The sequence below is a fragment of the Schistocerca piceifrons genome, chromosome 6 (assembly GCF_021461385.2).
Source record: "Schistocerca piceifrons isolate TAMUIC-IGC-003096 chromosome 6, iqSchPice1.1, whole genome shotgun sequence".
NCBI lineage: Eukaryota > Metazoa > Arthropoda > Insecta > Orthoptera > Acrididae > Schistocerca > Schistocerca piceifrons.
The window spans coordinates 192,554,139-192,698,317 of NC_060143.1; the positions used below are offsets into that span (position 1 = coordinate 192,554,139).

General features: G+C 42.0%; 1 protein-coding gene across 1 annotated transcript; it reads right to left on the reverse strand.

Annotated features, from left to right (window-relative positions):
• Positions 1-12,690: 12,690 nt before the first annotated feature.
• On the reverse strand, positions 12,691-109,237 carry LOC124803230 (4-coumarate--CoA ligase 1-like). Its single transcript, XM_047264409.1, has 8 exons — positions 109,091-109,237; positions 95,793-96,000; positions 82,996-83,281; positions 65,933-66,101; positions 48,400-48,678; positions 34,839-35,036; positions 22,619-22,784; positions 12,691-12,978 (listed from the first exon to the last, which is right to left on the reverse strand). The coding sequence occupies exons 1-8, from the start codon at positions 109,235-109,237 to the stop codon at positions 12,839-12,841; spliced, it is 1,593 nt and encodes a 530-aa protein (XP_047120365.1). The 3' UTR covers positions 12,691-12,838.
• Positions 109,238-144,179: the final 34,942 nt, after the last annotated feature.

Below are 144,179 nucleotides of genomic sequence, written 5' to 3' on the forward strand. Positions count from 1 at the left end.
ATGTTAAGTCCCATAGTGCTCAGAACCATTTGAACCATAACGGGAAAATATCAACGTCAACATCCCTTAGTAAACCTATGCCTAAAGGAGGAACACTTTCTCCAACGGACTGGGGTTCACAACCAACTTTATCCTGCACGTAAATCCACATCTGCAGCTACTTCAAATTTACGACTTAGATGAAATGATTCTTTAAACACAGAGAAACAGTCCACCCTAACTGTTGCATCTGTACTAGACATTTCACCCAGAGGCCCACTTGACACTGTATTTCCCTGACACCACTACACACCGTAGAAATAATAGCTACATCACCTGCATCGGAGTCTCCATATTCTGAATCTTTTGCATGCTCTTCTGTAGGCCCTTCCCTCCAGCTGTCTCAATACTGTCGTTCTTGCACACCTAAAAGAAATATTCAACAGCGCCAGTGTGATACCTCTAGCTATAAAACTGAACCTATGATGTGTGAATAACTTGCCTATTACTATCAAGTCCGTGCATAAATTGGTTGCGCCACACGGAATTTTTCAGTATTCATTATAAATGTGCATGTCAGTGCAAACAATTTGTATTCTCTCATTGCTTAATATTTGCGAGATACTCTGTGAAACAGCATTTCACAGCGTATACTAAGTAAAATGGAATATAACCAGGACACTCTACATACTCACATATACGGCGCGGAATAATTCTTTCTGTAAAAATGCTATGAAACGACTCTTGTACTGATGTTATGTTTCAGAGTGTGTAAATGTCACTGTTATTTGAAATTACCTTTGTTTATATCCTCAGGAGAGTAAGGCCATTGGTGACAAATGCTAGCTGAACACAAAACCAGTTCCGAAGGCGAGTGCCGCAAAAACATCAGTAAATATTCATACCATTATTCACTTGTTCGCTGATTCTTTAGGCCTACGAACATTTTGTTGTTGTAATTGTTATGGTCTTCAGATCAGAGAGTGGTTTGATGCAACTCTCCATGTTACTATATCCTGTGCAAGCTTCTTCATCTCCAAGTGCCTACTGCAACCTACATCCCTCTGTATCTGCCCAGTGTATTCATCTCTTGGTCTCCCTCTACATTTTTGCCCTTCACGCTGCACTCCAATACTAAATTGGTAGTCCCTTGATGCCTCGGAACGTGTCCCACCAAACGATCCCTTTTCCTAGTCACATTGTGTTACAAATTCCTGTTCTCCCGAATTCTATGCAATAACTCCTCATTAGTTACGTGATCAACCCATCTAATCATCAGCATTCCTTTGTAGCACCACATTTCGAAGGCTTCTATTCTTTTCTGGGATATACTATTTATTGTCCATGTTTCACTTCCATACATGGCTACTCTCATACAAATACTTTCAGAAACGACTTCCTAACACTTATATCTATACTCGATGTTGACAAATTTCTCTTCTTCAGAAACGCTTTCCTTGCAATAGCCAGTCTACATTTTATATCTCCTCTACATCGACCATCCTCAGTTATTTTTATCCCCAAATAGCAAAACTTATCTACTACTTGAAGTGTAACATTTCCTTACCTACTCCCCTCAGCAAAACATGACTTCATTTGACTACATTCCGTTATCCTCGTTTTGCATTTGTTGTTGTTCATCTTATATCCTCCTTTCAAGACACTGTCCATTCCGTTCAACTGCTCTTCCACGTCCTTTGCTGTCTCTGCCAGAATTACAATGTCGTCAGCAAACGTCAAAGTTTTTATTTCTTCTCTATCGATTTTAATTCCCACTCCAAATTTTTCTTTTGTTTCTGGTTGGCAGAAGAGCCAACACCGTGTTGCTAGAGGAGGCCGAAATGCACGCTTTTAGCTCACGCAGATTGGCGTGAGGCCTGGAACAAGGTAAAGTAATTATCCTATAAAGAAAAGAACGTAGTTCCTGGAATACTTAACTTTAATCCACAATTGGTGAACATCTCTCGTTACTGTACAAGCTTCACAATATTAATTATCAAATGCTATGGCGCCTTGCTAGGTCGTAGCAAATGACGTAGCTGAAGGCTATGCTAACTATCATCTCGGCAAATGAGAGCGTAATTGTCAGTAAACCATTGCTATGAACGTCGGCTGTACAACTGGGGCGAGTGCTAGTAAGTCTCTCTAGCCCTGCCGTGTGGTGGCGCTCGGTCTGCAATCACTGACAGTGGTGACACGCGTGTCCGACGTATACTAGCGGACCGCGGCCGATTTAATGGCTACCACCTAGCAAGTGTGGTGTCTGGCGGTGACACCACGGTTTCCTTTACTGCGTGCTCAATATATAGATTAAGTTACATTGGGAATTGGTTACAACCCTGTCTCACTCCCTTCCCAACCACTGCTTCCCTTTCATACCTTTCATAACTGCCGTCTGGTTTCTGTACAAATTGAAAATAGCCGTTTGGTCCCTGTATTTGACCCCTGCCACCTTCAGAGTTTGAAAGAGAGTATTTCAGTCAACATTGTGAAAAGCTTTCTCTAAGTCTACAAGTGTTAGAAACGTAGGTTTGCCTTTCCTTAATCTGTCTTCTAAGATAAGTCGTAGCGTCAGTATCGCCTTACGTATTCCAACATTTCTACGGAGTCAAAACTGATCTTCCTTGAGGTCAGCTTCTACCAGGTTTTCTATTAGTCTGTTAAGAATTTCTGTTAGTATTTTACAGGTGTGGCTTATTAAAGTGATAGTTCAGTATTTTTCACACCAGTCAACACCTGTTTTCTTTGGGATTGGAATTATTATATTTTTTAGAAGTCTGAAGGTATTACTCCTGTATCATACATCTTGCTCACCAGGTGATAGAGTTTAGTCAGGACCGGTTCTCCCAAGGCTATCAGTAGTTCCAATACAATGACGTCTACTCCCGGAGCCTTGTGTCAACTTAGATCTGTCAGTGCGCTGTCAAACTCTTCACGCAGTATCATTTCTCCCATTTCATCTACATCTACGTTCTCTTTCGTCTCCATAAAATTGCTCTCAAGTAAATCGCCCTTGTATAGACCCTCTATATACTCCTTCTACCTTTCTGCCATCCCTTCTTTGCTTAGAATTACTTTTCCAACGATCTTAGAAACCAGAAAAGGTAACACCAGGCATTGTCAGAGAACAGCAACTCGTAAAAAATATATTAATACCACTATTGTACTGCAAGCCTTACGTGATTTTTGTATCGATGACGTATCTATCAGTTACGGTAAAGAACCTTTTGCTGAAATCTCCTCCTTAATTTTCGCCTCTCATAATCACCAATAAAAAAATGATTGGGTATTCTCACGTTGAGAAATGGGAAGGAGCGAGCTGTTTTAGTTGGTTAAACAGATGGCATGAATACTTCTTTATTTTCTATATCAGCTTTCGACAAACTCTGGTGTTCTGTGATATAGGGCGTATAGATAGAATATTTCTTCTATCATGACATGATGTAATTTTGGACAAAAAGTTTTTTGTTTGACTCTTCAAGGAACGGAAATGGAAACATTACCTTATAACATTAGAAGGGATGTGAATGTGCAGTTTCCAATTCCGTTTCTTGTAATGTCAAACAAAAAACTTTTTTCCTCAAATATCATATCATGAATCATGATAGGAGATATGTTCCACGTACAAGCACAGAGTTATAAAATAGAAGATGATAGCGAAGTCTGACGAACCAGTTTGTCGAAAATAAAAAAAGTATTTATGCAAACTGGGCTATAAGAAGGTTTTAAAATAACAATTTTTTATTAGATCATATGTGGAGGGCTGTCACTGGAGACATGATTGAAGAATAGTTTCACTGCTCATCTTAATTATTAGAGGACACTCCGGAAACTGTAATTATACTGGGAGTATTGGAATGTTGACTCTGTCATTTCAGTTAGCCATTCGGACATTTTTCTCGCCATTTAGTTCCAGCGCTTCTACAGTTATAGCATAAATGATTTTCGACGAGCGTGCTCTTACCGTTTTGAAACTCAGAAGTGTTCTTTAACATTAACGTATCTGAGCATTTATGTAAGATCTACCAGTTTACATGAACTGCATGAAAAACATTGTTTTTTTCCCTAGAATAGATTATAAAAAGCATTTGACTTTCATGTTCGATTTGTAATTACTCCCATTGCATTGTTCCGAATAACGCTACCATTTTGAGAAACAATGTCAATTGTGCGCTAGTTAATTAACACTAACACAGCCAACGGTATCTGATATGGGATAAAGTACTACGGGAACAATATTTCTCAGCCGTAATTAATGTGTTTTAGTGATGACACAGGCCCTTAATTTAGTGGTACACATACGCTTCTGTGTCATTTTCAATTAAGGCTCTTCTGTTCATCTGCTTCAAATGAAATGTAAATAAGAGTTAAAATGTTAATGATGACGCACTAAACGTGATGGACACCTACTACATTAGTTCTCTGCATATAAATCTGTTTTAGCATCTGCTTCATCAACGGAATAGGGCGGTGAAATTAATTACTTATGACGAAGGTTGAATGAAACCCACCTGCATTATTCAGTTTTACAGTAATCGGTTAGCAGAAACAAAATCGTAGACCGGTTCTGTGTCTATCACGCCGGGTACCTGCATGTGTGGTTTCCTTGACGGGCATAGTTTGCTGCTTTACTTGGGCGTCATCGGTTTTGTAATAGGGTTTATTGAAATTTGAATCTTACGTTAATAATATTACGACTGTAGAATAATTGACGGTAATCCGGTCAACTACTCTCTTAGGTTTGCTATTAACTTTGATCAGTTTATTTCGTCGAAGCACTAAAGTCATAAACTCAACTTATCCACCACTGGTCTTAGGGTAGAGTCCTTGGTTAGTGATTAAAACATCCTCGGAGCAGAATTCGATACTCGCCACAGTCTAAATTTTGATTAATAATCAGCATTGGCGGCCGAAGCCTTCCGGTATAAGAAGTCACCCCCGTTCTGCCAACAGACTTGCTAATTAGGGCGGAGGTGCGGACAAAGGGTCAGGGCACTCTCTTGTTCCTGGGGTCAGAAACTGCTCCTTAAGGCCTAATAATCAGAAAAACCGCTGCATAAAGACACATAACGTTTATCCACATGACATGTGGCCCGTAACTGAAAAAGTGTCATGATGATCTCTCCGTTGGCAAAAGATTTCGGATCAGTTCCCCGTTTTCATCTCCGAGAGCGGACCACTACAGGGGAGGTGCTCGTGAGAAAAAGATTGAATAACCAACGAAAGGCTAATATTCTATAAGAAGCTTTAATGTGAAAGGGAATTGCAAAGGCTGAATCTAGATGTAGTTGTGGTCAGTGAAGTTAAATGGAAAGAAGACAAAGATCTCTGGTCATATGAGTATTGGGTAATTTCGACAGCAGCAGAAAATGTTATAACTGGAGTTGGATTAGTTATGAATAATAAGGTAAGACAGAGAGTGTCTTACTGTGAACAGTTCAGTAATATGGTTGTTCTTATCAGAATCGACAACGAACCACCACCGTCAACGATAGTTCAGGTATATATGCCGATTTCGCAAGCTGAAGATGAAGAGATAGAGAAAGGATTTGAGGATGTAGCAAGGGTTATGCAGCACGTGAAGGGAGATGAAAATAAAATCTTCATGGGGGACTGGAATGCAATTGTAGGCTTACAGTAGAATATAGGCTTGGGACAAGGAATGAGAGAGGAGAAAGAACAATTGAGTTTTGTAGCAAATTGACTGGAATACTCTCTTTCAAATTCTGAAGGTGGCAGGGGTAAAATACAGGGAGCGAAAGGCTATTTACAATTTGCACAGAAACCGGATGGCAGTTGTAAGAATCGAGGGGCATGATAGGGAAGCAGCGGTTGGGAAGGGAGTGAGACAATGTTGTAGCCTCTCCCCGATGTTATTCAATCTGTATATTGAGCAAGCAGTAAAGGAAAGAAAAGAAAAATTCGGAGTAGGTATTAAAGCCCATGGAGAAGAAATAAAAATGTTGAGGTTCGTCGATGACATTGTAATTCTGTCAGAGACAGCAAAGGACTTGGAAGAGCAGTTGAACGGAATGGACAGTGTCTTGAAAGGAGGATATAAGATGAACATCAACGAAAGCAAAACGAGGATAATGGAATGTAGTCGAATTAAGTCGGGTGATGCTGACGGAATTAGATTAGGAAATGAGACACTTAAAGTAGTAAAGGAGTTTTGCTATTTGGGGAGCAAAATAACTGATGGTCGAAGTAGAGAGGATATAAAAGGTAGACTGGCAATGGCAAGGAAAGCGTTTCTGAAGAAGAGAAATTTGTTAACATCGAGTACAGATTTAAGTGTCAGGAAGTCGTTTCTGAAAGTATTTGTATGGAGTGTAGCCATGTATGGAAGTGAAACATGGACGATAAATAGTTTATACGAGAAGAGAATAGAAGCTTTCGAAATGTGGTGCTACAGAAGAATGCTGCTGAAGATTAGATGGGTAGATCACATAACTAATGAGGAAGTATTGAATAGGATTGGGGAGAAGGGACCGGTTGGTCGGACATGTTCTGAGGCATCAAGAGATCACAAATTTAGCATTGGAGGGCAGCGTGGAGGGTAAAAATCGTAGAGGGATACCAAGAGATGAATCCACTAAGCAGATTCAGAAGGACGTAGGTTGCAATAAGTACTGGGAGATGAAGAAGCTTGCACAGGATAGAGTAGCATGGAGAGCTGCATCAAGCCAGTCTCAGGACTGAAGACAACAACAACAGCAAATTTCAACTACTAGTAGCTAATACTCTATTCAAGATTTACAAGAAGAGGTGGTACTCTTGGAAAAGACCGGGTTATAGGAGAAGAGTTTGTTTAGATTACATCATGGTCACAAAGAGACTCCGAAATCAGATACTGGTTTCTAAGGCATACCCATGAGCAGATACAGATAGAATTCGCTTAAAGTTCTCTAAGTCTATAGACACAGCAGTAAAGAATAGCTCAGTAGGCAGTAAAGTTAAAGAGGAATGGCCATCTCTAGAATGACCAGTCACAGAAGATGAAAAAAAACATAGGTACCAGGAAGGTAACTGCTAAGAAACCTTTGGTAACAGAAGAAATACTTCAGTTGATCGATGAAAGAAAGAGTACAAAAACATTCAGGGAAATTCAGGAATACAGAAGTCGTTATGGAACGAAATAAACAGGAAGTACAAGGAAGTTAAGACGAAATGTCAGCATGGAAAGTGTGAAGAAAACGAAAAAGAAATGATGGTTTAAAGGGCTGACTCTGCTTAAAGGAAACTCGAACCACCCTTTGGTGACAAAAACAAGGGTGGTAACATTAACAATACAACGGTACTTACGATCAAATACGGCAGAAGGGATAGATAACATTCCATCAGAAATTCTTAATCTTTCGGGTAAGTGGCAAAAAAAAAAAAAAAAAAAAAAAAAAAAAAAAAAAAAAAAAAAAAAGAACGACAATTCATGTTGGTGTGCAGAATGCGTGAGTCCGGCGATACACCGTGTGACTTTCGGGAAAATATCATCCATGCAATTTTGAAGACTGCAAGAACTGACAATTACGAGAATTATTTTACAATCAGTTTAACGGCTCATTCAGCGAAGCTGCTGAAAACAATATTATACAGAAGAATAAAAAATGGAAAAACAAACTGAGGATCTGTTAGATGACGATCAGTTTGGCTTTACGAAAGGCAAAGACACCAGTGTCGTAATTCTGATGAAGCCGTTGATTATGGAAGGAAGACTAAGGAAAATTCAAGGGACATTCATAGGATCTGTTGACCTGGAAAAAGCGTTTGGCAATCTAAAATCATGCAAGATGTTCGAAATTATGAGAATAGTTCGGGTGAGCTATAAGGAGAGGAAGGTAATACACGATACAATACAATATAATAAGTACTAAGAAGGAATAATAAGAGTGGCCGATCTAGAAAGAAGTGCTCGGATTAAAAAGTGTGTAAAACTGCTATGTAGTCTTTCGTCCTACTGTTCTATATGTACATTGAAACAGCAATGATAGAAATAAAAGAATATTTCAGAAGTGGAATTTAAATTCTAGGTGAAACGATGTCAACAATATGATCCGCTGAGGGCATTGCTATCCTGAGTTAACATGAAGAAGAATTACATGATCAGTTAAATGAAATGAATAAACTAAAAGGCACAGAATATGGACTGAGGGCAATTGGAAGGAATACGAAAGTAATGAGAAGTGGTTGATATGAGAACAGCGTCAGGACTGACGATCATGAATTAGATTAAATCAATGAGTGCTGCATATCGTAGCACAGACTATAGCTTTTGGAGAATACAGTTTCTCTTCAAACAAATGTTGATTTTCGAAACTTGAAAACCTCCAGTCTTACACGGTTCCGCTAAGATGGAAGTCTGCTTCTTCATTGAAGCAGATGCAACTAACAAAATATACTTCATTATCATTCATTGTGACAGTCTGGTTCGCGAAGTCAGCCCTCTTTTATGCTCCTAGTATAGGTAGCTGAATCCTGAATGGGAACGTGTATTGGCTCTATCTCAGTACTTCTGCTAAGCTGGAATGCTTCAGTCTCTGCTGCTATTCCTCGGACGAATTTCTTTAGAGTTTGCTGAAAACTTACAAAAACCGTGGTGGCTTGTTCATGAGTATCTACATTATGCTTGTGGACAACAGTCACCGTCAGATCAACATGCATGCTGCCAGCCCTTTGAATTTGGCGAAGAGCTTTCGAAGGGTTTTTGCATCGGGTCATTTAGGAACACTACATCGTGTTCTCAAACTACGCCTTGTTGCCATAGAATCGTGTTATAACTTGTGGTATTCCAGTACCAGAAAAACAAGTGGTTTAGTGGAATACGTGATCTCAATCCCTTTCTTCCGTACGCTAACAACCTTTCACATTTCAACGTTGGAACTAGTCGCTCGATTACTGACACTACTTGTAGCGATTACAGCACCACATCCGAGCAGCTTTTCGAACTGTTTAGAATTTTCTGTTTAACATTTTTACAGCTTTCATAACAACATTTGTATGTTGCACTCGCCCATCGACCTTTGTTTTCGAGACACGGTACTTAATTTTGGAATCAGATACTCCTTCGGCGGACACTCTGTACGTTCCCACGAGGAAGTTTCATATTAGCACACACACCGACGCAGAAAAAAAAGTTTGATTCTGGAAACATCTTCCCCAGTTTGTAGCTAAGCCATGTCTACGCACTATCCTTTCTTCTAGGAGTCGTTGCATTACAAGTTTCACAAGAGAGCTGCTGTGAAGTTTGTAAGGTTGGAGATGAGGTACTGGTAGAGATAATGCTGTGAGGACGGATTGTTAGATGTGCCGGGGTAGTTCTGTCGGCAGAGCACTTGCCAGGGGAAGGCAAAGGTCCCGTGTTGCAATGTAGAGTCGGCACACAGCTTCAGTCTGCCAGGAAGTTCCACACAGTATGTTTAGAAAGACTACTATATTCCTACTCCTGCCGCTTCTCTACAGTAAATTGTCGAAATTAGTTTTCTTGAAGTTAGTGAAAGACACAGTAGTTCTTTTTCTGGGATGTCGCACCACCTACATGAAATCGACAAATGTCTTATGGTATACCTGCTGATCAATTTGTATCACTTTATCAAAACTAGACATGATTGTCTCAATGGGAATTCCGCGATCGTTCATCAAATAAAATATGGCGTTTCAGTCTTCGATCGCTATTCTTTATTTTTAATTACCGGTTTTGGGCTAGCTGACCATCTTCAGATCATATATTGTAGTTACAGAGTAACTTGTCCGTACAGAACACTCGGTTCGCTGTCATAAGTAAAGTAATTTTCCAACTATCTTACTTTATTTGTGACGGCGAACCGAGTGTTCTGTACGGAAAAGTTACTCTGTAACTACAATATATGATCTGAAGATGGGCAGCTAGCCCGAAACCGGTAATTAAAAATAAAGAATAGTGATCGAAGACTGAAACGCCATATTTTATGTATCACTTTCACTGCGTAGGTCTCAGTAAACGTTAGAGGATGCAGACGGCTACAGAATGAGCCATGGTTGAATTTCTAGACAACATGCAATCTCCGCAAGCCACCTAACACTGTTATGGAGGTTAGTTTTGTTTGCCTGTTCCTTTCTTTTATTTGGTCTCTGTAGTTTTTCTCTCTTTAGCCATAAAGCATACATGTTTACACAGAATACAAATATGTAGAGAAAAAATACATAAATGCGTATTTACAGAATTGAAAACTCAGGCTGTTTTCTTCCACAACAAGTTTTTAACAAACACAGTGGCAAGTAAACGTCTGCTACTGCTATCCTTTCTCCCCTTTGTATTCTGTTCGCTAGTATTTAGTGGGAATGTTTTGTTTGTCTGTTCCTTTCTTTTATTTGGTCTCTGTAGTTTTTCTCTCTTTAGCCATAAAGCATACATGTTTACACAGAATACAAATATGTGGAGAAAAAATACATAAATGTGTATTTACAGAATTGAAAACTCAGGCTGTTTTCTTCCACAACAAGTTTTTAACAAACACAGTGGCAAGTAAACGTCTGCTACTGCTATCCTTTCTCCCCTTTGTATTCTGTTCGCTAGTATTTAGTGGGAATAATGTTGGTCGGAGAACCTCTGTTTTACCTCTAATTTCTCTGATTTTGTCGTTGTGATTGTTTCCCGACAACTTTTTGAGAGAAATTGATGTGCTTAAGGACTCTTCTTGGAAAGTATGCCGTCAATATTTCAACAGTCAACCTCTCTGTGATGCACAACACTTCTCTTGTAAGGTCTGGCACTAGAATGTTTTGAACATTTCGGTAACGCTTTCACGCCAGTTAAACGATACCATGAAGGAATGTGCCACTCTTCGTTAAGTCTTCTTTGCATTTTGTAGTAACTCTATTTCCGAGGAAAGTTCGATGTTTGAAAGCCGTTTCCTTAAGATTCCCCTTAACAATACCAATCTGACGTCTGCTTTCCGCACAGTTTCTTTTAAGCCGTCATTCCACTTTGGACCACTCCGGACTATTACTTCTACCTATTCTAAGGTACCGTTTCTAGCGATTTGTCACACACAGTAACACACTTATTAAAAGGTGGATCCAGTGTTTTTTGTGGTGAGCTAACTCATAAGGAGTAACCTCTGGTGCTCCGTTTACCACCGACTATTCTCTCCACAGTAATCGTAAAAAATGCAAGTTTTACCGACTGCTGTGGATGAAGTACAGATTTTCCATTGATTTTCTTTCCATCTATCGTCTGCTAATGGTACGTTTAAGAGCTAAACAAATTGATGACCGCTAACGAGATTCTCAACATCATCTTGTGTACATCATCATATGCTTACATAGTACAGGATTTAAGCATTATGCAGCAAAATTCCATGCGACTTCGTTGGACTATCCAGGTTTTATCCTGCAAAGTCTTACGCAGGAAATCTCATGGGGCTCAGATCTGATGATGAACGCCGCCTACTCTGTCATGACTTGTGTCGTTTTGATCACATTTCACCATGCTGTTCTTGCTTCCTGCAAACAATCGTAGACAGTTCCGTAAACTCCTTCGCCGTCTCATCAACATATTCAGTCTCATATACCTCTCCTTGAACTCAACGCTCTAACACTGTAGTCCGAACAGCAGATCAGAAACACTCGTGTCCAAACGAACAAAACCCTTTCTGTTCTTATCTATCTCGCATCTGCCCTCCATAAATCCTTTTCGATAACAGGAATTCGATTTTGAAATGATCTCCTTTATCATATTACAGAGATGAATCGCACTAATTCCAACTTAAAAAGACAGCTTAATATTGTCTCCTAAATCGAGGTGTATGCTCTTCTCTTTGAAATGTTGTGTTACAGAACAATCATGAAGACTAAAGGTTAGAACCGACATTTACTGTGTAGGTACAGCAACGAATTCCTCAGAAAAAAGAGTTTTACATCACAATTTCACTAAAAGAAGCCTCACTAGGCTGGATACATTAGAAAACGCCAAAGGATATGTAACTGCATAATGGAATGGGTTTGGGACAGTTAATCTGTCACTAGTACCTGAGACTATTTACGTTAATACGCTTATAGCGCCATATTTTTGTAAAATTCTTGTTAACTTTTTTTTGTTCTTTTACTTTTCCCCCCGAGAAAATAATATGCTGTTCAATTTCGATGTAATTCTGAGCAGCCGTTCTCCTTCTACAGCGTTTTGAAACTGGAACTTGACGTCCTGTAGGTGCACAACAAGTACAATTTCGTTATTTGAATTCTTCCTGTTGCTGCAATTGTAGTGGCCATTAATGTATTGGCGACACACAGAAACACAGCATACATCCAATCTGTCATCCAAGGCGGGCTATACCTTTATACTCAAATACTCTCTCACCAATCCATATAGTGTGTTGTTTGAACTGTTGACCACTTGTCACAAACCGTGTACGACAGCGTGAGATTCATCTTCTAACTGATGACAATAACTTTGCCACCTGCACAGAAGGTGGCTGTCAACTGTAGAGAAATGGAAAAAGGTGAATCACAAGTAAGCTGCGACAGGTCTTGTGATAGTATACTGCCAGAATCTGTATTGTCTAAACCACAACATTCTGCTTGGGATGTTCCTTGGCTGATACTCTAATTGTTACGAACAAAATGCCTTACTAATAAATTAATATGCAATTTCTTTTTATGTCCAGCGTCTTCAACTCGAATCTGTTCGAACGTATTTTCTTATACCGTTTTGATACATTTCTCATTAACAAAGCCATTTTGAGTTTATTTATGATGTAGCGTTATACCACCATACAAAGAAAGCTGTAAATGAAATAGGTAAATAGGTATGTAGCATAGTACTGTAATTTAGTGTGTAGTGTGCAGTAAACACTAGCAGATGGCAGCTGCTAGACTTGACGAGTGGCTAGACCTCCTTTGTGATTCTCTCCTGAAGACTGCTTCGCAGCTGACCTCTGCTCACCTTGCCCGTAGGCAGGCGAGGGATGGAATCCACTACGAACACGCCCCCACGTAGCAGCTTCTCCTCGCTGCCACACGCTTTCTCTGAAATGAAAAACATATCCGAGTCTCTACTTCAATGCGATGGATAATGTGGTTTAGCTTACTCTAGATAGATCGCAGTGCTCTCATACAAAAAGCGTCCCTTCTTGCGTCAGTGATGTAGACCTGTTGTATGTTGAGCTAAATAAGCATAAGAGTAGATAGCAGTAGTGAAATTAGTACAACTAAAATTCTAATTAGTAACCCACCCTGAGTGTTTTTTCTTCACTGGTCTGCTGATTGGTCTGATGCATCCCGCCACGAGTCACTCCCTTGTCCCAACCACATTACGTCAGAGTAACACTGACAGCCGGATTGTTCAGTTACTTGTAGGATATTCTTCAATCTGTTTTCCTCTACTGTTTTGCCATATTTTTCCGCTTTAGGTACTATGGAAGATTTTCCTTGACATCTTAACATATTTCTTATTACGAGGGTTGTCCAGAAAGTAAGTTACGATTGCTCGAAAATTTAAACCACTGTGAAAATCCGGTAAAGCTTTGCACAGATGTGTTGGGCAGTGTCTCTAGTATGCCCATCGATCGTGTGGCGTCGCTCATTTCAGTTTAGAGTGAATAGTGAGGACGTAAAGATGCGTAGGGAACATCGTCTCCCGCCAAGTATGAGGGCTTGTTAGAGATTTCGCCTGTGTCATGCAGCCCACATAACACAACTGTCGAGCAGTTCCATCTTCATGCCAATTCTTGACCGCACACTGCATGGGCAATGAAGACGCTACTGTAGCGTTAAGAGAAGTGTTTGATCACCCACAATACAGTCCGTAATTGGCTACCCCTGTGTCTCATCTCTACTCACAAGAACCGCTGACTATGAAGACAAAATTTTTCCACAGACAACGAGCTGCAGACAAGTACAGATAACTGGCCGAAAGCACAGGCGGCTGCTTTCTATGATGAGGATACTGGAAAGTTGATACAACACTACGGCAACACTCGATGTTGGAGCGGTGACTATGTATGTAGAGAAGTAGGTGGAAGGTGCACCTAACTGTTGCAAATGAAACGTTTCTGGTTTTCACTGTGGTTTCCATTTCGCGACCGATAGGAACTTACTTTCTGGAGTGGCCCAGCGGTTCTAGGCGCTACAGTCTGGAACCGCGCGATGCTACGGTCGCAGGTTCGAATCCTGCTTCGGGAATGGATGTGTGTGATGTTCTTAGGTTACTTAGGTTTAAGTAGTTCTACGTTCTAGGGGACTGATCACCTCAGAAGTTAAGTCCCATAGTGCTCAGAGCCATTTGAACCATTTTTTTACTTTCTGGGCAACCCTAGTATGTTGTTCCGCCTTCTTGTTAATGCTTTCCACATGTTGCTTTCCTCATCGATTCTACGGATAATCCCTCACTTCTTATTAAACCACTTAATTTTTAATATTGATACCACCATACTGCAAATGATTCGATTCTCTTCTTTCCCGGTTTTCTCAGTTTGTGACCCACGTTCATAAAATACTGTGATCCAAAGGTACATTCTCAGAATTTTCTTCTTCAGTTTAAGGCTGACGTTTCATCAGTTTTTAGTAGAGTCGTTTTGATCAGCGATCTTAGCATGTGTGCCATCCATCGTATGTTATTTTGCTTCTCAGTTAGCAGATAGCTTTCAGTTCGTCTATTTCGTAGTCTCCAAGTTTAATGTTAATAATTCGGCTAATCTGTTCCTGCTGCTCCTCATTAGTGTCATCTTTCTGCCTTTTGCTTGCAGTGTATAATGTATGTTCATTTGACTATTCGTACTATTCAACAGATCCTCCAATTGCTCCTTATTTTCCTGAGCAATGTCATCAGCAAAACATATAGTTGATATCATTTCACCATGAGTTTAACTCCCACTCAACGATCTTTCTTTTATTTCCTTCCTTACTTCTTCAATCTATACATTGATAGACAGGAACATCCCTGTCTTACACCCTTATCAATCCGAGCACGTCTTGCATCTATTCTCCTGAGAACTTCAGCATTTCACCCCACATTACATTGTCGAACGTTTTACGTTTCTTATAGTTCGACAACTGCTATGAAAGTATTTCAATTTTTCTAAAATCTTGCTTCCAACATCAAGTGCACGATGAGGACTGTACCTCTGGTGCCTTTAACGTTTCTAAAATCAAACTCATCGTCTAAAAAAACCCTCTATTATCTTTCCCTTCTTCTGCATATTATTTTTGTTAGCCACCTGTATACAATAACTGTTACCTGATTATGCACTAGTTTCCGCTCTTATTTGCCCCTGTTACCGGACTAGTGTGTGGTGATATTATTCCGAAATCCTTATTCTCTACCTTCGACCCACAGACATTAAAACTAAGATTAATATTCGTTTGGTTGTCACTCCTCCCGATGATTTCACATATATGATTTCATATGTATATAATTTAACACTATACATTCTATCAGCTAATCACAATGGCGACGTATGGTTCGTATTTTGGTTTCTATTTGCTAGAAATCAGAGCCAGGATCCTTCTATAATGAGTGAGGTGTTGAGCCAAGAAAGATTATAGTATGTTAGTATCACACATTACGATTCTTTGGGAGTCAGATTTATCAAAATAATAATAATAATAATAATATTGATAAATGGAAATAAAATTAATCAAAATTGTGGTACTATTACGTGAAATGACTGAAGCCTTATTACTGTTATTAATAATATTTATTTATGTTACATTTTTTACCAAACTCATTGTCTTTGTTATTTAGGTAATCCTTCATTTTACAGAATGTACTGCTTAGCAGTAACATTTTAACTGCCTTTTTAAATACTTTTCCTTCACTAATCTCTTTAACTTTGTTCCGTGGATGTAGAGAACTGTTTGTGCAATAATTGTCAATGGTTTTTCTTGAATTCGTTCTTGGCCTTGTTTTTACTGAAGGTTGTTCTGATTTTTCTATATAATTAATCAGTCCTTCCCGCTGCCATTTCTGTTTCTGTGTCCTTACATTTGACCGGCAGCCATTTCAACTTGGCTTTCCTATATTTCTATTTGCATGGTGCAATACGAGGGCTATTCGGAGAGTAAGGTCCAATAGGTTGCCAAATTGAAACGACAGTGAAAACCTGATAAAGCTTAGCACATATATGTCGGGCAGGACCCCAGTATTTCTATCCAGCGCGTCACGTCGCTCTTTTCAATCCTGAGCACACTGTGAGAACGTAAAGGTGAATAGGGCAATCCCGTCTCCCGCCAAGTATGAATGCACTCTGCAACGTTTCGCCTGATTTCGTGTATGACATGAATTTCCTTCTTCATGACAGTTCTCTGCAGCACAGTGCAGAGGTAATGAGGATGTCACTGCAGCGTTTTCGATGGGAAGTGTTCGATCATACAACATACAGCCCACAGTTAGCTCCCTCTGACGTTCGTTTCTGCTCACATGAACCGCTGACTACGAAGCCACATTTTGGCACAGATAACGAACTGCAGACCAGCGTAGAGAAGTGACGGACGGTTATTACAACCCTACGACAAATGTCCAAGTCGGAGCAGCGTCTATATAGTGAAGGTGTAGCAAACCTTTGGAAATGAAACGTTTTCGATTATCACTGAGGTTTCCATTTCGCGACCGATCGGATGTTACTTTACGAATAGTCCTTTTTTGTTAAGTCCAACTTCAGGTGAAGTACGTAAGACACAGTGAGGGCGCAGACGAACATATATACCGTATATTTCCACAAACTTCTTCTGGATTATACATCATGTTACGCTATAAATGGATCAACCAAGGGATTCAAACAGAGTGTAGTGCTACTACAAAAAGGACCAAACCGTTTGTTCAACATTTTGCGGTATCATATGTTCTACAACGCAAAAGAATTCTATGGAAGTGCACTCCAGTCAGAAGAACCTACAAACATGCAGGTGTCACGTAGTTTCAGAAACAGTCCGCCATAAAATATTTCCCATTGCGAGCAGTCAGGTGTACGGACTGTGAAGGCTCGAGTCATAGTGCGATGGAGAAGTGCACAGAATTCATATTTTGGTATAAACGTCCAGGAGTGGTTCATAAAATCATGAAATTCTGCCTAAAACAAACAATATTAACTAGCAACACCCATCAAGCATGGCAGACAGAGGCGCTGACACAAAATTTGGGAGATGCAATATGAAAGAAACTGGAGATTTTACAAGGCAGCGCCAACATCACCGTTTACAACGATTTGAGTAGATGGAAGTCCTGTTTCCTGCTTGAGTTAGGCACGGTAACTGCCGAATATTTCGCTGACGTGTATTAAAGACCGTTATCACACATGAAATAAAACCACTGGCTGCTAATTTGTTCTCGTGTAGGCCGGGCAGTTACTATGATTGAAGACATTGCAGTGTGCATTACATTTATTCAAACATTCAAGTACATATAACATCAATACTTTGATCTGTTCCTAATAGACTGTTTGTCAGTTTCCTCCACCAATTTTTCTAACGTTGCCTAAAGTGTATAGTTTCTAAAGGAGTTTGCTTTGAGAAAAGATGTTACGTTCGTTTTACTTTTATGTATTTTGCCATACCACGTCCGATCTTGTGCGTACTTTATGTACGGAGACTGATCATCAAAGACAGAGAATGGGTCTTTCTCGTAGCATCCGTGATAGTCTCCTATCTGTATTATAAATGTTTGAAAAAAGTTAGTTTTTATGCAAAACGTCAATAGGCGGCTGCACTCTACTATCAATAGGTTGGTAGTAATGCTCTAGTTTGTAGACGCTCTTCGCATCTTGCATAGCAAACAATAAGGATGACGTGACAGTTGTTGCGTCTCTTGGCTGATGGAGAGGATGCATTTCTACTATCAGTAATGAGTCATGGCTACATCATTATGATCCTGAAGATAAACGAGGCAACACAGTGCGAAAAGCACCAGGTTCTCCAGTACCAAACTAGGCGAAAGTTGATCCACATGCAAGGAATGTGATGGTAGTCACTATTTTTATTATCATGGAATGTTATGCACTGTCTTGTGCACAGGACAACGGCTCCCACAAGTAGACAACTAGAATAATAACCACTTGGCTGCTCTTGTTCATTATTTATTTGGCGACCAGTTTTATAGAATTTAGTCTTAAACAAGGCACGTTCGGTCCCGTCGATTTTGAATTTTAGTGTCATGATGTACCATATGAAACCCGATGATGTGGCTTCTAGGTTACTAAACAGGTCATTAAATAAATTTTTTACAAGAAAAGCCAAGTGGCTATTATTGGCGATGTCATAGAATCATTTACCAGCATACAGTTCTTCCTCACATTACTATTACAGTAGTATGCCACACTTCAGTACAGGGTAAAATGTGGAAGCATATTGCAGGGAAATAACCAGAACTTCCTTAGATTGGGTGGCGGCTTCATCATCAAAATGCGCGGCCTCATGTAGAAGATCATTCTATACAATTTTTGGCTCAATGCAACGTTACCTGCCCACCGCATGCGCCTTGTGGCTCGATCTTGCAGGCTATAATTCTTTTATTTGCATCACAAAAAGCAAAGTTTAAGGGGGCTATATTTGAGAGCTCTGAAGCAATCTTAAGAAAAGTGGATGATTCTCAAGGACCTGACAGAGAACGGCCGGCACCTTGCGTTCGAGGGCTGGCAAAGACGCTATAAAGAGTGCATTCAAGTAGGAGGGAAGAATCTGAAAAGGTCGTGGAAACACTGAAATTGAGTGACAAACATCAGTTAAGAAAAAAGAACGATCAGAGCCTTTGTTGATCAACATTAATATTATTGGAAAAGTGGATTAATGAATGAATAAACTAACGAACGTAATGCTCATAGAGACGTTCGTTACAAATCGTAGCCGATGTAGCATTTTTGTGTGCTCTGCGTTTCGGGGAGTGGAACGTTGCCACTTCTCCATTTATGTACATGGGAATACACTCCTGGAAATGGAAAAAAGAACACATTGACACCGGTGTGTCAGACCCACCATACTTGCTCCGGACACTGCGAGAGGGCTGTACAAGCAATGATCACACGCACGGCACAGCGGACACACCAGGAACCGCGGTGTTGGCCGTCGAATGGCGCTAGCTGCGCAGCATTTGTGCACCGCCGCCGTCAGTGTCAGCCAGTTTGCCGTGGCATACGGAGCTCCATCGCAGTCTTTAACACTGGTAGCATGCCGCCACAGCGTGGACGTGAACCGTATGTGCAGTTGACGGACTTTGAGCGAGGGCGTATAGTGGGCATGCGGGAGGCCGGGTGGACGTACCGCCGAATTGCTCAACACGTGGGGCGTGAGGTCTCCACAGTACATCGATGTTGTCGCCAGTGGTCGGCGGAAGGTGCACGTGCCCGTCGACCTGGGACCGGACCGCAGCGACGCACGGATGCACGCCAAGACCGTAGGATCCTACGCAGTGCCGTAGGGGACCGCACCACCACTTCCCAGCAAAATAGGGACACTGTTGCTCCTGGGGTATCGGCGAGGACCATTCGCAACCGTCTCCATGAAGCTGGGCTACGGTCCCGCACACCGTTAGGCCGTCTTCCGCTCACGCCCCAACATCGTGCAGCCCGCCTACAGTGGTGTCGCGACAGGCGTGAATGGAGGGACGAATGGAGACGTGTCGTCTTCAGCGATGAGAGTCGCTTCTGCCTTGGTGCCAATGATGGTCGTATGCGTGTTTGGCGCCGTGCAGGTGAGCGCCACAATCAGGACTGCATACAACCGAGGCACACAGGGCCATCACCCGGCATCATGGTGTGGGGAGCGATCTCCTACACTGGCCGTACACCACTGGTGATCGTCGAGGGGACACTGAATAGTGCACGGTACATCCAAAACGTCATCGAACCCATCGTTCTACCATTCCTAGACCGGCAAGGGAACTTGCTGTTCCAACAGGACAATGCACGTCCGCATGTATCCCGTGCCACCCAACGTGCTCTAGAAGGTGTAAGTCAACTACCCTGGCCAGCAAGATCTCCGGATCTGTCCCCCACTGAGCATGTTTGGGACTGGATGAAGCGTCGTCTCACGCGGTCTGCACGTCCAGCACGAACGCTGGTCCAACTGAGGCGCCAGGTGGAAATGGCATGGCAAGTCGTTCCACAGGACTACATTCAGCATCTCTACGATCGTCTCCATGGGAGAATAGCAGCCTGCATTGCTGCGAAAGGTGGATATACACTGTATTAGTGCCGACATTGTGCATGCTCTGTTGCCTGTGTCTATGTGCCTGTGGTTCTGTCAGTGTGATCATGTGATGTACCTGACCCCAGGAATGTGTCAATAAAGTTTCCCCTTCCTGGGACAATGAATTCACGGTGTTCTTATTTCAATTTCCAGGAGTGTATTAATTTACTTTCATCTGTTCATCTGATTTGTGTTAACTTGATACGTAGGTACTCTTATTCAGTAAAACTATCGAGGCTAGACGTTACGTTACTCAAACCGAGTACGCTCGTAGCTTTCCGTGTAGGATACCTGACGATCGACGACACGAGGCACTTCTCCACGTTGACATCAACGACGGACCCGATGTTAGTCATATCACCATCAGCCTTTGAGGCTATAGGAAGATACTTAAAAAATAATATCATTTAGACCTGCACGCCGGCATTTTCTTCAGTTAAAACTACCAGGTCCTGATTCCCTGGCCGATATCGAAAACTATTCCATAAGCTTTCGTCAACTTCTGCCAGTAATATATTCGGAAATAAAACGGCAACTACATCGAGAACTTGAGGTGTCCGGAATTTATAGAACTGAATGGAAGAAAAGTGATGCCGATTGCGTGATTACTTCTGTATGGCAGCATCGTTCCCAATTAAAATTAACTCAACGCCCGATTCGCGCGGCTCCCATGTCGGAGGTTCGAATCCTCCCTCGGACATGGGTGTATGTGTTGTCCTTAGCGTAAGTTAGTTGAAGTTAGGTTAAGTAGTGTGTAAGCTTAGGGACGATGACCTCAGAAGTTTGGACCCATAAGACCTTACCACAAATTTCCAAAATTTCTCACGTCAACACAATTCAATTGGCGCAAACTCTATAACCGTATATTATCTAACACCGTCTTCTTTTCGGTCAAAATTATTTTGGTGTTTCCAAATTCTTGTGGTCTTTGTGTACATACTCGCATGGTAATGTGTTGACTTTGCCAAAATGCTCATCTCAGGGAATTCTGGTTCGTTATTCCATCTCGGAAAACGTACTGCGACGGCCGATTTGTCAGTATGTTCCAAGAAACATTTCCTTTCGTGTTTGTCTTGTTCAGATGATTCAAATGGCTCTAAGCACTATGGGACTTAACATATGAGGTCATCAGTCCCCTAGACTTAGAACTATTTGAACATAACTAACCTAAGACATCACACACATCCACGTCCGAGGCAGAATTCGAACCTGCGACCGTAGCAGCCGCGTGGTTCCGGACTGAAGCACCTGAACCGCTCGGCCACAGCGTTTGTGTTGTTAGCGGGCTTTAACACTTTCTTTTTTTTAATCCCCGGTACCCTCGAAGACGTCTCCGTCAGTCGGTGATTGTGTAGATGTATTTATAGATCAGAGCCACTCGGCTGAACGGAATTGAAACTCCAGAAACACATCTGCCTTCCATATAGTATGTTTCTGCTAGAAGGTTTTGCGTGTCCTATTCCTGTTCTCAGATGTCATTGAGAATATCTTTCTCTTTGTTGATGGTATTTCTTTTACCTGAAAACTCTGATAGAACCCTGTCTATTCCACCACAGCACGACAGTACCTTTAATTAACTTGTCATGAAGAAATAAGTGTGGGGCAAGTTGTAAAATGAAACTGATGTTATTGCCACTTTTAACCACCTACAAGGTGTACTAGAATTGTGACAAACTTCTAGCCATTGTAGAGGGTGTCTTGAGGAACAGACTGAGGATAAGAAACCGTGACTGGAAACTTCATCCAAGGACGCTACAGAGCGTCGAATTTATACACGCTGGCGCCTGCCACTAGGCCATCCATTCGGCATCAGATGTTACTTTGTACAGTGACGAACATTTCGTAGTGTTATTCATTATTCAGGGATCGGGACTGGTTGCTATGATCACCAGTGGAGCTAGCTGCTGCGTATAAAGGCCTTGTCTCCTACATAAGATGCTCTGTTGCCTCGGTGGATGACAGTTTCGGACAAAATTTTCCATGTGCAGTTTATTTTTTTCCTCGAATCCCCTAAAATCACAGTTGTTTTCAGTTGCACAGGAGAAAAATAAACTGCGGATGGAAACCATGTCTGAAACAGTCATCCACGAAGGTAACAGAGCGTGGCATACGTAGGAGAAGAGGCTTTCTACGCAGGAGCGAGCACCAACTTCTAAACTGGCTAACGTGGCAATCTGTGGCCGTCACTGCTAACATACATCACAGCGAGATGTTCCATCTACATTCCGTCAGCATATGAAGTCACGTTTGCTGTGGAACGGGTGGCCTAGTGGTAGGAGCCGGCGCCTATAACTTCGACACACCGTACCATCGTCAGTTGACGTTACTGGGCACGGGTTCCTATCCTCGATTTGTTCATCAGGACACCCTCTACAACCCCTCCAAGTCTGTCACAACATTGCTGTGATACCCTGTGCAGTACTGTTTCTAAGAAGTATTATTCTGCAGTATAGAGTGCACATTTGTGTGTGATCAAGAGGTATGGCCTCACCTTGGACCAATTGCTTCAGTTCGTCGGGTGTGACGGTGGCGCCTTGGGCCAGCACGACGAAAGCCGCTGGGTGTTCCTGGTCCTCATCGTGTGGCAGGCCCAGCACCACCGCCTCCGTCACCCGCGGGTGTCCCAGCAGCCACGCCTCCAGCTCTGACGGCGACACCTGCCGGAGTAGTCACTCCTCTGTATATTACTGAAAACAGCGTACTCTATGTGATATAAAGTATCTGGGCACTCCTACCTAATGCAAACTTTTGTGCTAAATCTCAAAAGAGGCGAAGTCGCCAGGATAAACGGAGATGCAGAGTACAATGTTCTCAGTAGAGAAGCTTCATTATTATCATTAATTTTCATTATTATTACTACTATTGGTACTATAAGTGGAAGCAGCAGCAGTACTACAACTACTGCCAGAATTAACCCTATTAGTTCATAGCCAGTATGATTTACTCCTATTACCGTTACAGACACCCATATTACTCTTCATACGAAAATGGGTATTTCTTAAGTAGTTCTGATATAAAGAAAAGTACTGTATGCGTGAAATGCAGGTCCGCTAATGAGATTATGTTAAATAAACAAGTGACAGCAGAACGCGATGGTCAGGAGAACCCCGTGGTATCGAACATGGGGTAGTCGTTGAATGTCAGCTGAGCAACAAATTCGTCACAGACATTTCAACTGTTCTAAAGCTGCCCAAGCTGAGTGTTGGTGATGTGACTGAGAACTGGAATCGCGAATTAACAGCCACTGCGTTACCAAGACCAGGCAAAGTTCGGGAACTGGTTGAAAGACACCACTGAGTATTGCGGAAGGTGGCTGCAAAAACTCGCATGTAATCATGGGAAAGAAAGTGCTACCGGAGCTCAGACAGCACAATGTGTACGGAGATTAATAGAATAGGGAAAATGGTCAACCAGCTTCTCGTAACTGCATATTTCTGTAGTCAAGCGACGCCTGAGATGATGTAAATAGCGATGCCACTGGCCAGTGGATGACTGGAAGGAGCGAATTGAGGTGATGAATCACGCTATACACTGTTGTAATCCGATGGAAAGGTCTTGGAATCGTCGAAGGCCTGGAGTCCGTAATCTACTTCGACGTCCAATATTAGCGGTAAAGTAAAGATAAAATGGTGTTGTTGGTGTTTTGTGTGGTTAGTGTGACATCCCATTGTTGTGCTTAAGGCAACGCTAAACGCGTAAGGATATGAACATATTTAAGAGAATTCTGCAGTGCGTTAAGTTTTGGAAAATTTCGTGGACGATTACTATTAGTATAACAGCGCATCATGTGATAAAGCAGCCTCTTGAAGCAACTGTGTATGTGCGGTAACATTCTCGAAATGGATTGGCATGAACATATTTACCATTTGAACCCAACGAAACATCTTTGGCATGAGTTACAACACTGACTTCGCTTCATATCCCAGCGATCAATAGCACTAACTTCACGTTGGCCAAGACTACTAGGTGTCTGAATACTTTTGATCCGATAATGTAATCTGAAACAATCGCTGTGGGACGCAAATCTTATCAGATGCAGTCAGACTAGGACAGTTTCACTATCGGATTAACATATGAAAGTGGCTCTAGAGATTCAAATATTCTTGTACAATTCAAGAGAGGTCGACATGCTGCTGACTAAATTATTAATGTAGTCGGAAACGTTAGCCACATGAAGATGGGCGTGATAGGTCGAAACCAATTTTGCCATTGACATAAATATTTTTAAGAGGTGTTTGCGATGGTTGCGTTCTTGGTCACAAAGTTGTGAGAATGCTTAAGTATAGTGTGTGAAAAATGTTTTGGGCGGAAATGTTGTGAATTTACTTTAATTGAAATCAAATGACCGGTTTATGAATGACAATATCGTGTATCAGTATTAAGGTAATAAAAGAGGGCCTCAAAGTAGACCGAAATCAAGGTGGCAGACAAAAATGTGGAATTATAATTAAATCAATACCATTAGCTGCTGACGGGCGTTGATATACATCAACGGGGACAGTTGAAAATGTGTGCCCCGACAGGGACTCGAACCCGGGATCTCCCGCTTATATGGCAGACGCTCTATCCATCTCAGCCACCAAAGGCACAGAGGATAGTGCGATTGCAGGGACTTATCACCGGTATGCTCCACGTGAGACCCACATTCCCAACTTATAACCCACACACTACATTCGTAGTGCCCCTGCCATTATACCCATTACTCGCGGCAGACAATCCCCCGAACCCCATAAAGAGTTCAGGTAACTAGTGTGCATCCGTACGGTAGAAGGTCATCAGCCGGTTAGCCTTACCTATATGAAGATGGCATCTGTTCTTTCATATAGAATTTGGAATCGTTTTTACTCGTAGCGGTAGGTATCTTGGGCGCTGATTCAGGATGTCGATCTTGTTGTGATGAATTTAGCTGCTCGCCACGCTCTGAAGTTAAATATTTGTTCCATTTATTAGTTTCAATGTAATCGCGGTTTGAAATTGTATGAATTAGTTAAGGGGATTATGTGAACCAGCAGCTTGAATGTAAGTAAAGTACATTGCAATCGTTTTACATGCACAAAAATCTGTTTCTGGCACCAGTTATTCAGTTACAGTTTCTCTTTATAAGCGACACTTTCACCGAGGTGCAAAACGTATGGACGAGGGTAATTTTCGAATGATGTGCCCTTAGCAAGTAACGTAGCTCGATTGAACGTAAATCATACACATAAAGAACTGCTATATTACGGACAGAAGGCGTCTGAAAGAAATACACAATGACATCAACAGAAATTCAATGACAATGATCACACTGAAGTCACCGCGATATATGATGATCCCCTGAACGTTACAAAAGACGGTACCTGGTCCTTAAAAACGTTTGTGATCGCCACAGTCGCCAGTGCATGCTCTTCAATGTGTTACAACGCCGGTCATACGGTTGGTAAGGAGCTCTGGCGGTAGGGCGTTCCATTCCTCCACGAGCAGCGTTGACAAGTGCAAAAAATGCTTCAAATGGCTCTGAGCACTATGAAACTTAACATCTGAAGTCATCAGTCCCTAGAACTTAGAACTACTTAAGCCTAACTAAGGACATCACTCTCATCCACGCACGAGGCAGGATTCGAACCTGCGACCGTGACAAGTGCAGCACGGCCGTTGCTGCGCGTGGACGCGCTACAGTACGTCTCCCCAACGCAACACAGCTACTCTATGGGAACTACGTTTGAAGAACCGTCAGCCCAGTCCATTCGCCGAAATCCTCTCGTTCCTAGAGCTCCTCCATCAGCGTAGTTCTACGCGGTGGCGCATTGTCATCAATTAAAAATGAAGTCAGTGCCGAATGCACCACTGAAAAAGACACACGTGAGAAAGGATTATACTGTCACCGGTAAGTCCACCTCCCCACAACATATTGCCTGGACCAACAACACGATCATGTTCTGGAACGCTCTCTACGTACCCTTATGTAGCGAGAGGTGACAACACATAATGCACCCAGGAACATTCTCGAGCGTGATCGTTCCGGGATAGAACTTATGATACCAAGAACCGTAATGTTCCACTAGAGTACTGACTTCCAACTCTTTGAACAGAGTGCGCTCACTCGTCAACGTTATTGTGGCACTCCACTCCTTGCCTCACGTATGCCTTTTCCTGAGTGTGATCGACGCCGACTTCATCTTTATGGATGAGAGAGCACTACTCCATCAAACTGCCAAGGTGGAGGAGCTTTTTGAATTGGAGGATTTCGGCGATTGCCCATTCCGCCGACTTACATACCATCATGGGGTACGAATGGGATGCGTTGGGGAGGTATATTACAACACGTCCACACGCAGCAATGATCATCCAGCAGGTGTCAGTTAAGCTGTGTGAGGAATTATTGGTGACAGTAGAATCATTCGGTAGTCAGCTTCAAATGACGGTTCTCTAAATTATTTCAATAGTGTTCCTCGAAAAGAACGTCGCCTTCCCTCCAGGGATTCCAATTTGATTCCCGAAGCATCTCCGTAACACTTAAGTGGTGTTCGAACCTACCCGTAACAGCTCTAGCAGCCAGCCTCTGACCTACTTCGATGTCTACCTTCGATCCGACCTGGAACGGGTCCCAAACATTCGTGCAATGCTGAAGAATAGGACGCATCAGCGTCTTACATGCTCCCTCCTGTACAGGCAAATCACACCTTCCTAAAACTCTGGGGCCCGCGGGGTAGCCACGTGGTCTGGGGCGTCTTGTCACGGTCCGTGCGGCTCCCACTGTCTGAGGTTCGAGTCCTCCGTCCGGCATCGATGTGTGTGTTGTCCATAGCGTAAATTAGTTTAAGTTAGATTAATATAGTGTCTAGGCTTAGGGACCGATAACGTCAGCTGTTTGGTCTCATAAGAACTTACCTCAAATTTCCAATTTCCTAAAACTCTGCCAATGAACTGAAGTCGACCATTCGCCTTCCCTACCACAGTTCTCACATGATCGTTCCATTTCATATCGCTTTTCAACGTTACGTCCAGATATTTAAAGGACTTGAGTGTGTCAAGCAGAACACTATTAATACTGAACCCGAATATTATAGGTTTCTTCTTTCTACGCATCCGAATTAACCTACATTTTTTCATACATAGAGCTAGCTTCCAATTATCACACAAATTAGAAATTTTTTATAGGCCGTCTTGTATCTTCCTACAGCTACTCAGCTTTGACACCTTATCGTAGACCAGAGCATCCTCAGCAAACAAAACTGAAAATTGCTGCCCACTCTGTTCACCAAATCATGTATGTATACACAGAACAACAGCGGTCCTATCACACTTCTCTGAGGCACTCCTAACGGTACCCTTGTCTCCGATGGACACTCGCTGTCGAAGATGACATACTGGGTTCTATTACTTAAAAAGTCATCCAGCCACTCACATATCGGTCAACTTAGTCCATATGCTCGTACCTTTGTTAACAGCCTGCAATGAGGCACCGTGTAAAATGCTTTCCGGTAATCTCGAAATATGGAATCAGCATGTTGTCCTTCATCCATAGCATTCAGTATATCACGTGAGGAGAGGGCAAACGGAGTTTCGCATAAGCAGTGCTTTCTAAAACCATTACTGTTTTATGGACGTAAGGTTCTCAGCTCAAGAAAGTTTGTTATATTCGAACTGAGAATATGTTCACGGATTCTGCAGCAAACCGAAATTAGGGATGTTGGTTTGTAATTTTGCGGGTCCGTTCTTTTACTGTTCTTTACCCTATTTTCCTGTCGGTTGGAACTTCGTGCTGGCGAGAGATTAAGCATACATGCAAGCTAGGTGTGCCGCGAATGCCGTCTCATATTCCTTGTAAAGCCTTATTGTGATTCCATCAAGACCTGATAATTTATTTGCCATCAAATCTTTCAGTTGTTTCTCTACGCCAGGGATGCTTATTGTCATGTCGTCCATACGAGAGTCTGTCCCTTGGTTAAATGACGGTATGTTTGTACGATTCTCCCCCGTGAATGATTTCCTGTACGTGAAATTTAAAACTTGGGCTTTCAGTTTGCTACCTGGAACTGCCACACCAGGGTAGTCAACAAGGGACTGATTGGAAACCTTGGAGCCTCTTAGTGATTTTACATACGACCATAATTTTCTCGGGTTCTTTGCCAGGTCTTTTGCTAACGTATGATGGTGATAGTTGTTATATGCTTCGCGCATAGATCACTTCACAGACGCATGAAGCTCTATTAACCTTTGCTTGACGTTATTTGTGCGTTCTCTTTTCAACCGTGATTGCAACGGCCTCTGCTTTCTGAGCATCTTCCGAATTTCATTATTAAACCGCGATCTGTCTTTTCCGTTCAAGACAGTTTACAAAATGTGTTCAGCAGTATACCGCACGACCGTCTGTCTGCACTCAGCGCAATGAATCCATAGACATCCCAGTCTATACTCTGTAGGTTCGCAGTCTATACTCTGTAGGTTCGTCTCCAAGTATTATTGCATGATCTGGTTATTTAAGTGATACTGGCAGTAGATCATTTTTAAATGACTCTAGAACTGTCACTGCCGAATCATTTGGCCGGTAAAAACATCCAACAATGAACTTAGTTTCACCTACACCAGCTGTAACTGACCAGATAACTTCACTGTGACACTCAACTTCAACCTCAATAGAGACAGTATCATTGTCATCTGCAATGAACACCATCCTTCAACGGCCTCTAATATGTCTTTCCGATATACATTCCAAGACTCGCTAAATGTCTCAGAGCTTTCTACTTCGGGGTTCAGCCAGCACTCGGTCCCAAGAATAATTTATGCACGAGAACCTTCTTGGAAGACAGTAAATTCGGAAATTTTATTACTAATACTTCTACAGTTTACTGATAAAATTTTGACAGTCGAAGTATCTTTACTCTCAACGTGGTCTGACTTCTCTTGCTATGTATCGACTGGCGAGTGTTCATCAGTGCGCCTCAACTAACTATGCCCTTAAAAACCCTGAATACCTGCTTCCTTCGCGTAGTGCACCCCTGACCTATCAAGGGGAGTCCAAGAAATCCCCATTCGAAATCCACAACCAAGACTGTAACAGAGTCAACGAAACCGTTGATCATGACCTCCACTCGACTCCAAACCAAAGGACTCCAATCAACCCTGAGACCAATGCTGCAAACTGCGAGCTCTGTTTGCACCCCGCGCGCGAGGCCAGCAGTGTTCACCATATCCGCCAGCCGCCTATATGAACTGACAATGGCCTCAGAAACCATGCGACAAGCGTCATTGATGCCGACATGAGCCATAACTTCCAGACAACTGCACCCTGCGCGTTCGATAGCCGCAGGTAAGGCCGCCTCCACATCTCGGATAATGCCCCCTGGCTAAAGTGCAGAGCACACATTGGTTTTCTTTCCATACCTGAACGCTGTCTGCCTAAGAGGCTCCATAACGCCCTAACGTTGCAGATCCCGATAACAAGTACACCCAGCCCCCAGTGTGCCTCCTCGAATCCTGCTAAAGGAGCGGCCACTTGTTAATTCACAGGGTGAATGGGCAAGCCCAGGAGATCTGTCACACTGGCCCTCCGCCTCGAGCGAGGTGAATGCGTGACCACCTGCCACTCACGCTGCTGTGAGGCCGGATCCACTGTGTCGGCTACACTAGGAAGTGCCTCGGAAGCAGAACCTGTGGGAGCAGCAAACGACACCTGACATGTCCCATGGACGTTCCAGATCCTCCGACACCGCCACACCCCGAGGCAGCAGCCTGTAGGTGATTGACTGAAGCCAAAAACAAGTTCAGATGTTCGCTAACTGCAACCAGCTCCTCCTGCGTCCATACACATCCTAACCATCCTAGTGAGACTAACAAAAGAAGTAAACTATATAAGCAGACAGAGTTTTAGCTATGCAACTTGCTTCCTCCCTGATGTGTTACAGACGGACGCTGTGGAGCTTGCTCTTCAGTGAGGAACTATTGTGCCACAGACTGAGTGAATTTACCCTTACAAAAACGCAAGATGGAGCCTCTTAAACAGAAGAAACATGCACGAAATTTAATAAATGTGCTACGAGGAAAACATAGAAGAAGATCAGAATTTAACTTACCGCTCCGTAGATATGAATCACCTGAGAGTTGCTGCTGCAAAGAATAACCAAGCTTGCTTCAAACTTATGTTCTCAAATTTAATTTTCAATGCACAAACAAATATTTATGATAAAAATGGGGTCTTATTATAAATTCAAACAGTGATATTTTGATTTATTTAACCTAGCACAGTGCTGGTCATTGGTAAGGAAGCGATGTTAATGCTTGGGTCACCAAAGGAGACGTTCATGTACTTAAACATCCACTAATATCCCACTAAATTACTAACCTTCAGCATGCAGCTTCTGCTGGGACAGAGGAGTTGACGGTGGGATCTCGCAGCGTTTTTACTCAAATATACTATATGTGGAAACCCAGTCTCGATAGCGACAACCGAGCCAAAAAAGGAAGAATGTACATAAGGTCGCTACCAAGAGCAAATGAACTTTCCATTCATGTACTGATGAAAGAAAATCTTAGTAATTAGATTCTCAGGCTACAAAACAACGATCTACAAGGCACCCACCAAGTGGTTGGATCAGGTGCCAAAATTAAAGTCCTATTCACAACGAAAACTATTCACAAATAAGATTCCAAACGCCAATTCTATGTCATTGTGCTTATTATAATACACGCCATCATTTTATAACGATTCTGGTGTGATAACTAATGACCACGGGCTTGGCTGAAGCCGATTTGAAATTCCATGATTTTACACGGAAATGACATATCATTATGCTTATTTTAAGACATGCAATTTTATGATCGTTCAACAAGGGTATGGAAGAGGGAAGAGACCACGTACTTGGCTGAGGGACACAATAGTAAATATGTGGTTCAGACGGAACACTAAATGAAATTATGAAAGTTCACATGAAAGTTGTATATTATCATGCTTATTATAATGTACAAAAATACGCCGAAGAGCCAAAGAAACTGGCACACATGCCAAATATCGTGTAACTCCCACGCGAGCACGCAGAAGTGCCACAACACGAGTTGGAATGGGCTCGACTAAAGTCTGATGTAGTGCTGGAGGGAACTGACACTATGAATCCTACACGGCTGTCCATAAATCCGTAAGAGTACGAGAGGGAGGAGATCTCTTCCGAACATCATGTTGCAAGGCACCCCAGGTATTTTCAATAATGATCATATATAGGGTGTTTTGGTGGCCAGAGAAGAATAATATTCCTGGAGCCACCCTGTAAAAATTTTGAACGTGTGTGGCGTCGCATTGTCCTGGTGGAATTGCCCAAGTCGGTCAGAATGCACAATGAACATGAATGTATGCTGGTGACCAAACAGAAGACTTACGTACGTGTCACCTGTCAGAGTCCTATCAAGGCGTATCAGGTGTCCCATATCACTCCAACTGCACACGTCCCGCACCATTACAGAGCCTCTACCAGCTTGAACAATCGCCTGACGACATGCAGGGTCCATAAATTCTTACGGTTGTCTCCACACCCATACACGTCAATAATCTAGATACAATTTGAAACCACACTCGTTCGACCAAGCAATATGTTTCCAGCCATCAGCAGTCCAGTGTCGTTGTTGACGTGCCCTTTTGCTCGAAAGTCGCATGCCCGGTGTTGGCGGACAAATACGATACTGCGGTCCAAGCGTTATTCCGAATTACAATGCAATGTCCCTTTGGACATGCATGCATGGCCGTGAGTCGTGCACGTCATTCTGAAGAGTCGTTCTCTTTCTACAGTGTTTCGATGGACACGCTGTATGTTAATATGATATTGAAGTGACTGTGTTGTTCAGAAGTACGATGCAAAGTTCCTTCGGACATCTATCGCGAGGACTGTGGTTGACAACATATGTGAAGATTGATTCGGGCAGTGAGTCATGCTCGGGTAGCCTAAAGGTAAAGCAATTCCTCACGATAAGGGAGTTATCCGGGTTGAAATGCAGGTCCGGCACAAATTTTCATTGTCGTCATTCCATTTACAGCTGATGGCAGTCCATATCCGCAATTGCGAGTGCATTTCCTGTGTTTCGTGATGGCTACAGTCGGCGCATGTAGACATGTCGAAAAGAACATTGCATCATAAATCGGAATAACACACGCCCTCCGATGTCGTATTTATCCGCCGACACCGGCATGCTACTTTCAATACAGAGCCTCAAACAGCTTGAACAATCGCCTGCTGACATGCAGGGCCCATAAATTCTTGAGGTTGTCTCCACACCCATACACGTCAATAATCTAGATACACTTTGAAACGACACTCGTGCGACCAGGCAATATGTTTCCAGCCATCGGCAGTCCAGTGTCGTTGTTGACGTGCCCAGGTGAGGCGTAAAGCTTCGTGTCGTGCAGTCATCAAGTGTCGCGAGAGGCCATTCGGCTCCGAAAGCCCATATCGATGTTTTTTTCGTTCAGTGGTTCACACGCTGACGATTGTTGATGAACCAGCACTGATGTCTGCAGCAATCTGTGGAAGGCTTGCACTTCTGCCCCGTTTAACGATTCACTTCTGTAATCGTTGGTCCTGTTCTTGTAGGATCTTTTTTCGTCCGCAGCGATGTCTCAGATTTGATGTTTTACCAGATTCCGGAAATTCACGGTACACTCGGGGAATGGTCGTATGGGAAAATCCCTACTCTAACACCACCACGGAGATGGTGTGTCCCATCGCTCGTGCACCGACTATAACAGCACGTTCAAACTCACTTAAATCTTGATAACCTGCCATTGTAGCAGCAGTAACCGACCTAACAATTGCGCCACACACTTGTTGTCTGACAAAGATGTTGCAAACTGACTGCTGCGCCATTTTATGACTTTTACATATCTCTGTATTTGAATACGCGTGCCAATACCAGTTTCTTTGGTGCTTCAGTGTACAACAGGCCGGTACCTTGCAGCGCTGTTACCAGTGGAGCTGTGGGATTGCGTGGAGTTGCAGCATAGAGAACGAACAGAGATTTCGATACACACAATAGGCTACACGTGGTAACAATTCGTGGTAGACAACAGAGTTCTGGGTGCTCCTCAGAAGGGAGCACATGTCAGTTCATCACGCTTGTTGATAGAGGCGAGATTACACTTCGGTTCTCAAAGCAGATCATTTGTCTTAGAGACTTCAGCTGATTTATCGCAGCCTGTGGCACGATACGTTGCCCACCAGGTTCACAAGTCAGAGAACTGAGTGTGGTGAGAGATCGCATTGTTGGCGTGCAATGTGAAAGTATGTACGAGCACTTACCAGACTGTTGATTGGGCTAGGGATATTTCTGAATCTAATACTTTCGTGATCATCTGCAGACGCATCAAGCGGAAATGCTAGTTGCATGTGAACTTTTTCTTTCTCTTGGTGGACACTGGCAAACACTGAGTAATCATCGTGGATTTAACTACTGATAAATCACCTGTAGACTCCAGCTTTATCCCATCCACTTGAATTATCCAGTATTCACGTATTAGTTGTATAGTGACCCATATTAACAGTTAGTGGTTTTCTCATTCTTTGCATTATCATTAATCGAACTGATCCAACAATAAATTTTTATTCATATATCTCAGAAACGGATATTGCAATAAGTAAGAATAAATGTAGACAACTGTTTCACTTTGTGATTAGATGGAAACTCTGTTATACTGCGTGATTTACAGCACCCATGTCTCATGTTTGCTAGGACCATCTTTGTTTCATTAATTATCTGTTGCACGGAATTTGTCTCATTAAATGCACGTGAGTCCGTAGGGAGCAATAGGACTATTACGAGGTCAACCGATGCGGATCACTCTGAGACCCACAGAGGTTTGTCGAATGCCAAACTGTAGTTTCATCTGTGTCAAGACGGGGTGCCGAATATCCAGATGGATGTTTTGGAGGACTTTAAGGGTGAATCTGATAACACCATTAGTGATGGACGGAAGGTGTAACCAATAACTGCCTTCGATGTTCCCTTCTGCCTTCACAGTTTAATGAAATAGCAAGTGCAGGCACGTCCATCAGTTTCAATTCAACAGTGGTCATTTATTTTGCTGCTAATGCACTCTACAGTTTTCTATTGCTACTATGCACCAAAAGTGATTCTGAGAACTGTCATGAACAATTGCACGAAAAGCATTTAGTTAGTTGTTCTTCTGCTTGTATGTAAGCGGAACTAAGTAAAGTGTGTGCGTGTTAACGAATGCAGCAAAATACAATGTTCGGCGTCAGAGAAGATGTGATGCAATGGTTTCTATATATACTGGAAACGAAAAATAACATTGCGTTGAAACAGTTTAGAGCTAGGAGAGAGAATACAACAGAATATAATAAGGACGTGAACAATTCCGGCGGGACGGTGTGGCCGTGAGGTTCTAGTCACTTCAGTCTGGAACCGCATGACCGCTACGTTCGCAGGTTCGAATATTGCCTCGGGCATGGATGTGTGTGATGTCCTTAGGTTAGTTAGGTTTAAGTAGTTCAAAGGTCTAGGGGACTGATGACCTCAGAATTTAAGTCCCATAGTGCTCAGAGCCATTTGAACCATTTTTTTGAACAATTCCGAAGGCCACCGTTTTCTTATCATGAACATGCCCCTTAATCAGTGTATTCGATTGATTTATAGCAGTAACGTGTGACCCATTTTATGTTTACCGTACTCACCAAAGAAATGCGAACAGTTTTATTTTCGAGGATACTGATGTAACCTCTAAAACTCACGTGGACGCCGCGGTATTTGACGAGTTCCTTTATTCTATCGGCGACGTAAAAGTTGCCATCAGCGTCATAGTGGCCCACGTCTCCACTGTGGATCCAGCCCTCCTCGTCTGCGAAGTCTTTGACGACGGTCCATCCTTTGAAGCACAGCTCGCCATCGACTCCTGGACCGAGGCATTTCCCGGTCGCTAAGTCCACCACCTGCAAACAGAGCAGTCACTTACAAACGTAGTGCCCCGAGAAAAATGGCAAGCACTAACACCACTCCTATAATACAACACCTAGAGTGAAAAGGTATAAAGACGAAAAATGTTATTCATACACTCGAAATTTGTAGAAATAAAAATTACTCCCAACTGCTCTGCTAAACGAAAAGACAGATATGAGGACAAAAGGAAGGAAGCTTAGAGGTTAACGTCCCGTCGACAGCGAGGTCACTAGAGTCGGAGAACAATCTCGAAGTTCGGAACGATGAGAAAATAAATCGTCCGTGCTTTCTATAAGGAACGATCCCAGAATTTGCTTTAAGGGATTTAGAGAAATCGTGAATGGCCGAAAGGGAATTTGAAACCCCGTCCTTCCGAATGCGAGTCCTGTGTGATAATTGCTGCGTAATCTCGCTCGGTGACGACAGGTAACGCACAAATAACCATGTTTCTGCCATGTAATAAGGATATGAGTTTCTGTTTTGATAAAACACAAGTTCTCTGCTATTAGTTTCGGAAAAGTTTCTCCATTATTTCCAATGGGTTTCAGTTTATTCACTGTTGAACAACATAGGAAGAATATGCGCCTCTTATCATATCCACCTGTTTTTGATATGGCAGTATTGACATTAAGAAAATTGCTGACAGATTTACTAAAACTAAATATATACCTTCCTATTACTTATTGTCCTTCACAATCTGTTTGGTATTTATGGCAGAGCTGTAATTATTGCCTTCCATAATGTTATCTGCAAATCTAAGCATTTACTAACGTTTTGTTACGTAATTTCGCAAATTTTTGGCCTAATATGACATTACCGTTATCATTTTACCTTTTTTCTATTTCGTTTTTATTGTACTACTGTGATTATATCACGTGGTTTTGTAAGCATGGTTTCACTATTTTACTCTCTGACTAGGACTTTTTAAGTTACTGTACTACTTTACCAAAAAATTTGTTGAGTTGTTTGCTGATTGTGAGCAGGCTTTGTAAATCGATGAGTTTTGTAGATCCTACGTTTTCGTGTTCCTACAGTGTGTCAAGTGGAGCATTTTAATACACACTGTTTCACTGTTTGTGTGATATTTACTTGTTCCATCATGTTTTTCTAGGTGTTCTTGCCGGGAGATTTGAATGTTGTGGTATCGTTGGGGTTTAGGAGTGTGTGGTTTCGTTTGTTTGTTTCTCTCCCTTCCCCCTCAACCCCCTTTCCCCACCACCTCTCTCTCTCTCTCTCTCTCTCTCTCTCTGTGTGTGTGTGTATGTGTGTGTGTGTGTGTGTGTGTATGTGTGTGTGTGTATGTGCCTACTCTGTTAAACATTACGTCTCAGATTACGTTTCCAGTTTCATTGTGGACACTGAAGTATTGTTGGGAATGCACAGCTGAAAATTCAGGGCTTTTCTCTTCACTGTTCACGGGAGTAATTCACCTCTTGCCACAACACACGACTTTCAAACTTACAACATGCTGTCTGAATTAACCACCATCACAGCTTCATCAGTGCTAACCATGTGGAGAGACTATACATGATAGTTGCATTAAGGCTAGTCTTGACAAGATCGCCGCAACTGTGTATAGGGACGATGCACGCTGCCTACAATATGCTTACCGTTTTCACCTCAGCAGGTTGCAAAGACTAATCAGGCCACCTATATTGAAAACGAGACCTGGTGTATCAACCCTAGCAGTGTACAGGGACAGTACATACCATCTACAGTAATAGCTACGATTCTCATATTCACCCCATGTGTACGTAACACCTTGCATACCATCTGCATCAAAGGCTGAAGAGCCTGATGTGCTGCCACGCCACTGTCATCAATTAATGCCTTCCTTTTACCTTCATTCAACATCCTGTCTCAGGACCACTGAGATGCACCGTTCCTACCAGAAATTAGCTACAGCAGCTATTCTACTTCGCATGACAGCTCGGTCCGATCAGTTTTTAGCCTTCTGAGGATCTACTCATATAATAACCGCGCAAACCACCAATCAGAACTTTCCCCGATACACATCGCCAGCCTCTTTTATTACACACTCTCTTCAATGCCTTACACATCTTAACCCCTCACTTACAGTTGCCGACAGCCCATACCAGCACTATAGTCAAAGAACAGAGGGATGCACTCTCCTATCATTTTTTCACATATTTCTGTCGTTGGCTCATCAGATTATATTTCATTTTTACATTTGTTTCGTTTGAAACTCAAAGGTGGAAGAATGAAAACTTGGTCATTGTCAGACCATTCTCATTTTGGGGAATGCAGAAGGTGAACCAGAACTTCGTCTAGAAAAGTTTCAGGATTGCTGATGGATGAATGTGTGACGCTGCAGAGCAATTTCACGGCACTTGTGGCAAGCGCAGTAAACAGGAGTCATGTCGACACCAGAGCATAAAGTCTTTGGGAATTTTATTCCGTGTACTCAGCTGAACAATAACTTTGCCTCGCAGGCAGGCGTGTGAACAATATACACAGATGTCAGCCTTTCAGAGACGACGTGTAGCGACGTGTAGTTTGGCTCAAAGCAGCCTGTCCGAGTAATCGGCTCATCGCTCGACATTTGAAATAGAGCGATGCCACTAGTCGACGATTTTTGGCCGGAATAAGTGACAGTGACCACAAGGATCTTTGATAGGGGACTCGCAGAAAGGGGGCTGAGATCACCGCGCCCCATGCGCCTGTTACTATTGACCTCTGAACACCAACAAACCTTTTTCCAGCAGCGTCGGACACATTCGACGGGGTATCTCATTGACTGAAGTAAAACTGATATCAGCGGTAAACCCCGCTTTGAACTGAGTCTCGAGGACGAAGGAAGACATGTCTGGAGACATTCCAGACAGTGGTGGGATACCATCATGACTGTCGCCCGTCATACTCCACGACAACCAGGGATGATGATTTAGCCTGGCAATTCATTTCATAGCGGAACCGGTTTGGTTGCCATCTGCAGCACTCTTACGGCACAGCGGCACGTCGACGATATTCTAGACCCCGTTTTGTTGCCCTTCGTCGCAAGTCTCCTGGGCTTAGATTTCAGCAAGATAATGCCCTCCCATACACATGAAGTGCTTCGACTGCCTGCCCAACTCTACCTTGGTCAGCAAGACCGCCGTATCTCTTACATGCCGACCGTTGTGGCCGAGAGGTTCTGGGCGCTTTAGTCCGGAACCGCGTTGCTGCTACAGTCGCAGGTTCGAATCCGGCTTCGGGCATGGATGAGTGTGATGTTTTTAGGTTAGTTAGGTTTAAGTAGTTCTAAGTCAAGGGGACTGATGATCTCAGATGTTAAGTTCCATAGTGCTCAGAGCCATGTGGACCATCTCTTACAAACAGCGTGCATTTGGAACACTATGGGCGTCTTGGGATTTGGACTATTTAACGTGATAGTTGGGCAGAATTTAGTACGATATCCTTCAGGTAGCGTTCGACAATTCCATCAGTCAATGCCGAGCCGAATACCTGCTTGCATAGGGGGCAGAGGCGGACCAAGGCACTCAATTTGTCAAGCTCTTTCTCTTCAATAAATCATCCAAGTTTTCTGAAATTGTAATCAGTTGTTTATCTGTACATGTACATGACATCTATTCCTTCGTGATGCGTCATGTTATCCTTTTACGACTTATAGTGTGATTTTAATGTCAGTCCACGCAAGGAGAACATTTCCTTAGCATACAGTATTCAAAGGCTGCAGTGCCATGCTGTGCATTACTGAGACTGTGTGTGCGGGTCGTCAAGCAAGAAGAAACTGAAGCGGTCACCCCTCCGCCCCTATAGTACAAAGCGCTGTACTCCCCCTGCGCTCAGGACAGAATGCATTTCAGCGAAGAGATTGTTTCCACTAGACACAAAGCGTGCATGACCGACTTTAATATGTTGTCGAGATATTTTCAGCGTACTACCGATGGAAAGAAAAATGATTTGCCTTGCGAGGCAGCACGTTTGTACTTCCCACCGCTGGTGACTATATTTCTGGCGGTTTGTGGAGGCCCTCATCGTGAGAGGGCAGCCGCGCGGGATTAGAAGAGCGGTCTTGGGCGCTGCAGTAATGGACTATGTGGCTGGTCACGGCGGAGGTTCGAGTCCTCCCTCGGACATGGGTGTGTGTTTGTCCTTTGGATAATTTAGGTTAAGTAGTGTGTAAGCTTAGGGACTGATGACCTTAGCAGTTAAGTCCCATAAGATTTCACACACATTTGAACTCATCGTGAGAGGGCAATTCATGTGCTTGAGCATCGATGCAAGCGACCCTCTGGCCGATCTCGGTGATCGTGGTGGAGTGAGTGACAGTTTGTTGATTGCCAGAAAGCGAGGAAGAGAGAGACTGAAACGGTGAGAGCTGCGGAACCGGACAGCATGTATGCAGAGCCGCAACGATCTACGCGGACGTGAGACGGGTGCTATCTTTTGCTGTTGTCCATAAGAAGAAAGCAGCCCAAAGCCAGAGACGACGAATGGAGGAGCTTCACCTACTGCAGAATAGTGCAGATCACCAAGTATTATGCTTTTGTGGCATGCATCTATTATTTGGTAGCTGATATCATGGCGTTCTGAAAAGTAATGCTTCCAAATTGTTTATTCTGTTTTCAATACGGGTTGTTATATGTCAACCTCCCTGCTTCGCTGATGCAATTGCAAGCCTCTGCTACCATAGGGTCCCAATTTGTAGCAGGTGACATGACTGTGCGTTATGTCTGTGCACAAAGAAACTGAAAACACGAATTCGAAGAATTCGCCGTCACATGCAGCATCCTCTCCTTCAGCATGAAAATGACCGACCACACGCGAGCGTTTTGACATCTACCACAATCCGATGCCTTGGGTTCAGCATCGGCGATCACCTTCTATACAGCCCCGACTTGGCCCCTTACGATTTGCATCTGATTCCAGAACTTGAAGTACACCTTCGAAGACTTCATTTTGATAATGATGAAGCGGTGCAAGGAGAGGTGAGGTTATGGCTCCATCAGTAACGTCAAACATTCTGAAGTAACGGTTTCAACAAACTGGTATCTCTCTGGAAAATAGGTGTTTGTCGGTAGGTAACAATGTAGGGAAATAAATATATATACAGGAAGATTAAATATGCAGAATAATAATAAAATTTCTTTTATTTAAGAGTTATTAAGAGCTTTAAGGTAAAATATTCGGAGGCTTTACATTTTAGCACGCCCTCGTAGGTTCTGCCAGCGTAAATTATTGCACATTATGTACCAAAGGGGGTTAAGTTTGTACGTGCATGTTATGTTGTTTTAAAATATGCTGAAACCGACTCGATTTTTTGAACTGAAATTCTTTATTGCGTCATGGGCCATTCTATAGAAGAGAGTAATATTTCATTGCATTTTGATAACTTTACTCACGCAGTGATTGTGATTTGAACATTATATACATATGTAAGTTCTGTCTGTGTTGTGATGATTTCCCTAGTATTTGCATTGTCCGTTAGCAACGGTTGAGTAGTCGGTGGGCGTTATTTCTGATAGAGTGTACATATTTCTGTGACAATTGCTATTCTTAAGCAGCATGGTTCTGTGTGCCTACTTTTAAAGCTATTACTGGCCGATATTGCGATATTTGTTTCTCGATTCATGCCCACTTTAAATGTCGTCAGGTTCGAATAAGATTATTGTTTAGTTACATTTGGATCTCTTTAGATTTATATTATTAATTTTTCTGTGGTCGTCTTAAGTAAGAATTACTCACAGACAAAATACGGTACTGTTTATTTCTGATCTTAGCTGATGTAGGTATCTGTGTTGACGTTTGAGCTTCCGTGTTGTAATGTGTGAGGTTCATTCAAAAGGTAATGCTTCCTACTCCTTTCTCCTTAAATATTCTGAAGTGAAAAATATGAATATGGCGGTATTCCGCAAAACGTCTCCTCCAATACACTGCAGTGGTAACATCCAGCAACAACAGATGCAAGTACCACAGTCACTAGCTAAAAAGTCGACATCGCTGCTCGTATCAGACTGCTTTCTGTGATACAGTTCTTGAACTGAAAAGGCGAAACGATTGTTCGCATTCATGGAACAATGAAAAATGTGTACAGCGGTGTAGCAGTGAATATCAACACTGTTAGACGGTAAGTTCGTCGACGTAGGGAAACTAAAGGGCAAACACCATTTTTTTTAAATTTAATATTCAAAAGAACAATTTCATATACAAGCAGCCCACTATCTTACTCATTCTACATAAACATTACAGTTACGTCAGAAACATTATTTGGTACAAGTTGTGTATTTTGTTACGTTATAACTCCACTATGGGCATCTCTTACCTACGCCATGTCCGCTTCCGGTAGCTGAGTGGTCAGCGCGACAGAATGTCAATCCTAAGGCCCCGGGTTCGATTCACGGCTATATCGGAGATTTTCTCCGCTCAGGGACTGACTGTTGTGATGTCCTAATCATCATCATTCCATCCCAATCGACGCGCAAGTCGCCGAAGTGGCGTCAAATCGAAAGACTTGCAGCCAGCGAACGGTCTACCCGACGGGAGGTCTAGTCACACGACATTTTCATTTGCCTATGCCATCATTGTTCATTCTACATGTTACCTTAACTACCGAACAACCTCCAGGGTTAGTATGCCAGTGTATATACTCTAATTCTATACTACATTGTACACATCTTAAAGTGTCTATACTCTAATTCTATACTACATTGTACACATCTTAAAGCTAGCAGTGTTATAGGTGTCCCTGTGTGATATATAAACCTACGGTGTCGGCCGTGTCCACCGAACTAATCCCAGTAGGCATGCCACTGGCACCGGGCTGGCCTAAATCTTGAAATTCGCTGCAGTTTTACGGCAACTGTTCATCCTACCTTAACCTACATCAAACCTAAAGTTTGTATTACTACTGTCGTAATTATTGCTTTGTTGTAATTTGTGATCTATGCACCCTCCCCCAAAATCCGAGACGTGGTAGATCCCAGCCATGAGGCGGCTAGCCAAGTCCACACCCCGGCGGAACAGGTCAGGTGCATAGAGTCTTGATTGATGTGTTATTCTGACTGTTCCTTTGAAACTCCCTTAAGACTTTTTTTGATATTTCATTTGCAAGTTCATTAAGAATTTGGAATATGTCCTGTTCCCTGAGCAGATGGTGTTTGGCGCGAATGGGTAACTGTTGCCTAAGTAGTGATGCTAGGACTTCAAAATGGGGGCACTCGTACACTACCTGGTCTGGAGTGCCCTATGTGGCGACACAGTCACGTGATGGTGTGGCCCACTTCCCGAACTGACATAGACATGCCGGCTACAGTCCTTGTCTGATAAGGAAGTGCAGCTGTCCTCTGGTTGGTTCGAAGTACCTGAGCAGCAGGCGCTCCCTGATATTCGGCAGCAACTCGTAAGTTCTGCTCAAAGTTTCATCAGCATCCCACTGCTCCTTCCATAATTCCTCACCCCTTCTTCTGAATTCTGCTTTGTCTCCTACTTGGATTCCCATTATTTGAATTATTTTCCCTCTTTATTCTTTCTTTGCCCAGTACCATGCTGCCTGCCCCTGATCTTGATATCAAGCGGACAGAGTCCCATTAACACTAACAGTCGCTCTGCCCCTCCCCCCAGAACTCAGCCGCCAGGGCGATTGTGTTAGACACCGATACTCCCAACCGAAAGCCGAGCGCACAGCGCAGAGTGTGCTGTCAGTCTGTCTGCTAGAAGCTTCTCAAGAAGTTTACCCAGGAGGTCCAGCAAATGAGATGGCACCAATGAGATGGCACAACGCTAACTACGTCACAAGCACGCTGTCTCCCTTCAGCACAGAGTTGTGAGGCGCCATATTGGCATTCATTTCAAGCCTATATGTATATATGCCGTTTCTGGGCACCAGCAAATTGAGAATCACTGTAAAACCCTTTGTTAACTGTGTGATTCGTTCCAATAAAATAATGTGAAATATTTTCGTGGCAAAAGAATTTTTGTAACTTGCGTATTATGAGAGTAGGCTATTTGAAGGCAGCGACGCACTGAAGATCCACCCAAAACGCAGTTTCTTGGTGCAATTTGTTATAATTAAACTTCAATTAGTATCATATCTACGATTAAGGTTTTCAGCAAGGGGGAAGATACTATAGTTAGATATAGTTTGGAAGTTGCTGGTGTAATGTAATGACTACTGTCACTGTCTGCTGTTGCGATATGTGTTGGGGCGGTGGTTCGCGTTTTGCCACTACCGAATGTTTTTCCTAACATTCGCATTTTTATTAGGTTCTGGTACTTTATTATTAGTTTAATATAAGTATATAGTATAATATTTGATGTTATGTAAATATAAGTTCACCTTTTTTTGAGGAGTGACTGTTCGATTGGCTTAATCTACACGACAGCTACTTGTATAAAGATATTTTGCTCCTTTTTCTTTTACGCTTCGTAATTCACATGTTGCAAAGATTCTCCTACTGGGTAGGAACAGTGATCAAGTAAGAGTGACCTTGGGGTTTTACTAAAATGTGAGAATGATGAAATAATGTTTATCTTATGCGGAGAAGTATTCCAAATTTGTACCGCACTGTTTGTAATGGAACTTTTATAAGCCTCTGTCCTTACTGATTGGACATGGTACTTTCCTTTTCGTGGACGATGGAGGAAATGTGCGTTTTAACAGAGCTAACGTAAGAATTTTTAGGCACACCCGTTGAGTAAACAATGTGATTTACGAACTAGAAACATCCCTCAACTGCCGCTGGAGCGCGTTGCGATCGCGTATGCTACGTTGGGGCCCAAGTACCGTATGCACAAGTCGCATCGTTCCTGAGCGTTCAGCAGCACGTTGAACTTGGCACGCTCAACGTTAACGTTCGACAGCACGGTCCGTGTGCCGACGGCTTAAGGACATCACACACATCCATGCTCAAGGCAAGATTCGAACCTGCGGCCTTAACAGCCGCACGGTTTCGGACTAAAGCGCTTAGAACGGCTAGCCCACAGCGCCCGGGCTCCGAAACTTCTGTGAGGAAGTGAATCTGTTAAGCCACTCGTACTGCTCACATTGTTTACTTGTACTCGTTTTCTTAGAATGAAAATATGTCATTCTTCTTCATCACTGGTGAACTCCCTGCCACAGGATGACCTCTTGGCCGTTTCCGATCTTCAGAGGACCTCTTTCCCTGGCTTAGAGGAGAGGGAGCTTCTTGCTGACCTCAGGGCTCAGTTTGAACATATACGTCCATCGTCTCTACTTTCCGAGTCGAGACTCGGCAAACATCCATGAAAATTCTTGGAATCTTCTGGTCCTCATTGTATTCCTTTCCCTTTTGCTCGGGCACTTACTCTTAGGCTTACTGTGTTCAGGTGTGGCCTCAGCCATAGTTCATTCTAACGATGAATCGCTGCTGTAGCATCATGTAGGTAGGGAACTTCCTCCCACTGGTGTTGCAGGTCTTCTTTCCTTTTCGGGATCAGGAAACGCTCACCCCAGTTCTACCACAATTTTTCCGTGCATGATCTTCAGCCCTGCACCTAGAGCATTCCGGACTTCGTTCACAGTGCTTGTGTACATGGTCCAGATGGCCACAATGGTGGCATCGGGGTACTACCAGATAATCTATCAAGTTTATTGCATGAAAACCAATGTAGCTTTTGCCCATAGTGGTTAATTTACGTCACAATTTTTAGGAAACCTCGGCAACGTGATGTACAACGTCAGATTCCTGAGGCCCAGTCTTGAAGCGCAGCTTAAACTCCTTTTCAAAGATTTCCATATTCATTTCATCAAAGTTTTGCTGGCATATTGTTTCGTAGATTTGATTTTCCTTTAGTTTAATTGCCACGAAATATAGTATTACCAATGAATTCCGCTTCTTAGGTGGCTCACACTTTACTGCTTAACTTAGTTTTTGGTTATTAGGAATGTTGTTCTCATCTTCCTCTGTCATCTACAATGACACACATTCTTCGTTGCCTATAGTTTATTGATCCTTATTTTGTCTTTTGCAGGATACACTGTTGTTGTGAAGATTTCCTGCAATCTCTTTATGTCGTGACAAGACAGAGGTCTTAGAAAGACCGCCGTGTCCAGTCTTTGTGACACTTTTGCAATGGTTTCCTTTGTTATTTGGGACTTGGTTCAAATGGCTCTGAGCGCTATGGGACTTAGAACTACTTAAACCTAACTAACCTAAGGACATCACACAACACCCAGTCATCACGAGGCAGAGAAAATCCCTGACCCCACCGGGAATCGAACCCGGGAACCCGCGCACGGGAAGCGAGAACGCTACCGCACGACCACGAGCTGTGGACATTTGGGGCTTGAAAGCTGCCCATGTTTTGATACCTAAGCTTCCCAATTTTTACGCTCGAGTCAAGGATCAGACTTATCCCGACATGTTTCTATAGAACAGTTTGTCTGTCCCAGGCCGTCTTTGAGGCAGAAACAGTCAGCGCTGAAGCCCTCAAACGCGCACTCAAATCGCTCGTCTCTTGTTCGGTTCTCATGGTTTTTAGATGATTGAGGAAGGTGGGAGCCCTTCTCTTGCCCGACAACAGCTTCCCTGGCACATAGGGGCGGGAGGGCGGGGTGGGTGGGAATGGGTACTGCTACAGCTCACCCACTGACCTCACCCCTTGGCCAAGGCCACTCCTGAGTTGCCGGGTTCAGCAAGTATACCCCTAACTTTGGAGAGGTGAATGCACCCGTCTTCCTTTACTGCGTACTAGCCCGAGCTTCCATCTCTTGGCCAAGAACCCACTCTTACCCAGTCGTTCAGCCGTCTGGACCTAGCTAACTTGACCCAGGCGATGTCACCAGCCTCTAGGTTTGGTAGAATCCCCCCCCCACCCCAGTTACTCATCGCGGGCTATGCCGAGCATCCTTGCCGACTTGTACCGAGATCCCATGCCGACAAACGACGTCGCTGGCATGCAGAGCACCTGGTGTTCTATGCTCTGCAGCAAGAGGGAGGCGGGCAGCAGACACCCAGCGCTGAAGAGTCGCTCGTGAGGTGAGAAACGCCCCCCGCCCCCGCCGCCCTCGCCAGGCACAGCAGCCCTTTCAAGCCCTCTCCAAGGGACAGATCTTCAGTCCCTGGACACAACTCCCCCTGTGCCACGGACCCTTCGCTTTAACATCGGGATGGGTCGCAGCTATCCCTTCTGACGCAAGGCAAAGACCATGTGAGCCTGGGAAATGCCGAGCTTGACTTCTGGCACCACGAGAAGGCGCAGAAAGAGCCACGTGGGTAGGAAAGGCTATCTATGACGCATCACTCTCCCATGTGAGACCTGCTAACACCTTTTGTTAAGAAAACGCCAAGTGGCATGCCGGTGACTGGAGTGGCTCCACACAACATTCAGCGAGTCGATCGCATCATTGTGGTCACCGGCGGAAGGCTGCAGATGATTCGTCGTGAATTACCTCCCTCAGCAAAGGCAGTGTGATGAAGATTATTCAGCAATGTATATTCAAAGATTTGTCCAACTTGCGTAGCAAGAATAATATCCGACGAGAATACGTACACAAGAAAAACAAGTGCCTCCCAACACTGGCAGCGCTTGTGTTTGGAAGTAGAGGAATGTATGGAAAACACTGCGGCTGAAGACGAAATGTGGGTTTATTTTCTTGAAGCTGAACAAAAAGACAGTCTGTCGAAAGGCATCACAAAATCTCACCAAATAAGAAATAGCTCAAAACAATCCAATCGGCAGGGAAAATAATGGCTCTAGTATTCTTAGACGCAGAGGGTGTGATAACGGTTAAATTTTTGGAGCAAGGATGCACAAAAAATTCTGTCCAAAATGTCACAACTCTTGAACTCAGCGAAGCAGCTGCTTTTTGTACGAAAGCGCAGTATCACACACCTGTCGTCACGCCGCTGAAGAGATTGTGGAGAATGAATTGGAAGTCTTGCCTCCACACAGCCATGACCAGGCACCACCAGATCCATCAGTTCAGGCCACTGAAAGAAGCTCATCACGAGATTGTCTTAGAAAATGAGTCTGTGTGACAATGACTTCTGAAATAGGATCTGCCTTTTACCACGCTGGATTACACGTATTCGTTAAATGGTGGAATGGAACTGCGGAAAAGGACAGAGATTGTATTGAAAAGTCACAAACTAATCGTCAGTGTTCTGGTTTAGAGGTTTCACAGTTACATTTGAAATTGTTGACGAATAATGAAAGCCGCGCGGGATTAGCCGAGCGGTCCAGGGCGCTGCAGTCATGGTGTGTGCGGCTGGTCCCGGCGGAGGTTCGAGACCTCCATCGGGCATGAGTGTATGTGTTTGTCCTTAGTGTGTAAGCTTAGGGACTCTTGACCTTAGCAGTTAAGTCCCATAAGATTTCACACACATTTGAAAAATTTTTTTTTAATATAGAAAGGGGACATTATCTTTTGTATGAGCTCCTATGGTGGCAGATAAAAGTTTCTAGCAGTGGAACCTGGCATTGTCCAGCTATTATTTGTAGCTTTGCGTCAGCACCAATACTGTGCAGTGTCTGGCTTTGTGCTTAATGCATGTGACATGTATCCTGAACTATGTGATGTACAATGAAATAATTTTGTACGTATATTCAGCGGAATATGCGAATAATATCTGCGAAATTTATTTAAACGTCGTGCATGATGTAGTAGTTTTTCACGCATCTTATTATTTATGATCATATATCTCCTGAACGGTGGGCAGTATAATGATATGATTTTGCATTTACTTTCAGTGGTATATGAAAATACTGTCAGTAAAATGTGTCCTCAATGCAATTCTTGGCCCAGTAAGTTATAACGTCATGATATGCGTGGTACTTTGACTGCCTGAACAGTGCGAAAGTAAACATATCTCGTTCCATGATTTCATTTGTCAGCGAGGAAGAACTTAGTAAAGGTTTGAAATAATGTGTAAAGACTGTTGCAAGTCAGTAAGTGCTCTCAGTCTCAAACATTGGACATTCACACATCACGCACTACACTCCTTTTTCACCCCACTCCCCATTTACTAGTTAGGTGGTTCTCACCGTGCCCCCCCCCCCCCCCCCAGCAACGATCACCTATAAATAATTTTTAGGTGTACCACTTTTGGTTGCAGTCGGTTAAGTGGTTTAGGATTAGATGTGCAAGACATCCATTTTAGTACTACGTATAAATGTAACAGTAAGAAGCATCGCTCGCACGACACCAGCCCACCCAAATCCTCTGCTACAATGGAGAAGAGAAATCAAAAGAAATTTAGTTATCCTGTATGAAGCCACTGGTCTCCTCAGGTCGCTTATACCAAATCACTCAGAAAATAACCCGAACGAAGTCTGAGATTTTCTCGATTGATTTCGTGTCCACACTGTGGATAAGAAGTAAGTGAAAAAAGCAGACAGACGCAGCTAGTCACTGTGCATGGTGTGCTGTACCTTGGCCTGTACCCCTGGATCGAGGCGACCCACAGAGCCGGGTGGCGGAGGCGAGTGGCTGAGGAGGACGTTGCAGGCTGGGAAGGCCTCCGTCTGGCCGTACCACTGCTTCAGCGGCCGGCCCGTGCGTCCCTCAATCCAATGTTGGGCCTTAGCGTTGAGAGCGGCGCCTCCCGTGATGCACACGCGCACCTGAGATAGAGCCGAGCGCAACCGACCTTCTGGAGAATGGCGAACCAGCAGCACCCAGTGGTTGGGCGGCATTGCTACACAGGTGGGCTGCGAAAAGACCCAATTACATACACACACATACACATCTACGGACACAGCATCGAACGAAAGCTATCAACACTTTGCTCATAAATAAAAATCTTGAAGGCTTGGTGCTCTGCAGTTTTCAGATACTTATTAAAGGACATCTCCTGTACACCAAGAGCTGAAGTAGTAATGTTTTGTTTGCCAAAATCAGTTTTCATGCCTGTGACCCATCATCAGTGCTATATGATGCAGGGGAACAAAGAAATGTATGATCATCTAACAGTAAGTACCTCAACAGCTATGAAATACATGTCAGTTAAAATGACAGTTTCTGAAATCTGTCTTGTAACATAGGACACAGATTGTGATGTATATAACCGCTGACAAATCTTAGGCAGTGACAATATGGTAATGTTTGACATAACTGTCATAAAATGCAAAAAGGGAACTGACAGGTCAAAAGTCTGTGTTACCTGCCTTTTCAGGACTTCAGTATCGTATTTATATACAGGGTGTTACAAAAAGGTACGCCAAACTTTCAGGAAACATTCCTCACACACAAAGAAAGGAAATATGTTATGTGGACATGTGTCTGGAAACGCGTACTTTCCATGTTAGAGCTCATTTTATTACTTCTCTTCAAATCACATTAATCATGGAATGGAATCACACAGCAACAGAACGAACCAGAGTGACTTCAAACACTTTGTTACAGGAAATGTTCAAAATGTCCTCCGTTATCGAGGATACATGCATCCACCCTCCGTCGCATGGAATCCCTGATGCGCTGATGCAGCCCTGGTGAATGGCATAATGTATCACAGTCGTCCACAATACGTGCACGAAGAGTCTCTACATTTGGTACCGGGGTTGCGTAGACAAGAGCTTTCAAATGCCTCCATAAATGAAAGTCAAGAGGGTTGAGGTCAGGAGAGCGTGGAGGCCATGGAATTGGTCCGCCTCTACCAATCCATCGGTCACCGAATCTGTTGTTGAGAAGCGTACGAACACTTGGACTGAAATGTGCAGGAGCACCATCGTGCATGAACCACATGTTGTGTCGTACTTGTAAAGGCACATGTTCTAGCAGCACAGGTAGAGTATCCCGTATGAAATCATGGCGGTGAATCGACGAAGTACAGTACATACTGACGAAACTAAACAGAGCTCCAACATGGAAACTAATCGTTTCCGGACACATGTCCACATAACATCCTTTCTTTATTTGTGTGTGAAGAATGTTTCCTGAAAGTTTGGCCGTAGCTTTTTGTAACACCCTGTATATGTGACACACATTCACATATGTAAATTACACTTTGACAGTAGGTAGGCCTATATGAAGAGACAATACACGAAAAGTACGAAACAGGAAAACAATAATTTTGGTTTAGTGTTTATGTCCTGGGTCTAAAATTGCCTAATTTGACTTGATACGTTTTACTATTTTGGAATGTTATACTCTTTTGTACGTTATAAATTCATATACCAATAGTGAACAAAAGAAAAACACTGCACGTCACAGATATACATAAATGCTACCTTAGAGGTAACGAAAATCAGGTAACGTAGACTGTTTACACAATGTGACAGTTAGGGAGTCATACATTATCAAGAATTATCACTCCCTAAGATATGTCAGCAATAGCATACATTACAAACTATATACTCCGTGAGCCGTGTTGGCTCATATCGATTGCGGTCTGTAGATCGAATCCTTGTTTCGTTTTCCCTCTGGTCGCCAGGCGGCCCTCTTGCCCATTGTCATCTGGTATGAAACTGAAATGTTTTCGAGGTGAGCGAGTGTGGAACGAACAGTCACCGAGTGCAAGGAGGAAGGAAGTAGGTTGGAGAAAATGTGTGTTGTCAAGCGCCCGTGGTCGGTGTCTTGACTGAATAGGCTTGAGAGATCCGTTACAACGGAACGACTTCCATTATGATTAGCTGTTTCCGGTGCACTGAATTGGCATCTCTTCCCTGTTGTCGAGCCGTTTTGTGTCATCAAGTTGGGCGGCATTAGTCAGCTCTGTTGTTACTGCCTTGCCCTAAGTGATTTTACCGTGAGTGGTGAATCTGTGCTTTCGGAGAAGTTTGGATCCACCATCAGTGCGGTATTTATTTCTTTTACAAACTGTTTGGGCCTGCCTGTCTCGGGGCTCGCGAGGGCCCTGTGTAACTTACTTGTGATCCTTGGGTGTGAAGATTGTGGTGATAATCTTTTAGTGGTTGGTTTGTCCGCTTGCTTAGGTGGACGGCAAGGTGCTTGACTCTCATGCAGCAGGTTGGGGGTTTATTCCCGGCTGATTTGGAGATTTTATCAGCTCGTGGACTGGGTGTTGTATTGTCTTCATCATAATTTCATTCTCATCCTCGGCACGCAAGTTTAGGCAGCTATTTGATGAAAATGTGCTATCGTAACAACTGACCTTTTGATGTTGCAAGGCATCTCCTGATGAGTCAGCTACTATTTCTGCAGTCTATGAGTGCAGTTGGTTCGACGCACCGGTGGCACGATATTATTGACCTGCATTTGGGATTCGCTGCTGCCGTAAACTTGTGTGAAGCTGTTCTTCTGCAAGGCGACAGTTGCTTGAGTTGTCTTTTCTTAATAGGTTTGTGTGGGCCAAGTTCTTTTCAGAGCACAAGTATTTTGGCCTTTTGGCTTGGATAGTATGTGTCGTGGCCTTTCGAGTCAAGCTCTCCTTACTTAGCCAGGCCATATGCTGACACATGTATTTCCTTAAATTCGTCTGCTCGCAAAGGACCAGTTTAGACATTGGTTTGTGATTTAAAATCATTCTGTTAGCTTCGGACATTTAAAACTGTTTAAACATTTTTACTAAATTTGTGGTAGTCGTTGTTACATTTTACCTACAAAAATTTTGATTTAAGTGTGTCAGGTCTTTTAAAAGACTGTGTTAAACCTTGAGTTCTGTAATTGAAAACCATTTTATTAGCATGGGACATTACCATATTTGTTGAACCACTTTCCTGTGGTTGTTAAATTGGTTAAGCCATTGCACTCCTTTGTATTTAAAGCAATCAACTCACAGTGTTAAGAAAACCTGATTTCTAAAAGATTATTTAACTATGTTTTACTATTGTTGCTTCAAAGAAATTGTTTAACAAATGTGAGTCACCTGGTAAATCATAAATGACGGCATAACCTGGGGCCTAGCCCTTGCAAGAATTCCTGTTAACCTGACTTGCTGGAGCTGACTGTGTTAACTATCGTATTAACTGATATGCATGCCACTGCTACAGAGGTACTTTAGTAACTGCTGCTACAGGCACAGTTATCAATTTGTGGAAATCGATGAAGATATAGTTGTTTTGCTCTATATCAGATGTTATAAACCCGAAAACAGGTTTTGAGAAATAAAGTATTTCTAGTTTAGCTCACGGTGTATGGAAGATGTTACTCATAAATAATATCGCAAGTAAGTTATCGTATTCATAGAAGTATCGCTATGTTTATGTATCGGTATTTAGGCTTGATGAAAGAGTTAGGTATTCAGTCTGCTCTAATTTCGCAATTTCTACTTATTTTTTGATCTATTTGTAATAGAGCGTAATCCATATTCACAAATTTTAACTGGAATAATGCAATTTCATTACAGATAATTTTTTTAAAAATAGGAAGAAGAAATTTTAAATTACAGAACAGATTATCAAAAGACAACTGGACAACACCAAAAGCAAAATAAATTAATTCTCACCTTCATTTACTGTTCCGTGTACCGTAGTCACTAAAATACATTACATATGTCCATTCGTTTCGCTGACAATCTTTTACTTAGCACTGACAACGCATTGCTAAACTTTGAAAATAAACGCTTGGAGATTGCTAATGTTGTTGGAATCTTCAGATACTCGTTACAAGCTTACAGAATTGGGCGAATAAAATTATATGTCTTCTCACTGCTCAAAATGTTTATCCAACGGTGATGCCACAGGTATCACAAACTATTTCATTGGGTCATTTTGATCAGACAGAGCAGGTTCGAAAGAGGGAGCTCCTTCATTTATTTTTCTTTCGTTTACTTCTGATGACTGGAAGTCGTATACCATTTGAAAAAGGGATCACAGACTGATTCGCGGCTAATGGTGCAGCGGTTGTAGAAACATTTGTTGTTGATAAACGCCTTGTTGTAGATTTTTCTCCAATGCAAGCTCTGGAATACTGAAAATCTTGGGTGAAGCAAGCAGATTATTGTTACCAAATGATCATCTTCAGTTTTTCCAAAATTGCGTTCTACTTGCTTATTAAGCTCATCTTTAATGTGTCTACTACACTGTCATCAGGGTGATTGTTGAGCTTACTTAAGTCATTTTGTTGTGCTCTTATCAGTAATAATAATAATTCGTGTGCCTCAGGGACCTGGTGCAAGTGTTCCAATTGGACGCCACTTCGCCGAATTGCGTGTGTTATGGACAGCCATCCAACAGGGAAAGGGGACCCACAACGTAACATGTAGCTCGAATCAAGTATCGTTTCTCTTGCTGACTTACATCGTTGTGACATGAAAGCTAGGTTAAAAAGCAGATTGAAAAATCTTCGGTCCGACCGGGACTCGATCCTGCTAGCACTCGATTTCCCTGCAAGCGCTTTGCCGTACGATTTCTTTCAACCATGTGACAACTGATACAATTCTGCTTATGGCCACGCACTCCTAATTGTTGGCCCGTTGGTGCTCGTGCGTTCAATTGTTTAAACTGTTTGAAGTGAATCATGTGACCAAAATTTTAGTTTAGTAATAAAAATGTAATAAAATATTACTAGGATCACGACGTACAAGCTTACTTATCTAGCTGCCACTGGTCCTGTAGACAAAGTGCTATGTCAACAATCAGTTACCATTGCATTCTGTCCATTGCTGTTTCCCCACAACTGACTACAATCAAAGCTTCCGCATCTCTCTATACGTCGTCTTCCATCTGTTTCTTGTCCTACCCAAGGATCTTTTTGTCGTAAAGTGGACAGTGAATGCTTGCTTTGTGATCAGATCTGTGTCCTACGGATTACGTGATCTGCCCGTTGGAGACTTCTTATCTGTTGATGTTGTAAAGCGTTGCTCTCGTTGAAGATCTTACCAAATTCGTTATTATTTCCTGCTCGCCAAGTATCTCCGCCTGCCAGCGGGTCCCTAATTCTTCTCATCGCGATTATCTCTTGTCTTAGGATTTATGCCTCTGCCTTTTTGTCGATGTCCCGCTTTCTGAACCGTAAAGGACAATGAGGCGTTCTCGTTTTCGCAGAATGTGGTATGGCATTAGAACTGGAGATATCTCTGAGGACATGTAGAGATCTCTAGCCAGCAGAAATTCTTTCTGATACATCAATTGGTATATGTGTATAACAACTGTGCCAACTTGCACACACTTTAACTGATCAACAGACTTAAGGTCCTCTTCGCCAACTGTGAAATGCTTCTGTTTATATTTAGTTCTGCCTAGCTGAATAGTTCTACCTACTTGCATGTCTCCTTTTATTTGTTTATTTATTCAGTGCGGTACTTGCTTAAAGTACTGGTATCAGTAAGAATATCTATTGAAAAGTATGGAGAAAAAAGATACTGATATGGAATTGCTCGATACCAAGCATTATCATACTTTTTCCGCATTTCTACACATATCATCATCACTACAATAATTTCCCAGATTCTTTAATTAAAAACTAAACTTAACCTAATTTCAAAAATTTAAATTTTTCCTCTACACTGTAAAATAGCTAATATTGGAATGGTTATCATCACTATCATACACGGTATGCAGTGACATACTTTGCTCTCAGTACCTTTATGAAGAGATTCAAAATCATTACTGTCAGTCGACTGTGTCCCCGAGAAAGATCTGTGTAGGGGATTTCATCTTGGTAGTTGACAGGCTTAAATTATCTTCCCTAATAGAGCATTTACATATAGGAATCAAATTTTACTACCTCTCCGGCTACAACAGATGCATAAATACCACTAAGACGTAACGTGATTGTCATCAGCTTTGACTCTATTAACATTTTCTCCGATCCGTCTATCCGTTTCATTATAATCTGAAGCTTATTCCAGTATCAGATCATGTTCAACATCTCTCATCTCTTATACCAATGTATCATATTTAGAGATCTTTTGTCACATTCCTAAAATGAGGAATTTCTTTATTAAGTATTTCTACACGATAATCAGTTTATACGAGTATAACTGCTCAAGACATACCTGTCCTCTCCTTGGTGCGTGGTAACACTATCATGTGCCCCACCTTCTGTTGTATTCCCGGTCTTTTTATTCTTCTATTCATGTCCCTATTCGATTACTTCCACCAGTATTCTGGTGGTCTTTTTTCTTGGTACACTTTATTTCATGGGCTGTATGCCGTGGTCCAAGTCATATTCCGCTGCCTAACGCATCGTCTCCTAGTCATCACCACAGGGTATAAAGACATCGATAGCAGATTCAGACTTAGACAAGCTGAACAACCCGAACTTTTTATAAGTCCCCCGCAACGATCACGTTTACGCCTGTATCAGGAGGAAAGCTCCAGATGATAACAGAAAGCACTGAAGCATAAATCGTTATAAGTAGTAATGCTAGCTAAAGTTGCAGGTAAGTTCAGCTGAAATTTTTACCACGGACCTAGCGGTGATCAGAGAGGATATATTAAGTCTTAATCGTAACTAACACTTGGTTCAAGAATCATGAAAGAAGGTTGTATTTATGGAAGAAGCCTGGAGATAGATTATATAATGGTAAGACAGTGATTCAGGACCAACGTTTTAAATTGTGACACATTTCCAGGGGCAGATGTGGACTCTGACCACAATCTACTGGCTTTGAACTGTAGATTAAAACTTAAGAAACTGCAAAAAGGTGGGAATTTTAGGAGGTGGGAGCTAGATAAACTGAAAGAACTAGATGTTGTAGAGAGCTTCAGGGAAAGCATTAGGGAACAACTGACAAGAATGGGGGAAACAAATACAGTAGAACAGGAATGGGTAGCTTTGAGAGATGAAATAGTTAAGGTAGTAGATGATCAAGTAGGCAAAAAGACGAGGGATAATAGAAATCCTTGCGTAACAGAAGAGATATTGAATTTAATTGATGAAAGGAGAAAATACAAAAATGCAATAAAAGAAGTAGGCAAAAAGGAATACAAACGTCTCAAAAATGAGATCGACAGAAAGTGCAAAATGGTTAAGCAGGGATGCCTGGAGAACAAATGTAAGGATGTAGAGGCGGATATCACAAGGGATAAGATAGATACCACCTACAGGAAAATTAAAGAGACCTTTGAAAAAAAGAGAACCACTTGCATGAATATCAAGAGATCAGATGGATACCAAGTTCTAAGCAAAGAAGGGAAAGCAGAAAAATGGAAGGAGTATATAGAGGGTTTGTACAAAGGCGATGTTCTTGAGGACAATATTATAGAAATGGAAGAGAATGTAGATGAAGATGAAATAGGAGATATGATAGTGCGTGAAGAGTTTGACAGAGCACTGAAAGACCTAAGTCGGAACAAGGCCCCACGAGTAGACAACACTCCATTAGAACCACTGATAGCCTTGGGAGAGCCAGGCCTAACAAAACCGTATCATCTAGTGATAAACATGTGTGAGACAGGCGAAATACCCTCAGACTTCAAGAAGAATATAATAATTCCAATCCCAAAGAAAGCAGGGATTGACAGATGTGAAAATTACCTTACTATCAGTTTAATAAGTCACGGATGCAAAATACTAACACGAGTTCTGTACAGACGAATGGAAAAACTGGTAGAAGCCGACTTCGGGGAGGAATAGTTTGGATTCCCTGGAAATGTTGGAACACGTAGGGCAATATTGACCCTACGACTTATCTTTGAAAATAGATTAAGAAAAGGCGAACCTATGTTTCTAGCATTTGTAGACTTAGAGAAAGCTTTTGACAATGTTGACTGGAATACTCTCTTTCAAATCCTGAAGATGTCAGGGGTAAAATACAGGGAGCGAAAGGCTATTTTAAATTTGTACTGAAACCAGACGGCAGTTATAAGAGTCGAGGGGCATGAGAGGGGTGTGAGACAGGGTTGTAGCCTCTCCCCGATGTTATTCAATCTGTATATTGAGCAAGCAGTAAAGGAAACAAAAGAAAAATTTGCGGTAGGAATTATAATCCATGGAGAAGGAATAAAAACTTTGAGGTTCGCCGATGACTTTGTAATTGTGTTAGAGACAGCAAAGAATCTGGAAGAGCAGCTGAACGGAATGGACAGTGACTTGATAGGAAGATATAAGATGAACATCAATAAAAGCAAAATGAGGATAATGGAATATAGGCCAATTAAATCGGGTGATGCTGCGGGAATTACATTAGGAAATGAGGAGCTTAAAGTAGTAAATGTGTTTTGGTATTTGGGGGGCAAAATAACTGATGGTCGAAGTAGAGAGGATATAAAATGTAGACTGGTAATGGCAAGGAAAGCGTTTCTGAAGAAGCGAAATTTGTTAACATCGAGTATAGATTTAAGGGTCAGGAAGTCGTTTCTGAAAGTATTTGAATGGAGCGTAACCTTGTATGGAAGTGAAACGTGGACGATAAATAGTTCAGACAGGAGAATAGAAGTTTTCGAAAAGTGGTGATACAGAAGAATGCTAAAGGTTAGATGGGTAGATCACATAACTAATGAGAGGTATTGAATAGAATTGGAGAGAAGAGAAATTTGTGGCACAACTTGACTAGAAGAAGGGATCGGTTGGTAGAGCATATTCTGAGGCATGAAGGGATCACCAATTTAATATTGGAGGGCAGCGTGGAGGGCAAAACTCGTTGAGGGAGACCAAGAGATGAATACACTAAGCAGACTCAGAAGGATGTAGGTTGCAGTAGGTACTGGGAGATAAAGAACCTTGTACAGGATAGAGTAGCATGAAGAGCTGCATCAAACCAGTCTCAGGACTGAAGATCACAACAACAATATTAAATACAATGGTGGCGCCGTGTTTGTTGCTCTTAGAAGTAGTCTGTCTTGTGGCGAAAACGAAGTAGATTCCGTCCCTTACTTGGGATGGTAGAGTTAATATTTAGAAACTGGAATTAATTACAGAATGCTTACTTTCTCCGACCTCTCGACTCAGATGAAGACTTAAGTCTCATCTCAAACGCTTACTCCACTCATGCAGCTACACATGATTTGTGACTTAAATTTACAGTCGATATGTTGGGGCAATTACTTGCTGAAAGTCGGTGGTACGCACAGAACATCGTCTCAATCAGTACTAAATGTGTTCTCGTGAATTTATTATGGATAGTTAGTTCAGAATCCCACTCGAAGTGTAAATAGTTGCGAAAACATACTCGGCCTCTATGCAACAATTAATCCCTAGCAAATAGATAGCATTTTGACAGAGACAGTAATCACAAGGTCGTTGCACCAACACTGAATACCGCAACAACAAAATCAACTAACAATAGACATAAAATGTAACTCTATAAAAGCCGATCAAAATTCGCTTGACGCCTTCCTGAGAGACAGCTTTCATTCCCTCCGGAATAACTATGTAAGTGTAGGCCAAATGTGACTTAAATTGGAAGAAATAGTACCGCAGGCAGTGGAGAGGTTCGTACGAAATTAATCAGTACGAGACGGAACTGACGCAGCTTGGTACAAAAAACGAGTCAGAAAACGTATGTAGGAACGACGTAAAAATCACGCAAAATTTAAAAGAACGTAAAACCTTAAGAGTGGCCAAGTTTTACAGAAGTTCTAAATTTGTCGCAAACTACAATGCGAGACGCTTTTAATAGTTTCTACAACGAAACTGTCTTGAAATCTGGATGAAAACCTAAGGAGATTTTGGTCTCGTCAAGCATACCAGCGGCAATACACTATCCATACTTCACATCATAGCGATGGTAATGTTACCCATGAAAGTGGCACTAAAGCTGAGTTACTAAATACGGTTTTCCGAAGTTTCTTCACCAAAGAAGACGACTAAATTATAAGTAGATGTTCTCGGTGTAGCGCAGCATCTGAAATCACTTAATAAAGACAAGTCCTCTGGTTCACTAGCTTCGTACTTCAAGACTTGAGAGATGCGCGTGTTATACCAGTACCCTAGAAAGGAAGTAAGAGTAGTCCGATGAATTGCAGAACCATTCCGCAGACGGCGATTTGCAACAGGATTTTGAAACGTATACTGAGACGACTATCCGTCAACACACATTCAACACACGTTCAAAATTTATCGTTCTTCTGAAACGCAAGTACCTCTTTATTCTCACGAACGAATGAGTGTCATCCACAGAAGCGTTCACATTTATTCCTCATTTTCACAGTTCCAGAGAGCTATTGATACTGTTACTCCCAAGCAGCTTCTAATCATATTGCGTGCCAATGGCGTATTGTCTCAGTAATGGGACTGGATTCGCCACTTCATGTCAGAAAGATAACAGTTCGTTGTAGTTGACGGAAAGATATCAAGTAAATCAAAAGTGATATCTGAATCTCCAGCGATCTTCCCAAATACGAAAATATTCTTTCATTACCGAAGTACGCGTACATTGAAAGAAACGATTGTCGTAATAAAATAGGAGAAATCAGGTTCCGCAAAAAATTATTTAGGTGTCCGTTTTTCCTGTGGCGCTGTTCAAGAGTGCAACGGTAGAGATATAGAATCAGCCGCATAAGCGTACTGCAGAGTGGTAACGTAGATGTACATCTGCACTGCGCAATCCACCTTACGGTGTGTGGCGGTGGGTGCTTCTGTTACCACTTTCTTTATCCCCATTTCCTATTCCATTCAAGAATTACGAGTGGGAAGAAAACCTGCAAGTAAAGCAGGTGATGTAGTGAGACCACTGTCTAAGATCACAGAGTCGCGCTGACTTCTGTTGACAAGCTCGTCCTGGGAAGATTTGGTGCTGTTTGCTTTATTTAGCCTTAAGACCAATACGCTATCTAACTTGACTCCATCCTGTTTTCCCTGAAAAGTGTTTTTCAATTCGTGTTGCCTAATATATTAATAATGTCGGAGAAACGAATTTGGCGCTTCACTAATCCTTGTGCATAATCTTCTTCTTCTGATTTATTCCTGTTTGGAAGATGACACTTGCTCTTGTGTTCTTTAAACCAGGTGTTAATGCCTGTTTTTTCGGATGTATGTACTCTAGATCGCGTTAACGAGGGTCTCTGAGAACTCATGTTGAGATATGTTTTAACAATGCCTCACATCATCTTACTGTGAACAGTACAAGAAGTTACAAGAGCGTTAGATGGCGTGAGTATAGATAACCCACCGAGCACAGTTGTAGCGTTTTCTATACTGGAAGAAGTTGAATAAACAGCCCCTCAGATGGTCATGAAGAAAAGCCCTCTTCTTTGGTTCCAGTATATTGATGATACTTCCCTTGTATGACCTCACTGAGAAAAAAATTCTCAGAATTTTTTGAATGGTATTAATCCTGATATAAAGCTCACTATGGAAAAAGAGAAAAAGGTCAAATCTCAGTATAGGACATGCAAGTACTTAGGAAACGTGATGGAGCTTTAGGGTCCATACACCATAGCAAATCCATTCACGTGAATTCCTGTCACCATCCCAAACCGGAATGTTTAAAGTACTGGTGGGCTGCGCTAGAAGATTCTAGAACCCACAGTACTTAAAGCAAAAGTTCGATCATTTAAGATAAATAGGGCCTACAGCCTAAGAGATCTAGAGTATCTACTCACAAAAAACCAACGAAACGGGAATTTTTTTCCTATTTCTAGACTCAGTCATCGATAGCATCGTCAGTATTCTAAGAAGTAGAAGTATTGACACTGTTTAAAGTAACAACAAAGATGTGAAAATATTTCGCCACTGCAAAGGACATACGCCCTCCGCTAGCCACAGCAATCTATATAACATCTCTTGAATATGCAGTCAACTATACATAGGAACTACAAAAAGAGCTAGTAACATCTAACTTAAGCAACACGAGGGCAATAATTGTCTGAGAAATACGGATACCTCTGTTGAAGCAGATATTGTAGTGAGGCCAGAGAACCATCAAATTCGTTTTCTCGATACTGTTATTTTATCATGATCCAGTAGATACTATACCAGAATGAAGAGAGAGGTCATAGAAAATCAAAAGAACAAATACAACTTGCAAAGAAGAAAATGGTTGAAAATATCAGTTTGTGGGCCTCAGCGGGCAATAAAACAAACACTGCCAATACTGCCCCATTACGTGCCCCGTAAGACATGGCGGTACAGTTTCCGCAATCTCATGGTGCAATTCCAGTATGACGCCTGAGGCGACACAAGCCACGTGACGTGGCAACAGCGGTGCGCCTGTCCAGCAACTCCCCTTTTCGTATAACTGAACGCAACCCTTATCTATTCCACATCTACAGTCGCACTACAGCAGACCCAACGAGCGGCGCGAATCTTATCTGCACTGCAGTCGCACTACTTCAGACATGCCATTGCAAAGAATTCCGTTCAGTTAAATTAAATACGAATTATAAAGTTGATTAGAAAAACTACTTTTCTATAAACAGCTCACGGCTGTAGCCAGTCATCAAGATAAATTTTTAATTCAATTAAAGGAGTGCGACTGGCGTCTGGGCAGTCGAATGGCTACTCCCGTGCGGTTCGTCGCCAATGACGCCGTTTGCCTGGGATCTTCACTGAAAGGGAGTGGTTTGATGACGTCACGACGCGACTACAGCATGGATACATACAAACAGTCCGGTTTACTGAGATTCTTAAGTCTGAAATTGCTCTTTGAGTCCTCATGGCCACAGATAATATACTTTGGATTGGGAGACGAAACAGCAAGCATCGAATTATGCCTTGGGCCACAGCCTAACGCAAATAAAATAAAATTCTCCTTGGACACAGATACCGGCGGTGAAACCCTACCTTCTTGATGTCTTTGAAAACGTGCTTTCTATATTATAATCTTCTTGGGGCATCTAACTTCGTAAAATTCTTCCACTCGTCCAATCGATGTATGTACTAATATTTTAATTTAATATATTTCTAATTTATCTGACTTTACACTTGACTCATTTTCTTGCTCATCATTCCCAACTCCTCCACGAAAATGAATCTATGTCATATTTAGAATGTGACGTTTGGTTTATTTGGTTACTGAATCGAGAGGTGTGTCTGCTATCTATATGTGACGTTCTCTGCTGTTTCCACACTTCAGTTACACCCAGGAGTGTTCTGGTTTAGACACAGACATGGAAAGCAATATCAACTCAAAATATTATTATTATTATTACTTTTCAGATAAATCGCCTAATTGAATTATGTCTAGAACGATATCGAAATCAAAGAATTAAAGACTCCGACAAATTTTTCTGTCCTACAGAGCAACATTTAAATCATTTTGTTGGCATCATGAGCAATTGGGTATATTTGTAATGTATTAATTAAGGCTTATGTCACACTTCCACGTAATATTTTTATTAGTGACTATTTTCGGACATTTACGTTCATACTTAAACGGTTAACTACATTGTAAGGTACTATGATAAAAGATAGTGTCTTAAACTGGATTCTCCTACCCCCCTCCACCCCCCCTCGAAAAAAATTGTGGTGTTACTGGTTCTTGGCTCTGCATTCTCCTGAACTCTAGAGGAACCAAGTGTAAGTAGTAATTTAGGCTTGCACCATTCTGTAGCGGAATGTACAGACTGCTGCTTCTCTTGTTACTTATCACTTGATTACATTTTTTTGACTACACAAGACCTTTTTATATTGTCCTCTAGGTTTTCGTTATTTCTCCTAACATTTGATAGGTAAGTCTTTCAACATTCATGCGTTCTAGAACCGTAAAGCTTCATCTTAGTGTTAAAGGTTACACGTTATCCTTGAGATGTCTTGGTAAAAAATTATTAGTTAACAAAATATGGGTGATAGTTACGTAAACTGGATGGACCGCTTTGAGTTTATTAAACCAGGCTCCTCATATTTTCATGCTTAAAGTCTGAATTAACACGCACTCTTATTCCCTTGAAATTCTATTGCAGATTTGAAGAAGATAATGGGGAAGGTTCGTGAAAGTGGCGTTCCTCTGGATTAAGGTATTGATAATGTTCAACCTACGTTTCTAGCATTTGTAGACTTAGAGAAAGCTTTTGACAATGTTGACTGGAATACTCTCTTTCAAATTCTAAAGGTGGCAGGGGTAAAATACAGGGAGCGAAAGGCTATTTACAATTTGTACAGAAACCAGATGGCAGTTATAAGAGTCGAGGGACATGAAAGGGAAGCAGTGGTTGGGAAGGGAGTAAGACAGGGTTGTAGCCTGTCCCCGATGTTGTTCAATCTGTATATTGAGCAAGCAGTAAAGGAAACAAAAGAAAAATTCGGAGTAGGTATTAAAATTCATGGAGAAGAAATAAAAACTTTGAGGTTCGCCGATGACATTGTAATTCTGTCAGAGACAGCAAAGGACTTGGAAGAGCAGTTGAATGGAATGGACAGTGTCTTGAAAGGAGGATATAAGATGAACATCAACAAAAGCAAAACAAGGATAATGGAATGTAGTCTAATTAAGTCGGGTGATGCTGAGGGAATTAGATTAGGAAATGAGGCACTTAAAGTAGTAAAGAAGTTTTGCAATTTGGGGAGCAAAGTAACTGATGATGGTCGAAGTAGAGAGGATATAAAATGTAGGCTGGCAATGGCAAGGAAAGCGTTTCTGAAGAAGAGAAATTTGTTAACATCGAGTATAGATTTAAGTGTCAGGAAGTCATTTCTGAAAGTATTCGTATGGAGTGTAGCCATGTATGGAAGTGAAACAAGGACGATAAATAGTTTGGACAAGAAGAGAATAGAAGCTTTCGAAATGTGGTGCTACAGAAGAATGCTGAAGATTAGATGGGTAGATCACATAACTAATCAGGAAGTATTGAATAGGATTGGGGAGAAGAGAAGTTTGTGGCACAACTTGACCAGAAGAAGGGATCGGTTGGTAGGGCATGTTCTGAGGCATCAAGGGATCACCAATTTAGTATTGGAGGGCAGCGTGGAGGGTAAAAATCGTAGAGGGAGACCAAGAGATGAATACACTAAGCAGATTCAGAAGGATGTAGGTTGCAGTTGGTACTGGGAGATGAAAAAGCTTGCACAGGATAGAGTAGCATGGAGAGCTGCATCAAACCAAACTCAGGACTGAAGACCACAACAACAACAACAACAATGTTCAGGAAAAGCAAATGGGTTGGAATAACGCCAGTAAACATCTTAATGTTCCATAAGCTACACATATGAGGATTTTCAACTTGTAATAGGGTACATCTGAGAAAACAGCAAAAACAAAATTGGAAGACCTACAATTGTGGGCAAGGATCTTGAAAAAGATTATTTTGCTATGGAATCGTCTTTCCTTTGGCTTACTCATAATTACTTGTGACAAATGGCCGTACAGTTGGCAGAGAGAAGTAAAACTAAACACTCTTTGAAAGACGCAGTTGCTGGGGGAAAGTGGGTTAGTCTTTTACTTGAAAGCCACAAAACCAAACTCTCAGGAAGAATGTCTAGAGGAACATCCTACAGCAGGGCTGCTGGGTTCAGCAAAAGAAAAACTGAGGAATTCGATAACCTTCTGAAAGATGTTATATTACGTCTACTTTCAAATGATATTATGCTTTCTCCAATTTAATGCCTTTTTCAGTTTTGATTATTGCTATTTTGCTTAGTTTTAGAAGGGATCCGATTTTGGAACGCTCTGTGTGAAATTTCTCTGAAAATGTTCCTTCATGTTATTTCTTAATGATTTTTTCAGAGAGTAAAATGTAAATGGTGTATAACATAATACAGTAAATATTACGTAACTTTAAAAAACCATCTTTTACTACTTTCAATATTTTAAAATCATCAACCAAATAGGTGTCAAGTTTTGGGCACTTTCTGCCACGGATAAAGCGTGAAATACAATACGCTTAGTTACATGAATAATTTTCAAACATTTTTTTGTGCACATGCTCTAGTAGTGCAATAAATCTTTTATGGCGTACCTGAATTTGCTATGTTTGACTGTACATAACAGATTTGTTTTTACATCAGATCAATATAAGAAACATTATTTTGCTATACTACGATTGTATTGGTACATTCAAATCTCGAGACAGACCATATGAATTATGAACACATAACAAACAACTGATGACGTGTGTCGAATTTTAATGTATACAGAAATAAAAACGACAGCAGAATTTTGAATGTACCAAGGCAATGACAATAAAACAGCATTTCTTGTAATGAACCGGTGCAAAAATAACTATTATTTTGAGTCAAAAATTACAAATCCAAGTATTCCATAAAAATATATGCTACTATTGTAAACCGTGCACACAAAAGGATTGAAAATTCCTTATGTAACTGAACATTTTGTATTTTATGTTTTGTTAATGACGTTGTATCTTCTGAAGTAGGTAATCGACTGAGAATGAACGAAAATTTTCGAAGTCAATCACTAATAAAAATGTTATATGTCAATCTGACGAAAACCTAAATTAATAGAAGAGCGAGAAACATCTTAAGAGTCACGAAATAACAAGTGAGACCTGATACCTGACACACTCATTGTGCAGGAGGTTGGCTATTTATTATGCAAGTGTTTGTGATGAATTATGATTTGGATAAATTCCTTCCAGAATCAGCACAGGCTATTAACTAATTCGAAACTTAAGCCATGATAGTTGTTTGTGGATGGCAACCAGGGTTTTTGTGATTCAACCAAAACAATATAGCTAGTAGATGCTCTTCATGTAACAGAGGCCTCATCAGCAGTTTTGTCTGAACCGTGTCACGAACTGATGAAATTGCTATAGAAAATGGAGGATTACCCATCGTGAGATCGTACCCTTTGGATCCGAGCCTGGTACTGTATTAGGCAAGTCACAGTACTACAAGTGACGCGGACGCTCCGCAACTGATAACACAGTATAGGAGACAAAGCATAATTCAACCAAGCTGCGATAATAGGTTCTGAACTGAGTTGTTTTGTTACACAACAAGTAGCTGTAGTCACTGAATCTGAAATTCTCTTGATTTCCAGATGATGAGTAGTGTCTAAGAGTTTAAATTATAATACCTATAGAAAGTATTCCCATCTGAGGATGGACAATACCAGCCTAAAAATTGATATGAGACTTGAAAAAGCTACAAGGATAGGCGGGTCCTTAACCGTAGTAAGTATCCATAACAGATTCCTTGGTTACCCATTTTGTTCTGACTATACTCTGTTAAGAATAGGAAATAGTCTTTCAACTACTGCTACTTAACTCAATTTAGTCTAACCTTGTATCTCTCTATGTCTTGCAGAACAGCTTCAGGACTGAACTCCGACGTCACAATGCATTTCATCCCGGTGCCCACACACCACACTGTGAACGCTATTCCGCTTATCCAGTAGAAGCCCGTCGTAAATAACACGACGTCCTCTCCACCATGAGGGGCATCGCTGCGACTGAAACAATAACACCTAATTACGAGGTGAACTGGATTGCTACATAAACACCTTTTCTACGAGCTAGTGCCTGTGAGTAAAATACAGAAAGGAAATCAACTTTTCATTATTGTAAAAAGCGCCATCTAACAGCTGTCTTTCAAGAATATTACGAGGCTGAGTAAGTTTCACTAATTGTTCGCATTAAAATCAGAACAGGGCAGTAGGATGTGTCGACCTTGTAGAAGCGTTTGAAATCTAAAATTCGGCCAGATGTTCGAAATTCTGAGGAAAGTAAGACGAGGCTACAGGAAGAGACAAGTGTTACACAGTGCGTACAAAGACTAAGAGGTAATAATAAGAGTTGAAGACCACGAACGAAGAGCTCAGTATAATAAGACGGAGTCTTTCGCCTCTACTATTCAATCTACACATAGATAAAGCAATCACGGAAATAATAATGGTTCAAGAGCGGAATTACGAATTAAGGTGAAAGGATACCAGTGATAAGAGTCGCTGAAGACGTTGCTAACTTCAGTCACACTAAACGAGAGTTACAGGATACTTTGAACAGAATGACAAGTCTACTGTGTACAGAACGTGCGTTAAGAGTAAATCGAAGAGAGACTAAAGTAATGGGAGGTGGCAGAAATGAGAACAGCGAGGAAATTGGTGATAACGAAGTTGACGACCTTAAAGGATTCTGCTACAATGGAAGCAAAATACCCGTGGCGGAGGAAGTAAGATGGACATGAATATCAGACACGCACAGGCAAGGAGGACATTCATGACCAAAAGAAGTCTACTGGTATCAAACGAAAGCCTTAATTTGAGGAAGAAATGTCTAGGAATGTGCGTCTGGAGGACAGAATTGTATGTTGGTGAATGACGGATAGCGGAACACCCAGAAAGGAAGAGAATCTAAGCGTATGAGATATGTCGCTAAAGAAAAATGTTGAAAATCAAGTAAAATTGATACGATAAGGATTGAGGAAGCTCTCCACGGGGTCAGCGAAGAAATATAATTACATAAAAGAGTGACAGGGCATGTGGTAAAGGATCAGGAAATAACCTCCTTGGTACTAGAGCGAACTATGACGGATTAAAACGGAAGGAGAAGACAGAGTAGATCAATCAAGTACCTTAGGACGTAGAGACAGCGTCGTATTCTGCAATGAAGGGGTTGGTGCAGGTGGAGAATTCATGTCGAGTGGCATGAAACCATTGAGAACACTGCTGAGTCAAAAAGGAAAGATACCTAAACGTTTGAGGTGATTCATAACGGACCTAATTTCACTGAAAAGAAAAACTAGAACCAGGAGACTGCTAACCCCGCCAGTAAGATACATGAGACCAATCAGGAAGACAATGCAGAGAAGGTGAAACATTTTTTCCTGCGTGTTGGAATTTGTGATGCTAAGACTCCATGTGGAGATGAACTCTGGCACTACTGAAGAAAATATGTCAACATCAAAGGAACAATACTGAAACAAAAAATACTGAAAAATGTTAAACATATTTTTCTAGTTTTACTGCAAGTCATATGACGTGAGTATAGTTTACAATAAACGTTGAACACAATTACCTTTTCGAATCAAGAAAAATTCTGGAAGAGACATTCCAGATGTTGTTTTAAAAGTGGAAATATCGTTTCACATCTGGAAGATCACTTCCATGATGCCCTTTGGATGTGCATTCAGTTCTGAGTACATATGATGGACAGAACATTTTTCCAACCTCCAGTCTGGACATTCTGATGAAGACTTATGTAATAGACCTTGGCCTCATTAAACAGCTGTGCTACTTTCCAGTTCTATTATACACTCTTTGAGTCAGACACAGCCACCTTCATTTGAATCTGACAAATCAAATGTGCTTGTATAACACGTTAACTGCCATGTTATGAAAGCATGGTTCAAAAGAGAATATAATTAACATACCTAGGCAAAGTGAGTCTGCACAGTTCAAGTAATATTGAATGTTTAATCAAATATTAATTTGTTTTACATTTAATTTCGGTCGCTCTGGTATGTGTGGCAAATGTAATATAAATGTAAACGTTCATTTACTTGTGTCTTCAGTATGGCAATAAAGATGGCTTTTCACTGCAACAGTGACTGGACTGACACTGTTTTTAATATAATTTTCCCTGACAAATGTCATAAAATAAATGTTTCATACCTTGTCTTTGAAAAAGGTTATTAAATGTATTATATATTTATAAATAATATATATGTGCGTATATCCAGTACCTCCTCTTATGTGTCTGGATCGAGTTCATTCTCATTTGCCACACAAAGGCAAATTTCGCAAGCATCAACACTGTGATGTCTATAATCTCCTAGCTCCAGTATGAGTGGTGATATGTGCAAAATGCGATTTCTTCAGTTCTTGCCACATAGATAGCTCTGTACAACAGGCATGTTGCGTTGGAATCTGACCACCTCACAGAGTTGCTTTCAGATTAGTCTAGACATCAGTGACAAGAACCAATAGGTTACATTGCAAGCCAGAGGTGCTGTGTTTTAGTATTATTGTAAGAGAATTAAAGCATTTGGGATGTGGTGCTGCAGAGGAATGCTGGAAATTCAATGGACTGATAAGACTCTCTATAGAATCGACAAAGGAAATGCATACATGGAAAACAATGACGAGTCAAAGAAGCATTACGAATGCGCATAGACCTACATCATGTTATAAGTGAATAACTTCCATGGTATTGGTCGAAGCTGTATACAGTAAAAACTGTAAAGGAAAACAGAAGTTCCACTACATGAAGAAAATAATGGAGGACATCATTTGCAGGTGCTACTCTGAGATGAAAAGTTTGGCATAGGAGAGGAAATCATGGTGAGCTGCATCAAAATATTCAGGAAACTGATGAATCAAAATAAGTAAGGAAAAGGTTTTGGCCTGCCTTATCGATGTGCATTACTGGGCGGTCTACACATGAGGGGCAAGAAATTTCTTCTAGCACTGAGAAGTAGGATTCTTTGCATTACAGGCTCGTTTTGGAATTAGTGTCGGGCTGCTTTATAAATTTCTTTGATGAGTCTACATGTCATGTATCCTGTCATGTTGGCTACACAGCGTGAGAGATGTGTTTTATTAGTACAGCCACCTTGTCAACATGCATTGCAGGATAGCCTACACATCAGGTGCAAAGTATGGTTTTACATCTTCTGATATGTATTCTTCCTTGAAAAACAGGTGTGTTTTTGGAGTAGTATCAGGCTGTTTTATCAGACTTCCTTCATTGGAAAAAAACTGTTCTTAAACCTACTTAGAATGTCATTGGTTATAGGCCTGTTGCGAGTAGGGTTGATTCTCTTCATTAACCTGTTTTGCAAGAACTATGTATATATGCGAATGGGCATGGTGTGGGGAAGATTGAGATGGATAGAGGAAGAGATGGACAGAGCGATGGAATAAAAGGGAATACATCAGAAGAGCAGTCAAAAGGTGGAGAGAGAGAGAGAGAGAGAGAGAGAGAGAGAGAGAGAGAGAGACAGCAGGTTGAGATGGAAACATTAACAGGGCAGGAGGACATGGGCAGAGGAGATTAACAGAGATTTACAAGTAGGAGAAGACGGACACAGAGAGAGGGGATGAGGAGGTGAACAGAGAAGAGGAGAATGCGGATTAGGATGGAAGAGAGGAGAAAATAGAGCAATAGGTGGAGGGGATGGTCAGAGAGATATGAAGAAGGAAGAGATAGTCAGAAAGATGGGTGATGAGGATATGGGCATAGACAGAGGGAGCACAAGAGTGACAGACTTTGGCAGGGAGTAGATGGTCACTGAATAGTGCAGGAGGGACGGACACGGAGAGGGGTCAGGCAGAGACAAGGAGAGAAGGGATGGAGAAGTCTTGCAGAGAGGAGGAGGCTGACATAGGGAGAGGGTTTGGAAGGTTGTGATGGGCGAAGAGGGGTTGAGGAGGAGATGACCAGAGAGGGGAGGACATGCGCCAAGAGAGGTCAGAGAAGTTATGTGTACATTATATGCAACATACACATATTTGTCATACAAACAAGAAACAGGAATGAATATCAGCACGGTGGCGTTCACAATACATTGATCCAATATGAATGGAGATACGGAAAAACATTTTTCTCTACCTGCCATAAAGGGTATTATGCACTACATGCTTGTGGGAGCAATTTCTTAATGTTTTACAGGCCTGTTTCTTAGGGATTGCACATGTGGATAGGCATGTTTGGTTAGCCGGAGGAGGGGATGTTGGGAGGTGAAGATGGATAGGGGGAGGCAGGCAGGAGGAGATGGATAAGGTGTCAAGAGGAAATGGACTGAGAGAGAGAGAGAGAGATTGATAGGAACAGATAGATGGAAATAGTGGTTGCTGAGATGGAAAAGAAAGAGAGACTGGAAGGAAATGGAAACAGGGAGAGGGCAGAAGGACGAGAAGAGAGGGAGAAGGAGTAGGGAAAGGAACAGGAGAGTGTCAAAGAGGGGGAGGAAGAGATGGACAGAAAGAGAGGGAGGGACTAGTGAACAGGGTGAAGGAGTTGGACAGATAGAGAGGGTAGGATTCATGCTCCCATGCAGTACTGTCATGCTGTGCAATGAGTACATGTGTGGATGCGCATTGCTGGGCATTGAAATCTGGTATAGATCGATACAGAGATAGAGTGGGGACAAAGAGGCAGACATATATAGAGGAGGGAGAAACGGGACAGACTAAGAGGGAGAGGAGGTACTGGACTTATAGATGGGTATGAATTCATAGGAGGAGAGAGATATGGAGAACGAGATTGACAGAGAGAACAGGGAGGAGGTGATGCACAGAGAAGGGGAGGGGGGGATGGGATGGACAAAACGAGAGGGTGAGGAGATGGATAGAGGTGTCCTTAGGACGCTGATAGAAGGCAGTGAGAGATATACAGAGAGGGCAAAAGAAGGTGACAGGCAGATGAAGTTGGGGAGGGGAGGGGGGTTGAAGGAGAAGGATGGAGAGTGTGTGAAGAAGGTGAGAAGCAGGAGGCGGGTGGAAGGTGTAGATGAGGGAGTGGGAAGGTCGATACTGAAGAGAACAATATGGACAGGTGAGAGGAAGATACGAGTATGACTGGGGAAGAGGGCAGAGTAACTAGTCAGAGAGATGGACAAGGAGACAGAGACAGAGAGAGGGATAGGGGATGAAGAGGCGGGCTGAAATGGGACCATGAGGCGAATAGAGATAGGGGAGGAAGAGATAGATGCAGAGTGTTGCAAGGAAGGGCTGTGTGTCAAACAACTATGTGAGTGAAACTGCAGGGAAAGGCTACTTAAATATAAATCGTGAATGGATTAAAGGAAGAGAAACCTTTACTTATCATAAAGAAACAACAGACATTATGACAAGCTTAAATCATATTATAATATGTACTGTGCCGTTTTAAGCAAAATTCCCTTTGTATCAAGTGAAAAAGTGAATTTGCGCAGCACCAAGAATACAGTAAATAGAATGAGGCAGAATAATGAATCTATTAAATGGTTTAATTTCTTTGAAAGTAAATAATTAACTAAAGAAATTTTCTGTCAGTAACAGACAACATTACATACCCTACGTTTTTGAGAAAAGTACTACATATAGTTTGGTAGAATACAAACACATCATAATATCAAAACTTCCAAAAATTAATTAACAAATATTTTAATAGTATTTTTATAGATAGTCTGCTTATTGCAACAATTTTTCTAGAAACTTGAGGTAGATCACGTACATCTGACTTTGTAACCACCTAATACTGAAAGACATACTCAGTACCAAACACTTAGGACCTAAAAGACAATTAAGTGATAAGGCTATGTTTATCTTGACATATAGAAGAAAGATTAAGGAAAGGCAAACCTACGTTTCTAGCATTTGTAGACTTAGAGAAAGCTTTTGACAATGTTGACTGGAATACTCTCTTTCAAATTCTAAAGGTGGCAGGGGTAAAATACAGGGAGCGAAAGGCTATTTACAATTTGTACAGAAACCAGATGGCAGTTATAAGAGTCGAGGGACATGAAAGGGAAGCAGTGGTTGGGAAGGGAGTAAGACAGGGTTGTAGCCTCTCCCCGATGTTGTTCAATCTGTATATTGAGCAAGCAGTGAAGGAAACAAAAGAAAAATTCGGAGTAGGTATTAAAATTCATGGAGAAGAAATAAAAACTTTGAGGTTCGCCGATGACATTGTAATTCTGTCAGAGACAGCAAAGGACTTGGAAGAGCAGTTGAATGGAATGGACAGTGTCTTGAAAGGAGGATATAAGATGAACATCAACAAAAGCAAAACAAGGATAATGGAATGTAGTCTAATTAAGTCGGGTGTTGCTGAGGGAATTAGATTAGGAAATGAGGCACTTAAAGTAGTAAAGGAGTTTTGCTATTTGGGGAGCAAAATAACTGATGATGGTCGAAGTAGAGAGGATATAAAATGTAGGCTGGCAATGGCAAGGAAAGCGTTTCTGAAGAAGAGAAATTTGTTAACATCCAGTATAGATTTAAGTGTCAGGAAGTCATTTCTGAAAGTATTCGTATGGAGTGTAGCCATGTATGGAAGTGAAACATGGACGATAAATAGTTTGGACAAGAAGAGAATAGAAGCTTTCGAAATGTGGTGCTACAGAAGAATGCTGAAGATTAGATGGGTAGATCACATAACTAATGAGGAAGTATTGAATAGGATTGGGGAGAAGAGAAGTTTGTGGCACAACTTGACCAGAAGAAGGGATCGGTTGGTAGGACATGTTCTGAGGCATCAAGGGATCACCAATTTAGTATTGGAGGGCAGCGTGGAGGGTAAAAATCGTAGAGGGAGACCAAGAGATGAATACACTAAGCAGATTCAGAAGGATGTAGGTTGCAGTAGGTACTGGGAGATGAAAAAGCTTGCACAGGATAGAGTAGCATGGAGAGCTGCATCAAACCAGTCTCAGAACTGAGGACCACAACAACAACAACAATGGCACCACAATACTGGAAGCAACAAACATGAAATGATTATGGTTTAGTATGTTTTGTAAGGTCACTAAGATTTTTATGTGAAATATGATATTCTCATGCCAAGGTTAAAACACTGTGGAAGTGTAAATACATCAAGCTCATGGTTTTTAACTTACTTACATGATGGAAAGCATAGTGTATCATTTCGTTATCCATCTCAAGAAATCAGTTGTGACTTACCATTGAGTTTCGTTTTGAGTTATCCATTTCTTTTATATATATATATATATATATATATATATATATATATATATATATATATATATATATATATATATATATATATATATATATTCTAGTTTGAATTGTTTCATCATACGACACGATTATACAAATCTTAATTATCTGCAAGCACCAAACGTGGGATTAGCATTGAATACTACATTGAATACTAAGTGAAATTCAGTTTGTCACTTAGAATTCCATCAGCTACAAAAAAAACCTCTCTTCAGGAAATGAAGTATATGATGTACAAAGCGTAATTCCTTCGGAATCTCGATGTGAAAGGGCTTTCCCTAGTATATCCAGACACCTTCGCTGAACTACGTTTGTAGTATACATGTTTACTCGTAGAGATGGTTTATATATATAGAAGAATAATTGTTTTGGGTGTAAACTTAGAGGGACAGTGTTTTCACAGTACAGAAGCGTGTTGTAAGTATTATATCTGGAGTTCCAGAACATTCCGCAGTAATTCCTTTGTCTAAGTCTTTATACACTGAAGAGGGAAAGAAACTGGTACACTTGCCTAAATGTGGTGTAGGGCCCCCGCGAGCACCCAGACGTGCCTCAGCACGACGTGGCATGGACTCGACTAATGTCTAAAGTAGTGCTGGAGGGAACTGACACCATGAATCCTGCAGGGCTATCCTTAAGTCCGTAAGAGAACGAGGGGTGTGGAGATCTCTCCTGGACAGCACGTTGCAAGGCATCCCAGATGGGCTCTATAACTTCCATGTCTGGGGATTCTGGTGGAAAACGGTAGTGTTTAAACTCAGGAGAATGTTCCTTGAGCCACTCTGTAGCAATTCAGGACGTGTGGGGCGTCGCATTGTGATGCAGCAGTTGCCCAAATCCATCGGAATACTCACTGGACATGAATGGATGCAGGTGATCAGATAGGATGCCTACGTACGTGTCACCTGTCAGATTCGTATCTAGACATATCAGGGGTTCCATATCACTCCAACTGCACACACCCCACACCATTACAGAACCTCCATCAGCTTGAACAGTCTAGCGCTGACATGCAGGCTCTATTGATTTATGAGGTTGCTTCCATACCCGTACAGGTCCATCAGCTGGATACTGTTTGAAACTAGATTCGTCAGACCAGGTAAATTTTCCAAGTCACCATCAGTCTATTGTCGACGGGCAAAGGAGAGACATAAAGATTAGAGTCGTGCAGTCGTCAAGGTTACACATGTAAGCCTACGGCTGCGAATGCCTATTTCGATAATGTTTCTTTGAATAGTTCGCACACTAACACCTGCTGGTGGCCAGACATTGAAATCTGTAGCAGTTTGCGTATGGGTGGCACTTTGGTCACGTTCAACGATTTTCTTCAGTCGTCATTTGTCCTGTTCTTGCAGGATCTTTATCCGGCCGCAGCGATGTCGGAGATTTGATGTTTTACCCGGTGCGTGATATTCACGGTACACTCGTGAAATGGTCGTACGGGAAATTCCCACTTCATCGCTACCTCGGAGACGTTGTGTCCCATAGTTCGTGTACCGACTATAATTCCACGTTCAAACGTACTTAAGCCGGCCGCGGTGGTCTCGCGGTTCTAGGCGCTCAGTCCGGAACCGCGCGACTGCTAAGGTCGCAGGCTCGAATCCTGGCTCGGGCATGGATGTGTGTGATGCCCTTAGGTTAGTTAGGTTTAAGTGGTTCTAAGTTCTAGGGGACTGATGACCACAGATGTTAAGTCCCATAGTGCTCAGAGCCATTTGAACCATTTCAAACGTACTTCAATTGTGATAACCTGTCATTGTAGGAGCAGTAACTCAGGTAAGAATTACGCCAGACAATAGTCTCATACAGGGGTAGGCGTTGCCGATCGCAGCACCGTATTCTGCCTATTTACGTATCTCTGTATTTAAATACTGCCTATGGCATTTTCTTAGGCGCACCAGTGTAAAGTGTATATTTGCACAAAAAATACCCTTTCTAAATATAATTAAAGTCTGGCTAAGAATACCATCCAGTGACTGCCAACCCATTCTGTGAAAACCACACATTACTAGCATTATCTGTTTCAAGTTTCAGATGATTCACCCTCTATATACAAATTCGTCCAAAATATATATATATATATATATATATATATATATATATATATATATATATATATCATTGTTGGAACTATTCAAAATACGATATCTTGTAAACGAGTCGCTGTGGAACAGAAAACAGTAACATTTTAATGTACCTTTCTTTTATTTGTTAATGTCATTTGGTATTTTTCCGTTTAGAAATGTGTAAGTTTGCGCAAAAATTCACTTTCCATGTATTATTACGATCTGTTTATTGGCTAACAAACGAGCATCTGATTACCAATCCAAAACTGCACGTCAATAGTGCTTTCTATTTCTGCAATGTTTACAGTGCAAGTTATATATAAAACTTGCACTGTAAACATTGCAGAAATAGAAAGCACTATTGATGTGCAGTTTTGGATTGGTAATAAGTTTTATACATATATGTATTTCTGCAATGTTTACAGTGCAAGTTTTACATATATAAAACGTTAATAGAACCCAAAATATCCTCTAGAAAGATATCAAGGCGTTACCATTTGCACAGAAACGAATGGGGAATCTTGCTGTACATGTATCCAACAAGTACTTCCAAAGATTTTACTACAGAGGGAGGCCGTAGAAGGAGAAGAAACTTTTACTTTTAGGTAATACTGCCAAACAAGTTGTTAGCTAGCTGGCAAGTAATCTCCAAACATCCCATTTTTTTTTTTAATTTTACATTTTCAGAACTGTAGTAAGCGACGTTGCATACCACATTACATTCCTTAACCCTTTTTTGTTCAATAAGATTTCCAGGCAAAGAATCGTAAGGATATGCTTTGAGCTCCTGGGCTGTCTTCAGAGGGAATCATAATTCTTAATTCGCGGTGTCGCGGCATACGAAATTTTCGAATATGATCCCTAGAGGAAACGCTGAAGTCGGCGAGGAATAGCAAATTCCAAATTAAATGGATGTTAGTTTGTTGACAGATCGTACACAAGAATTTGTGCTCCCGTTCAACTAGTGACCGACCAGCGTTTTTTATAGCATGTCGCGGAAACACTCAGGAAAACCGATGGCACATGTGCGACAAGTCATTGCGCCACAACAGTGAGAATTACAAGAAATGAATTTTCTGTGGGTCCACGATTCACTTGTTCTCTGGATATTCGTCCCTGTCAGTTCTTTACATTCCGCCCAGCATAGAAGCCACTTGAAATGGTGCCACTTCGATACTTTGAATAATATCCAGAAGAGCGTAATCAACGAGCTGAAATATACTTCACTATTACATGAGGAATTGCAGTTTATTTACAGTAGCTTTTCCTTTAGATTCACATGAAAGAAAAGAAAAAAAATCGATCATCATAAATCAGCAGTTCGTCGTCAACAAAACTTTATATCAGTAATAGTTGGCAAAATGAAGGTGTCACGGATATAGCATGTGATATGTATAAAATTCTTTCAAAAAATATGAAATCCTCGCATGCTGATTAGTGAAGCAATATATTTCTCATATATATATATATATATATATGTCAGTGTCTCTCAAATAGTAACCAAATATGTGCTGAAATTAATAAGCTTGAACGTTCGAAATCTAATTGAAATATATGTTTGAGGAAGTAACTAATAAAGGGAAAATATGCAAATACTTCAGTCTTGCATGTGATTCTAGTACAGATACAGTTACGACGGCTCAGATTTCATTTCTGGTGCGTTATTGAAGAAATTGAAGAAATTATGGGATATTAGAAGACTTCTTGGCGGTATAACTACGACAGATTACACAAAGAACGGTGCAATTAACGATTTTGTACGAATAAATTACTTAATTACAGCTGGTTTAATAAGAGTGTTTAGAGGCACATGTCCGTAAACGATGGGCTTCAACAATTATTTGGTAGCATTGATTAAGAGGGAATGGCATTTAACAAGTTATTTTCCACTCATAGCTTACTGCATCAAGAAAGTTTGACATGCCACATTTCAAATAACAGATTGAAGGATGTTATGAAAATCGCCATAAGCAGTATAAAATTCATTCGTGCGTGTGAACTTAATCACCCTAAATTTTAAAGAACTGCTGAAGGAATTGTGAGCTTGGTACTTTGATGTCCTACATACTGCTGTCAGATGCCTAAGAAAAGGAAAAGGGATCGAATGGTTTGTCAATTTCAGATCTGAAATTATTTTATTCTTACAAGACAGCAATAAAAACTATGCTGAACTTATTTATGATGAATGGAGGGCACTTACAGCTTTTCCGTCCAGTATTATACAAAAATTCAACAAACGTAGTTTGGAATTCCAAGGACGAAGCAAGATAATCGAACACATGACAAACAAAATATTTGCATATGAAGTCAAACTGGAAATGTAAATTAATGGAATTCAAGAAAAACACTCGCCTAACTTTCCAACTGCTGCTGTTCTGCAGTCTGACTTAACTGACCCCGAAGGATTTACCAAGATATGGCTCTGAAAGAATATTTTGAAGAAAAAGAAAGCATATTTGCAATAGGAAGAAATTCTTGTAGGACACCCCAAGCTTGTTGAAGATGATGATCTAAAATTATTTTGCCAACTTGGGTTTTATAAAACTTACTTTATAAACGAAATAAACGAACATCAACACGACAAACAGCTTAAAGCTCTATCTACAGAGTATCTTTAAAAGCAAGAGTGAACTGTATTTTTAAGAAGAGTGCCTAGCAACAGTAAAAGTTTAAGAGCCTGTACGTATTTAATTTTGACACTGTTTCTTCATTCTACCAGTCTGAAGATTCGTTTACGAAAATTAAAATATATTACTTGAAAATACATGTCTCAGTCGGTTGTCCCGACATTTAAAAATCGCAGTGAGGATTGCACGCACTCCAAATGACGAATATTTAGACGAAATAGCCGAAAAGTAAATTACGGATATAATTAATAATATTTTTAATTTTGTACTTAAGTTTGTTTTGCAGTTAGAAAAATTAAAAGCTCACTTGCATGAACTATGGCTTTCTTTCCCACCAGTGAAACCACATGAACATTATAAGACTCTGCAGAACACGTGAAATTAATTTTGATAAGGATGAGGTGGACTGGACTCCGCCAGACAGGGCTCTACATTCTTTCTTTTAGTTTATTGAAAATTCGTCTTCAGCACTTTGTGTTGTTCTCTACACTCTCATACTTGGTGGCCGTTATTTTGTGTAATTCTATCATTTCTATTCCCGAATTTTGCTCATGCTACCACAACGATCATTCCATTCAGCGCCAGCATTTGATTCCAGTGAAAACATTACAAACATTTAATTGTGAAAACGGCTAGTGGCAATTTAAAATACTTATTGCCTACGTTGGAGGATTTTAATATCACAGACATGGTTAATCATTTTCATTAACTGCCCAACAATTTCACTCGACGAAGGAGACAGGCTCAGCCAGTAGTTGCCAATGGTAAGTACTTACTGTTTAGCGGTTTCGAAGATAGGTTCCCATTTTTAGCTATTGTTAACCTTTCATAGCTCCTGAAGAAGCGTAAGTTATGTATATTCGAAACCGCTGAAGAAAACATTCTTACCATTCGCAGCTGTTGGCTGTATCTGTCTCTGTCGTTGAATGGAATACATATTGGAGGAATTACAGTAAGCGTGCAAAAAGTTGTCTGGTTACCACAGGAGCAAGGCAGGGTGTAGGGGCATATACATTTGTCATTGCGTGATAAGGGGACGTGATAGGCGGAATGCTTTCTTCTTTGTCTTCAAGTGGCTATGGCATACTTGTTTTTTTAAACGAAAGTAACACAGATTCGTGAATGCGCGTTATAGAGGCAGTTATCATCATGTGCAGTAAGTATTTCCAGCATGGAATATGAAACTAAATAGATGCTGTGTTAAGGAAATGCAATGAATACATAAAAATCATATTTACAAAATTTTCGATAGTGTCTCATATTGCCTAATGGTGTTATTACTCAGTTAATTAATCCCTCACAGACACCAACAACACGCCACTTTGTCAGGCAATTTCAATTTTGGGGTCGCTGAGGGTGGCACTAATGTGAAAGAGAACAGTCGACACGACCTGTTCCGAGTGGTGCCGAATGTAAATGTTCAGTTCTTGCTGGCGGGAGGTGTATTTATCACGCACTTACTATAGCTAGTCTATTAAGGGCTCAGAATACACTAATTTATGTAACTTACCAATTTTGGCTCCAGAGCACTAGTGTGCATTTAGTCGAAAGTGTCCTAGTCACACTGAAAAATTATTTATGTTGGCGCCAACATTTATTTCCATTTTCCTAGGCGCTTGACGTTTACGGGTTGAGGAAAGTCAGGGTGCTCCACTGTCTTCATTTCTGTTCAATAAGACTGACTTTTAAGATGCACTGTAGAAGCTGCTGATTATTTACCTACACAGACTCCTGCGAGAGAATTGACAGCACATTCCTTGGGGACTCATCAAAAATGCTGTCAAAACAATGCCCCTAATGGGATTAATATTGACAGTTCGAATTGAACACCCTTTGAAGTTACTGGTTGTATTAAGTTTGTCTGTTTCCGTTCTACAGTCCTACCTGAAAAAAACATTGCGGATGCACACGAAGAGGCGTATCAAGAGCGTAAAACACCATGAAGCTCACGAATAAAACAAATTCTATTCCACATCAAATGGATTCGCAATTGCGAATAACGACTATGATCAGCCGTAGGATGGCCGTGAATCGTGCACTGATATGCAAGTGATAAGGCGACCGCTCGCGATAAGCGGGAAATCCGGGTTCGTTTCCCGGTCCGGCACAAATTTTCATTGTCATTCCGTTCTACAGGCGATGGTAGTTCTTACTCGAAGTTGCGAGTTCCTTTGATGTCTTTCGTAACGCCTGTAGTCACCGCAGTGCCGGTTCCTTTGATATGCATATATGCATGTCTGATGGAACTTTGCATCGTAATCAGAATAACACAGGTACTGCAATATCGTAGATTCTGTTCCTACGATCACTCAAATTCAGTGTGTTCTAACGCCCACATAAAATCTTTTTGTGTAATAGGGCAAAGCATTTGCATCCATCTTTCACCCGAATTACGAAAAACTTCACAGAAAAGCAAGTGATGTCATTTGAGGTGTATGGAAGAAAATCTCTTGACTAATGTAAGCCTACGATTTATTCCTGCAACCATGAATGTCAATTTCCTCATACAGCTGTATTTTAAAATTTGCTTTGAGTTATGCAACATAGATTTAGGACGGCCGCGGTGGTCTAGCGGTTCTAGGCACGCAGTCCGGCACCGCGCGACTGCTACGATCGCAGGTTCGAATCCTGCCTCGGGCATGGATGTGTGTGATGTCCTTAAGTTAGTTAGGTTTAAGTAGTTCTAAGTTCTAGGGGACTGATGACCACAGATGTTAAGTCCCATAGTGCTCAGAGCCATTTGAACCATTTTGAACCATAGATTTAGAGACTACACTCTCCCTTCTCAGGGTAGCAAAAGGCTATGGTCACCAGATAAAAAAGTAGAGTATTATAAGTACCACAATTGTCGCCTAGAACAGAAACGTACCATCATTAAGTCAACCAAAATGTCAGATTCAACGTCCAACACAGTAATCTGCAGCAGCAGAAAGATGACTAATCTATCTGTCACAAAGGTATGGGTAAGTGAAAGAACGGTCCCGGATTGGTACTGCAAAAGTTAGTGATGATCACAAGAAAACTCAGACTGAATCTGGTGGTGCTTTAATTGATATGTATATCAGAAATAGATATTACTTGCAAACAGCCATCATACAACAAATCCGTTCAGAAGTAGGGAGAATAAATGTCATAGCCCTATTACACAGCTGTTGCTTCAAATTCTAATCGATATCCAAACAAAAGTAACATCGACACTTTGAATGAATTTGGAAGTAGTCAACGGTGACAGTTTCAATCACCTTTTTCAAAGTTTGCAATTGTGTATTACACCCAACAGACTAATTTGAAGGAAAATTAAGATTTTTGTTTGTATCTTCTTGTTTAATACTATGGTTTACCGACAGTCTTAGAAGCATTTGGTATTTCTTGCAATTATAACACCATATTTAATTAAAAGCTTATTACATGACATGTGATATCTTCCATGTGAATGTAAATGTCGTATGTCATTATTTTCTGCTCAGTTCCACGGGTTATTTTCAGCCGACATCTAGAAGGGTGTTCGTCCTCTGCAGTCACTGGCCATTTTCCATGCGGATGTGTTTACGTCAGATGACAATGACGACGAGAGTAGGGTGAGGGTGAAACTCTGTCAAGTCTCATAGACAGCTCTTCCCGAATAGCACCTGAGAGGCCACCTGCCTCAAAGTCTCCGTACGACGGACGCATTACCATCAAGATACAGTGTCACATACTTTCACTTCATAAGAAATGGTTCAAATGGCTCTGAGCACTATGGGACTCAACTACTGTGGTCATAAGTCCCCTAGAACTTAGAACTACTTAAACCTAACTAACCTAAGGACATCACACACATCCATGCGCGAGGCAGGATTCGAACCTGCGACCGTAGCGGTCGTGCGGTTCCAGACTGTAGCGCCTTTAACCGCTCGGCCACTCCGGCCGGCTCACTTCATAAGACTCTGCTGAGAAGTTTGGGATTTAACACAGAACACTAGCGAATCGACTGGTGAACACTAACTTTTTCCAATCCTTGGCGGTCTGATACACCAATCAGTGGTAACAATATGAAAGAAGAAACATTCTGGGTTACAAAACCACTGTGTTCAGAATTTGGTATTGATATAGATTTTAAATACATGGGAAAGCGCTCCTAAAACACTGCTTACCTCCTTGTCGATCTCCATCATACATGCGTGCGTTAGCGACCCTCGTCTACAGAGGCAAGTTGTCTTTCCGAATCTTCTAATCGTCGTGTCTTTACCAGATATGCGGCGACATCCTCATCCATCCTTACCAGATATGCGGTAACATCCTCATCGAGCCGATATTGATGCATCTCACAGTGTAAATACTTTGGAGGCGGAAATGGAATTATACTTTTTGCAACCAAGATTGTTTTTGCTCTTTCATACTGGTGATCAGGAACTTAACGACACCACCAACCCCTTCCCTTTGCCGGCCTGGTACTAACGGCGAACTGGCTTATCTCCGAGTTGAGCTCCCCCATATATCCGTTTGTTAGCGACCTCGTCTACAGAGGAGAGTTGTCTTTCCCAATCCTCTAACCGTCGAGATCCGTGTAGCAGATACTTCCTCTCGTCGTTTCCTTACCAGATATGAGGCGACATCCTCATCCATTCTTACCAGATATGCGGTGACATCTTCATCCACTAAAACGGAATCGAGCCTACATAGATGCATCTCACAGTGTAAATACCTTGGAGGCGCAAATGGAATATTATAGTTTTGCAACCAAGATTGTTTTTGCTCTTTCTGGTGATCAGTAACTTAACGCCACCACCAACCCCTTCCCTTTGCCGGCCAGATATTAACGGTGAACCGGCTTATCTCCGAGTTGAGCTCCCCCGTACATCCGTGCGTTAGCGACCTCGAGTACAGTGGTGAGTTGTCTTTCCTAATCCTTAAGTTGTCGAGCTACATACAGCAATCATAACACAACATGTCTAGCTTACTGGCATAACTACCAACAATCAAACTGCTAAAGTGTATGGTTAATCGTCTTACTTGAGAATGTGTATTATTAGAGCAATATTGCGACGAGGTATCCGGATGACCTTGGGGTGTCCCGTGGTCCCAGACGTGAGAAGTGCGACCGCGGGGCTCATGTTGTCTCCCTGCAGCCCCTGGGCACTCCTCAGCAGCAGCTGTTGGGCATCCGGTACGGCCTTGGCAGTCCCCAGCACCAGGAGTGGGCAACCAGTCGGCCTGGCGGCTGCAGCGGACTTGGTGGTCGGTGGTTCGCACATCACTGCTGCGGGGTTCAGCTCCTGTAGCACTCGGCGCAGGCTCTCTACCACAAAAAGGAAACTGTTACACCGCAGATTTCCACGGTAATGTCAAGAAGCATGAGGAATCTACTAGACTGAGTAAAAGAAGTTGCCCTTAATTTAGAAAAAGTTTGATGTTCGGCTATCTATACAAAGGTGAAATATGGACACAACTAATCTTTGGCAGTAGCATGCATAGTACCACAAAGATTTTATGTTAGCAATCTTAGGAAAATGGCTTTCATTAGAATGCATGGACCAGAAGGGGTAAAGGGACGAATATTTGCGTTTATCCTCCATTGGCGATAAGGTCATTAAGGCAATATAACTCGGGAATGGCAAGAAGCACAGTATACCATTCTGGGCCCAAAGAAGCCTAGGCATCACTGTGATACTTGAAAGGGCTATTAGACAATTTCAGTAGAGATGAATATTAATAATTTTCTTTGTTTCTTAGATCTTTGGTTGAATGTAGTAGTGTGCGTGATGACATTATTTAAGAGCCCATACAAGGAATCACCACAATCTACCTTAGGTAAAAAAAAATGCCTTAGATGAGCATCAGACGACATCGGATTTTTGAAATAGTAGAGTACGAAACTGGCATACATGACCATTTCAGAAGGAACACGAAGTACAATAGTTGGTTCAGTAGATGGAAGGGTGACACAGGAAGTTGGAAAGTTGGATGTCATTGCACTGGTTACTTGCACTACACAGCGCAATGTCGTTTCAATAGACTTATAGTTGCGAACTGACAAGGAGAAAAGGACAAAATTGTTGAAAAACTGTACATTAGTCGTGGCTCTACCCACCACATCACTCAAAATATGCTACGATGTCACAGATCTTCTCCAAGCTAGATAACACATCATGTTACACCTTCTAATAACCCTACCACAACAAAGGTCAGCATTTTAATAACGACTGTGGTGTTGCTCACGCTGCTAAATACTGCATTTTCGGGTAACAACAGTCAAATTATGTGGCAGGTGTTATTAGAGCACAGTTAATAAAGTCATTTCATGTTATAATCAAAAAACTAGGCACTCATCTTTTTGTGTTTCCCATGCTGGTCTCGTCGTAAAATCATGGCTCAATCGTTGAAATCTAGGTGGTTATGATTCCAAGCTCGGATGCAAAGAGGCCTAGGTTTTATTCTGCTATATTCAAAAGTTTTGTAGATGCGCTTCACAAACCATCCTTGAAGATTACACTTTTGCTGGACAATAGTGATGTAAAAAAATAGTCAACACCCCGATATTAAGTTTCACTTCCTTTTAATTGCTTTTATTGCAATATCACGTAAACACAAAGCATCACTTTACAATACAAAACATACTTGAAAACATCTTCCTCAGAGTCACTGTTAAAGTTTACATTTTATAAGTGGACTACAATACGCGTCTTTCCAACATGACGTCCAAGACTTGACCTTCTCAAGGTCCGACTCTCTAGCAGCTTAACAACTAAATAACTATCGCTTACGCGCCCAAAAATCAGACTTACAAGTACGTCAAAGATCATAGTGACCAAAGAAAGAATACACATAGGAATAATATCATTGGAATATAAACATATCGATGTATCACAAATGAAATCAAATCTGAATGTTGTCTCGTAAATATGTCAACTACTTTGCAGAAACACAGTAGAATATTACGGGTATCGAGAGGTGTAGGAGAGGTGCCGTAATGGTTACGTAATTCAAGTACCATTACACCCTGAAATAAAAGGACATCATTTGGAGAATCATTAGGATGCCTGTGAAAACAAGTCCAACTTTATAAGACTAAAGACGATGACTTGAAAAATTGTCACAGGGATATGTTCTGGTATGCAGTTCTTTCAGTCGAAGATCATAGAAAGGTTAATAGCATTTACTATCACTGAGATTGAAGAAAAATCTTACAGCTTAGTCTCATTTGGGCCTGGAATAGCACATTCTGATTTATATGGAGAGGCGAGAAAACGTGCAGGTTGTTGTGCTCTGGCATTCCGTTATATTATAAGATTGTGGAACAACGCACAGTCGTATTAAGTTAGCGACCTTGCTTTTCAGTATCTAACAGGTCCTCCTTATTCAAGTGAGCCATCACAAAATAACAAAGGTGCATGGGAATCTTGAAAAAGGTTTGGAGTCTTGCGAAAGAGCAAGAAGTGGTCCACAAGTCGTTATGCAATCAGCCTGAAAATTTTACTTACGTTTGGAAGCCAGTAATCGAACTTTGGCACGCTAACTTTGATCACGTACGACCCAGCTTCAATGCAAGACCTGATCACTTTCAAAGCCTCACTTCAATTAGAGAATACCCATAAGCATGGAAAATAACTTTAGTTGTAGCTGTTTAACTATATATTCCCCCTTTATGTAACATTCGTTTAGTGTTCGTTCTTGTTTATCGCTATCATTGTACTCCATAACATTCCTATTTTCAGTTATTTCTATAGTTTCATACTGAATCAGTTTTTAGTGTTACCTCTACGAATGCACTTGCTCTCTGGAGTTTAAATTTTTAATAAGCAATGGCTATGTGAATCTCAAAAACGACAAAAATATCCAAAAGCGCAATTTTATTTTTGCATAGGAAAGTAAATAAAAATGTTTGATTTCACCTTATTGGTAACCTCATAATTGATGGCTGACACATTCAGTGTTTTAGCCATATAAGTGTTGGTGAAGTGAACCCAGCCACTGCATAGTGTAATCTGCTAATAACTATTCTCATTATTCAATAATAACACCCTGTATATAATGGTCCATTTCTGCGAAAATACCGCTGCACTATGGGCGAAATTTTTTGATATAAATTATATTAATTTATTTCTAGTACTTACGTGTCAAGCTGTCTGTATATACAAACATCAAAAACCATTTTACACCACCCCTGTTTCTAGAACTCCCGAAGACAGACGTTGACTGTGGATATTGTTTCACAGACACAGTCCCTTTGACTGTTCAGAGATGTCACTAAACCCGCTGAAAGATATAAACAACCACGCATGAGCTGCGCCTATTAGACGGAGGTTATCCTACAGCCGATCAGTTCCAGTCATTCCTACAGGAAGGAGGTACACGACTCGTGTTGTCTGTAGTTCAATCATCTCTAGACAGTCAATGCTGCGGGTTGATTGCGTCCGCATTGTTACTTTGTTCCAGGAACGGCTATAAGCGAGGGAAGTGTCCAGGCGTCTCGGAGTGAACCAAAGCGCTGTTGTTCGATCTTGGAAGAAATACAGAGAAACAGGAACTTTCATGAAATACCTCTCTCAAGCCGCCCAAGGTCTACTACTGCAGTGGATGACTGCTAACTACGGATTATGGCTTGGAAGAACCCTGACAGCACCGCCACCACGTTGAATAACGCTTTTCGTGCAGCCACTGGACGTTGTGTTACGGCTTTAATTGTGCGCATTAGGCTGGATGATGCGCAGCTTCACTCCCGACGTCCATGGCGTGGTCCATCCTTGCAACCATGACACCATGCAGCGTGGTACAGATGGGCCCAACAACATGCCGAATGGACCATTCCGGATTGGCATCATGCTCTCTACACCTATAAGTTTAGTATATGCTTACAACCAGACAATCGTCGGAGAAGTGTTTGGAAGCAACCCGGTCAGGCTGAACGCATTAGATACACTGTACAGCGAGTGGAGCAAGGTTTTCTGATGTTTTGGGGTGGCATTATGTTGACCCGACGTACACCGCTGGTGGTCATGGGAGACGTCGTAACGGCTGTACGATAAGTGAATGCCATCCCCCGACCGATAGTGCAACCATATCGGCAGCAAATTGCGAGGCATTCTGCTTCTTGGACGATAATTCGCGCCCTCATGGTGCACATATTGTGAATGACTTCCTCCAGGATAATGACATTTCCCGAATAGAGTGGTCAGCATGGTCCCCAGACATGAACCCTATTGAACATGCTTGGGATGTATTGAAAAGGGCCGTTTATGGGCGACGTGACCCACCAGCCACTCTGCGGGATCTCCGCCGAATCGCCGTGGAGGAGTGGGACAATCGGCACCAACAGTGCCTTGATGAACTTGTGGATAGAATGCCACGACGAATACAGGCACGCATCAATTTAAGAGGACGTGCTACTGGGTATTAGAGGTACCGGTGTGTGCAGCAATCTAGACCACCACCTGTGAAGGTCTCGCTGTTTGGTGGTACAACAAGCAAAGTGTGGTTTTCATGAGCAATAATAAGGGCGGAAATGATGTTTATGTTGATCTCTATAACAATTTTCTGTGCAGGTTCTGGAACTCTCGGAACCGAGGTGATGCAATACTTTGTTTGATGTGTGTACAATTTCAGGAGCTCTGGAGCTGGAAATCTTATTGAGCCCAAACTGAGCAGAGGTCATCCAGCATCCCGCCATTACAGTGAGCGGCAGACCTTTCCTAAGGAGAAACTGCGCAAGGGAAAGAAGGAAAGCAGGTAGAAGTTGGGAATGATAGATTGCATGTGGGCTGAACTCTGCGAAAGAGGCGCCATCTCTTTTGTGTTCCAAATGACGGAAAACCATTGAATAGTGTGTTTAAAGTGGGACGTCTGTTGGTGCTGTAAGATTACAATGGGAAGGTGCATGTTTCACAGTGCCTCCCGTATGCAGGAAGCCCTTATTCTCGGAAACGTTAGGAGGAAAGCAGTGCAATGATATGAAAGTGGTGCAGTGAGATGGGAGGCCAGCCGGATCGGTTTTTGTTTTAGAAGGGAGAATGTTTCACTACTAGAAAGTGCCTTATTGCTCAGTACTTAGAACAATCACTGCCATTGGTGCTCACAACCATACAATAGGATCACACGCATCGTACAGCCTTCTAATTCCTGCACAGATCTTGAATAGTGCTGTTCGTGGGAAGTTTCCTACCAGGAGAGACAACTAGCCTCTATAGCCGAGGTCGCTAACACACGCATGTGTGATCGACCTCGGAGATAAGCAGTGAACCGGCACACGAAAAAATTGAGAGTAGAAATTCTGTTTCTTGCTGGGAATACTCTGTGGAACTTCTTTCCATCCAAGTCTTATCAGGGGACTTTCGGCTGAGAGGGACTTAATCTCTGAGCTCTAATGGAGAAGAGCCTTAAGTGCGGATCAGATGACGTGGAATGTTCAGGCATCACAGCTGCCACTCGCCGGAAATAGCAACGCTGAGTACGACGAGCAATTGCAACGTTCGCTAACAATATGATAGGAGCTGAAAGGAGTTTTCAGATTGACATTAAAGCTTTCATGTTTCTGACTGAAGTATGTTTGTTATCTGAAACTCAGTGTGTGCTCAATCAAGACAGTGGGTGCTTGCCTGATTCTTTCTTTTCTTCTTTATTTCCCCACTGATAAATATCCGGCAATCGCTGAGCGATTTCATCTTGCCCCAAATGTTATGTAGACTTCAACGCATTTACGTTATCTTATTACCCACCCATTGCCAAGGTGCTGACATTTTAAGTCCTCTGTGGACTTGCATTAAAACTAAGTCAACGTAACTATCTCGTTTTGTTGGTACTGGTATTAGTTGTGGTTTCATAGTGTTAATAAAAGTAGTTGCTTTCTTATTAGAGAGAGATTATTGAGACCGCTATTGTTAGTTCTATAAATAGTTCTATTCGTGTAACTGTATTAATCGAGGACGTTTAATTTTTTTCAGTAACTGTAAAATTTTAGCGTGAGTGAAAAGTGGGGGCTCTGTCGTAGGTTTGTGAGCAGTGGCTTACAGTGTGGTGGATTTGTTCAAAGTATTTTCATTGGGGGAGGGGGGATGCAGCTGGGAAGGTAGTGAGCATTCTAGGGAGATCCCCTCCTGGGAATGCATAAAATGCAGTAGAAATAAGTTGAAAGAGGAGCAGGAGCGTAAGATTTGTGCCCTTCAGGTGTAGTTACAATACGTGAAAGAGGAACTAGATAAGTTGAAGAGGGTGAAGGATGGTGTGGAATGGGAACTGACAGTTGGAAAGAAGGCAGCTAAGAGGAGGAGGTATTCAGACAGTTGTATTTTGCGTATATGCAATAGATTTGACCAATTTTCAGAGTTCAGTGGAGAGGATCTTCTTCTAGCTGTAGGTATAGGAAACATGCAGCAGTCCTCAGTATTTAGAAGGCCTAGGTCAATTGCAAATCCTAACAGAAAGAAGAAGGTTCAGCTGCATGGTAGTTAGCATGGTAGAACCGTGGGTCAGCAGATGCAGGAAGTGTTGTGGGGGGGGGGAGTACAAGGTCACCAGCATTTTGAAGCCTAGTGCAGGGTTGGCTCAGGAATAGTCTTGATAGAGACGGGGAATATGATGTAGGTGGTGATCTGGTAAAGATAGATACTCAAACTGGCAGCACTAACATGCATTTCGTGCAAATGTTTCAGTGCCATGATCGGCCTCATCTATGCAGCTGTTGGGGTGGTTAACGTAAGGCTGGAGAAGGCACTGATGGCAGAGGGCATGGTCACAATTTGGTGGTTCCAGCTGAGTCTGTTAGTTGATGTTTCGCTAGCCATGACCTGCACATCAATTGGTATGGGAAGGAGAGGCTGTCAAAGCTTATAGGTGACAGTGTAGCGGGTGGTGGTGGGATCACTTATGGAAATATTCCTGTAGTAGTTGGTGTTAGAGCTGCACTTTTTTAGATTGAAGTCAGATGATAGGTATACCTGCTTAAAGGAAGTTCCTCTAACTAAGAGGTCACGTTCAGAGGACGTCATGTTTCCTGGTAGAGAAGGAATTAGCTTACTTCATTAAAATATAAGCGGTATTAGAGATAAAATTAGTGAACTGCTTATAGATGTTGTCTCTCAAGTTGTTGGCATATCGGATCATCACTTAAACACTTTGACAATTAGGAGGCTTCTTTTACCAGGATACAGAATAAGTGGCCGTTTTTCATGGAGTTCCTTGCAGAGTGGGCGAGTGGCCATGTATGTAAAAATCAGTATTCCATTTGAGCCCATAGACGTATCACAACATGGCACTAAACAGGTATTTGAATGTTGTTCAGGGGCAGTGGAATTTAGTGAAACTAAACCTCTAATTTTTGTTGTTTACAGGTCCCATGACTCTGACTTAAGAGCATTTTTTATCAGGCTAGATAGGGTTCTTGATTCACTTTATAGAATGTACGAGAAATTTGTTATATGTGGTGACTTCCGTATTAATTTTGTATATGATGGTGCAAGGAAAAGGATGTTGGTAGATCTCCTAAATTCATAGGATCTGATGCAGACTGTGTTTTTTTCTGCTAGGGTGCAGGGGAACAGTAGCACAGCCATAGACAATACTTTTATTCATTCTTCATTACTAGATGGGCGTTCTGTTAGTAAAAGGGTTAATGGTTTTTCAGACCGTGACAACACTAAAAGGCTTTTGTACTCATTCAAATGTCACATATAATTAAAAACTATGTAGGAAAGTTAATCCAATGCCAATAGCTAGTTTTTTAATCCTCTTCTAGGAACAAGAGTGGCAGGATGTTTATAGTGCTGATAATATAAATGACAAACGTAATACTTTCCTTAACATATTCTCTTTGAGAGTTGTTTTCTATTTGAAGGGTATTAGCAGTATAAGGCCGCCTGTGTGGCTGACTAGTGGGATAAGAATATCGTGTAGAACAAAGCAGGCATTATATCAAAATGTAAGATGTAGTAACAATCAAGCTACAGTAGCCAATTACAAACACTACTGTAAGGTGCTTAAAAATGTTATTAGGAAGGCAAAGAGTATGTGGTACGCAAATAGAATAGTTATTTCACAGGATAAAATTAAAACCATACGGTCAGTTGAGAAGCAAGTGTCTGGTCAGCAGCACAAGATTGACGATATAAAGTAAGTTTGTAGTAAAAATATTTCTGTTACTGAAAAATCAGATATATTTACAGTATTTAACAATCTTTTTCTGAACATTGCTGGTGAATTAAATAAAAATTTAGTCTGTACAGGGAATCATACAACTGTCTTGACAAATGCCTTTCGGAGATTGATGTATGAAATATTCATCTGTGATACTGATAAGGATGAGACTTAGTCAATAATTAAATTACTGAAGACTAAGGACTCTCATGGAAATAATGGAGTGCCTATCGAAATATGAAAGTATTGCGCTGCACATGTGAGGCCTGTATGTAGCCATATTTGTAGTTTTTTCTTTAGGTATGGTCAGTTTCCTGAACGATTAAAGTAGTGAGTAGTAAAGCCGCTTTATAAAAAGGGAGGAAGGGATAAAGTAGACATTTTTAGACCCATTTCTATGCCATCAGTGTTTGTTAAAGTTATTGAAAAGGTTGTGTGTGTATGGATAATTCATCGTTTTATATCACACAGTTTGCTATCACATGTACAAATCGGCTTTAGAAGTCATTTAACAACAGAAAATGCCATAGTCTCTTTTCTCTATGAGGTACTGGATGGGGTAAGCAAAAGGTTTCGAGCCCTAGGCATATTTTCAGATTTAACTGAAGTGTTTGTGTTGATCACAAAGTTTTGCTCCAGAAGTTGGACTATTACGGAATACGAGGAGAAGCTAACAATTGGTTCACCTCTTACTTTAGCAACAGAGAGCAAAATGTAATTATTCACAGTGTTCAGAATGGCTGTTACGTGGGGTATGAGTAGGGTACTGTGAAATGTGGGGTGCCCCAGGCATCAGTGTTGGTGCCACACATATTCCTTATTTATATAAACGATATGCACTCTCTTATTATGGTTAACTCTAAAATATTTCTCTTTGTTGATGACACTAGCTTGGTAGTGAAGGATGTTGTGTGCAACATGGGCTCGGTTTCAAATAGTGCAATTCATGACACCAACTCTAACTCTAAATCACAGTAAGATTACGGTTTTTGCGATTTCTAAAACACAGTTCAACAAAACCCGACTCCTTAATTTCACAGAATGGATATATGATTAGAGAAACTGAACAGTTGAAAATACTAGGTGTTCACACAGTAAATTGTCATGGAAAGCCCAGATTCAGGATCTTGTTCAAAGTTTTAATGCTTCCATTCTTAGTATTCTAACGGTATCCGAATGATAGCTCGGAACGAAATTTACTCTACATTGCATATTTTCATTCGCTAATGTCGTATAATATTATATTTTGGGGTAACTCTTCCCATTGTAAAAGTATATTTTTGGCTCTGAAACGGGAGGTTCGGGCAATAAATGGCGTAAGTTCGCGGACCTCTTGTCAACCACTGTTCACTATCTGGTTATTTTGACATTGGCCTCTCAATACATATATCCCTTTCTGTCATTTCTTGTTAACAATATCAGCTTATTCCCAAGAATAAGCAGCTTTCACTCAGCTAATACTCAGCAGAAATTCAACCTGCATTTGGATCGGACTTCCTCAATTCTTGTGCAGAAAATTGTGCAGTATACTGCTGCATCCATTTTCAATAAACTACCACAAGAATTCAAAAATCTTAGCCTTAATCCACGCGCTTTCAAATAGAATCTGAACAGTTTCCTCATGGGTTACTCCTTCTATTCTGTCGAGGAGTTACTTGAAAAATTAAGCTGATTCTTGTTGTATTTTTGCTTGCGTTTACTTAAATTTATGGCGTGACTTTTTTTGGGATCATAGTCATTTTATTTTCATTTGTTGTTACTTTTACGTTGTAATTTCATGTACTGACACGTTCCATCACATTGGAGGATTGCTCCTCAAGTTGGTCCTACGGAACTTGACGTTTAAATAAATAACTAAATGCAACAGTCCATAACATTGCTGCCACTGTTGGTGTGTCGTTCGGCAATCCTGCTGCTGACCCAACAGCAGAGGGAACAGAAGTCTGCCAAGAACTCCGTCTGTGTGCCGTGGATGACAGGGCTTTAATCTCGCGGATCATTGCCTGTGACGAAACGTAAGTGTACAGGCACGACCCTGAGACAAAGTAACAAACAGTTTTCACAGTTGAGGGGTCGATCATCTCCACGACCGAATACTCGGAGCAGGTTCGCAGTGCGGCCAAATGAATGCTCATCGTCTTTTTGGTCATTCACAGTGTTGTGCATCAGGAAGTCGTCCCCACGGGCCAAACCATCACTACCGAGTTCTGCTAGCGCCTTTTATTGTGTCTGAGGCAGGACTTTCACGAAAGCGCCTGGATCTTTGGCACGCGAAGAATTGGCTGCTCTATTGCGCCAATGCGCCCGTACTCTGCATTCTTTCCAAACGTGTGTTTCTCACCTGAAATCAGATTATCGCACTTCCGCATACACCCTACTCGCCAGATTATGCCCCTGCGGACTTCACCATCTCCAGCCTGATGATCGCCGTTTCGGCGCCATTAAGGACATCCACCACGAATCGCAAAGTTGCCTAACACACAGCGGAAAAAAGATTTCGTGGACACGTGTCAGCAGTGGCTAAAACGCTGGGAGTGGTGAAGTGCTTTACGAGGTGACTATTTCGAAGGTTACGGCGTGTTAACGTAGAAATATAAACCAAGTACATTCCCGTAAAGATAACTATTTTGCATGTTCTTCACATGTGTCCGTTGTGCTCTAGTAATAGCTGTCATCTGATTTCTATGACTCCGCTTTACTGCGTAACCCTCAGCCTCAAATGAAAGACTGCTCCAGCCACGACTTATCGTCGAACATCTTTAAAATCCCTTTTCATGTCTATATAGAACTTCGTCTCCCCTGCCACTCCTCACGTAAGATCAGGACTATGTTTAGAATCATCGCAAATTGATGGAGTTCAATAGTCCGCCAAAATAAATATCTTGAAACATTAATCGTATGGTTTTTTTTACTGATGCCTAATGTTTTTCATCTGGAGATTTAAAGTCTGAAATTACTTTTGCTTTTAATTCTCTGGTTTCCATGCAATTTTGCTGTTAGATTAGTTACTTAGAAAGCCGGCCGCGGTGGTCTCGCTGTTAAGGCGCTCAGTCCGGAACCGCGCGACCGCTACGGTCGCAGGTTCGAATCCTGCCTCGGGCATGGACGTGTGTGATGTCCTTAGGTTAGTTAGGTTTAAGTAGTTCTAAGTTCTAGGGGACTGATGACCACAGAAGTTAAGTCCCATAGTGCTCAGAGCCATTTGAACCATTTTTTTTGTTACTTAGAAAGACTATGGGACAAATAAATGAAAGCAGATTGTTGCTGAAGTATTAAATGAGATTTTCCTGAAGTAATGCACGAACGAAAGAGCGTGAGACGAATTTAGGTCTCTTTCCAAACTTGCCGGTGAAAGCCTCCAGATTGCAAGAAAAGTGTGCGATGAATCATAGTGTAATAGTGTCATATTACCGAAAGCCGGAAGAGGTCTTTCTCGATATTTTACAGAAGAAAATAAGTTTTTTTGTTTCTAAGATGTCTGTGGTCTTCTCCAAAAAACAGGCGTTTTATCGTACAGCCAAAATGACTGACGCTTATATGTAGGCAGTTCAAAATGCAGTCCAAAGTGTGCCCTATTACATAATTGAAATGTTCATGCACCGGGATCCAGATTGTCATAATGTGTATTTATGAGAGGAGCGTAATGACATCCAGACTGTGGTTAAAATACTAAAATAGCAGAAGCTGAATGGTAATATGAGTAGATCCCAAAATGTTTAACTTGCTGTTAGTCATCAGAGAAAATTTACAACTTATCCCTAGTTCATGTGCATATGGGGCAGCCGAGCGGGAGATATTCACTGGGACAGGAGGGAATGGCCCATACGTGAGACTCTTGAAGCTCGTATGACAAATGTTGTCAGTGAACCAACTTTCAGCTGAAGGAAAATATATTTACCTCTACTCCACATCAAACTGGGTTTTACTGTACGGTTTGACAAACATTACATAAAGATGGTGAATCCTTACAACACATAATCAGTGCTCTTCTTACATTGCCCCTTGAGATTATCAAGGCAACAGTAAGTGATAAACAATTTGTCACAAATATGTACATCAAGAAAACGGCTGAATGTGAGTCTTCCGTGGTGGTAATCTGAAATTAGCACCCTTAAAACAGGTAAGAACAGTTTCTAATAACGATGCAACAAATCCCCGTCCCTTCTCACATGAGCTTCTATCCGTCTGTTTCTTGTATAGATTTCCCCTTTTGACTTTTGTCGTCAATTTGGCCTGAGAGCGTCCCATATTTCGTGTACGTCAAAACTACAATTCTTCCTCAAACCCCAGTCGCAACGTAACGAATTCAGTAGGAATCATATCAGCTCTTTCTATATGCCACACGTACTACTTACCTGAAACTGCACTCGAATACATTCCATTGTGGTTGAGGAGAGCTCTACGCCTTCCCGTAGTGTGTCACTTGAACTTGTGAGTCGCCAGATGCGTAAGGAATTGTTTCAGGTGACCTTCCTGAAAAAGTGCCCCAGCCAGCAGGGGGGCTGGCGGCACTTAGGAATTCTGGAGACTCTGAAGAAGGCTTGTGTTCATCTCTTACAAAACAAAGGATGAATGAAAAGGGATTTGTTCCTATTCCTGTATGTCTAGCACACTTACGTAGCGCGTAATAGGCGATTGTGTGAGACCGAGTTGGCTGAGAGAAGCAGTTGAGGTGACGTGCTCACCGAGAGGGAGGTCGGCGTTGACGACTGCGCAGACGGCTCCCGAGCACAGTGTGGCCACCATGGCGGGCAGGAAGAGCGCCGACCTCCTAGAGCAGATGGCGACCGTGTGGCCCTCCCGCAGGCTGGGGACGGATTTCTGCAGTGCCGAAAGCTCCGCCGCCGCCTGCCGCAGCACCCAGTCTGCCCGCGACTCCTGGCCCACCACCACCTGCACCAGAACACGCACACAAACGCAGTCACAGATCTCCCACCCACTACAGAAGTAAACTCACTAGAATAATTTCTAAATTGATGAGTGAGAAGCGCTTGTGGTGCGAGAAGCGGCCTTGCCAGGATGAACGTTACAGCTGGCGAAAAGGATGGCAAGGAATCAACAAAATAATCTAGCAGTGTTATCCAGCGAGCGGTATTTGTCGTAGACTGTGTTTAAGTGTATTCCTCCCACTTGTTATACAATACGTCGTCGAACTTATTATAAAGTTACAGTCTCTCCTCCGAAATTCCTATCCTCATGTGCAGACAAATCTCAGAATATCCTTTAGGGATTTTATACAGTTTTCACTAATAAACAAAATTATTCATGAGCAATGTTTGTGTATATACAATCTAAAAACAGGAAAAAATTGGAATTATCCGAATATAACAGAGATGGGTAGGTGTGATATAAATGTACGAACTAATGATCATAATTCCAGAAAAATTACATAATTTCTTATGATTTATTCCAGAGAAAGTGCTCAAAAATTGAGTTACTCAGTAACGCAATGGTCCACCTCTGTCTCTTATGCAACGGACTGATTCACTTATATAATTTATTACGGCAAGGCCAGACAAGTACACTTATTCCCACCCTTGAGAAGCTGACGCAGTTAGTTAATAATGCTGTATTACATATCACGATAAAACATTCAATGGAAAGTAATCACTCTCTAGGAGACACGGATCCTAGGGAGGATCATGGGTGTCATGGCCCTTTTTCAGGAAATGTTTATCTAAAAGCGTTTCAGATTTTGTATGTGTTAGTAACCAAATTTATCAGCCAAGGCACAAAAGGCTTTTCACTTTATCCATTATGGATGAAGAACTGCAACTGTGATTTCAATCGGCGATTTATTGGGGAAAAATACCTAATGAGTTGCTTATTTCGATTTTTTCATAAGATTTATTTTCTGTACCATCAACTAGTTTTCGAGCCACTGGAAGCTCCGTCATTTGATCCAGAGCCACGACCAAGGGGTCCTGTTGCATGTGATGCACATGAAGCTCTTGCAACACACACCTCAAATGGTGAGCTTCCAGTGCCTTTAAAAAATAGTTAATAACAAAAAAACCAAAAGAAAACGAAGTGGTAGAGTATTTATATCCTACTATACAGTTGTTCGGAAATTTCCGTTACAAACTTCTAGGACGTGTAGAAGGGGGTGAGTGAATAATATTTTGAGTAGGAATCCGTGTCCGGAAACATCACTCAACGACGCTACAGAGTTTCTAATTTATAGGCACCTGCGCCTGTAAATATATGTATATACAAGATGACTCGGTGATCTGTTACAGACCTTCCAGAATGGTGGAGAAGGATAACTGTATCAATATGAGGTAAGTGTCCCTCTACGGGAAACGAACGAGTCGAAAGTTATAAACGAAAACCGGTCTGATACGTCTCACAGTTGTATATATGTACTGGTGTTGTTGTTCCTAAAATTGTAGGGTAGTCAACTCTTAGAAGTGATAGTATATACTTAAATAAGGAAAAGCTATGAGCAGTTGTTCAATGTGTTTCCCAACAGCGAAGACGAACAAGTGCTCATAACTTTTAAGGTATACATTTTAGAGGCCATATTTACTAGGGTTTTTTCTGTTTTGCTCCATGCTACCACCCGTGGAATTTGCATACCCTACTTTCTTAGCAACAACAGAATTGGTACATGTATTCACAAATGTCAGAGGTAGCAGAATGATTTTGCTTGTAACTTTCGATTCGTTTGTTTCAAAACCAGGAATCCTTACGTCACATTCATACATTTATCCGTCTCCATCTTCCTAGAAAGTTTGTAACATCATCGAGGTGTAACTCTGCCTATGCCTACATTTATAGGCGCTGGCGCGTATAACTTGTCACTCTGAAGCATTGCTGGATAACGTTTCCAGACGTGGGTTCTTATTCAAAATATTATGCGCTCACTACCCTCTACAAAAAAAAAAAAAAAATGGTTCAAATGGCTCTGAGCACTATGGGACTCAACTGCTGAGGTCATTAGTCCCCTAGAACTTAGAACTAGTTAAACCTAACTAACCTAAGGACATCACAAACATCCATGCCCGAGGCAGGATTCGAACCTGCGACCGTAGCGGTCTTGCGGTTCCAGACTGCAGCGCCTTTAACCGCACGGCTCCCTCTACAAGTCCTAGATATTTGTAATGGGAATTTCCGAATAACCTGTATGGCTGAAGAAAAATGAAAACAAAACAATATAAAATCAGAGCGTGGGGCTTAGGTGGAGTGTTCGAATTCAAATGGCTCTGAGCATCTGAGGTCATCAGTCCCCTAGAACTACTGAAACCTAACTAACCTAAGGACATCACACACATCCATGCCCGAGGCAGGATTCGAACCTGCGACCATAGCAGTCGCGAGGTTCCGGGCTGAAGCGCCTATAACCGCTCGGCCACACCGGCCGGCAGGTGGAGTGTGGTTCCTACTGGGATTTCTGCGGACATGGAGTTCAGTTTCACAATAGTTTATTCAACATCTACAGAATAACAAATACACTTCCAGTAAACAAAATATTGTGTAGCCTTGAAAGAACCGTAAGCAGGGCTCCACGCAATCAATACAACCAAGTTTCTTCAATGAAAGTGAAAAATGTATAGTAAAATCTTTGCCCTAACTCACGTAACAGGGCAACAACATTAACTATTTACAGTGCTTGATTCTTGGCAAAAATCAGTTAATATATCTGGCACACCTTCAGTAGTAAAATATGAGGTGGCAAACAACTGTTAACTTGGATCGTAACACACGACACGCCTTGGTATACTATTGCAAATGTTACCGGATAGCTATCAACAAGAACTATACACAGTTCTCTACCAAACTACTTATGCATATGCTTAATAATTCTTATGTGATACCACGAATATGAGATTCCTCACAGAAAATAAATAAGAAGATCAATTTATAGCAGAATGTCTCAGTAACTGAGTTCGATCACAGTGTATCTTAAGCAAAACGCTTTAGGATTCACTCAATGGTGCTCACAGGTCGTATTACCAAATTTCAGCTGGTCCCGCTCACCTCGCGCTCAACTATACTCTGTCTGCCATCCGTATGGACCATAGCTTGTCATACGACAACTATGGACCTCTGTGAAGTAATTCTTGCTAGCACACACACTGTTCGCATATCCCACAGTGCAGTGTATCAACCTTGAAACTACCTATGTACACACGTCAGCTGCAAAAGCAGTTGGGTAGTGCTTACTATACGTGACATGCAGACCCCCTTCTCTGCATCGACTGAAGTCGCTGTCCACCCGACTGGAGCGAGACGCCATCCCCTACTCCAGGCTGCTGTGTTCACACAGCAGTCACGCCCCATGCCGACTTTGGAGAGGTCCGGCTGAGAGCGCGGCAGTGCACCAGCTTTCTCAGGCCCTCGCCGACGGTTCCGCCCAAACCTTAGATTGTTCGTCTCCGTCCAGCAACTGGCTACTACACATTCAGGTTCAGTTCGCCGTTTCATACATCTAGGCCGCCTCGCAAATTCGAACCCTGGAGACATGCCGCAGGTCTGTCCACCACTTCCACCACGACGACGGCGCTGGGCTCAGAGGATGTTGCTGCTTCTAATTTCTGCAGCTGCCTGACCTCTCCGCCAGCGTCCTTACCACTAACTCAGCCACTGTGCCGCTCAAGCAATCACGTGTCCTCCCCATCCGCCCTCTCGTAGCCACACCGTGAAAAATGATTCTCTGGGAGTGGGAGAAATAAATCGTGTAACTCGTTACTTAGAAGAAATTAGAAACACTAACTTCCCCGAATATAAGTGGAAACCACTGGAAAAAGTAGCATTCCCCACAACATACACGCTCGCACAGCCATGGTCTGCAGACGTGTGCTGAATGTCATTGAGTGAAGCAAAATTCTAATAGTAATTTTTATCAGGAAAACTCTACCACTGTCTAATTTCTGATAGTTCGTTGCGTTTGGTTGTTTTTGTGGCCTTCAGTCCGAAGACTGATTTCACGCAGCTCCGCACGCTACTCAATCCTGTGCCAACCTCACCATCTGCGAATAACTATTGCAGACTCCATTTTAAACGACTCTTTTGGTCTCCTTCTACAATTTAACCCCTCCACACTTTCCTTCAGTGGTAAAATAAAGATTCTTTCATGCTTCAGCATTTGTCTCATTAACCGATGTTTTATTTTAGTCAAGGTTTGCCACAAGTTTCTTATAACCATGATTCTATTCAGTTCCTCCTCATAAAATACGCGATCTACCCATCTTATCTTCAGCATACTTCTGTAGCACCACATTTCAAAAGCTTTTATTCTCTTCTTGTCTGTTTATCATCCAAGTTACACTTCGACAGAAGGCTAGACTCCAAACAAATACCTTCAGAAAGGAGTTGATAATATTTAAATTAACATTCTCGATAAGAAATTTCTCTTCTTTCGATACGTTTTCTTGCCATTGCCAGTTTACCTTTTATACAACCTACAATTCGGTCATCATCAGTTATTTTGCTACTCAAATACGTAATGTCATCAACTAATTTTAGCGTCTCATTTCCTCTTATATCTCCCTCGGCTTAATATAATTTCGTTCGACTATATTCCATCACCCTTCCTTAACTTTTTTTCATGTACTGTCTTGCACCCTCTTCTCAAGACACTGCTCATTTTGTTTAACTGCCGGTCGCGGTGGCCTAGCTGATCTAGGCGCTTCAGTCTGGAACCGTGTGACTACTGCGGTCGCAGGTTCGAAACCTGCCTCGGGCATGGATGTGTGTGATGTCCTTAGGTTAGTTAGGTTTAAGAAGTTCTAAGTTCTAGGGGACTGATTACCTCAGATGTTAAGTCCCAAGAAACCGTGCGACTGCTACGGTCTCAGGTTCGAATCCTGCCTCGGGCATGGATGTGTGTGATGTCCTTAGGTTAGTTAGGTTTAAGTAGTTCTAAGTTCTAGAGGACTTATGACCACAGCAGTTGAGTCCCATAGTGCTCAAAGCCATTTGAACCATTTGTTAAGTCCCATAGTGCTCAGAGCCATCTGAAACATTTTCGTTCAACTACTGTTTCAAATTCGTCGCTGTCTCTCAGAGAATTATAATATTATCGGCAAACCCTAATGTTTTTATACCTTATTCCTGGCCTTTAATTGCTTCTCCAAAATTTCCCTTTGTTTTCTTGACTGCTTGCTCATTGTACAGTTTGAATGTGATAAGCTAGAACACTGTCTCGCTCTCTTCTCAACCATGCTTCCTTTCATGTCGTCCAACACTTACGACAGCCGTCTGGTTTCTGTACAAGCTGCAACTAATCCTACCGCTACCTTCCACAGATCTACTCCCAGATTATTAAAGAATTACTCCAGTCAACATTGCCAAAGGCTTTCTGTAATTCTTGAAATGCTATAAACTTACGTTTTCTTTTCCTTAGCCTATTTGCTAAGAGAGGTCATAGCGCGATTGTTGCTTCGGGTGTTTCGACATTTCATCGGAACCCAAACTGATCTTCCCCGAGGTCAGCTTTTATCTATTTTTCCGTCCTTATTTCGATATAATGGTCTACTACTGCAGTATAAGTAAGACATTTTTTAACGAGAAGTGTTTGTCAAAACATTTTTGTCTTGTACTGGACACAGATACTGTCGCTGCACTTGAATCTCTCGAAACGTTGCATTTACAAAGAGAGGTAAGCTGGTCAGCTGTGAATTCTCGCAAATACTCTAATCATTTAACGTTCCCCATTCTACTCCCTGCTACTGATATTAGCAGCACCATGGCTCGCAGTCACTCAATTGCTATCTTTAATTTTTCAAGATTACCTCTGACCGAGACAAGTTCAGATCGCCCCGGTTCTGTGGCCTCCGATAATGTTCGCTCCTCCAGAATTATCACTTTTTGACTCAATGAGGTATTTGTTTATTCTCTCTTCTACACACTTTGTGATAGTGAACTATTAGCTTCCTCTGCCTTCAGCAGTCTTGATTCCAGCTGTACCAGCCTGGCCACGACGCTTTACTCAGTTTTAGAAAGCAATTATCCATCTGCCCATTGATTTCAACTCGGAAAAACATTTCAATCTATTTCTGTCAGTATTTTTTCCAAAATTGCTTGTGTCTTGGTGGTTATTTTGCTGTCTGCTTCGTCTTTGTTATCGCTCTCCCGTTGTTCTATCCGCTCTGATTCTTCTTTACCTATCTCTCTCATGGGCTTTTCTATCTCTCTCCTGTGCTTCTTTCAATATTTTTTTAAGCCAGGGAGGACCGTCCACCATAAATCCTTAACTTGAGCTCCTCTACACTAAATTTGACTCCGTTACGCTAACAATGCCACTTTCACACTGCTTGGTTTTCGGTACGTTTTCCTGGGTTTCAGGTAATGGAACAGCTGCTAGCGCCTCTCCCTCAAAAAGTATCAACATAACATCTAACTAAACTGTTAAATCCTTTTGCCTAGTGATTTCTCTAGCTTCTCTAGAGTGCACTCTATCCGTTTTAAACAGCGCAGTTATGAAATCTGCTAATTTAGTGAACATGGGTAAGTACAAATCAGATATAAATTAACACCCCTTACAAATAAACAGATCATCACATACAAGAAAGACAAAACTTCAACGCAACTCGTAAGAGTTAAATCCCACAAAATGCAATCATATAAGGAAAATAAAATACACTTTGTGTTAACAACGCTATGCTTTCTGAACAGTGCGCAAGTGAGACAAAACTGGGACGATAAATGATCGCTGCAACTGACTTCTCATCCTAAAATGTGCCTCACTGTACCGTTCTGATTGCGAAACAAGAAACGATTCCAGAAGTAAGATCCTTGATAAGGGTCGCCAAAAACAACAGCTGTCTAGTAATGACTGTCCTGGATCAGGGTCGACATGACCAATAATTGTCCGCCTACATTTACTTGGTCCTCTCAATGACCTGCCTTTATGACTTCTAAGCTGTACTCAGTGCGCAATGCTCTCAAATCATTATTGGGAATCACATTTCCGTACACATCCATTTTCAATAATTAAACCAGTGGGTGGCACCTGCTTTGCCATGGGAAACCTTCGCAGTGAGGAAAACAGATCAGGAATGCAGGAGCTATAATTGTCAATAACGTGTTGATCCAGATCTGTCCCGTATGCAAGCGTTTATTCGGGTTGGCATTGATTGAAGACTTGCTGGAGGTCTTCCTGACGGATATCGTGCCAGATTCTGTCCCGTTGATGAATAAACCGTAAAAATCCATAGATGGTTGGAGGGACTTGCTCATATTGCTCCAAACATTCTCAGCCTACAAGATATCTAGCGACCTTGCAGGCTAAGGTAGCGTTTGACAAAAATGAAGACCAGCAGTAGACAGTGTTGCCGTGTGTGGGCGGGCAGTACGCTGCTGAGATGTGAGCCCGGGATGGCTTGCGATTTAGGCAACAATACGGGGCGTAGAATAACGTCGGCGTACCGCTATGGTGCAAGGTTGTCGACCAAAGTGGTCCTGCGATGAAAAGGAAAGACACCTCCGGTTATCATTCCTGGTTGTTGGCCCGTGTGATGCTAAAGAACATTTTCCATTGAACACACTGTTTTGTAGTTACGGCCACCACAGCTTAGATTATGAATTGCTAGTGTAAATATTTTTCTTAAAATTCTCCGAAGAATCTTAAGGAAGCTTTAAAAATTATTTTTAAAATAAATGAAAATTCTTCAATGCAATGTCATTACTGCTTTAGCATAGTTTTAGTGGTGACCAACACGAACTACGGTTCTATCCCCGTGACGGAGATGTGTGTGTTAACTGCACTCCTCTTTTAATGGGAACTGCATTTTACCACCAGTCAATTTTTTAAAACCTGTGTCTGTTATAAGACAACTTTGGCACCGGCTTTGCTTACATCTGCGGAATCCACTATCTTGGGATATGCTTAAACTACCGACGGAAGACAGCATCTTCACTGCCGAAGATTTTGCATTTGAGGAAGCCCTTCAATATGCGGCAAATCAGTTCGACAACATCCTTGTTGTGACGGATCCGTGGAGTACACTAGAAACTTAACAATGGGTCCCCAACAGTAACTACCATGTGTGAAAATCGACATAAACTTCTTCAGTTATTATGGATCAAAGGACACTCTGGTACCTATGTCACGAGGTGGCGGACCACAAGGCAAAACGAAGTGTTATTAATGGCCAACCTCATTACATGTGCCTTCAGACACAGATTTTGTTCCTGAAGTAAAGAAGAAGATCCATCACAGAGACATGGGAGGTCTTAAGAATGTCTAAAGGAAGATACTATGCCGCAGTACAGCCGAGTATTCCACGAAGCTATCTAGACGTTATACCACAACTATATCCCGCATCCGGTTGAGTCACGGTTGTTCACATCATTATGGGATGAAAGTTCAGCCATCTGTATACTGCGAAGGTCAGTGAACTGAGATCGCAGGCCTCAATCATGTGATACTAGAGCGTCCACGCTATGAAAAAGGCGTAAGTTGCCTAAGGCCTTGATCAAAGCAGAATTTCGTCAGTCTACATCTATGACGGACCTGATTCGACAGCTGACAACACTGACTATCTTAACGGGGCCCAGTTTCTGTAAGAAGCTGATATTCAATTATAATTTTTACGCAAATGTTCCAGCGTAAGAAGCTTTGACGTACTGACTGTTGTGTGTGTGTGAGTGACCATATAGAGTGTATCATGACGTTTACCTGCAATTAATGCAATTTGTAATGTTTACGCCGTACGTGTTATATACCAAATCTGTGGTTACTCAGTAAATTATTCTAACAAAATAAGCAGCTTTGCGGTATTTTTCGAGCATGAATTTCGACGCTTCCGACGTCGTTCGTCTTACGATGTATAACTCCGAGTTTAGCCTTTCAATGATTATCGATTTAAGAGGTTACGCAACTAATCAGTTTACAACTTGTATGTTAGATTCACTCTAGCCCTTTAAAGTGAACAGTGAATGTCACCTGAAGCCGCACCTATAACGGTGTGCAATTGCAGCGGTGCCTAATAAAGGAGCCTCTAAACATCTAATGCGACGCTGATGAAATTGCATTCACTTCAAAGAAAAACTTTAAACAATTTTTCTTAAATATTTTGGAATTTTTTTTTTGAAATTTCCTTACAGCATCAATGTCTTTTCTTTAACCGTATTATAAAACAGCAAATTATTTTGAAAATTAAGACCTGTAAACCCCTTACATGATACATAATCTTTCTTCTGCAAAGTTGTGATTAGTTTACGTATAAAAGAAAGTTTCATTACGATGTTACCTTCTTCCCGTTTTGGCAGCGTCATGATACAAATATAAGTGCATTTATTGTTCCGTTTTCCCAGAGGCAGTTGGCCCATTTTATTTTAATCTTTCTTTTATTTTGCAAAATGACAAACTCACATTTTCCTACTTTAATTATATAACGCAAGTCCTTTGTGGCATTTTAAATTACGTTATAAGTGACTCGCTTAGAGACGAAACGGTCGAGCGTCATCAGCGCGCTATCGTTAGTTAATTTATTGAACCAGCTTCTAAACTGGAAGCCCAGCTAGCGTATTCCAACATGGTATCCGTTACATGAACATCAGCTACGAATGCAGTTATTCGTCACCAAGCACATTCTTCACCAACAATGACCATTTTCGCTTGAATTTAATTTTGGTTGAAGCTAGTAAAGCCATTGAACCTGATTTGGAAAATAATGAGTATTAAAAGCAACTTCAATTGAAAATGAGAATAACAGCACCTTTTTTGGCGCCTTTGAAGGGGGCCCTTTTCTTTCTGGCCTTACGATACACTAGGGCACGGTACTTATTAAGCTGATACGAAAAGAACCACTTCATGTACCGTAAAAGCAACATAAGAGAAGTTAGATCTCGTGCGGAAGCATGTAGATAGTCGCTTTTCCCTCCATCCATTTGCGAGTGGAACAGCAAAGCAAATAATGGTACTGAGAAGTACAATTGTCACGATACATTATTGTGTCAATTTTATTAAATATTCCTTGTAGGAACTGTAAATAAACAAATTAAACTCTGAGCGCATGCACTAAGATCACGATACTCGTGTTAACTGCCAGACAAACATTGTCAACTGCAAGAAAGAAGCTCTCTGCAGTGTGAAGAATTGAGAGACGTTGTTGGAACGAGAAGAAGTGTAACGGAGACTGTAGCTTTTGTGTTCATGTGATGGCGTGAACAGACGTGGAGACTTAGGCGAAAATATTCCATTCTTTTTTTAAAGGTAGAAGCCTATTAGGCCCTGGGGCGTATAAAAATCAGCTTAAATGCGTTTAAATGTTAGTAAAGGATACAAGAAGATTAAATAAATAAAAGTTGGTGAAAAGGTGAGCTATTTTTCATTCGAAACGAACTTCACTGGATTGTGTGATCGTTGACATGTACTCGCACAGACAGTCGTCTCTCTTGATGAATGAGTGCCGCTTCGAAACGGCGCACGGAACAATTTCGTCGGAACAGGCCTCCTTTCATCGAAACAGTTTTCATTTTGTCAATAATTTTCCCCCAATCTGTCGTCAGCATTAAAGAATCATCGGAGAGTATTACTGCACCTACCCCGTAGTCAAGTCAGCCTATAGTGAAGCTGTGTGTACTAACATACACATAGAACTTTTAGTGAACGACGGAGTCTAGCAGTATCAACGGCGGGGAGCAGAAGAGAGCTGAAACGTTCCAGGTCACTTCTCTTTCATATTACCGTGACTGTGAAGATTCAGTTAATGTAGATATACTTCCCGATGAAGGATACTTCGGCATTGATGAAAATTTTTAGTGTTAATCATGTTGTTGTTGTGGTCTTCAGCCCTGAGACTGGTTTGATGCAGCTCTCCATGCTACTCTATCCTGTGCAAGCTTTTTCATCTCCCAGTACTTACTGCAACCTACATCCTTCTGAATCTGCTTAGTGTATTCATCTCTTGGTCTCCCCCTACGATTTTTACCCTCCACGCTGCCCTCCAATATTAAATTGGTGATCCCTTGATGCCTCAGAACATGTCCTACCAACCGATCCCTTCTTCTGGTCAAGTTGTGCCACAAACTTCTCTTCTCCCCAATCCTATTCAATACTTCCTCATTAGTTATGTGATCTACCCATTTAATCTTCAGCATTCTTCTGTAGCACCACATTTCAAAAGCTTTTATTCTCTTCTTGTCCAAACTATTTATCGTCCATGTTTCACTTCCATACATGGCTACACTCCATACGAATACTTTCAGAAATGACTTCCTGACACTTAAATCAATACTGGACGTTAACAAATTTCTCTTCTTCAGAAACGCTTTCCTCGCCATTGCCAGCCTACATTTCATATCCTCTCTACTTCGACCATCATCAGTTATTTTGCTCCCCAAATAGCAAAACTCCTTTACTACTTTAAGTGCCTCATTTCCTAATCTAATTCCCTCAGCATCACCCGACTTAATTAGACTACATTCCATTATCCTTGGTTTGCTTTTGTTGATGTTCATCTTATATCCACCATTCAAGACACTGTCCATTCCATTCAACTGCTCTTCCAAGTCCTTTGCTGTCTCTGACAGAATTACAATGTCATCGGCGAACCTCAAAGTTTTTATTTCTTCTCCATGAATTTTAATACCCACTCCGAATATTTCTTTTGTTTCCTTTACTGCTTGCTCAATATACAGATTGAACAACATCGGGGACAGGCTACAACCCTGTCTTACTCCCTTCCCAACCACTGCTTCCCTTTCATGTCCCTCGACTCTTATAACTGCCATCTGGTTTCTGTACAAATTGTAAATAGCCTTTCGCTCCCTGTATTTTACCCCTGCCACCTTTAGAATTTGAAAGAGAGTATTCCAGTCAACATTGTCAAAAGCTTTCTCTAAGTCTACAAATGCTAGAAACGTAGGTTTGCCTTTCCTTAATCTTTCTTCTAAGATAAGTCGTAAGGTCAGTATTGCCGCACGTGTTCCAGTATTTCTACGGAATCCAAACTGATCTTGCCCGAGGTTGGCTTCTACTAGTTTTTCCATTCGTCTGTAAAGAATTCGTGTTAGTATTTTGCAGCTGTGACTTATTAAGCTGATAGTTCGGTAATTTTCACATCTGTCAACACCTGCTTTCTTTGGGATTGGAATTATTATATTCTTCTTGAAGTCTGAGGGTATTTCGCCTGTTTCATACATCTTGCTCACCAGATGGTAGAGTTTTGTCAGGACTGGCTCTCCCACGGCCGTCAGTAGTTCCAATGGAATATTGTCTACTCCGGGGGCCTTGTTTCGACTCAGGTCTTTCAGTGCTCTGTCAAACTCTTCACGCAGTATCGTATCTCCCATTTCATCTTCATCTACATCCTCTTCCATTTCCATAATATTGTCCTCAAGTACATCGCCCTTGTACAGACCCTCTATATACTCCTTCCACCTTTCTGCTTTCCCTTCTTTGCTTAGAACTTGGTTTCCATCTGAGCTCTTGATATTCATACAAGTCGTTCTCTTATCTCCAAAGGACTCTTTAATTTTCCTGTAGGCGGTATCTATCTTACCCCTAGTGAGATAGGCCTCTACATCCTTACATTTGTCCTCTAGCCATCCCTGCTTAGCCATTTTGCACTTCCTGTCGATATCATTTTTGAGACGTTTGTATTCCTTTTTGCCTGTTTCACTTACTGCATTTTTATATTTAATATATTAATCATACCACACAAAAAAATGTTTAAAACTGTATTAATTTATGAACAGTAAGTAAATCTACAACCATTAAACTACCCCCCACCAAAACACCAAACGATGGATTGCAGAGTATATCTGTACACCACGTAGATGTACCTATAAATGTAGATTCACCTGGAGTGTTTAAAATGGCTCATGGAGTCGCATGTGAACCGACTACTTCCCGAGAACAAATGCGGTACCTCAGCCATTGTGAAGGCTCCAGTTCACAGCCATTATCATTATGTTTTGATAGAAACGTTGGATGCTTCTAAAGCTTCTGTATTGTTGTTAGAAGTCCCCTGAACTCGCTCACTGTAAATGCTGGATATGCAAGTGCTAGTGTAATCGCCCGTGTACCAACCTGCAGAAGGCGGTCTCCGTAGGCGGCCAGCTTCTGGACGAGGGAGGGCGCCAGGGGCAGCTCCGCCCCCGCCTCCTCCGCCTCCGTCAGCGGCGGACCTCTCAGGAGCTGCAGTCTCTCCTGCGAGCCGCTCCCCACCGTGGTCATGCTGCACTACTAGCGATAGCGAGACTCTCAGGTCGCTGCAACTGTGTTCTTATCTCGTGGACTTCGCTCTTATTTGGATAACGCAACAGCCTCCCACTAGCGGGAGTCGCGCATCCGTTAATTGCAGCACAGTAGTTATTACCTTGAAAGTCCTGTGCAGCGAAGAAGGCATCGGTGGAGAAAGATATTACAATTATACCACGTGAAGCGTCATTCCGCCAGTCCCACGATACTGAGCTTTGCCGGTTTGTTGGTTATTTCCACTTTAGTGTACATGCGTTGACAGCTATGTTATTCTTGTAGTACTGAGTGGTTATAATTAAACTTTCGCTAGTTGAGCCAGCCAGTATTGAATGAAAACTACACTGTAAGTCAAAAAACCGACACACCACGAAGCAATGACTCGAATGGCACGGGAATCGGTAGATATGATGTACATGTACAGGCAAACAAATGACTACAATTTCAGAAAAAAAAGGATGAGTTATTCCAGAGGAAGAGCTTAAAAAGGCGAGCAAGTCAATAACGCATTGGCCGATACCTGGCCCTTATACAAGCAGGTATTCGGATTAGCATTGATTAATAGCCGGCCGGTGTGGCCGTGCGGTCCTAGGCGCTTGAGTCTGGAACCGCGTGACCGCTACGGTCGCAGGTTCGAATCCTGCCTCTGGCATCGATGTGTGTGATGTCCTTAGGTTAGTTAGGTTTAAGTAGTTCTAAGTTCTAGGGGACTGATGGCCCCAGATGTTAAGTACCATAGTGCTCAGAGCCATTTGAACCATTGATTAACTGTTGTAGGATGTCCTCCTGTGCGATATCGTACTAAATTTAGTCCCATTAGCGCATTAGATCGTCAAACTGCCGAGTTAGTTGGAGAGCCCTGCCCGTAATGCTCCAAATTTTCTCCATTGGGGAGAGATCCGGCGAGCTTGCTGCCCAAGGTATGGTTTGGCAAGTATGCAAACAATCACTTGAAACTCTCTCCATGTGCGAGCGAGCACTATACTGCTAAAATGTAAGACCGAAATGGCCTTCCGTGAAGGGTATCAGAAAGGGTAGTAGAATATCGTTGACGTACCACTGTCCTGTAAGGATGCAGCGAATGACAACTACAGGGGTGCTCCTATGAAACGAAATGGCACCCCAGAACATCGCTTCTGCTTGTCGGGCTGTTGTACCATTGCTGTCCGAGGCGTCTCGAAACATGTCGTCGCTGGTCATCGTGGCTCAGTTCGAAGCGGGACTCATCAAAAAGACAATTCTATTCCTGTGTGTGAGATTCCAGGCCAAAGACGTGTCCGAAGACGCCCCGTACAGCGTTGGGGTACCTACCTCACTGTTTCCCGCCATACAACCCGACAACCAGGAGTTTGGGGTGTCATTTCTTTCCATAGCAGGACCCATTTCGTTGTCATCTACGGCACTCTTAAAAAACAGTGGAATGTCGATGACACTGTACGCCCCGTTTCGTAGCCCTTCGTGGCAAGTCATCCAAGACTTACATTTCAGCAAGATAATGCTTGCCCACTCAAGGCGATTGTTTATTCTGCTCGTCTTCCTGCTTTTCAAACCCCACCTTGGCCACCAAGTTTGCCAGACCTCTCCCCAACTGTGAATGCTTGGAGCGTTAAGGGCTAGGTTCTCTGACCGCCTCGGGATTTTTAACGATGTGACTCGCTGACAGGACAGAATTTTGGCACTATATCTCTCAGCATGACATACAACTACGCCATCAGTCAAAACTAACTGCTTGCGTAAGAGTCAGAGGTTTACAAACGAGTTGTTGACTTGCTCAATTTGGGAGCTCTTTACCTTGAATAACTCATCCAGTTGTTCTGAAACTGTAATCACTTGAATGTCTGTACATAAACATCACGATTGCTGATTTCCGTATCATTCGGAGACTTCCGTTGTGGTGCGTCATCTACTTTCCTTGGAGTGTGTCTTTCACATTACGTAATATATAATGTAAATGTTCAGCCTTTGACTCACCTTTGAAGGACAAACAGATTACCTTAGTCTACCTTTCTCGTACATATTTGGAAAAAAATTTCACATACAGTGGACTGCTTGCTGCAGTTTGAATTTGAGCACATCGGCACATTAATCAACGTTCAACGCATTCTTGTCTACTGGCACCAGTTACTCTCACAAAAAAATGGCTCTGAGCGGTATGGGACTTAATATCTCAGGTCATCACTCTCCTAGAACTTACAGCTACTTAAACCTAACTATCCTAAGGACATCACACACATCCATGCCCGAGGCAGGATTAGGATCTGCGACCGCAGTAGTCGCGTGGTTCCGGACTGAAGCGCCTAGAACTGCTAGGCCACCGCGGTCGGCTTACTCTCATAGCTAGATAAAGTGTTGTTATTTCATTATATACAACAACTGTTTACACTTAGGGCAACGTAGTAGATTAGTATTAGCAGATTAGTGACCACTTCGTGATTTTCTTCTGAAATTCAGGTGCTGTAACCTTATTCCCACAGTTTGTAAAGGATATATCAGTTTAGGGCAGACAAATTTCCAAAATGAAGAAATGGCCATCTTCTCGTTCTTCTGAAAACGCTGTAACAGTTCCATAACTGATCAGAAGTGTCTTAATCTCATTTTATATGATGTTAATAAGTTACAATTTCTGGTTTTTCCTTGCAAATTCTATAACTTTATGGATCTTTCCTTCTTTATGCATCAAGGATGTAAATACATTAGATTACAATTTAGCAGTAACCCATGACGCCGATATTACAAGTTTTTAAAACTGCTCATGCTTCATGATGCTGAGCTTTGTTTCCTGAACAAAAATTGTGGGGAAATATCTGGTTTGATACAGCAGAAATATTCCGTCAGGTGTCAAATGTTCTTCCAGTACAATTGTAGCAAATGACACGCTGGTAAACCAGTTGTCAGTAGTATCATTTTTGGCACTACTGGCTAAAGGGGAGGCAAGATGTTGCATTATTTCTCAAGGGCTGTTTGGTGTGTTGAAAGAACCACCCAGCTGTATGCCTACATATGTTTCTAAGTTCATATTAGAAAATTTTGTGCTGTCTACCAAAGCAATAATCATTACATTGTATTTCTTGGGTTCATTGGCGGATATTTCTGGAAGGAACATGGTCTTGGAAAACGAACGACCTACTCGTAAATTGCCACTTATTCAGCAGGAGTATACAACCTAAAAAATTTCTCTTGCAATGGTGCAATACGATCACCCACAGCTTATCTAGCACCGAACAGGGCAGCGTAGTGGATAGCACACTGGACTTGCATTTGGGAGGACGACGGTTTAGACCCTGGTCCGGACAACATGGTCCAGGTTTTCCTTGATTTCCTTAAACGGCAAATGCCGGTATGGTTTCTTCTAAAGGCCGCGACCGTTTTCCTTCTTCACCCTTCCCTAATCCGAGCTTGCGCTTCGTCTCTAATAACCTCGCTGTCGACGGGTCCCTCGTTGTCGACGAGACGTTAAACAGTAACCTCCTCCACTTCGCCTCTAGCGCTTTTATGGTCCTGGGAAAATTCGTAAGTTCCTGCGTATAACAAGAGACACAAAATAGCATTCATCTTCACAATGTCTGTGTCTTGTATGTAATAAGAGCTATCTTACTGCCCACGTATGCTCATGATGTGTATGAAGCGTTAATATGAAAGTCATCCATCAGTTTATCATGAAAGTAGAGAAAAAATCACGTTTGGAGTCATTGCAACTTTAGCGAGCGCTAAGGTGCCAGGCTTATCACATGTGGTTGTTATGCCTTTGCCGGCCGAAGTGGCCGAGCGGTTCTAGGTGCTTCAGTAAGGAACCGCGCTACCGCTACGGTCGGAGGTTCGAATCCTGCCTTGGGCATGGATGTTAGTGATGTCCTTAGGTTAGTTAGGTTTAAGTAGTTCTAAGTTCTAGGGACTGATGACCTCAGATGTTAAGTCCCATAGTGCGCAGAGCCATTTGAACCATTTTTGTTATGCGTTTTGGTTCTTCTCCAGTGACTAAGGTTTATCTGCCATAACACTACCTAACAAAAAACTGAAGCACCCAGAAGTCATAGTCGGATGACATTGTAATTCGTACTCATACACACCATCGGAGGGTAGGTAAATTATTACAAATGTCTCTGAGCACTATGGGACTCAACTTCTGAGGTTATTAGTCCCCTAGAACTTAGAACTAGTTAAACCTATCTAACCTAAGGACAGCACACACATCCATGCCCGAGGCAGGACTCGAACCTGCGACCGTAGCGGTCTCGCGGTTCCAGACTGCAGCGCCTAGAACCGCACGGCCACTTCGGCCGACTAAATTATTACAGTTGTAGATCTCTGTGGCAAGTAGAACGGCCACTAGAATACGTTAGTGTTGTTCGTCTGTAGTGTTGGTCCCATGGCTGATAGGGCAATAAGCGGTGTGAATAGCGTCAGATGTTGAGTGATCACTGAGCAGCACATGGAGGTGTTTTGTACGCGCGTAAGCGTTATCGGAAACTGGCGTAGGCTGAAAGGCTCCCCATTGTGGATTACCATTAGTTCGGCTGGTCTAATCGTGCAGCATCCATATTTGTAGGAAATTCACTCATTTTAGTAACTGGTGGATTACACGAGATCTTGATGGGAGGCATACTCGTCATGGAGTTTCCAGTCAACCACGTCCTGTCCAACACGAGGGACGATAATCATATTGTGCACCAAGCACATGTTCACCCATTCGCATCTGTGACTGACATCCGAGAAAACGTAATGGAACCCAACTGCATCGTACTGTGTAGTCCAGAACCCTTACTCGGAGACGAGCAGCAGCTGTATTGGGGTACTACTCTTCCAAGCGTAGACTGCCGTTAAGACAACAAGACTGAGCTGCGATTGGTATGGTACAGTGACGTTGAAGCATGGACTTCTAATGAGTGGCATTGTACTGTGCTCGTGGATGAATTGGGGTTAGGCTCTACCTCGAATGACCATTGTAAAGGGAGATGCCCAATTCTTCCAAAGTTTTTATGAGAACCGGTGGTGTTACTGCGGCCTTATGGTGCAGGGAGCCATTACGTATGATTTCAGGTCCACATATTTGTTATTGAGGGAACTCTGACGGCATACAATTACGTCTCAAATACACTGTGTCCTTCTTGCGTTACCTCCCAAGCGACAGAATAGTTGTCCTATTTCACAACAGGACCATGCTCTTGCCGGCGAGGCGCGAATCTCTATGATCTTACTGCGTGATACTAAGGATCTTCCAGCGCTAGCAAGATTCCTTGATCTGTCACCAGTAGAATACATGTAGGACCAGTTAGGACGCTAGTATCAGTATCCAGGATCTCAAACACCAGTTACATCAGCAGTGGTCCAGCTTGCCTCAGGGAGAATACAATCGCTTTAAAACACACTTCCCGAATGAATCGGTGCACCCATCAAGATGCATACAGATAAAAAGGTTCATACTGTCAAATTCTTTGTAATTTTTACTCGATTTGGTAGTCACTGAAATAACAACACGTAGATTTTCAGTTAGTGAATCTATATTTCTTTTCCTCCTCCCTTTCTGAGATTTTCAACTTTTTTTGTCAGGCAACGTAGTTGGCCCGGGTTCACACGCACTGCACTCTTCAGTAACAAATGAACTGAAAGATTCATCACTTGAAGAGACAAGCATATCTCATTCAGCATCGTGCTCACTTATTTCAATACTATCCTCTGCGTCTTCAGAAGTTTCCTGAGGTAGAGACTGATCACCGTTACTTCGTGGCAGCTCTGACATCAGTATGCCACGTATGGACTAGCATCACTAGAACATCAGCCCCGATGTGACACAGATGAAGATAAATTTAGCGAAAACCAGTCCCACAGCTAAATCACGGCTCGAACTAGCGATCATAATTTAGAGCCACACAATATTTGTCGTATCTGTATTGTGATATATGAAATTCGCTTAGTAATGTAGTGCAAAAGAATTGATAGTGCATGTTGACACCATTGCAGCTTAGAGCAGAAGTCTAGTTTGTATAATAAGACTGAAACAGTATATCCAAACGAGATTTTTTCCACGACAGTCTTCATTATGTGTCCGTTGCCATGACCACTACACGGAATTCTTCGTCAACTAAAGCTCGCAGCAGTCTTGTGCCATATGTGTAATGAGAAGAAAACTATCGTTCGGTACTATAATTTTCAGTGAGCGACATCTGCAGCCGCTGAGGTGTTGCATGTCAACCAATAATATTAATTAATGTGTTGAGAGGACTGCAGTATAAGCCGGTCATTGTGATAGTTGGAAAAAAGCGTATGTGAATTTAACCTTCGCGACACCTCTGTGTCACAAAGGGCCCATTTAGCGGCCTTGTTTACGCTGCCACGTACCTGTCATGTGAAGATTAACAACCGGAGCCCTCATGAGTCACGTGAATACAGTCTAGGAATACGAACAAGAAAAGCACCACAACTGCATAACTACTTGCATTACCGAGGTCATAGAAGCATTATTTTGCAGTGCCTTTCGACTCGAAGGATCCTATTTAGAATCCTCATTAGTGAACAAAACATTATCAACAAGATTTTGCTTTGAAAAGGAGAAGACTTGTGGTCTACAAATTTTCACTGGTTACATGAAACGCATTAAGAGTTGCGAATACGAGCAACCACCAGCAGTGTAGTTGAATGACGACAGTGAAAATTTGTGCAGAATCGTGACTCGTACCAGAATTTCCCGTTTTAAGCGAGCAGTGGGCTTAACTCCTCTGGTTGTCCATGCGAGTCCATGTGAGTCACAGCCTGATTCAAAGTTCCATATGTCATTGATCCTGCGCCACAGCCTGGGCCCATACAAACATTACGCAATTTTAATTGAAATTCGCTGCCTGGTACTGACAGATAAATATGATACTGAGGTGCCTCTGCTGTTTAAACAAAGTTCCTTCAGACATGCAGCCTTGTGGAGTGGCCGAGCGGTTTTGAGGCGCCATGTCACGGACTGCGCGGCCCCTCCCGCCGGAGGTTCGAGTCCTCCCTGGGGCATGAGTGTCTGTGTTGTTCTTAGCATATGTTAGTTTAAGTAATGTGTAACACTAGGGACCGACGACCTCAGCAGTTTGGTCCAATAGGACTTCACAGACATTTGTTCATTTGAACATTCGAACATGCATCTATGTCTGAAGGAACATTCAGTCGTTCCTTTTAGCAACACAGGCTCTGCAACATCGTATTTAATTACATAATGTACTCCAGAGTCCTGAGATGCTTCAATAGTTACCAGTTGACCCTTGTCCCCTTCGGTGCTATTTCAGAGGAACTGCGACATACTGATACGAAGAATCAAGTTCGATCATTCGATAGCCGCTGAGCCAAACTGTGCACCAGTACTATTCAGTTTCATGCACTCTTCACAGACAGATCAGAGGGAAATGGCTGATTGTCTCCGCTGAGAAATTGCTCAGAACAGTAAAACACGATGTCTCTAATGCCACCACTGAGACTTTGCGACTTCATATTTGATGATGATGGTGGTGGTGATCTGTATTTTAACACTAGAAGGGCGGAAGTGGGCAAATGACCGCTGTCACACTTTTTTCGTTCGTAATCATATCCAGTTTATTTACTTCGTTAATGAACTCATATGACTGCTACTAATTTTTTCTCCTCTTTATGATGATGTATCAAAATTTACGAAATATTTACATTTTCTTCAACACTTCATTCGATATACCTATAGCTGGAGGGTCGGAAGAGGTCAATTTGGCCCCGCTGTAATTTCTCTCCTGAATGTATGGAAATTATCCAAAAACGAAACGGCAACAGTCAGCCGTCTTGCTGGGTGGTTGCTGCTCGTTGTTGCACTTGTAAATTTCAAACTACCACACTTTATATCGTGTCGTTCAGATAATAGTCTTGGTCCGCGAAACACGTGTTCGAACATGTATCGTCAGCGTGAACTTTCTGGTGAAGTTAAGTGTTACATCTCTTAGAGAATTCCGATGCTGTATCAGAAACTGGCTTAACTTGTCTGATGATTATATATCTGAGACCAGTGAAGATGAAGACTTTTTGAAAGACGAGCGATAATGATAGAGGATTCATATGCTGATCTACGTCAGTCTTCACCTCTTTCATCACAGCAAGCGCAGTTGGTAGCGTCTACAAAGGTGATTTCTAGGGACGGAACCGTTTGGGAGAGTGCCAATTTTTCATCTTCTGGAGAAAGGTTGGCTATGGACTTTCTGAAGGAGAGGAGGTTGCACTGCTTACGCTTGCCAGTGAGTGGACGACCCTGTCACGGGTCCCACCGTCGTATTTTTGTCGAAGCATTGCTACGTCTCATGAAGAAATACACAGCACAAAATGCTTGAAAAGTACTAAAAGGCAATGACTGGACTGTGTCTGTTGAGGAACTGGAGAAACTGATAGGCATTAGGTGTGCTCGGGGTTATCATTTGGACAAAAAATATGGCTGTGAATTATCTCTGGTCGCCCTCTTGGGGGAGCTACTTTTATCAAGGACATTATGCCAAGAAACAGAATTCAGGAGATTCTCAGATTTCTCCATTTCGATGAAAAATCAACTCAAGCTGAACGCCTGGCAGGCAACAATTTCGCTCTGGTATCTGAAATTTGGAAGAAGGTAATTGAAAACAATATTCGTTCTTACCGTCCAGGGGGAAATATAGCCATGGAACAGTAACTATTACCAAGCAAAACAGGATGCTCGTTCACTCAATTCATTTCCAACAAATCAGAAAAATATGGTCTCAAATTCTGATTGGCTTTCGATGTAGCGACAAAGTATATATGTAATGCTTTCCCATACGTCGGCAAAGAGAACAAGCATCGGGAGAAGCGACCACTTGGAGAGTACGGCGTTCCGTGTCTCATGAAGCCATCTGTAAATCAAGGAAGAAATCTGACGACCGACAACTTCATTACGTCTCGTTAAGACTCAAAGAAAAGAAATCTTCATTAAATGTTACAATGAGCAAGATCCGTCGTAAAATACCCGATTAATTGAGAAAACGCAATGCTGAAATACACTCCACCACCATCCTGCAACATAATGGCAACACAGACTGCACCATGACTGTATACCAAAGAAAGAAGAATAAAAATGTCAATCCTCTGAGTAAACTGCGTGGTGAAGTAGCAATAAGCGAGGAAGGAAATAAGAATCCTGAAACCGTAATATTCTGCGCATGCAACCAAGTATGGGGTGGACATGGTTGATCAAAAGACCCGTAAATATACTAAAAAGGTTGCATGTAGGAGTTGGCCAATGTATTTCTTCAACAACATCTTGCACATGGCGGCAATAAATGCGTGGGCCATCTACAACGTAGTAACAAACAAGAGAATGGGAAGAAAGAAGTTCATGCCTCAGCTGGCGAACGAAAGAGGAAGAACAATAAGCAAAGGAAGAGGATACATGATTGAAATCACTTAGAAATCGCAGGAAGTGCCAAATCAGTCTCTGCAAAGGCAACAAGACCAGTGAAAACTGTGTAAAGTGCCTCAAAGGCAGATGCAGAAAATGTGCGCTTAAAACAGGAAACATCTGTGCTAAGTGCGCCTAGCAGATTGCAGAGACTTAAGTGAAAAATAATACAAACCTTTTTGTAGAACTCATGCGAGAATATTATGGACCAAATATACTAAATGTACCTATAAAGGTGCACAAATAATTAAAAAATAAAAATCTAAAATTTACGAAACTTGTTAGCATTAGCAACAATAAATTATTAAGATATTTTGTTGTTGAAATAAATAAGTAATCATTCATTATCGTGTTAAATAATTACTGTGCTTACTAGAAAAATGTATGCATTGATAAACACTAAAAGAAATACGAAAATATTTTATGTGAATTCAAAATGACCTCTTTCCACCGGTTTAGGAGTGTCAAAAACTTCGACGTTCTAGTGTTAAGCGTCTGGGAACATGACTGGTCACCAACATAATGTTGTGCTAGGCATGTCTGAATAAAAAATTCGTTCAATTAACTAAAACTTTCCCGTACAGCATTGTCGAATGAAATACACGACTGAAACATCGAAAATTGCACGTTGCCAATATTATTTTTCGTGTTGAACCACAGAAGTGTGTCAACAAAAAACAGCTAAAAGCAATAAGAGTGAATCAAATCAATTTAATGAACAAAATAGCGTAGACCACTTTTTATTAGTTACCTGCTGTTCCGAGTCATTTGTTTCTGTGGTTTAGCGTGGTTAAATGGAAAAAGAGTACACGTTTATAATATGTAATGAAAATACGTCCTAATCGCCTTCTCCGCCCTGACTCTGTCTGTCTTGCCCTCCCCCTCTATTTCTCCACTCTTCCTCCAACACCCTCTTTCCCCCACTCTCTCTATATCCATCACCTCGTCCCCACATTCCCTATCCATCTTCACCTCTCGCTATCTCTCCCTATCCTGTCCTGCCTAATTCTCTCCCCCTTTCTCTGTCCATGGCCTTCTTCCCACTTTCCATATCCATCATATACATCTTCTCCTCCACTACTCCATCTTCCTCCTGCCTCCTGTCTCTGTCCCTCTCCTCCTTTTCACTTTCTATATCCGTCCCCCCCCCCCCCCCCTCTGTACCTCATATCCCCACTCACTCTGACTTTGTGCCTTGTTTATTGTTACTGCAAATGCAAATTCTGTAGTAGTACTCTAACCGTAAGCCAATAAACCATAAATGCAACTTTCCTGTTTGCTAACATAATTTCACTATTCACTATTACATACTTCATAAAACACATTAAAAATATATAGCTTGTAAGTCTGCATAAATTGATTGTAGTAATGTGTAATAATTTGAAATAAGTCGATGAAGTACTTTTAGAGATATTTGGTAACATTGTTTCCCACTTATATGCGTGGATAAACTACATGCATTAAAAATGTATAACTTATGTCAGTGTGAACTTTCATCACAGTGTCATGTAAAGATTTGAAGTAAATCGGTCCAGAACTTTTTGAGATTTTTGGCAATAACAGTTCTCATTAATTTAGTATATACTTATTTATATATTATATATATTAAACATAGCTATATGGAAACACGTACATGTACAAACGTAACGTTGTGTCAAAATTTTGATGTAACTGGTAAAGAACTTTCTGACATATATATCGGATTTTGAACAAAAGAACTTCTACATTCTCGTTAAGTTATCCCCTATATATTTATACTCTGTATGTGACGCTCCAGTAGATACATAAAAGCACGCACGTACTCTAATGCAAATTTGTGTCACAGTTTAGAAGCAGTCGGTGAAGAACGTTTGGAGATTGAAGATTTTGAACAAACTAAAATTTACGTTTTTATTTATGTTCTTGTAAATGTTGATTTGTTCAAAATTTTAAGTCTTCCAGAGTTCTTCACTCTCTGATTTAAAATTGTGGCGCAAAATAGAATTACGTTGTTGGCAAATATCCCATGTTCGTCTGTTAATAACCTTAAATCTCCGAAATCTCTTGACCGAATTCTTGGAAATTTTGCAACAACATTGCATCTGAATCCACGAATAGGCGCATGTTTTTGTATACTTAGGTCAGATCCATTTGTATACCGTATGGCGCTCCAGTGGGTATATAAACAGACGTTAGAATTCGAATGACTTTGTGTCAAAATTTCAAAACAATCATGAAGAACTTTCGGGTGTGTAAGATTTTGAAGAAACGAACATTTAAATTGTTATTTGTGAAGATTATGGCCGAAATACGCCATCTTTGGATGTAATACTAAAATACTGGAGAGCGGTTGCTATCACTAGCGCCAGATGTTGTGTGTTTCAACAGTAATCCTGTATTTAGTGTTAACGTATAAGATTATGTAATTCGTCCGAGACGAGACATGACCGTTAATAAAAAAATTATCTACACTGCTTAGTTCGTTAAGTAATATATCACCGACGTTTACTGTGAGCAGAGGTATGGTTTTCTGCAGATCACTTTACTATTAAATACATCGTTTCTCTCTTCCCATCAGCAGCATACTGTCTTCAGTATTCTGAATATGAACTCTTCTTGTGTATGCTTTTGGGCACATCAGTGATTGTAGGGGTGTATCCCAGATGATGATATAAACTTTCAGGGACGATAGCGAAGGACAAGCGTAGCAATTTCAGTTTAAGTTATAAGCGATGATGACACAATTTCGCTTTAACTTTCAATAGTGATCAACTAAGGATAGAAATCATTCACAGAAGCTTTTCAGTGGCGTCCCCCATTTTCTATGTAATGGCAATATCGACACTACGGTGCAACAAAGCTGTTGAGTATAAAAGCCAGGCAGTTTAACGCCAGTAGCAGCGAAACTGTTCAAATATGCATGGCTGGCCAGTAGGGTGGTGGTGAAGTCATCAGTGGAGGGTCGGGCAGAGTTTTGGGTATAAGCGCTGGCTTCAGGACTTTCGGCGTTAGCATTTCCAAAATTTTGAAATCTTCTGACCATGTTCACCAAGGTCCTGACGTCATCTCTCCTGGAACTCCGACATTATTTTGCCATTATTCTATGAAGGGAACTTCCACACTCCGCACGCTCACTCACTCCACCGCCTGCACCCCCCCCCCCCCCCCCCGCACCAGTGTGCCCACTGGTCCCTACATTTCCACACCCTACGAACAATTTTTATAATCTGATTCTGTGTGTCCAGTATGAGGCGCTGCCAGCAACAGTGAACAGCTGTTAAGCATTATTATTATTACTGTTATTATTGTATATACATGTATGTCGTTGTACTTAGGGCTTTCTTGTTATTGTTGCAGATGAGGAGATAGAGGCGATGCACATGTCATAGCAGTAGTCTCAGTAAAGAGAACGTCTCCCTGTCAACGTCCGTTCTCCTATACAGTACCACAGCTGCAGCGCTACAAAGGTCTGCACTCGATGTTGACACACAGATGTCTCCAGCTGAACCGCAGCAGGAGCAGCACTGGCAGTACTCACCCTCCATTGGAACTCTTCCCAACTCAACGCTGCCAGACGATGGAAAGAACGAATAATTGCGCCGCTCAAAGGCATAGAACACGTCTCATATTCGGCTTCAACGCACCCTAAGACCATTATCAATTGCTTCAAGCGTGTTCCTGGCGGGGAACCGTATTTCTAGAAATATCACCCGATACAAGCGTTGAGCATCACTTCTATTACAGTCTACTAACCCCTCCTCTACCCCCCCCCCCCAACCCCTACCCCCCCCCTTTAATAGGCATATAGGCATATATCAACTCCGAATTACATTACAGTTCCATTAATCTGTACCAGAAACCAAGTCTGTGACTAACACTGAACTCTTGATACTATGGGTTCGCACCGTCCGTGATGAACAATAAACAGTTGACATTACGTGCGTGACTTTTGCAGAGGAATTATGTTAGTTGCATGTCAGCGCGAGTAATAAAGTGAGTCACATATTGACGTTACATTCGTCCATTTGGCCCAAGAAGCACTGGTGGTGAAACCAAGAATTTCAGCTTACTGTTATTTGTAATCAAACTAATCAACAGGATAATTCTAACATTTATGTAAGATAATGTTTCAGGCAATGCTGATAAGTTCTCTTTCTGTGTGTTTTCCCTCATCAATACGATTATGAAGAGTAGAAAATGTACTCAAACAAGGAAATAAAGCATTTACGGACCTATGTCCATACAACAAATTTCATTCCTCTGTGCTTGTGCAATGTCTCCTGAAAGTTTGGTCGTACCTTTTTGTTACTCCCCGTAATCTGAGGTGACAAAAGTCATGGTATACCTACTAATACCGTGTCTGACCACGTTTTGCCCGGCATACTGCAGAAACTCGTCGTGGCACAGACTCAAGAAGTCGTTGGAAGACCCCTGAAGAAATATTGAGCCCTGAAGAAACATTGAGTGTTGCTATCCCTACAGTCATCCTTAATTGCGAAACTGTTTCGGTCCAGGATTTTGTGTACGAACTTGACCTCTTGATTGTATCCTACAAATGTGCGATGGGATTAATGTCGGCGATCTGGCTTGTAAGATCATTCGCTCAAACTGTCCAGAATGTTCTTCAATAGCGAACAGATATGACCCGGTGATATGGCGCATTATCATCCGCAAAAATTCCATTGTTATTGGGGAACAAGAAGTCTCTAAATTGTTGCAAATGGTCTCCAAGTAGCCGAACATAGCAATTTAATGTCAATTTTCGCTTCAGTTTGATCAGAGTACGCAGTCCTTACCATGTGAACACAGCCCACACCATCACGGAGCCAGCACCAGCTTGCACATTGCCTTATTGGCGAGTTGGATCCATGGGTTCGTGGGTTCTGCGTCAAACTCGAACCCAACCATCAGTTCTTACAAACTGAAATCAGGACCCATCTGGCCAATTCACGGTTTTCTAGTCGTTTAGGCTCCAACCGATATGGTCAAGAGCCCAGGAGAGGTGGTGCAGGCGATGTCGTGCTGCTAGCAAATACAGTCACCTCGGTCGTCTGCTGCTATAGCCCTTTAACACCATATTTCGCCTCACTGACATACCGGATACTTTCGTCGTATGTCCTACATTGATTTCTGTGGTAATATCATGCAGTGTCTCTTGTATGGTAGTACTGACAACTCTACGCAAATGACGCTGTTCTCGGTCGTTAAATAAAGACCGTCGGCAACTGAATTGTCCGTGGTGAGAGGTAATGCCTGAGATTTGGTATTCTCGGCTCTGGATTGCGAAATGTTAGATTCCTTAATGATTCCCGAATTGGAATGTCCCATACTTGTGGTTCCAACTACCGTTCCACGTTGAAAATCTCTTAATTCCCATAGTGCCGCCATAATCACCTTGAGTAGAGATGACACCTCCACCAATGCACTGTCCTTTCATACCCTGTATACGCGATACTACCGCCATCTGTGTTAAAAGCTTCTTTCCCATGATTTTTGTCATGTACCGGGTGATCAAAAGGTCAGTATAAATTTGAAAACTGAATAAAACACGGAATAATGTAGATAGAGAGGAACAAATTGACACACATGCTTGGAATGACATGGGGTTTTATTAGAAGCAAAAAAATACAAACGTTAAAAAATGTCCGGCAGATGGCGCTTCATCTGATCAGAATAGCACTAATTAGTATAACACAGTAAGACAACGCAAAGATAATGATCTTTACAGGAAATGCTCAATAAGTCCACCATCATTTCTCAACAATAGCTGTAGTCGAGGAGTAATCTTGTGAACAGCACTGTAAAGCTTGTCTGAAGTTATGGTGAGGCATTGGCGTCGGATGATGTCTTTCAGCATCCCTAGAGATGTCGGTCGAGCACGATACACTTGTGACGTCAGGTAACCCCAAAGCCAATAATCGCACGGACTGAGGTCTCGGGACCAGGGAGGCCAAGCATGACGAAAGTGGCGGCTGAGCACACGATCGTCATCAAACGGCGCGCGCAAAAATCTTTCATGCGTCTAGCCATATGGGGCTTTTTTTGGTTTTAATAAACCCTCTTGTCATTCCAAGCATGTGTGTCACTTTTTACCTCTCTATGTACAATATTCCGTGGTTTATTAAATTTTCAAATTTATAGTGACTCTTTGATCATCCTGTATATATCCTGTATTGACTCAAGTCTCTTACTGTCTAGTATTTTGCAAAGGCTCCTGAAGTTAGAGAGCACCTGCCGATATTTAGGTAGATGGAGTAGTGCCACTCGGCGCTTTGTGTAGCAACTGCGGCATACACAAGTGTCTCCCACGCCTCGGCGCCGCTCCTCGAATGAAGCCGTCGCGAGTTGCGCGCCCCGCAGACAGCCGCCCTAAGCACATTAGCGAGCGGTAGTGCTCGCGCCGCCGTGTGTGTCAGCCCAGGGCCTCGATACGGTGCGCCCTCGCCGCTTGTTAGCCTGCGGCAGGTGTGGAGTGCTGCGGCGCCTCTCTCAGGTGTGTGGTCGCCCTTTCGCCCTGAGGGCAGAGAGCAGCCCTAGGGGTGCGCGTCTGCACTGCCTCAGCATTACGTGCTGCAAGTCCGCGCCGTCAATTCTGCCAGGCTCCCAGCAATGGCACAAACGGCACACCTCTACTGTGCTGTCCAAATCTCTCTCCAAGAGGAGAGTTCATGTTCTGGGCTTTCTCTATGTGATAGTGCTATTGTTTGTAACGTAAGGTTGCTGTACCGGTGCGGCTGTACATCTTACCTCTCCTACAGTTTCTGTTATAACTGGAAACCAAGGAGGGAGATTCCGTCCGTGTAGTGACGAAAGCATCATTCTCGCAGTACCTACGTGGGTGAATCAAGCAGTGAATTGCTTCAACGATAAATCTAGATGTCGTGGTGAGCGGGGGTGGGGATACAATATGACCATCCCAAAAAAATTTTAAAAACTTAAATTGTTGTTGAATTGAATTATATTAACAACACACTTTATAAAGAGTCAGTGGTGTGTAAGTAGCGTCCAGAACTCGAAAATATCTTTTCTTCTCCTGTTACTAACATCAGCGCACCTTCAATAACATGTACTATCGTCTTTATGACCAAAACAAAAACAAAAATACGAAAATAAAAGATACAAGATTCGTTCATTTTTTTTTAATTTTTTCTCTCAACATACTGATGTGAAATAAGGCCCCGATCATAGAAATACTGAATATGAAATTCATTGGTTAAAGCGACTTTTGCCGGCCGGGGTGGCCGAGCGGTTCTAGATGCTTCAGTCTGGAACTCCGCGACCACTACAGTCGCAGGTTCGAATCCTGCCTCAGGCATGGATGAGTGTGATGTCCTTAGGTTAGTTAGGTTCAAGTTGTTCTAAGTTCTAGGGGACTGTTGACCTCAGATGTTAAGTCCTATAGTGCTCAGAGCCATTTGAACCATTTTGAAAGCGATTTTTACTACTGAGACCTCAATTTTTGGGTTAAGTTTAACTTAAAAATTTAAAACATGTGTGCAATCTGGTGGAAAAATTGATTAATAATATAAATATATGTCTTTAATATTTTTACAGTACTTTTAAAAGGTTGACGTGAAATACCTCCGGGTCTTACGTGGGTTAATCTTGGTTATTTTGGAGAACAGAAAGAGCTAGACTCTTACTTGGTAGCTGAAATATAGTCTTCACAAATATTTCTATTTACATCAGTTATAAAACGTATTTTGCCTCGAAATTGGGAGTATGTTAATCTCGATGCTTCACAAGTTGACAACATGTTGGCAAAGAACCTCAGTTAGAGACTTCAACAAAATTAATATCGTGTCATATGCACAAAAGGCGCTAACGGATATAGGCGCGTCAGGAAGACAATCCAGAGCAAAGAGAAGCATCAGTGCATCATTACAATGTTTTCACTGGATAGTGGGGGTAGGCTTTAGAGTTATGGCTGCAGAGTTCGGGCCATTGTTACATCTTACCTCAGAGTAAGTTGTCAAAGTAAATAAATTACCTCGTATAGCCAAAATTATGATTCCTCTAAAGAGGCTCCACGATAACGTTGTTCCATGGTCAAATGTCGTTGATCCACTGCACACTGTGCCGAGTTACAGCTGAATTGATGTCTCATTGGAGGTTTGTATCGATACAGAAGTGGGATTAAAGTTCATTGTGAAAGCATATCACTGATAAGATTCGTGAATGACATTGCCATCCTCTTTGAAAGTGAAAAAGAATTATGTAATTTGTTCAATGGTACGAACAGTCTAATGACGCAGTATATGGACTGAAAATAAGTCGAGGAAAGACGAAAGTAAAGGAAAGTAGCAGAAATGAGAAAAGCAACAAACTTTGCATAGTAACTTACGGTCACGAAATATATGAGGTTATGGAAGTACGTTAGCTAGGCAGCAAAATAACCCATAACAGACAAGCAAGGAGGGCATATAAGGTAGACTATCACCGGCAGAGAGGAAATTTCTGGCCAAGAGAAGTCTGCTAGCACAAGATATAGGTCTTACTTTGAGAAAGAAGCTTCTGAGAAAGAACCTCCGGAGCACAGAAGGGGTATGGCAGAGAGACATGGACTGTGGGGGAAACCGGAACGGATGATAATCGTAGCATTTGAGATTTGATGCTACAAAAAGGTGTTGAAAATTTAGTAGACTGCTAAGGTAAGGAAAAGGAGATTCCACACAGAATCTACGAGGGAAGGAATATGTGGGAAATAATGAGAAGAAAAAGAAGGGAGCGTAAGCCATGTGTTAAAACATCTGGTAATAATTTCCAAGCTGCTGGCGGCAGCAGAGATTGGAATACGTCCAGCAAATAATTGTGAACGTAGGTTGCAGCTCCCGCTCTCAGATGAAAGGAATTTGTGGTTGGCTGTCTCAAACCAACCGGAAGACTGATGACTTAAAAAGAAAATAAATATATCGGGGCAGGCTTGAATGTCTAGGGCGGACGGCCGGCTGCGAGAGGTCAGCACAGTAGTACAGTGGGCCGAGAAGGAGATTTTAAGTATGGCTGACCGACAGAGGGCATTTTTAAATGGACCGCAGGTACGCTGTGGGTGTAAGCAGTTGAAGTTTCACGTGACCATGTGTGTAAGACCGTGCCAGTATATCTATATCCGTGCGGCTATGCAGTGTCTACGGCGGCAGCTGAATTGGGAAGTGTGCGATGTTTTGTGGTTCTCAGATTTGAATTAACCCTTTCTGACACTCTGGCTACAATTGTGCACACCAAATCTTACTGTGTCGTAGCTTCAACACAAGCAGTTTTTCCCAACTGAAACCTAAGGTACATGTTTTGGAATGTTCAGTCTTTTCATCATGCACAGGTGTTGCCAACTGCTCGGCATCACAATGAAAATATAGCAGATCAATGCAACAAGCGCGCAGCAGCTTTCGATGCCACAATGCACGGATGTGGTTGGTTCGTTGTATTCCACAGTATAACTGAATATTCTTATTTTCATTTTGCATAGTAATTAGTTAATGCTCGCTTTTCTACTTATTACAATTGTAAGGTGTATGCTTCGCCGGCGATGGGCGAGGCATGACAAAATCTCTGACCAGAGAGTAGTTTATCGTTAGTTGTTGCTAGTCGCGAGTCTGCGCTAGTCTGCGCGAGTCGACAGTAGTAGTCAGTCAGCGCTTGTCTGCGCGTGTCTGCAGTAGTAGTCAGTCGGATTCGGTAGTAGGGAGTCGGCATGCGTCGGCTGTCTGCTCTGCTCGCGACTGTGGTCGGGATTCTGGACGATGAGTATTGTTGTAGAAGGTAAAGAAGCAGCATTGCGCAAATTTAATAATGTATGTTAATTATAATTTAATTTGTTCAAAAAATGCCCCAATAATTGTTTTTTTATAAAGTAACTCTTTTAAAGTAAAGTATTCATTTCAATTTAAAGAATTTTTCCACTCTTTTGAAGAAAAAGCATTCATTTCCATTTAAAGAAAATTTCCTATGCATTCCTTCCAAGAATAAAAAAAAAAAAAATTATACGCCAGCATTGCACGAAGCTGTGTCGATAGATAAGAGCAGATATAGTTGCAGTTTTTATTGAGGTAAGAATTTTGCTTTTGTTATTCAGAATACAGGGCCGAAGGTCAGCGCTGCTGTCCTTATAAAATTTACCAGATATTATTATTTCTGTTAAGAGGTTACATTTGGTTCATGGTTCATTATTTACTTGATATTATTGTGGGTTTTTGGTCAATTTTCATTTATCAATTTTGTGGGGAGTTTACATTTGGCTCCATTTCACAAATTCTCATTTATTAATTTTGCTGGGAGGTTACACTTGGCTCCATTTTCATATTTTTCATTCATTATTTTTCTGTGGGGAGGTTACACAATAAAGATATTTCGAATTCACTTATTTTAGTCTATAAAACGAATCCAACAGTAAAAATTACGTTTGGCAAAGGGGTACATAATTTTGTAAAAATCTTGCATCTTTTTTTTGGTCATCAGTCTACTGACTGGTTTGATGCGGCCCGCCACGAATTCCTTTCCTGTGCTAACCTCTTCATCTCAGAGTAGCACTTGCAACCTACGTCCTCAATTATTTGCTTGACGTATTCCAATCTCTGTCTTCCTCTAAAGTTTTTGCCCTCTACAGCTCCCTCTAGTACCAGGGAAGTCATTCCCTCATGTCTTAGCAGATCTCCTATCATCCTGTCCCTTCTCCTTATCAGTGTTTTCCACATATTCCTTTCCTCTCCGATCTGCGTAGAACCTCCTCATTCCTTACCTTATCAGTCCATCTAATTTTCAACATTCGTCTATAGCACCACATCTCAAATGCTTCGATTCTCTTCTGTTCTGGTTTTCCCACAGTCGATGTTTCACTACCATACAATGCTGTACTCCAGACGTACATCCTCAGAAATTTCTTCCTGAAATGAAGGCCGGTATATGACATTAGTAGACTTCTCTTGGCCAGAAATGCCTTTTTTGCCATAGCGAGTCTGCTTTTGATGTCCTCCTTGCTCCGTCCGTCATTGGTTATTTTACTGCCTAGGTAGCAGAATTCCTTAACTTCACTGACTTCGTGACCGTCAATCCTGATGTTAAGTTTCTCGCTATTCTCATTTCTACTACTTCTCATTACCTTCGTATTTCTCCGATTTACTCTCAAACCATACTGTGTACTCATTAGACTGTTCATTCAGTTCAGCAGATCATTTAATTCTTCTTCACTTTCACTCAGGATAGCAATGTCATCAGCGAATCGTATCATTGATATCCTTTCACCTTGTACATTAATTCCACTCCTGAACCTTTCTTTTATTTCCATCATTGCTTCCTCGATGTACAGATTGAAGAGTAGGGGCAAAAGGCTATAGCATTGTCTTACACCCTTCTTAATACGAGCACTTCGTTCTTGATCCTCCATTATTATTCCCTCTTGGTTGTTGTCCATATTCTATATGACCCGTCTCTCCCTATAGCTTACCCCTACTTTTTTCAGAATCTCGAACAGCTTGCACCATTTTATACTGTCGAACGCTTTTTCCAGGTCGACAAATCCTATGAAAGTGTCTTGATTTTTCTTTAGCCTTGCTTCCATTATTAGCCGTAACGTCAGAATTGCCTCTCTCGTCCCTTTACTTTTCCTAAAGCCAAACTGATCGTCACCTAGCGCATTCTCAATTTTCTTTTCCATTCTTCTGTATATTATTCTTGTAAGCAGCTTGGATGCATGAGCTGTTAAGCTGATTGTACGATAATTCTCGCACTTGTCAGCTCTTGCCGTCTTCGGAATTGTGTGGATGATGCTCTTCCGAAAGTCAGATGGTATGTTGCCAGACTCATATATTCTACACATCAACGTGAATAGTCGTTTTGTTGCCACTTCCCCCAGTGATTTTAGAAATTCTGATGGCATGTTATCTATCCCTTCTGCCTTCTTTGACCGTAAGTCCTCCAAAGATCTTTTAAATTCCGTTTCTAATACTGGATCCCCTATCTCTTCTAAATCGACTTCCGTTTCTTCTTCTATCACATCAGACAAATCTTCACCCTCATAGAGGCTTTCAATGTATTCTTTCCACCTATCTGCTCTCTCCTCTGCATTTAACAGTGGAGTTCCCGTTGCACTCTTAATGTTACCACCGTTGCTCTTAATGTCACCAAATGTTGTTTTGACTTTCCTGTATGCTGAGTCTGTCCTTCCGACAATCACATCTTTTTCGATGTCTTCACATTTTTCTTGCAGCCATTTCGTCTTAGCTTCCCTGCACTTCCTATTTATTTCATTCCTCAGCGACTTGTATTTCAGTATTCCCGATTTTCCCGGAACATCTTTGTACTTCCTCCTTTCATCACTCTACTAAAGTATTTCTTCTGTTCCCCATTGTTTCTTCGCAGCTACCTTCTTTGTACCTATGTTTTCCTTCCCAACTTTTGTGATGACCCTTTTACGGATGTCCATTCCTCTTCAACTGTACTGCCTACTGCGCTATTCCTTATTGCTGTATCTATAGCTTTAGAGAACTTCAAACGTATCTCGTCATTCGTTAGTACTTCCGTATCCCACTTCTTTGCGTATTGATTCTTCCTGACTAATGTCTTGAACTTCAGCCTACTCTTCATCACTACTATATTGTGATCTGAGTCTATATCTGCTCCTGGGTACGCCTTACAATCCAGTATCTGATTTCGGAATCTCTGTCTGACCATGATGTAATCTAATTGAAATCTTCCCGTATCTCCCGGCCTTTTCCTAGTATACCTCCTCCTCTTGTGATTCTTGAACAGGGTATTCACTATTACTAGCTGAAACTTGTTACAGAACTCAATTAGTGTTTCTCCTCTTTCATTCCTTGTCCCAAGCCCATATTCTCCTGTAACCTTTTCTTCTACTCCTTCCCCTACAACTGCATTCCAGTCGCCCATATCTAGTAGATTTGCGTACCCCTTCACATACTGCATTACCCTTTCAATATCCTCATACACTTTCTCTATCTGTTCATCTTCAGCTTGCGACGTCGGCATGTATAACTGAACTATCGTTGTCGGTGTTGGTCTGCTGTCGATTCTGATTAGAACAACCCGGTCACGGAACTATTCACAGTAACACACCCTCTGCCCTACCTTCCTATTCATAACGAATCCTACCCCTGTTATACCAATTTCTGCTGCCTTTGATATTACCCGATACTCATCTGACCAGAACTCCTTGTCATCTTTCCACTTCACTTCACAGACCCCTACTATATCTAGATTGAGCCTTTGCGTTTCCCTTTTCAGATTTTCTAGTTTCCCTACCACGTTGAAGCTTCTGACATTCCACGCCCCGACTCTCAGAACGTTATCCTTTCGTTGATTATTCAATCTTTTTCTCATGGTAACCTCCCCCTTGGCAATCCCTTCCCGGAGATCCGAATGGGTGACCTATTCGGGAATCTTTTGCCAATGGGGAGATCATCATGACACTTCTTTAATTACAGGCCACATGTCCTGTGGAAACACGTTACGTGTCTCTAATGCAGTGGTTTCCATTGCCTTCTGCTTCCTCATGTCGTTGATCATTGCTGATTCTTCCGCCTTTAGGGGCAATTTCCCACCCATAGGACAAGAGAGTGCCCTGAACCTCTATTCGCTCCTCCGCCCTCTTTGACAAGGCGGTTGGCAGAATGAGGCTGACTTCTTATGCCGGAAGTCTTCGGCCGCCAATGCTGATTATTTATCAGAATTTAGGAAGTGGCGGGGATCGAACCTGGGACCGAAGACGTTTTTGATTATGAATCAAAGACGCTACCCCTAGACCACGGGTCCATAGAGCTGCATCTAAAATCATTAAAATTATGCTCTCAGAGCATTGTCATATTAAGAAAAATTCACCCTCCTCCACAAAAAAAAAAAATCCGCTCTGAAAGGGTTAAGACCTGCAGAGAGGACGCACAGTGGATTCGCTGATGAGTGCACGTTTTGGTGAATACGTCCTGGTGAACAACAGACCTGTGAATTTAGTCACTCTCTAATGATTCAGCATTCTGTTCACAGAGTGTTATTGTTGTGTAGACTGAATACGGAAGCTGTTAGCGCTCAGTAGATTTCCAAGGTTTGTTAAATAGTTTTGCTGCTATAATATTCTCGTCCAAGAAGGAACATTAAGAATGGAAGGCCAAGAAAAACATTCTCGCAGTAAAAAGTATGTTAGACATGGAATGTAGACTTAAGTCCCTGCTGTTCGACCTATACATCGAAGAAGCAATGACGGAAATAAAAGAAAGATTCTAGAGTTAAATTAATTACAAGTTTAGAGGGTATCAAACAATTATAAACTTAACATCATAACTGCTGATCACGAAGTAGGCCAAGTTAAGGAATTGTGGCACCTACGCAGCAAAGTAACCCATGATTGACGGAGCGAGGAGGACATAAAAGGCATAGCAGCTCTGGAAGAAAGGGCATTCCTGGCCAAGAAAAGTCTACTCGTATTAAACTTAGGCCTTAATTTGGGGAAGAAATTTCTGATAATGTATGTCTGTAGCACAGCATTGTATGGTAGTGATGCAGGGACTATGGGAAAACTGGAAGAGAACTGAAGCATTTGAGATGTGATGCTACTGGAGAATGTTGAAAATTTGGTAGACTGCTACGGTATGAATGAGAAGGATGTGTGCAGAACTGAGGAGGAAAGTGATATGTCGAGAACACTGACAAGAAGAAGGAGCAGGATGTTTCCACATCCTTTAAGACATCAGGTAATAACTTTCATGGTACGAGAGGCAGCAGTAGAGGCAAAAAGTTGTGGAGGAAGTCAGAGATTGGAGTACATCCAGCACCTAATTGAGGGCGTAGGTTGCAACTGTTCCTCTGAGATAGGGAAAAGGTTGCCACAGAGAATAAATTAGAGGTGGGCGGTATGTAAAGTGCAAATGTATGTGACAATTATACCGTTAGGTACAGTCAATTTCTATTCATTCTGTGTGTCTGATTTCGTGTCTGTAATTTGTGTCATATGTTTCAGTCACTCAGGACGTTAAGTTTATGAGCCAACAAAACCTTTATATCCGCAATTTGTAGTTACACCACTGACCTTATCCTTTGCTGTGGCTATCATAAACAAGTGGACTTGTTGACTGTACGTTTGCGATTATGAGTGTTATTAAGAAAGTAATTTCCGACCGGTCCCTAAATGGAAACCAAAGTGAAAATCAGTAATATTTTATTTCCGAGAGTTAGCTACACTTTCCTGATACTTGTCTACATAGTCGCCGCTCCGACTTAGACAACTGTCGGAACGTAATACCAAGTTTCCAACACCATCGTCATAGAACGCAGGCGCCTGTGCATTCTGATAGTTCTCTATGCTGGTCTATAGCCTGGGCCCAATTGAGGACTTCGTATCCAGCGTTTCAAGTGAACAGAGATGATACTCAGGACGAGTCAATTAGGGCTGTGTTGTGGGTGATCGAACTCTTCCCATCGAAAAGGCTGCAGGAGCGTCTTCACTGCAACTGCAGAGTGCGGCTGAGAATTGCCATGAAGAAGGAAGTGCATGGCAGTTGTGTTAGGTGGGCTGCATTCATTAAGGCGAAGCCTCTCAGCGGGCCCTCCTACTTGGCGGGAGGCATCGTTGTTCTAGGCACCTTTACTCGCTCACAGTGCACTCACAACTGAAAAGAGCGTCTTAATGCGATCGACGGTCATACTAGAGACACTACCCAACACACCCGTGCAAAGCTTCATTGGGTTTTCACTGTGGTGTCCATTTCGCAACTGATCGATCGGAACTTACTTTCTGGACAACCCTCATATATACCTGTAGCGGCTGCTGCTATCTCCAAAAAAGTATGTTTTCGTACCATTTACTGTTATTTAATCATGTATTGTTAGTGTGTTTAGGGTAGAGCTTAGGTAAATTTTAAGGTTCAGATGGCTCTGAGCACTATGGGACTTAACTACTGACGTCATCAGTCCCCTAGAACTTAGAACTACTTAAACGTAACTAACCTAAGGACATCACACACATCCATGCCCGAGGCAGGATTCGAACCTACGACCGTACCGGTCGCGCGGTTCCAAACTGACGCGCTTAGAACCGCACGGCCACACCGGCCGGCTAAGTTTTAAGGGAAATTACTAACTGATGTACGTGACTAAACTGTGTGACGCTCATGGGCTGTGTTCTCACATACAGGCGTGATACTATTTCTATTATTATTGTTATTAAATGTGTCTGCTATCGACGCTATTACTTACTTGCAATATCACACTTTTCCCAGAACCTGTCCTGTTCACGTACTACTGAACTCCCTTCATTTCAAACGTTTTGGACTGTAATTAATACTTCAGTTTTCCTGACCTTGTGGTTTGGTGGGGTTATGTATTGAAATCTTACTGATTGCGTCATTAGCAGTTATCCGTAACTTTATGGCCGTAACCGATCCTATTGTTAGTTCTAGAGCACGATTAATTCTTAGTTAAATTCCTAAGAATTTTTTATTTTACTAGTGTCATAATTTTAATGCAGACCGCCTGGCCGCGGCAGCAGCGGAGTAGCTGCGTAATGCCGACTAGTCTTTCTCTACTAGCTGGAATCGATTTACGATTAATTGTCATGATTACTATATTTAAAACTTGCTAAGAATCTGTCGATCTAAGGACAGAGTTGTGTAACCGTCAGTGTTGAAAAAAGAATGCTTTCTTTAATCTGTACCTTAACATTGTAATTAAACTTTTGCCTAATGAGTTAGGTAATACTTGCCTCCAACATTTCGGTACTGATACAGGTTATATACTAATTGCTTTATTTTGACAATATGACGAGAAGGAAAGTTGCTACTCAGCGTATAGTGGTTTCAGTTGCCAGAGACTGCAGTCATGTATGTGAGTTGCGTTTGCTTGAGTGTGTGTGTGTGTGTGTTTGCAAATGTGTGTCTGTCGTTGACAAAGGCCATTGACCGAAAGCTTTATGTGCGAAAATCTTTTGGCTGTGCCTCTCTGCGACTCAACATCTCCGCTATATGGTGAGTAGAAACTTTCCTTCTCATAACATTGTTACATTCCGTCCAGGATTTTCCATTATTTAATTGTTTTAATTTCTCATTTTCATTAATCGTGTATTGTTCTGGGCCAAGTTTACTTTTAACTTATACTTTAATAAAGGTTGCTAAATTATAGTTTGGGATTCAATGTGCCGAGCACCCTACCACTCACGTCACCCGGTGGCTAGAAGATTGTATTTGACGATGCCGTACATAACATACTGTTCGTCTGTTGCTTGGAAACGCTGGTGCCTTACAAGCACTGCACACTCTCGTCAGATCTGCCATAAATCGCCTCCTGTCCTGCTTTACTAGCCGGTCGTTGTGGCCGAGCGGTTCTAGGCGCTTCAGTCCAGAGCCGCGCTGCTGCTACGGTCGCAGGTTCGAATCCCGCCTCGGGCATGGATGTGAGTGATGTCCTTAGGTTAGTTAGGTTTAAGTAGTTCTACGTCTAGGGGACTGATGACCTCAGATGTTACGTGCCATAGTGCTCAGAGCCATTTGAACCATTTTAACCTGTTTTACAGGGCAGCCAGGCTTCTCAGCGCCATGTTCGGTGATGAGGCGTGGACCTCAACACAATATCTCCTACTCGCGGATTTCTTCAACTACTTTCCGTACATGCTCACGACGGTAGTACACTAACAGTCGACCAACTTCAACATCCTGAGATGCTCTTTCACGGGCGTCAGGCCACAGCAATGTAGCGTTTATCAAAGCTGGTTACGTCAGTGGATTTCCCCATCTGTGACTTGTATCGCCGCTACAATTACTCTCCGTGAATCTATGCTACCCTCATAGGATGCGCCAATGGTATCAAGGTTTTGTTTTCGTAACAAGGTTGGCACAACTCTTTCTCACTGAATTATTTACTTCAGCTTCATTTGATGTTGTAATAAGTTTTTATGTTGTTGTTGTTGTGGTCTTCAGTCCTGAGACTGGTTTGATGCAGCTCTTCATGCTACTCTATCCTGTGCAAGCTTCTTCATCTCCCAGTACCTACTGCAACCTACATCCTTCTGAATCTGCTTAGTGTATTCATCTCTTGGTCTCCCTCCACGCTGCCCTCCAATACTAAATTGGTGATCCCTTGATGCCTCAGAACATGTCCTACCAACCGATCCCTTCTTCTCGTCAGCTTGTGCCACAAACTTCTCCCCAATCCTATTCAATACTTCCTCATTAGTTATGTGATCTACCCATCTAATCTTCAGCATTCTTCTGTAGCACCACATTTCGAAAGCTTCTATTCTCTTTTTGTCTAAACTATTTATCGTCCATGTTTCACTTCCATAAACGGCTACACTCCATACAAATACTTTCAGAAACGACTTCCTGACACTTAAATCTATACTGGATGTTAACAAATTTCTCTTCTTCAGAAACGCTTTCCTTGCCATTGCCAGTCTACACTTTATATCCTCTCTACTTTGACCATCATCAGTTATTTTGCTCCTTTACTACTTTAAGTGTCTCATTTCCTAATCTAATTCCCTCAGCATCACCCGACTTAATTCGACTACATTCCATTATCCTCGTTTTGCTTTTGTTGATGTTCATCTTATATACTCCTCTCAAGACACTGTCCATTCCATTCAACTGCCTTTCGAAGTCCTTTGCTGTCTCTGACAAAATTACAATGTCATCGGCGAACCTCAGAGTCTTTATTTCTTCTCCATAGATTTTAATACCTACTCCGAATTTTTCTTTTGTTTCCTTTACTGCTTGCTCAGTATACAGATTGAATAACATCGGGGAGAGGCTACAACCCTGTCTCACTCCCTTCCCAACCACTGCTTCCCATTCATGTCCCTCGACTCTTATAACTGCCATCTGGTTTCTGTACAAATTGTAAATAGCCTTTCGCTCCCTGTATTTTACCCCTGCCACCTTTAGAATTTGAAAGAGAGTATTCCAGTTTTTATGTCTAATACCTATTTATTTCAGGTAAACAATTTAGGGATTAATGATGATTTAAATTAAACTTATGATGCGAAATCGTCGTTTACATGTCTGTAAGTGGATGTGACATAGGTGGCAGGTTTTTTGAGACACTGTCGAGGATGCAGACCCAGAAAGAACCAAGTTCATTATGAAAGGGAAGTTTTTAAATGCTTGACTTTTAAATTAGAGAAGATATGTAGTTTTTAAAAATACCCTTGTAAGCATGATGCTTAGACGGTTGTTAATCTCCTTAAATTCTCAACAAAAGGTGTAATATATCTTGTGAACTTTATTTTCACAACTTTTTCACAACTTCCTCTGTTTTCTTGAGCTCAGGTGAGTAGTATTTATGATTTAAGTAATGAAAAACTGCACCATTTGCTTACTTTTCCATGCTTAGTACATCGCGTTTCGAAAATTTATTCTCATTTTGAAGTTTATTTCTTAACAAGAATATTTCTGACCTGTTTCCATGTCTGATCTTTTGCCTCTCTTGCATTTTTAATGTCTTGTAAAGGGAATACTGCCATCAGAATTTGGAATGATTTCATAAGCTAATGCTAGAAACAGTATTTCTGCTTGTTTACTATCGGTATCATGCCATCTCTATATGTATAGCTGTTATATAACAACTACAACTGCGTACAAATTGTTGGTGGAACCATAGTCTCTTAATGTCCTTGTAGGCTATTTCGATTACTAAAATAAACAGAGTACGTGTTAATTTGGATGTGTGTGACATCTTGTATAATGGAGGGGGCATGATACCTGTACATACACAAGGGAAAACACTGTTTCTAGCATTAGCTTATAAAATCACTCCAAGACTCACCTTGTCCCAATTTCTGATTGCAGTATACCTTTAACAACACATCTACAATCTAAGAGAGGCAAAAGACCACATATGGAAACGTTAAAAAATATTCATGTTAAGAAGTACCATTCAAAATGAGAATAAATTTTCGAAACGCATTGTGCTGAGCATGGAAAAGTAAGTAACTGGTGCAGTTCTTCATTATTTAAATCATAAATACCTCTCACTTGAGTTCAAGCAAACAGAGGCAGTTTGAAAAAGTTGTGAAAATATACACTCCTGGAAATGGAAAAAAGAACACATTGACACCGGTGTGTCAGACCCACCATACTTGCTCCGGACACTGCGAGAGGGCTGTACAAGCAATGATCACACGCACGGCACAGCGGACACACCAGGAACCGCAGTGTTGGCCGTCGAATGGCGCTAGCTGCGCAGCATTTGTGCACCGCCGCCGTCAGTGTCAGCCAGTTTGCCGTGGCATACGGAGCTCCATCGCAGTCTTTAACACTGGTAGCATGCCGCCACAGCGTGGACGTGAACCGTATGTGCAGTTGACGGACTTTGAGCGAGGGCGTATAGTGGGCATGCGGGAGGCCGGGTGGACGTACCGCCGAATTGCTCAACACGTGGGGCGTGAGGTCTCCACAGTACATCGATGTTGTCGCCAATGGTCGGCGGAAGGTGCACGTGCCCGTCGACCTGGGACCGGACCGCAGCGACGCACGGATGCACGCCAAGACCGTAGGCGCCTACGCAGTGCCGTAGGGGACCGCACCGCCACTTCCCAGCAAATTAGGGACACTGTTGCTCCTGGGGTATCGGCGAGGACCATTCGCAACCGTCTCCATGAAGCTGGGCTACGGTCCCGCACACCGTTAGGCCGTCTTCCGCTCACGCCCCAACATCATGCAGCCCGCCTCCAGTGGTGTCGCGACAGGCGTGAATGGAGGGACGAATGGAGACGTGTCGTCTTCAGCGATGAGAGTCGCTTCTGCCTTGGTGCCAATGATGGTCGTATGCGTGTTTGGCGCCGTGCAGGTGAGCGCCACAATCAGGACTGCATACGACCGAGGCACACAGGGCCAACACCCGGCATCATGGTGTGGGGAGCGATCTCCTACACTGGCCGTACACCACTGGTGATCGTCGAGGGGACACTGAATAGTGCACGGTACATCCAAACCGTCATCGAACCCATCGTTCTACCATTCCTAGACCGGCAAGGGAACTTGCTGTTCCAACAGGACAACGCACGTCCGCATGTATCCCGTGCCACCCAACGTGCTCTAGAAGGTGTAAGTCAACTACCCTGGGCAGCAAGATCTCCGGATCTGTCCCCCATTGAGCATGTTTGGGACTGGATGAAGCGTTGTCTCACGCGGTCGGCACGTCCAGCACGAACGCTGGTCCAACTGAGGCGCCAGGTGGAAATGGCATGGCAAGCCGTTCCACAGGACTACATCCAGCATCTCTACGATCGTCTCCATGGGAGAATAGCAGCCTGCATTGCTGCGAAAGGTGGATATACACTGTACTAGTGCCGACATTGTCCATGCTCTGTTGCCTGTGTCTATGTGCCTGTGGTTCTGTCAGTGTGATCATGTGATGTATCTGACCCCAGGAATGTGTCAATAAAGTTTCCCCTTCCTGGGACAATGAATTCACGGTGTTCTTATTTCAATTTCCAGGAGTGTAGTTCACACGAAAAATAACGCCTTCTGTTTGAGAATTTTTATATATATACTGAGCAGTGCTGTGGCTCGCGTTAGTGCCATTGCTAGGTTGGCATAGTTTAGTTGGTATTGTTACACTTGTCGTCTTCTTCCTGTGTTCATTGGCGCCACTCCATTTGCAAGTGTTGTCTGTCCGCTAGTGGCAGCAGTGACGTTTATCGATATCTAGTAACGGTGGTACTATTTTTGGGGTGACGTTGTGGTGTTTCCGTGTCATGTGAGTGGTGGGGGGGGGGGGGGGGGCGGACGAGCAGCCAGGTCCGTGTAGGGCAAGAACACGCCGGGACCACTGACTTCATACATGCCGGATGGAAGGGCTGTAGTCGCCAGCGGTACAACCTCGTTGTCAACCGGACCCAGGAAGTTTAAGTTGAGTGGGCCTTATTTCAGTTAGTTAAACCTTCACCATTGTGAGCTCTCGCCATTTGCTTGCGTGTTGCTGCTCGTAGTGTTGCCGAGACAAAGGGGAGGGAGTGGAGCATTTGGAGAAGGTGAACCTAATTAGCCTTCCTCAACTTCGTATTATTAAATTTTGCTTTCCATATGTTATTATTTGTGAAGTTTAACCAGTGGTATTTTTCTGCCTAGTGGCCGCTAACGCCTCAGTTACCTGCCCTGGAACTTAGTGTATGTTACGGCTTGCCGCTGCTGTCCGGTAAGGCGTGTAGTTCGACAGTTTCCTTGATTTGTGGGCCGGGTGTTTGTTTTTTATGTAGTGCTGACCTCCGGTTCCGGCTTGGGTGTCTTATTCCATCATTGCATTGGTCATCGCACGTTAGGTAAATTCAGCAAATGATTATTGGTCATACGTTTAAACAGCCACCAGTCTGAGTTACCATATCATGAAGTGAATGCAACTCTCGGCTGCCTGTCTCATTGCTTGCAAAGTATTAAGGGACTTTCCCAGGTCGATCCTTGGAGCAATGTCTGCGGATCCACCCACCCCCCGTCCCTTCCCCCTTGGTTTGATCAGATTTCATGATTGTTTTCGAAAAAAAAAATATTTTTATGGCAGTTATTTCAAGTTTGAAGATGTTTAACTGGTTCTTAAAAGGATTGCTAGTCAGACCTTCAGCCATGAAACAGTTTTACATTATTAGTAATGGAGCCTTCAGCTGAGAAGTAGTTTGAATTTGTTGTCATTAAGCCCTTCAGTCGTGAGTGTTACTTGTCTTAAAATTTTAATTAGACAATTGAATTCTAGCAGTGAGATACTGGTGATTATTCCTTAAAAATATTTTAATAACTCTATTTGCAAGTTGAAGAAGTTAACTGGTTCATAAAAGATTGCTATTCAGGCTTTCAGCCGTGAAACAATTTTTTAAATTATTACTATTGGGGCCTTCAGCCAAAAAATAGTATTAATTTGTTGTCATTAAAGCCTTCAGTCGTGGAACACTTATTAATTTACTGTCGACTTTTATTTGTTGTTGTTTTCCAGTAAAGTGTACATGATTGAAGAATAAACTAACAGACACTAATTGATTACGGCCCCGTCCACAATCGCAACCCAATCCTGCCTTCCTTGATACCAGGTCTCATGTACACTATGTCATCAAAAGTATTCTGAGACTTGGCTGAAAATGACTTACAAGTTCGTGGCGCCTTCCACAGGTAATGCTAGCATTCAGTATGGTGTTGGCCCACCCTTAGCCTTCATGGCAGATTTCACTCTCGCAGGCTTACTTTCAATTAGGTGCTGGAAGGTTTCTTGGGGAATGGCAGCGCATTCCTCAAGTAGTGCTGCGCTGAGGAGAGGTATCGATGTCGGTCGATGAGGCCTGACACGAAGGCGGCGTTCCAAAATATCCTAAAGGTGTTATATAGGTTTCAGGTCAGGACTCTGTGCAGGCCATTCCATTACAGGGATGTTTTTGTCGATTAACGACTTCGTCACCGGCCGTGCACTATGAACAGGTGCTCGATCGTGTTGAAAGATGCAGTCGCCATCCCCGAATTGCTCTTCAACAGTGGGAAACAATGAGGTGCGTAAAACATAAGTGTAGACCCGTGCTGTGTCAGTGCCACGCAAAACAACAAGGGATGCAAGCCCCCTCCTTCGAATTTTACTGTTGGCAGTACACACGCTGGCAGATGACGTTCACCGGGCATTCGCATTACCCACGCCCTGCCATTGGATCGCCACATTGTGTACCGTGATTCGTCACTCCACACAACGTTTTTTTACTGTTCAATCGTCCAATGAATACGCTACTTACACCAAGCGAGGCGTTGTTTGGCATTTACCGGCGTGATGTGTGCCTTGAGAGCAGCCGCTCGACTATGGAATCCAAGTTTTCTCACCTCCTGCCCTACTGTCATAGTACTTACAGTGGATCGTGATGCAGTTTGGAATTCTTGTGAGATGGTCTGGATAGATGTCTGCCTGTTACACATTACGACCCCCTTCAATTGTCGGCGGTCTCTGTCAGTCAACAGACGAGGTCGGCCTGTACGTTTTTGTGGTGTTCGTGTGCCTTCAAGTTTCTACTTCACTATCACATCGGAAAGAGTGGACCTAGGGATGTTTAGGAGTGTGTAAACCTCGCGTACGGACGTATGACGCAAGTGACACCCAGTCACCTGACCACGTTAGAAGACCGTGAATTGCGCAGAGCGCCTCATTCTGCCCTCTTACGAAGTCTAAAGACTACTGAAGTCACTGATATGGAGTACCTGGCAGTAGATGGCAGCACACTGCACCTATTATGAAAAATGTATGTTGTTGTGGTTGCCCGTATACTTTTGATTACTACAGACATTATATCCAGGAGAAACATTTGAAAAAGATAACCGATTTATTATCTAGTTTCTCACTGACAATTCCTACTTCTTGCTATTACTGCTGTACAAAAATTTCAAGCTCCTCCATTAAATCCACTGCATGAGAAGTGGTGGAGTGTCTTAAGATCTATATTACCGAATGGGTGTCTAGTGTCTTTTATGCGTGTTGCTGTTGGTGATATTGTAAATTGGTTATATGTGTAACAGTTGATGTGTTCGGCGTATGTGTCTTGAAAATTATTGCTAGTTTGCCGATGTAGTAACTGGAGCAATCGTAGTGTAGTAATATTTTAGCCGAATCTTTTAATCACTACAACAAACAGTGTAAGTGATTATCTGTGTGTGTGCGACATTCTGTGTATTGCAGAAGGCACGCTACTTGTATATAGACAAACAAAAATACCATTTCCAACATAAGCATATAAAATCACTCCAAGACTCACTTTGTCCTAATTTTCGATTGCAGTATACCCTCAAAAAGATATCTACAGTCCAAGAGAGGAAGAAAATCACATGTCAAAATATCACAAAATATATTCATGTTAACAAATGCACTTGAAAATGAGAATAAATTCTCGAAACGCGTTCTGCTAAGCATGTAAAAATAAGCAGCTGGTACAGTTTTCATTATTTACACGATCAATGACACGCGTACAGGCTTCCCTAAACATCGAATATGATGGATGAAATTAAGCTACATGAAAGATGTTTGCCTTGATACTCCATGGCGTGATCCAGATTGATTTGTCACGTATGTATTCAGAAGTAGTGATTTAATAAATTTATAAAATTTCTTACTACAAATTCAACACACTCAATCGGCCATCTTTCATCCTACTATCCAGTACGGCCCACAACGCTACTTTCTGCGTCATGTAGACAGTGGTTATAATGTTTTGGCTCCTCAACGTATATTTGTAGCGTGTTGCCTAGAATGCAATACAGTACGGTGATATCCGTTCCTCAGGTCCTGCCCAGCTCTGCAGAATATAGGTCACTGATCAACATTGCATTTATTACTGGATTATTACCATAAACACACACTGACCTTCGTTGCAGGTCTATAACATTAGTAAATGTCCTTTTCAGGTAATTTCTGAAGAAACTGCCGACAAAATTCGTAGTAAACTGATTTTATTGTGACATAGGCTAGCACCAAGGGCCCACGGCACAATTTTCTTTCCATTGCCGTATGTTCCTTCTTGTCGTTTCCATCACAATCGCGGTTAAAGGGGCTGTTCTGTTATTATGTGTTATTTGCATGGGTCCTTTACTTCTGAGTCTTTTC

Coding starts and splice junctions, on each gene's coding strand:
- LOC124803230 (XM_047264409.1), bottom strand. CDS start 109,237: ATGACCACGGTGGGGAGCGGCTCGCAGGAGAGACTGCAGCTCCTGAGA. Junction 96,001..109,090: donor ACGGAGACCGCCTTCTGCAG/GTTGGTACACGG, acceptor GTTCTGGTGCAG/GTGGTGGTGGGCCAGGAGTC. Junction 83,282..95,792: donor CAACGCCGACCTCCCTCTCG/GTGAGCACGTCA, acceptor TTTTTGTGGTAG/AGAGCCTGCGCCGAGTGCTA.